General features: G+C 44.3%; 4 protein-coding genes across 9 annotated transcripts; 1 reads left to right on the top strand and 3 right to left on the bottom strand.

The window, feature by feature from the left end:
• Nucleotides 1–83220: 83220 nt before the first annotated feature.
• On the bottom strand, nucleotides 83221–86267 carry LOC129824429 (calcium/calmodulin-dependent protein kinase II inhibitor 2-like). Its single transcript, XM_055884080.1, has 2 exons — nucleotides 85653–86267; nucleotides 83221–85061 (listed from the first exon to the last, which is right to left on the bottom strand). The coding sequence occupies exons 1-2, from the start codon at nucleotides 85816–85818 to the stop codon at nucleotides 84991–84993; spliced, it is 237 nt and encodes a 78-aa protein (XP_055740055.1). The 5' UTR covers nucleotides 85819–86267; the 3' UTR covers nucleotides 83221–84990.
• A 1766-nt stretch (nucleotides 86268–88033) lies between these two features.
• LOC129824427 (mitochondrial ubiquitin ligase activator of nfkb 1-A-like) lies at nucleotides 88034–102853 on the bottom strand. Of its 5 annotated transcripts, XM_055884077.1 has the most exons (8): nucleotides 101315–101595; nucleotides 97827–97911; nucleotides 96801–97006; nucleotides 92943–93112; nucleotides 92540–92627; nucleotides 92252–92372; nucleotides 91443–91674; nucleotides 88034–91241 (listed from the first exon to the last, which is right to left on the bottom strand). In XM_055884077.1, the coding sequence occupies exons 4-8, from the start codon at nucleotides 93057–93059 to the stop codon at nucleotides 90726–90728; spliced, it is 1074 nt and encodes a 357-aa protein (XP_055740052.1). In that variant the 5' UTR covers nucleotides 93060–93112; nucleotides 96801–97006; nucleotides 97827–97911; nucleotides 101315–101595; the 3' UTR covers nucleotides 88034–90725. The 5 variants fall into 5 exon arrangements, with proteins under 5 accessions (XP_055740052.1, XP_055740050.1, XP_055740051.1 ...); XM_055884075.1 differs by lacking the exons at nucleotides 96801–97006; nucleotides 97827–97911 and adding an exon at nucleotides 93892–94004; XM_055884076.1 differs by lacking the exons at nucleotides 96801–97006; nucleotides 97827–97911; nucleotides 101315–101595 and adding an exon at nucleotides 102536–102853.
• On the top strand, nucleotides 101876–110601 carry alg3 (ALG3 alpha-1,3- mannosyltransferase). Of its 2 annotated transcripts, none has more exons than XM_055884072.1 (9): nucleotides 101876–102104; nucleotides 104492–104591; nucleotides 105216–105363; nucleotides 105543–105703; nucleotides 105933–106053; nucleotides 106229–106434; nucleotides 106636–106713; nucleotides 108582–108725; nucleotides 108959–110601. In XM_055884072.1, exons 1-9 carry the CDS (start codon nucleotides 101921–101923, stop codon nucleotides 109113–109115), a joined length of 1299 nt encoding a protein of 432 aa, XP_055740047.1. In that variant the 5' UTR covers nucleotides 101876–101920; the 3' UTR covers nucleotides 109116–110601. The 2 variants fall into 2 exon arrangements, with proteins under 2 accessions (XP_055740047.1, XP_055740048.1); XM_055884073.1 differs by lacking the exon at nucleotides 101876–102104 and adding an exon at nucleotides 104049–104221.
• vwa5b2 (von Willebrand factor A domain containing 5B2) lies at nucleotides 109683–143614 on the bottom strand. Its single transcript, XM_055884071.1, has 21 exons — nucleotides 143476–143614; nucleotides 129799–129942; nucleotides 129381–129596; nucleotides 126524–126749; nucleotides 126205–126362; nucleotides 125128–125259; nucleotides 124877–125001; nucleotides 124480–124656; nucleotides 122541–122651; nucleotides 121183–121385; nucleotides 120204–120318; nucleotides 119800–119985; nucleotides 119462–119678; nucleotides 118992–119308; nucleotides 118636–118873; nucleotides 116741–117076; nucleotides 115742–115879; nucleotides 115280–115408; nucleotides 114938–114988; nucleotides 114544–114779; nucleotides 109683–111874 (listed from the first exon to the last, which is right to left on the bottom strand). The coding sequence occupies exons 2-21, from the start codon at nucleotides 129935–129937 to the stop codon at nucleotides 111083–111085; spliced, it is 4242 nt and encodes a 1413-aa protein (XP_055740046.1). The 5' UTR covers nucleotides 129938–129942; nucleotides 143476–143614; the 3' UTR covers nucleotides 109683–111082.
• Nucleotides 143615–144179: the final 565 nt, after the last annotated feature.

Here is a 144179-nt window from a genome sequence, read left to right as displayed (position 1 = left end):
AAAGTAGATTGCCATAGCTAGCAAAATGACAGTACATTCACTACTGTCTTCTTGCTAAGCAACACCGGTGTAGATTAGGCTTTGTGTTTTAGGTTATTGTCCGGCAGAAAGGTGAATTCAACTCCCAGTGTCTGGTGGGAAGCCAACTGTAACACATTTTCCTCTTAGAATTTTGCCTGTGCTTAGTTCCATTCCGTATCTTTTTTATCCTGAAAATCTCCCAAGTTAACTATTATAAACATACCAATAACATGATTGAGTTATACTTAGTAATGTGTTATATTGGATTTGCCACAAACATAACACATTGTATTCAGTACAAAAACTTTGCCACATTTTTTGCAGTGTTACTTTAGTGCCTTGTTGCAAACAGGATACATGTTTTGGAATATTATAATTTTTTTCACTCTGCCAATTGGGTTAGTATTGTGAAGTACGTACAATGTTGTTAATCCATCCTCAGCTTTCTCATATCACAGCCATTAAACTCTGGAACTGTTTTAAAGTCACCATTGGCCTCAAGGTGAAATTCCTGAGCGGTTTCCTTCCTCTCCAGCAACTGATTTAGGAAGGACACCTGTATCTTTGTAGTGGCTGGGTCTATTAATACACCACCCAATGTGTACTTAATAACTTCACCATGCTCAAAGGAATATTCAATGTCTGCTTTTGTTTACCTATCTACCAATAGGGGCCCTTATTTGCGAGTCATTGGGAAAACCTCCTTGGTCTATGTGGTTGAATCTGTGTTTGAAATTCACTGCTCGACTGAGGGACCTTACAATTATCTGTACGTGTGGTGTAAAGAGATGAGGTAGTCATTCAGAAATCATGTTAAACACTATTATTGCACACAGAGTGAGTCCATACAACTTTTGTGACTTGTTAAAAACATTTTTATTTCTGAACTTATTTAGTCTTGCCATAACAAAGGAGTTGAGTACTTATTGAATCAAGACATTTCAGCTTTTAATTTTTTACTAATTTGTAAAAATTTCGTAAAACATTCCACTTTGACATTATGGGGTATTGTGTGTAGCGCAGTGAAAACAAATCAAAATGTTGTCATGGAAAAAGTAAAGGGGTGTGAATACTTCTGAAGGGGCACTGTACATGTACTGGAAACTTTTATTCCATAAAGTGAACCCAATTATAGTACATGGGACCCTCTAGTTCAGGGGTGTCCAACCTTGTTCCTGGAGAGCTACCTTTCTGTATGTTTTCGTTCCAACCCCAGTTGTAACTAACCTGGTTCAGCTGATCGACCAGCGTATTATTAGAATCAGGCGTGCTTGATAACGGTTGGAGTGAAAACCTACAGGATGGTAGCTCTCCAGGAACAGGGTTGGAGAGCCCTGCTCTAGTTCAACAAACCCTGTGCTCCCACCAACTGAGCCATTACACCTCAGTGGGGTCACTCCTCTTCAGTGAAGGACAGGGTAACTGCATCCCCATCCTCTAAGCAGAGCCAGATAAGCCCTTACAGTGTTTGATGAATGGCTCCCCCTAGCCAACCCGTTGGATAGCAATGAACGCCCTCCCTCGCCTCCTTAGATATAAACCCGCAGTGGGGGACATAATAAACACAATTAATTTGCTGTGTTCACGAGTGGCTGGGCCTCTCTGTAACCCCATACTGGATTAAAAGGGTTTGTGTTTTTTAAGAGAAACAAGAGAGAAATAAAAAGGGAAAGAGACCAGCTTTATTTTGTTGTTGAAAATATTTATTTAGGCTAGTTGAGAACAAGTTCTCATTTGCAACTGGCCAAGATAAAGCAAAGCAGTTCGACACATACAACAACACAGAGTTACACATGGAAAAAAGAAACATACAGACAATAATACAGTATAAAAATCTATATACGGCATGTGCAAATGAGGTAATATTAAAAAACATCTCATGGATTGGCGAGAACTGTGAGAGGACACACACAGACACACTTTAACACTTTATTTTGTTTTTGTTTTGTTTGTATTATTTTTTTGTTGTATTGTTTGTTTATCGTTGTATTTTACATTTGTGTGACTGTCCTTGTCTATCAGTGTATCAGTGTTTTGTTACTTGTCATGATTTGTGTTTCTTGCGGACCCCAGGAAGAGTAGCTGATGTTTCTGCAAAAGCTAATGGGGATCCTAAACAAAATATATATATATATATATATATATATATATATATATATAAAGGAGCCTTGACAGATAAAAGGGACTGCCTATGTTGCCTCAGCCTCAACCCAGCGACTCAGAGAGGGGATGAAAAGGTGGTCACATAGCGATGACTATAATCAGTTTAAAGTACAAGATTGTGTGACTTTCTTTCTTGAAGTTCATTATTTGTCAATTAAGACCTTGCTTATGTTCTCAGCGACCATGTCTTGAACTCAGTGGAAAAGTACCAAAGTACCAATTATCAGGAACTTGATTAGTCCAACCAGGTGTGTTCAGTCAGAGTTGGGCTGGAACAAAAGCCTGCACACCTGTATCTCTCCAGGACCAAAGTTGGTGATCACTCGCCTGTATATCTGGCTGTGGCACTTTCCTCTGCTTCTCATGGCCTTGTAAGAGCAGATCTAGGATCAGATTACCCTTCGCCAATCTTAACCATAACCATTGGAGGGGTTGAAATCATATCTAATCCTGTATCATTGGGTATCTGTGGCAGTGGAGTTTCCCTGTGGTGAGTGTGCCGGCGGTGGAACCACGGCTGGCTTCCCCGGTCACCATCCTTGTCCCACGGGAGACCCCTCGAGCTGGCAGACACACTGGCCCACGTTACCTCCCTCCCTTCCTCTATCCAGCTGCTGCCAAAATGTCTCCTCCTCTCCTCCACACGGGTGCCCTTGGAAGGGGAAGTGCTTCAGAATAGGAGGAGGCTCAATGTGCTATTGTGAAAAGCGACCTACTATAGTCCCATAGTTTTCCTTCATTTTAAATCAAATTCATGACATCTTTATTCATCCAGGTTAGTCTCATTAAGAATTTGTATTTGACCTTTATTTAACTAGGCAAGTCAGTTAAGAACAAATTCTTATTTACAAAGATGGCCTACCGGGGAACAGTGGGCTAACTGCCTTGCTTAGGGGCAGAATGACATATTTTTACCTTGTCAGCACAGGGATTTGATCCAGCAACCTTTCAGTTACTGGCGCAACACTCTAACTACGCCCAATAGCTGTAGTGCAGCAAGGTTGGAGTTTGAAGGGAAGTGATGAAACTTTACAATAGGATTTCACACATTACAATAGGTGGAATGTTACTTATAAAGTGCTACCCTAGTTCCCTAGTAGAAGCAAGTTAACCTGTTGGGGATGGGGGCGCTGTTTAGACTATTTATGCTAATGTGGCTAATTTTTTAAACGGCTTCCCACAAAATCCTTGATCGTACAATATGCATATTATTATTATTATTGGATAGAAAACAGTCTATAGTTTCTATAGGAGTTGAAATTTTGTCTCTAAGTGGAACAGAGCCCATTCTACAGCAATTTCCCTGACATGGAGTCAGATTTGAGAAACGTTGGCCACTTTTCTGAAGTCATTTAAACGGGCACTGTCGTTGCTATGACTATACGGACACTTCTTACGTCTTCCCCTGGATGCCTTTACGTGATGACGATTCCAACGGGCTCGATTGCTCGTTCACAGGCCCTACAAATGAAAAAAACCTTTAGCTAGCAAGTCTTTTCTTGCTGCGTAACGCGCGTGGAAGACACCGACCCTCTCCTGTTCCAAGCATTAGTTTAGCCTGTTATATTTCTCCGGTCATCTTTTCACTCGTTATAGGAGTTACAAACATCACAAAGTAGTTAATTTAAAGCGTTTTATAGCAATTTATATCCGTTTAGTGCGATTTTGTGACATTTATTTTTGCAACGATGTGAAAAGTTGGACACGCTTTTCAGTTCATCCCGAACGTAGTTGACATTTCCACATGGCAAGAGGACAGCTTTCCACCAAAAGACGATTTCTCCCAAGAAAGGATCCTTTGCCCAAGATACTGATGGAAGAACAGCTCAAGGTAGGACATTTTTATTATGATAAATCGTGTTTCTGTCGAAACATTTTAGTGGCTTAGGACGCCATGTTTTTTGACGTAGCTTCGCTTGGCGCAAACTGTATTGAAAAGTAAGGATAAATTAAAAAATGTAATAACGCAATTGTATTAAGAATTAAATTGTCTATCAATCCCTGTCCACCCTATATTTTTTAGTCACGTTTATGAGTATTTATGTATAAGAGTAGATCACTGTCTAAGTGGCGCAAGGACAAATTCTGACCAGCCGAGTTACATTTCACATTGTCTAACCATGATTTTGGTGGCTAAATATAAACATTTTCGATCAAACTGTATATGCATGTTGTAATGTGATGTTACAGGAGTGTCATCGGAAGAATTCTGAGAAGGTTAGTGAAAAAATTAATATCTTTTGGCGATGTTGACTTTTATCGCTCACTTTGGCTAGAATCAATGCTGGGCTGCTAATTGCTATGTGCTAAGCTAATATAACGATTTATTGTGTTTTCGCTGTAAGACACTTAGAAAATCTGAAATATTGTCTGTATTCACAGGATCTGTGTCTTTCGATTCGTGTATGCTGTGTATTTTTACGAAATGTTTGATGATTAGTAGTTAGGTAAACACGTTGCTCATTGTAATTATTCTAGTCCATTTGTGATGGTGGGTGCAATTGTAAACTATGCCATATACCTGAAATATGCACTTTTTTCTAACAAAACCTATCCCATACCATAAATATGTTATCAGACTGTCATCTAATGAGTTTTTTTGTTGGTTAGGGGCTATAAATATCTTAGTTTAGCCGAATTGGTGATGGCTACTGGTGTTGGTGGACAAATAAAAGATGGTGGAATATGCTAATGTGTTTTTAGGTAATAGATGTACATCTTTACATATTGTGTCTTCCCTGTAAAACATTTTAAAAATCGGAAATGTTGACTGGATTCATAAGATCTGTGTCTTTCATTAGCTGTATTGGACTTTAATGTGTGAAAGTTAAATATTTTAAAAAAATATTTTTTTTGAATTTCGCGGCACTGGTTTTTCAGTGGGGGGGGGGGGGGTGTGCCGCTAGCGCCACGCTGATCCTAGACAGGTTAATGTTTCCAACATTTTCGGACCACTAAACAACTGTTGATTTAGAACCACCGAGAGTTACTGCAAGTCACAAAGAAAACAGGAGCTGCCTCCACTATTCCATCACCATTTTAACGTCAACATTTTAACATCATCAACTCACCTCTGCTCAGTCTAATACAGTGACAACTAAAAGATACCAAAAACTATTTAGTCCAATCAACGTAAACTAAATATGATGTGACCGTCCATGGTTCTGATTTCTGTGGGTGTGTGCGTGCACGTTCGTGCAAGTAGAAAAAACATGTTGACTCACCCTACTTGTAGAGAAAAGCAAATGCCATCCTCCTCTCGTTCATGTTGACTAAACTGTCTATCACTCTGTCATACAGTACACACTTATATTTGTTGTTGTCCTAGGCTACCTGGATTGTCTGCTAAAATGCTTGACAGCTAGCCTAACTTCCATTCATGAGCAATGTTAGCTAGTTAACATTATCCTTCTACATCTAGCTATTGTACATATTGAACTTCCATCCTCTCAGGCCTGGGTGTCACGCCCTGACCATAGAGAGCCCTTGTTTCTCTATGGTGTAGTAGGTCAGGGTGTGACTAGGGGTTATTCCAGTTTATAATTTCTATGTTATGTTCTAGTTTATATTTTCTATGTTGGTGTTTTGTATGATTCCCAATTAGAGGCAGCTAGTAATCGTTGTCTCTAATTGGGGATCATATTTAAGTAGCTATTTTTCCCACCTGTGTTTGTGGGATATTGTTTTGTGTTTGTGCATGTGCACCACGTAGTCACGTTTAGTTGTTCGTTTATTGATATATTTTGTTTTGTTTAAGTTTCTCTTTGAATTAAATATGTGGAACTCAACAGCCGCTGCGCCTTGGGCCCGTTCTTACGACAGCTGTGACAAGGGGCACAACAATGTATTAAATGATGGTTGGATCAGAATTGCTTTTAAAATCATTGGCCAGTACGGCCAATGATTTTAAAACCACAAGTGCATATCCCTATCTCCATCAATGGCTAATTTAGGAAAGAGAATTTTAGCTAGCTAGTCACTGGAGGACAACAACACAACAAGATGCAACAATTCAAGTTGTTTCTGTCAATGAGTATGCTCTCAATGCGATTTGATAGGAGTTACGCCAAATCCAAACTGACTTCCCTTGACACTTTTTGGGGTGTGCCAAGACCATTCACTGTTGAGCTCACTCAGTTTAGCTCAACGCTGATTGGCTATTACTTTATAAATAAATATATATGTGTATATCTATATACAGTTGAAGTCGGAAGTTTACATACGCCTTAGCCAAATACATTTTAACTCATTTTGTCACAATTTCTGACATTTAATCCTCGTAAACATTGCCTGTCTTAGGTCAGTTAGGATCACCACTTTATTTTAAGAATGTGAAATGTCATAATAGTAGAGAGAATAACTTCTTATGGCTGCAGGGGGCGTTACTGAGTAGCCAGCTAAATCGTGCCCATTTCAAACGGCCTCGTACTCAATTCTTGCTCATACAATATGCATATTATTATTATTATTGGATAGAAAACACTCTCTAGTTTCTATAGCCGTTGGAATTTTGTCTCTGAGTGAAACAGAACTCCTTCTACAGCACTTTTCCTGACAGGGAGTCAGATTTCAGAATTCTTGGCCCCTGATCTGGGGTCAGTTTAAAAGTCCCTGTAAATGCTATGAGGATACAAACACTGCTTACGTCTTCCCCTGGATGTCAGTACGTGGTGACGCCTTGAATGGAGTCGATTGCGCAATCAGGGCCTGTATAAAACAGCACAAGGTGGAAGTAGCGTCCTTTTCCTGCTTCGCCTGACGCACGGTGGACATCGGACCTGCTCTCTTTCCAAGCTTTAGTTTAGCCAGTAATATTTCTCCGGTCATGTTTTTACTCGTTATAGGTGTTAAAAACATCATAAGGTAGTTAATTTAAACCGTTTTATAGCAATTTATATCCGTTTAGTGCGATTTTGAGGCATTTCTTTCTGAGACACTTTGAACCGCTGGGCACGTTTCCAGTTCATGCCGAACGTTAGTGGGCATTTCCACATGGCAAGAGGACAGCTTTCGACCAAAAGACGATTAGACCCAAGAAAGGATTCATTGCCCAAGATTCTGATGGAAGAACAGCTCATAGTAAGAACAATTTATTATGATAAATCATGTTTCTGTCGAAAAATGTTAAACGCTTATGCCGCCATTTTGTTTGGTATAGCTTCGCTTGGCGCAACCTGTATTGAAAAGTAAGGATAATTTAAAAAATGTAATTCAGCGATTGTATTAAGCATTAAATTGTCTATCAATCGCTGTCCACCCTGTATTTTTTAGTCAAGTTTATGAGTATTTATGTATAAGACTAGATCACTGTCTAATATGGCGCACGACATTTTCTGACCAGCTGGGCTACTTTTCTCATTGTCTAACCATGATTTTGGTGGCTAAATATGCACATTTTCGAACAAACTCTATATGTATGTTGTAATATGATGTTACAGGAGTGTCATCTGAAGAATTCTGAGAAGGTTAGTGAAAAAATTTATATATTTTGGCGATGATTACGTTATCGCTCTCTTTGGCTAGAATCAATGCTCTGGTAACGTTTGCACATGTGGTATGCTAATATAACGATTTATTGTGTTTTCGCTGTAAAACACTTAGAACATCTGAAATATTGTCTGAATTCACAAGATCTGTGTCTTTCCATTGCTGTGAGCTGTGTATTTTTAAGAAATGTTTTATGATTAGTAATTAGGTAATACACGTTGCTCTGTGTAGTAATTCTAGAGATTTGTGATGGTGGCTGCAATGGCAAACTATGATTTATACCTGAAATATGCACATTTTTCAACAACAAAAACTATGCTATACAATAAATATGTTATCAGACTGTCATCTGATGATGTTTTTTCTTGGTTAGTGGCTATCAATATCTTTATTTGGTCGAATTGGTGATAGCTACTGGTGTTGAGAAAAAATGGTGGACTAAGAAAAATGGTGTCTTTTGCTAATGTGGGTAGCTAATAGATTTACATATTTTGTCTTCCCTGTAAAACATTTTAAAAATCGGACATGTTGGCTTGATTCACAAGATGTGTACCTTTCATATGCTGTATTGGACTTGTTAATTTGAAAAAGTTAAATATTTAAAAAAAAATAGATTTTGAATTTCGCGCCCTGCACTTTGAGCTGGATGTTGTCATAAGTGTACCGACGTCGGGACAGCCTGCCTAAAAGGATAACTTATTTCAGCTTTTATTTCCTTCATCACATTCCCAGTGGGTCAGAAGTTTACATACACTAAATTAGTATTTGGTAGCATTACCTTTAAATTGTTTAACTTGGGTCAAATGTTTCAGGTAGCGTAGTGTAGTGTTAGCTAGCTACATAGTTGTCTTTGCTGTCTTTGTATCTAAGATAATTGTGTAGTTTAGAGTAATATCTAGCCAGTTATCGAGGTTACCTAGCCAGCTCCACTTTCAAACAAAGTCAGCTAGCCAGCTATTTTCGTCGTCCTAACGTTGTCAACACTGCTAGCTAGCCAGCTAGCCAACTTCTACCGAAACATTACAACGGAATGATTTGATTAGTGTAGTGTTAGCTAGCTACATAGTTGTCTTTGCTGTCTTTGTATCTAAGATAATTGTGTAGTTTAGAGTAATATCTAGCCAGTTATCGAGGTTACCTAGCCAGCTCCACTTTCAAACAAAGTCAGCTAGCCAGCTATTTTCGTCGTCCTAACGTTGTCAACACTGCTAGCTAGCCAGCTAGCCAACTTCTACCGAAACATTACAACGGAATGATTTGATTAGTGTAGTGTTAGCTAGCTACATAGTTGTCTTTGCTGTCTTTGTATCTAAGATAATTGTGTAGTTTAGAGTAATTATCTAGCCAGTCATCGAGGCTACCTAGCCAGCAACACTTTCAAACAAAGTCAACAACGCAGCCACTGCTAGCTAGCCTACTTCACCAGCCAGCAGTACTGTATCATTTTAATCATTTTAGTCAATAAGATTTTTGCAACGTAAGCTTAACGTTCTGAACGTTCGAGACGTGTAGTCCACTTGTCATTCCAATCTCCTTTGCATTAGCGTAGCCTCTTCTGTAGCCTGTCAACTATGTGTCTATCTATCCCTGTTCTCTCCTCTCTGCACAGACCATACAAACACTTCACACCGCGTGGTCGCTGCCACTCTAACCTGGTGGTCCCAGCGCGCACGACCCACGTGGAGTTCCAGGTCTCCGGCAGCCTCTGGAACTGCCGATCTGCGGCCAACAAGGCAGAGTTCATCCCAGCCTATGCTTCCCTCCAGTCCCTCGACTTCTTGGCACTGACGGAAACATGGATTACCACAGATAACACTGCTACTCCTACTGCTCTCTCCTCGTCTGCCCACGTGTTCTCGCACACCCCGAGAGCTTCTGGTCAGCGGGGTGGTGGCACTGGGATCCTCATCTCTCCCAAGTGGACATTCTCTCTTTCTCCCCTGACCCATCTGTCTATCGCCTCCTTTGAATTCCATGCTGTCACAGTTACCACCCCTTTCAAGCTTAACATCCTTATCATTTATCGCCCTCCAGGTTCCCTTGGAGAGTTCATCAATGAGCTTGACGCCTTGATAAGTTCCTTTCCTAAGGATGGCTCACCTCTCACAGTTCTGGGTGACTTTAACCTCCCCACGTCTACCTTTGACTCATTCCTCTCTGCCTCCTTCTTTCCACTCCTCTCCTCTTTTGACCTCACCCTCTCACCTTCCCCCCCCTACTCACAAGGCAGGCAATACGCTTGACCTCATCTTTACTAGATGCTGTTCTTCCACTAATCTCATTGCAACTCCCCTCCAAGTCTCCGACCACTACCTTGTATCCTTTTCCCTCTCGCTCTCATCCAAACCTTCGCTCTCTCTCCCCCGCTACTCTCTCCTCTTCCATCCTATCATCTCTTCCCTCTGCTCAAACCTTCTCCAACCTATCTCCTGATTCTGCCTCCTCAACCCTCCTCTCCTCCCTTTCTGCATCCTGTGACTCTCTATGTTCCCTATCCTCCAGGCCGGCTCGGTCCTCCCCTCCTGCTCCGTGGCTCGACGACTCATTGCGAGCTCACAGAACAGGGCTCCGGGCAGCCGAGCGGAAATGGAGGAGAACTCGCCTCCCTGCGGACCTGGCATCCTTTCACTCCCTCCTCTCTACATTTTCCTCTTCTGTCTCTGCTGCTAAAGCCACTTTCTACCACTCTAAATTGCAAGCATCTGCCTCTAACCCTAGGAAGCTCTTTGCCACCTTCTCCTCCCTCCTGAATCCTCCTCCCCCTCCCCCCCCCTCCCTCTCTGCGGATGACTTCGTCAACCATTTTGAAAAGAAGGTCGACGACATCCGATCCTCGTTTGCTAAGTCAAACGACACCGCTGGTTCTGCTCACACTGTCCTACCCTGTGCTTTGACCTCTTTCTCCCCTCTCTCTCCAGATGAAATCTCGCGTCTTGTGACGGCCGGCCGCCCAACAACCTGCCCGCTTGACCCTATTCCCTCCTCTCTTCTCCAGACCATTTCCGGAGACCTTCTCCCTTACCTCACCTCGCTCATCAACTCATCCTTGACCGCTGGCTACGTCCCTTCCGTCTTCAAGAGAGCGAGAGTTGCACCCCTTCTGAAAAAACCTACACTCGATCCCTCCGATGTCAACAACTACAGACCAGTATCCCTTCTTTCTTTTCTCTCCAAAACTCTTGAACGTGCCGTCCTTGGCCAGCTCTCCTGCTATCGCTCTCAGAATGACCTTCTTGATCCAAATCAGTCAGGTTTCAAGACTAGTCATTCAACTGAGACTGCTCTTCTCTGTGTCACGGAGGCGCTCCGCACTGCTAAAGCTAACTCTCTCTCCTCTGCTCTCATCCTTCTAGACCTATCGGCTGCCTTTGATACTGTGAACCATCAGATCCTCCTCTCCACCCTCTCCAAGTTGGGCATCTCCGGCGCGGCCCACGCTTGGATTGCATCCTACCTGACAGATCGATCCTACCAGGTGGCGTGGCGAGAATCTGTCTCCGCACCACGTGCTCTCACCACTGGTGTCCCCCAGGGCTCTGTTCTAGGCCCTCTCCTATTCTCGCTATACACCAAGTCACTTGGCTCTGTCATATCCTCACATGGTCTCTCCTATCATTGCTATGCAGACGACACACAATTAATCTTCTCCTTTCCCCCTTCTGATAACCAGGTGGCGAATCGCATCTCTGCATGTCTGGCAGACATATCAGTGTGGATGACGGATCACCACCTCAAGCTGAACCTCGGCAAGACGGAGCTGCTCTTCCTCCCGGGGAAGGACTGCCCGTTCCATGATCTCGCCATCACGGTTGACAACTCCATTGTGTCCTCCTCCCAGAGCGCTAAGAACCTTGGCGTGATCCTGGACAACACCCTGTCGTTCTCAACTAACATCAAGGCGGTGGCCCGTTCCTGTAGGTTCATGCTCTACAACATTCGCAGAGTACGACCCTGCCTCACACAGGAAGCGGCGCAGGTCCTAATCCAGGCACTTGTCATCTCCCGTCTGGATTACTGCAACTCGCTGTTGGCTGGGCTCCCTGCCTGTGCCATTAAACCCCTACAACTCATCCAGAACGCCGCAGCCCGTCTGGTGTTCAACCTTCCCAAGTTCTCTCACGTCACCCCGCTCCTCCGCTCTCTCCACTGGCTTCCAGTTGAAGCTCGCATCCGCTACAAGACCATGGTGCTTGCCTACGGAGCTGTGAGGGGAACGGCACCTCCGTACCTTCAGGCTCTGATCAGGCCCTACACCCAAACAAGGGCACTGCGTTCATCCACCTCTGGCCTGCTCGCCTCCCTACCACTGAGGAAGTACAGTTCCCGCTCAGCCCAGTCAAAACTGTTCGCCGCTCTGGCACCCCAATGGTGGAACAAACTCCCTCACGACGCCAGGTCAGCGGAGTCAATCACCACCTTCCGGAGACACCTGAAACCCCACCTCTTTAAGGAATACCAAGGATAGGATAAAGTAATCCTTCTAACCCCCCCCCCCCCCCCCCCTTAAAAGATTTACATGCACTATTGTAAAGTGGTTGTTCCACTGGATATCATAAGGTGAATGCACCAATTTGTAAGTCGCTCTGGATAAGAGCGTCTGCTAAATGACTTAAATGTAAATGTAAAGGTAGCCTTCCACAAGCTTCCCACAATAAGTTGGGTGAATTTTGGCCCATTCCTCCTGACAGAGCTTGTGTAACTAAGTCAGGTTTGTAGGCCTCCTTGCTCGCACACGCTTTTTCACTTCTACCCACATATTTTCTATAGGATTAAGGTCAGAGCTTTGTGATGGCCATTCCAATACCTTGACTTTGTTGTCCTTAAGCCATTTTGCCACAACTTTGGAAGCATGCTTGGGGTCATTGTCCATTTGGAAGACCCATTTGCGACCAAGCTTTAACTTCCTGACTCATGTCTTGAGATGTTTCTATGATATATCCACAAAAGGTTCCTCCCTAATGATGCCATCTATTTTGTGAAGTGCACCAGTCCCTCCTGCAGCAAAGCACCCCCAAAACATGATGCTGCCACCCCCATGCTTCACTGTTGGGATGGTGTTCTTCAGCTTGCAAGCATCCCCCTTTTTCCTCCAAACATAACGATGGTCATTATGGCCAAACAGACCAGAGGACATTTCTCCAAAAAAGTATGATCTTTGTCCTCATGTGCAGTTGCAAACCGTAGTCTGGCTTTTTTATGACAGTTTTGAAGCAGTGGCTTCTTCCTTGCTGAGCAGCCTTTCATATTATGTTGATATAGGACTCGTTTTACTGTGGATATAGATACTTTTGTACCTGTTTCCTCCAACATCTTCACAAGGTCCTTTGCTGTTGTTCTGGGATTGATTCGCACTTTTCACACCAAAGTACGTTCATCTCTAGGAAACAGAATGTGTTTCCTTCCTGCGGTATGACGGCTGCGTGGTCTCATGGTATTTATACTTGCGTACTATTGTTTGTACAGATGAACATGGTACCTTCAGGCGTTTGGAAATTGCTCCCAAGGATGAACTAGACTTGTGGAGGTCTACAATTTTTTTTTTCTGAGGTCTTGGCTGATTTCTTTTGATTTTCCTTTGATTTCAAGCAAAGAGGCACTGAGTTTGATGGTAGGCCTTGAAATACATCCACAGGTACACCTCCAATTGACTCAAATTATGTCAATTAGCCTATAGCTTCTAAAGCCATGGCATCATTTTCTGGAATTTTCCAAGCTGTTTAAAGGCAGAGTCAACTTAGTGTATCGAAACTTCTGACCCACTAGAATTGTGATACAGTGAATTATAAGTGGAATAATCTGTCTGTAAACAATTGTTAGAAACGTTACTTGTGTCATGCACACAGTAGATGTCCTAAACGACTTTCCAAAACTATAGTTTGTTAACAACTTCTTATGGCTGAGATCCCGGTAACGGGATCGATATGACAACAGCCAGTGAAAGTGCATGGTGCCAAATTCAAACAACAGAAATCTCATAATTAAAATTCCTCAAACATACATGTGTTTTATACCATTTTAAAGGTAATCTTGTTGTTAATCCCAACAGTGTCTGATTTCAAATAGGATTTTCAGGGAAAGCTCCACAAACGATTGTGTTAGGTCACCGCCAAATCACAGACAAACACAGTCATTTTTCCAGCCAAAGATAGGAGTCACAAAAAGCACAGAGATAAAATTAATTACTAACCTTTGATGATCGTCATCAGATGACACTCATAGAACTTCATGTTACACAATACATGTATGTTTTGTTTGATAAAGTTCATATTTATATAAAAAAATCTGAGTTTACATTGACGTGTTACGTTCACTAGTTCCAAAAACTGATGAAATGATGAAATACTGATGAAATACTCATCATAAATGTAGATGATAATACAAGTTACACACATGGAATTATAGATATACCTCTCCTTAATGCAACCGCTGTGTCAGATTTCAAAAAAACTTTACGGATAAAGCAAACCATGCAATAATCTGAGACGGCGCTCAGAACAATAGTCAAATTAGCCGCCATGTTGGAGTCAACAGAAACCAGAAATGACATGATAAATATTCCCTTACCTTTGATGATCTTCATCAGAATACACTCCCAGGAATCCCAGGTCCACAATAAATGCTTGATTTGTTCGATAATGTCCGTTATTTATGTCCAATTAGCTACTTTTGTTAGCGCGTTTGGTAAACAAATCAAAGTCACGGAGCGCTTTCCCTAAAAGCTGACGAAATGTCCAAAAGTTTAGTAACAGTCAATAGAAACATGTCAAACGATGTATTGAATCAATCTTTAGAATGTTTTTAACATAAATCTTGAATAACGTTCCAACCGGAGAATTACATTGACTTCAGATGAGCGATGGAACACAGCTCCCTCTCATGTGAACGCACATGGTCGAAGCATGGTGAGGTCATGGCAGACCTGACTAATTCCCCTCTCATTCGGCCCCCCTTCACAGTAGAGGCATCAGACAAAGTTCTACAGACTGTTGACATCTAGTGGAAGCCGTAGGGAGTGAAAACTCATTCATATCTCGCTGTGATTTCAATAGGATCTTGGTTGAAAATCGACCAGCCTCAGAATTTCCACTTCCTGTTTGGATTTTTTCTCAGGTTTTTGCCTGCCATATGAGTTCTGTTATACACAGACTTCATTCAAACAGTTTTAGAAACTTCAGAGTGTTTTCTATCCAATAATATATGCAAAATAAAATATTTAATAATAATATGCATATATTAGCAACTATGACTGAGGAGCAGGCCGTTTACGCTGGGCACCTCTGTGCACCTTTCATCCAAGCTACTCAATACTGCCCCTGCAGCCATAAGAAGTTTTAACAAGACATTTGTGAAGTGGTTGAAAAACAAGTTTTACTGACTCCAACCTACGTGTATGTAAACTTCCGACTTCAACTGTACATTAGAACACCTACTCATTCAAGGACACCTACTCATTAATTTTCTTTATTTGTACTATTTTCTACATTGTAGAATAATAGTGAAGACGTCAAAACTATGAAATAACAAATATGGAATCATGTAGTAAATGTGTTAAACCAATAAAAATATATTTTATATTAGAGATTCTTCAAATAGCCACCCTTTGCCTTGATGACAGCTTTGCACACTCTTGTCATTCTCTCAATGAGCTTCATCACCTGGAATGCATTTCAATTAACAGGTGTGAATTCTTAAAAGTTAATTTGCGGAATGTCTTTCCTTCTTATTGTGTTTGAGCCAATCAGTTGTGTTGTGACAAGATGGGGGGGGGGGGGGGGGTAGCCCGATTTGGTAAAAGACCAAGTCCATATTATGGCAAGAGCAGCTCAAATAAGCAAAGAGAAATGGCAGTCCATCGATACTTTAAGACATGAAGATCAGTCAATACAGAACATTTCAAGAACTTTGAAAGTTTCTTCAAGTGCAGTCGCAAAAACCATCAAGCGCTATGATGAAACTGGCTATCATGAGGACTGCCACAGGAATGGAAGACCCAGATTTACCTCTGCTGCAGAGAATAAGTTGATAAGAGTTACCAGCCTCAGAAATTGCAGCCCAAATAAATGCTTCACAGAGTTCAAGTAAGATACACATCTCAAAATCAACTGTTCAGAGGAGCCTGCGTGAATCAGGCCTTCGTGGTCGAATTGCTTCAAGGAAACCACTACTAAAGGACACCAATAGGAAGAAGAGACTTGCTTGGTCCAAGAAACACAAGCAGTGGACATTAGACCGGTGGAAATTTGTCCTTTGGTCTGGAGTCCAAATTGGAGATTTCTGGTTCCAAACGCGGTGTCTTTGTGAGATGATTAACGGATGATCTCTGCATGTGGTTCCGCCGTAAAGCATGGAGGAGGAGGTATTATGGTGTGGGGTTGCTTTGCTGGTGACACTGTCTGTGATTTATTTAGAATTCAAGGCACACTTACCCAGAATGGCTACCACAGCATTCTGCAGCGATACGCCAAACCATCTGGATTAGTGGGACTATAATTTGTTTTTCAACAGGACAATGACCCAACACACCTCCAGGCTGTGTAAGGGCTGTTTTACCAAGAAGAAGAGTGATGGAGTGCTGCATCAGATGACCTGGCCTCCACAATCCCCTGACCTCAACCAAATTGAGATGGTTTTGGGATGAGTCGAACCGCAGAGTGAAGGAAAAGCAGCCAACAGGTGCTCAACATATGTGGGAACTCCTTCAAGACTGTTGGAAAAGCATTCCAGGTAAAGCTGGTTTAGAGAATGCCAAGAGTGTGCCAAGCTGCCATCAAGTCAAAGGATGGCAATTTAAAGAATCTCAAATATAAAATATATTTTGATTTGTTTAACACGTTTTTGGTTATTACATGATTGCATATTTGTTATATCATAGTTTTGATGTCTTCACAATGTAGAAAATACTAAAAAAATGAAGAAAACCGTTTGAATGAGTAAATTAAGAAAATCATTTGAATGAGTAGGTGTTTTTAAACTTTGACCGGTGGTATAAATGGAGGCCAAATGCTCGCTGGCTTCTCTTTCATTCAATGTTACGGGCGGCAACAATGTCAGCCTCATGCGAATTGAAGGAAAATATGAAACACAAAGAGAGAAGCCGTGCCGCCCTTGGCATCCGTGAATACACGCCACTGAGCTAATGTCTAATTACAAAGCACTAGCTACTGTCATCCTGGTAAACTAGTCTTGCTAAATGGGCTAACTCGACATAATGGAGCAATTGCTAAGCTGTGGCTAATGCATCTCTATCCAGCACAGTGACTTAATTACTAATTATATGGAAGTTCTAGTGAGTGCTTGGTAAGTGTAAAAAAGTGTATTTTGTTCTTCAGGCTAGATACCGTAGAGGAAGAGAGGAAGGGATGGGGGGAAAGAGAGAGAGAGAGACTGCACTGCTATCAAGCATGTCAGTAGTATCAGAAGCAGCAGTCACATTTTGCTTGCAGAAGAGGTTGATAGGTTTCACAGTAAACGTGGAAAATGTTCTCATTATACTTCATAATAAGACAAGTTTTGTTCAAATGTCATTACATTGAGGATGTAGAACACACACACACACACACACACTCAGATGATGTTACTTCATGCAGGTCTGAAAGGCAGTATAGTAGTGTAAGAAGCCACACACACACACACGCACAACACACACACCTAGAGGTGCTAGTGTATGTGTGAGAGTTGGTGTGTGTTAGCGGGCGGGATTGGGTGTATATAGTGTGTGTAACTGCTACTTTCATTTTGAAAAGGAATTCAGTAATTAAAACAAACCTCTTCTCCCTGCCCCCTGCTGAGAGACAGCACCAAGAAAGAGGGAGTGAGAGTAAAGAGGGAGGGCGAGTTATTTTTTATCAAAAGGAAAGAAAGGCGTTTAAATTTAGCCGTGTGTGCCGGGTTGCCATGAGGGGAGAATGTGCTAGCTAATACCGGAGACGCTAACTGGTTCGACAGCGAGGGAGCGCACACGGAAACCGTAGCTTCCTCCCACAGCACATGCAGCCCGCTGTTGTGGCCTCGAGGCAGCAAGGTTTCCAAATGGACTTCACATAGAAATGAACACAGAGGATCGGCACGGCTTTTCATCCCTGACCCAAAAGCTTTTAACGTTTAATTTAAACCCACATAAACCTTAACCTGGTCTTTTGGTTTTTCAGGGGGAATTATTTACTGTAGCTATAACCCAGTGGGTCTTCTAACTCTCCATTTTGGGGCCACAGACTGGTTCCTTATGTCATCCCACGGTTATACACTTCCTAAAACAACTGTTAATCTCTATTCCACTGTACAGTAGGTGATGTATGGAGGGAATGTTGTCAGACAATGGCACCGATGCAACACCCAAGAGTGTGCAGAGCATAGGATGAATTATATCAACAACGGAAACTGCTGTGAGATCTGGTACAGAAATGCAATCTCATGTATTACTGAGTCAGATCCTTTTCATTATGATTACTCAAGTATTTCCCTCCGTTTCCTCTTTTCAACATTGCAGCGGTCAGCTAAGCGGATAAAATGACCATATCAACGGAGAGTGAACATTTCGGAACTTGCTGCGTGTTGTTTTTGTTTGGAGAGGTGTCGCATCGTGACCTAGATATGCTACTTTGGATGCTTCGAAACTTCCGTCGCCATGGTAACTCCCAATGTGAGAGCGACTGAGCGATACGATGTGCTGCGTGCTGAATGCTGGAGGTTGTCTGCTGAGCCATCTGAGGTATACAGACAAGCACAACGAGCTAACTAACACCCCTGCCACTTACTGCTGCCTGCCATAGAACACCCTATGTAAAAGACAGGTCATATGCTAGAAATGCACAGCCCACTCCTGTTAAATGCAGTGGCTTGGGGCTATCATGAGAGCGTGCACTTATCACGCAAATATCCGAAGTAAGCAAAGTGAAAAGCGACATTTTTGGGGGGATAATTGGAACTGGTGAACTGCACTGCAGTTTTGAAGAGGTTGCAGAAGTTCACTGTACACAGTAACATGATTCTATTCTAATTCTATACTGAGAGCACCTTCCTAATATTGAGTTGCACCCCCTTTCGCCCTCAGAACAGCCTCAATTCTTCGGGCATGTACTACAAGGTTTTGAAAGCTTTCCACAGGGATGTTGGCCCATGTTGACTCCAATGCTTCCCACAGTTGTGTCAAGTTGCCTGGATGTCCTTTAGGTGGTGGTGGACCATTCTTGATACACACCGGAAACTGTTGAGCGTGAAAAACCCAGCACCATTGCAGTTCTTGTCACACTCAAACCAGTGTGCCTGGCACCTACTACCAAACCCCGTTCAAAGGCACTTAAATATTTTGTCTTGCCTTTGAATGGCACACATACATAATCCATGTTTCCGTTGTCTCAAGACTTAAACATCCTTATTTAACCAGTCTCCTCCCCTTCATCTACACTGATTGAAGTGGATTTAATAGGTGTGACATCAATAAGGGATCATAGCGTTCACCTGGATTTGCCTGATCAGTCTATGTTATGCTAAGATGTTTTGTACACTCAGTCTATATATTGTATGTTTTTACTGCTTCTGCTGTAGCTAGCCTATCCCTTTCCTCTATCTGACCAAAGGGACAGATACACACATGTATAAACACTCACCCTATATCTTTGTCGAACGCATAATAATGTAGACCCACACCTGGTGCTTGGGAGGCACACATGGAAGAGAGGAGAGAGGAACCGTCTCGGTGATATATAATTCAGGTGTGAGGCTGGTGGCCAGAGAGAGGGATGAGTGGGGTATGTTGGTAGCCCCCCTCGAAACACACACACAAACACACACAGCCCTGGGCCCTTTATCTCTTTCTCACACTCCCTGTGAGATGGGCAGGGTGTACTGTGGCCAGGTTGAGGACTGGGGAATATAGGACAAGTAGTAACGGGTGGGCAAGGCTGCTAACAACTGCTGTAGGTGTTTCTGTACCGGCTTCCAAACAAGCCAATTAGACTGTATAGTAGGTGAGTTGTCACTCGATTATTGTTATGTTGTTATCAGCCAGCACACAAACTTTCAGGGGGCAGGTGCTCAAAATTAAAAACCGGGTCACCCCCTCTCCCCGCTTGAAAAAAAGTAAACTTTCATAATTCATATCTCAGAATTCATAACATACCAAATGCCTCTGTAGGGAAAATTGAGCGTAGGCCCGTTTATTTCTACAACAACACACTCACTCATCACAAATTGTAAGCAAGCTAGTTACAGTGCCTCCTAAAGACATGATTGACATTGGGAAAAGAGGGTGGGCTATCAGCTGATCAGTGATGCACACACTTACTCATTCAACGGTTTTTCTTTTCATGTTACAATTTTCTACATTGTAGAATAATAGTGAAGACATCAAAACTATGAAATAACACATAAGGAATCATGTAGCAACCAATTTTTTTTTTAACAAATCTAGATATATTTTCTTTTTGAGATTCTTCAAAGTAGCCAACCTTTGCCCTGATGACAGCTGTGCACACTTTAAGCATTCTCTCAACCAGCTTCATGAGGTAGTCGCCAGGAAATAATTTCAATTAACAGTTGTGTCTTGTTAAAATTTCAATTGTGAATTTATTTCCTTCTTAATGCTATTGAGCCAGTCAGTTGTGTTGTGACAAGGTAGGGGTGGTGTACAGAAAGATTGCCCTATTTGGTGAAAGACCAAGTCCATATTATTATATATGTCACGTTCTGACCATACTTCTTGTGTGTTTTACTTGTTTAAGTGTTGGTCAGGACGTGAGGTGGGTGGGCATTCTATGTTGTGTGTCTAGTTTGTCTGTTTCTATGTTTGGCCTAATATGGTTCCCAATCAGAGGCAGGTGTTTTGTGTTCTCTCTGTTTCGAATCATATTTTGGTGGCTTGTTTTGTGTTGGGGTTTGTGGGTGGTTGTTTCCTGTCTTTGTGTTTCTCTGCACCAGCTAGGACTGTATTGGTTTGCCACATTTGTTATTTTGTATTTGTTAAGTTTTCGCGTTTCTCGTCTATTAAAACATGTTGAACACGAGCTACGCTGCGTCTTGGTCCAATCCCTGCTACATCTCCTCTTCAGACGAAGAGGAGAAAGGCTGCCGTTACAGAACCACCCACCAAACTCGGACCAAGCAGCGTAGTAATGGGCAGCAGCGACAGCAGCAGCAGCGGCCCATTACACAGGACTCCTGGACATGGGAGGAAATTCTGAGCGGTAAAGGACCCTGGGCTAAGGTTGGAGAATATCGGCGCTCTCGTGATGAGTTGGAGGCAGCTAAAGCCGAGGAGCGGTGGTATGAGGAGGCAGCACTGAAGCGCGGTAGGAAGCCCGAGAAGAAACCCCAAAAGTTTATTGGGGGGGGGGGGGACTAAAGGGGAGTGTAGCTGGGTCTGGGAACCAGAGCCAGGAACCAGAGCCGGTGAGGGCGGTATTGGAGGTGAGCAAAGTAGAGACTGTGAAGGATCTAATGGGGAGATTGGAGGAGAGAGAAATGAGGGATTTGCTGGTTTGGTGCATGAGGCACAACATCCGCCCGACGGAGCGTGTCGGGGATTTGATGTCACCTGAGTCAGCTCTCCATACTCATCCTGAGGTGCGGGCTAGCCGTCTGGTGAAGACTGTGCCAGCCTCACGCACCAGGCATCCTGTGCGCCTCCCTAGCCCTGCACGTCCTGTGCCAGCTCAGCGCACCAGCTCTCCTGTGGCAGCCCCATGCACCAGCTCTCCGGTGCCGGCGCCTCACACCAGGCCTCCAGTTCCAGCACCCCGCACTCGCCTTGAGGTGCGTGTCCTCAGCCCAGTACCATCGGTACCAACACCACGCACCAGGCTTCCAGTGCGTCTCCAGAGCCCTATTCCTCCTCCACGCACTCGCCCTGTGGTGCGTGTCTCCAGCCCAGTACCACCAGTGTCTACACCACGCACCAGGCTTCCTGTGCGTCTCCAGAGCCCTATTCCTCCTCCACGCACTCGCCCTGTGGTGCGTGTCTCCAGCCCAGTACCACCAGTGCCTACACCACGCACCAGGCTTCCTGTGCGTCTCCAGAGCTCTGTTCCTCCTCCACGCACTCGCCCTGTGGTGCGTGTCTCCAGCCCGGTACCACCAGTTCCGGTACCACGCACCAGGCCTATAGTGCGCCTTGAGAGTCCAGTGTGCCCTGCTCCTGCTCCCCACACTCGCCTAGTGATGCGTGTCTCCAGTCCGGTACCACCAGTTCCGGCACCACGCACCAGGCCTACTATGCGCCTCAGCAGGTCAGAGTCGGCCGTCTGCCCAGCACCACCTGCACTGCCCGTCTGCCCAGCGTCGTCTGAGCTGCCTGCCTGCCCAGTGCCGTCTGAGCTGCCTGTCTGCCTTCGTCTTCAAACGAAGAGGAGGAAGGCTGCCGTTACAATATATATATATTTTTGGACACACCTACTCATTCAAGGGTATATCACCACCAAAAGGTGCACTTTGGAGACTGGAAGGGTAAAGGGCCATGTGCTCTGCACAGGTAGATGCCTATCTGTGCACGGGCCTGCACACACTCCCCATCTCTCTCCACAGTGCAGATTGTGGCTTAGCATTTGCGCACTGGGCGCTTGAAGGCCCGAATGGGGGGAAAGAGGGAGAGAAGGAAAGAGGGATGACACAGGGATAGTGGAATGAAGGAAAAACAAAGCAGGCTGTTACCCGTGTCCCTGGAGGGAAGAGTGGATCTGCATCTCTCTCTCTCACTGCAACGTTTACACATTTTCTACCTTCCACATGTCTCGTTGCAGGCTATGGGTGAGGTGAAACGGAAAAGATGCAGTTGATTTAAAATTACAATTTGGAGCGAGGGGGTCTGCGGAGATAGAGGGAGCGGGAGCGTTTCGAAAGCGGCCTCCCGAGTGGCGCAGCGGTCTGTGGTACTGCATTGCAGTGTTGTGGTTTGATCCCAGGCTGTGTCATTACCGGCTGTGACCGGGAGTCCCATAGGGCAGCGCACAATTGGCCCAGCGTCGTCTGGGTTAGGTTGAGGGTTTGGCCGGGGGGGATTTACCTGGCTCATTGCGCTTTATTGACTCCTTGTGGCGGGCCAGGCACTTGCAGGCTAACCTCGGTTGTCAGTTGAACGCTGTTTCCTCTGACACATTGGTGCAGCTGGCTTCCGGGTTAAGCGAGTGGGTGTTAAGAAGCGTAGTTTTCCGGGTTATGATTCAGAGGATGCATGACTCCACCTTCACCTGTCGGAAGTTGCAGTGATCATGAAATTGAGAAGAAAAAGGGGGCAAAAATTACAACAAAAAGAAAAGAAAAAGGAGAGAAGATATGATCCAAATAACAACATCCTTCTCCTATTACTCTATGTGTGTGTGTGTGTGTGTGTGTGTGTGTGTGTGTGTGTGTGTGTGTGTGTGTGTGTGTGTGTGTGTGTGTGTGTGTGTGTGTGTGTGTGTGTGTGTGTGTGTGTGTGTGTATGCATGATCGTATACAGTGCATTCGGAAAGTATTCAGACCCCTTCCCTTTTTCCACATGTTATGTTACAGCCATATTCTAAAATTGATAAGTTTCCCTCATCAATCTACACACAATATCCCGTAATGATGAAGCAAAAACTGTTTTTTAGAAATGTTTGCAAACATATATTTTTTAAATACAGAAATAAGTTATTTACATAAGTATTCAGACCCTTTGCTATGAGAATCGAAATTGAGCTCAGGTGCATCCTGTTTCCATTGATCATGCTTGAGATGTTTCTACAACTTGATTGGAGTCCACCTGTGGTCATTTCAATTGATTGGACATGATTTGGAAAGGCACACACTTGTGTTTATAAGGTCCCACAGTTGACAGTGCATGTCAGAGCAAAAACCAAGCCATGAGATCGAAGGAATTGACCGTAGAGCTCCGAGACAGGATTGTGTCGAGGCACAGATCTGGGGAAGGGTACCAAAGAATATCTGCAGCATTGAAGGTCCCCAAAAACACAGTGGCCTCCATCATTCTTAAGTGGAAGAAGTTTGGAACCACCAAGACTCTTCCTAGAGATGGCAGCCTGGCCAAATTGAGTAATCGGGGGAGGAAGGTCAGGGAGGTGACCAAGAACCCGATGGTCACTTTGACAGAGCTCTAGAGTTCTTCTGTGGATATGGGAGAAACTTACAGAAGGACAACCATCTCTGCAGCACTCCACCAATCAGTCCTTTATGGTAGAGTGGCCAGACAGAAGCCACTCCTCAATAAAAGGCAAATTACAGTTGGCTTGGAGTTTGCCAAAGGCACCTAAAGGACTCAAGATTATCTGGTCTGATGAAACCAAGATTGAACTCTTTGGCCTGAATGCCAAGCATCACATCTGGAAGAAACCTGGCATCACCTGGCATCATCCCTACAGTGAAGCATGGTGGTGGCAGCATCATACTGTGGGGATGTTTTTCAGTGGCAGGGACTGGGAGACTAGTCAGGATCGAGGGAAAGATGAACAGGGAAAAGTGCAGAGGGATCCTTGATGAAAACCTACAACAGAGCGCTCAGGACCTCAGACTGGGGTGAAGGTTCACCTTCCAACAGGGCAATGACCCTAAGCACACAGCCAAGACAACGCAGGAGTGGCTTCGGGACAAGTCTCTGAATGTGGCCCAGCCAGTGGCCCAGCCAGAACCCGGACTTGAACCCGATCTAGCATCTCTGGAGAGACCTGAAAATAGCTGTGCAGCGATGCTCCCCATCCAACTTGACAGAGCTTGAGAGGATCTGCAGAGAAGAATGGGAGAAACTCCCCAAATGCCGTTGTTCCAAGCTTGTACCGTCATACCCAAGAAGACCCGAGGCTGTAATTGTTGCCAAAGTTGATTCAACAAAGTACTGACTAAAGGGTCTGAAAACGTACGTAAATTTGATATTTACGGTTTCTATTTTTAATACATTTGTGGAATATTTGTTAAACCTGTTTTCGCTTTGTCTTTATGGGGTATTGTGTGTAGATTGTTTAGGGATAAAAGCAATTTAATACATTTTAATATATGGCTGCAACGCAACGAAATGTGTAAAAAGTCATCGGGTCTGAATATTTTCCGAATGCACTGTATGTATGTATTGTATGTGTGCGTGTGTACATTCACCTGGGTGGGTGTGTGTACGTGCATGTGTGCTTCTGTGCATGTTTACATCTGTGTGTTGTGTGTGCGTGTCTGTGTGTAAGCCGGCCCCCTGAAGCAGACCGTGAGCTGTGGTCCGTCCAAGCCTGTTGTCCAGAGATAGCGCTGGGTTGTTTTGTTGCTACCCACCAATCAGCCCCGCGCTCACACCGAGGGGAGGGAGAGACCTGGCACAGCCTCCCGCCTACATGTACACACACACACTCTCTGTTAGATGCACACACACACACTCCTCCATCTTCTGCTCACTAAATCCTTTCCCACACACTACAGCTCCTCCATTAGTTTAGAACAGATTACACATGGATTTTAGGGTTAATCTCAATACGGTGGTAGAAAGTGGCTCCCTCTCCTTTTCTCCTTCATCTGATCTCAGCCGAAGGAAAGATGGAAGAATTTCCAACATATTGGTTTACCTGTCCTGAATGATCAATGTGTCAAAGGTGATTCTACCATGTAGTTGAATATTTATCTAATCAAGATTTTTGTTAAAAAAATTGGAGTGTACTTCTAGTTCGACTCATCCACCGCTTCCGAGTATACTACTCGCTAATGTTCAGTCTCTGGACAATAAAGTAGACGACCCCAGAGCTCTCTTTCTCTCTCTATCGACCTAGGTTGCCTCGACCTAGGTTCGGCAAAACTAAACATGGCGGTGTTCGCCTTAGCAATCTCACTGGGATAAAGACCTCCTCCATTCCTGCCATTATTGAAAGAGATCGTGATACCTCACATCTCAAAATAGGCCTACTTAATGTTAGATCCCTCACTTCAAAAACAGTTATAGTCAATGAACTAATCACTGATCATAATCTTGATGTGATTGGCCTGACTGAAACATGGGTTAAGTCTGATGAATTTACTGTGTTAAATGAGGCCTCGCCTCCTGGTTACACTAGTGACCATATCCCCCGTGCATCCCGCAAAGGCGGAGGTGTTGTTAACATTTACGATAGCAAATTTCAAATAACAAAAAAAAAATAAGACGTTTTTGTCTTTTGAGCTTCTAAATCTATGCAGCCTACTCAATCACTTTTCATAGCTACTGTTTACAGGCCTCCTGGGCCATACACAGTGTTCCTTACTGAGTTCCCTGAATTCCTATCGGACCTTGTAGTCATAGCAGATAATTCTAATTTTTGGTGATTTTAATGTTCACATGGAAAAGTCCCCAGACCCACTCCAAAGGGCTTTCGGAGCCATCATCGACTCAGTGGGTTTTGTCCAACATGTCTCTGGACCTACTCACTGCCACAGTCATACTCTGGACCTAGTTTTGTCCCATGGAATAAATGTTGTAGATCTTAATGTTTTTCCTCATAATCCTGGACTATCGGACCACCATTTTATTACGTTTGCAATCGCAACAAATAATCTGCTCAAACCCCAACCAAGGAGCATCAAAAGTCGTGCTATAAATTCTCAGACAACACAAAGATTCCTTAATGCCCTTCAAGACTCCTTCTGCCTACCCAAGGACGTCAGAGGACAAAAATCAGTTAACCACCTAACTGAGGAACTCAATTTAACCTTGCGCAATACCCTAGATGCAGTTGCACCCATAAAAACTAAAAACATTTCTCTTAAGAAACTAGCTCCATGGTATACAGAAAATACCCGAGCTCTGAAGCAAGCTTCCAGAAAATTGGAACGGAAATGGCGCCACACCAAACTGGAAGTCTTCCGACTAGCTTGGAAAGACAGTACCGTGCAGTATCGAAGAGCACTCACACTGCTGCTCGATCATCATATTTTTCCAACTTAATTGAGGAAAATAAGAACAATCCTACATTTCTTTTTGATACTGTCGCAAAGCTAACTAAAAAGCAGCATTTCCAGGTGAGGATGGCTTTTACTTCAGCAGTAATAAATTCATGAACCTCTTTGAGGAAAAGATCATGATCATTAGAAAGCAAATTACGGACTTTAAATCTGCGTATTCCACCAAAGCTCAGCTGTCCTGAGTCTGCACAACTCAGCCAGGACCTAGGATCAAGAGAGACACTTAAGTGTTTTAGTACATTTACATTACATTTAAGTCATTTAGCAGACGCTCTTATCCAGAGCGACTTACAAATTGGTGCATTCACCTTATGACATCCAGTGGAACAGCCACTTTACAATAGTGCATCTAAATCTTTTAAGGGGGGGGGGGGGGTCAGAAGGATTGCTTTATCCTATCCTAGGTATTCCTTGAAGAGGTGGGATTTCAGGTGTCTCCGGAAGGTGGTGATTGACTCCGCTGTCCTGGCGTCGTGAGGGAGTTTGTTCCACCATTGGGGTGCCAGAGCAGCGAACAGTTTTGACTGGGCTGAGCGGGAACTGTACTTCCTCAGTGGTAGGGAGGCGAGCAGGCCGATGAACGCAGTGCCCTTGTTTGGGTGTAGGGCCTGATCAGAGCCTGAAGGTACTGAGGTGCCATTCTCCTCACAGAGGAGGAGCGGGGTGACGTGAGAGAACTTGGGAAGGTTGAACACCAGACGGGCTGCGGCGTTCTGGATGAGTTGTAGGGGTTTAATGGCACAGGCAGGGAGCCCAGCCAACAGCGAGTTGCAGTAATCCAGACGGGAGATGACAAGTGCCTGGATTGGGACCTGCGCCGCTTCCTGTGTGAGGCAGGGTCGTACTCTGCGGATGTTGTAGAACATGAACCTACAGGAACGGGCCACCGCCTTGATGTTAGTTGAGAACGACAGGGTGTTGTCCAGGATCACGCCAAGGTTCTTAGCGCTCTGGGAGGAGGACACAATGGAGTTGTCAACCGTGATGGCGAGATCATGGAACGGGCAGTCCTTCCCCGGGAGGAAGAGCAGCTCCGTCTTGCCGAGGTTCAGCTTGAGGTGGTGATCCGTCATCCACACTGATATGTCTGCCAGACATGCAGAGATGCGATTCGCCACCTGGTCATCAGAAGGGGGAAAGGAGAAGATTAATTGTGTGTCGTCTGCATAGCAATGATAGGAGAGACCATGTGAGGTTATGACAGAGCCAAGTGGCTTGGTGTATAGCGAGAATAGGAGAGGGCCTAGAACAGAGCCCTGGGGGACACCAGTGGTGAGAGCGCGTGGTGAGGAGACAGATTCTCGCCACGCCACCTGGTAGGAGCGACCTGTCAGGTAGGACGCAATCCAAGCGTGGGCCGCGCCGGAGATGCCCAACTCGGAGAGGGTGGAGAGGAGGATCTGATGGTTCACAGTATCGAAGGCAGCCGATAGGTCTAGAAGGATGAGAGCAGAGGAGAGAGAGTTAGCTTTAGCAGTGCGGAGCGCCTCCGTGATACAGAGAAGAGCAGTCTCAGTTGAGTGACTAGTCTTGAAACCTGGCTGATTTGGATCAAGAAGGTCATTATGAGAGAGATAGCAGGAGAGCTGGCCAAGGACGGCACGTTCAAGAGTTTTGGAGAGAAAAGAAAGAAGGGATACTGGTCTGTAGTTGTTGACATCGGAGGGATCGAGTGTAGGTTTTTTCAGAAGGGGTGCAACTCTCGCTCTTTTGAAGACGGAAGGGACGTAGCCAGCGGTCAAGGATGAGTTGATGAGCGAGGTGAGGTAAGGGAGAAGGTCTCCGGAAATGGTCTGGAGAAGAGAGGAGGGGATAGGGTCAAGCGGGCAGGTTGTTGGGCGGCCGGCCGTCACAAGACGCGAGATTTCATCTGGAGAGAGAGGGGAGAAAGAGGTCAGAGCACAGGGTAGGGCAGTGTGAGCAGAACCAGCGGTGTCGTTTGACTTAGCAAACGAGGATCGGATGTCGTCGACCTTCTTTTCGAAATGGTTGACGAAGTCGTCTGCAGAGAGGGAGGAGGGGGGGGGGAGGAGGATTCAGGAGGGAGGAGAAGGTGGCAAGAGCTTCCTAGGGTTGGAGGCAGATGCTTGCAATTTAGAGTGGTAGAAAGTGGCTTTAGCAGCAGAGACAGAAGAGGAAAATGTAGAGAGGAGGGAGTGAAAGGATGCCAGGTCCGCAGGGAGGCGAGTTTTCCCTCATATCCGCTCGGCTGCCCGGAGCCCTGTTCTGTGAGCTCGCAATGAGTCGTCGAGCCACGGAGCGGGAGGGGAGGACCGAGCCGGCCTGGAGGATAGGGGACATAGAGAGTCAAAGGATGCAGAAAGGGAGGAGAGGAGGGTTGAGGAGGCAGAATCAGGAGATAGGTTGGAGAAGGTTTGAGCAGAGGGAAGAGATGATAGGATGGAAGAGGAGAGAGTAGCGGGGGAGAGAGAGCGAAGGTTGGGACGGCGCGATACCATCCGAGTAGGGGCAGTGTGGGAAGTGTTGGATGAGAGCGAGAGGGAAAAGGATACAAGGTAGTGGTCGGAGACTTGGAGGGGAGTTGCAATGAGGTTAGTGGAAGAACAGCATCTGGTAAAGATGAGGTCAAGCGTATTGCCTGCCTTGTGAGTAGGGGGGGGAAGGTGAGAGGTGAGGTCAAAAGAGGAGAGGAGTGGAAAAAAGGAGGCAGAGAGGAATGAGTCAAAGGTAGACGTGGGGAGGTTAAAGTCACCCAGAACTGTGAGAGGTGAGCCGTCCTCAGGAAAGGAGCTTATCAAGGCATCAAGCTCATTGATGAACTCTCCGAGGGAACCTGGAGGGCGATAAATGATAAGGATGTTAAGCTTGAAAGGGCTGGTAACTGTGACAGCATGGAATTCAAAGGAGGCGATAGACAGATGGGTAAGGGGAGAAAGAGAGAATGACCACTTGGGAGAGATGAGGATCCCGGTGCCACCACCCCGCTGACCAGAAGCTCTCGGGGTGTGCGAGAACACATGGGCAGACGAAGAGAGAGCAGTAGGAGTAGCAGTGTTATCTGTGGTGAGCCATGTTTCCGTCAGTGCCAAGAAGTCGAGGGACTGGAGGGAAGCATAGGCTGAGATGAGCTCTGCCTTGTTGGCCGCAGATCGGCAGTTCCAGAGGCTACCGGAGACCTGGAACTCCACGTGGGTCGTGCGGGCTGGGACCACCAGGTTAGGGTGGCCGCGGCCACGCGGTGTGAAGCGTTTGTATGGTCTGTGCAGAGAGGAGAGAACAGGGATAGACAGACACATAGTTGACAGGCTACAGAAGAGGCTACGCTAATGCAAAGGAGATTAGAATGACAAGTGGACTACACGTCTCGAATGTTCAGAAAGTTAAGCTTACGTTGCAAAAAAAAATAAAAAATCTTATTGACTAAAATGATATAGTTCTGCTGGCTGGTGAAGTAGGCTGGCTAGCAGTGGCTGCGTTGTTGAAAGTGTAGCTGGCTAGGTAACCTCGACAATTTCTCTAAATTTCTCTAAACTACACAATTATCTTGGATACAAGGACAGCAAAGACAACTATGTAGCTAGCTAACACTAGGCTAATCAAGTCGTTCCGTTGTAATGTAAGTTTCTACAGTGCTGCTATTCGGTAGAAGTTGGCTAGCTAGCAGTGTTAGCTAGCAGTGTTGGCTAGGTAGGAGAACGGCAGCGCGGCGGACGAAAATAGCTGGCTAGTTAACCGATAATTACTCAAAACTACACAATTATCTTAGATACAAAGATAGCAAAGACAACTATGTAGCTAGCTAACACTACACTAATCAAGTCGTTCCGTTGTAATGTAATCGTTTCTACAGTGCTGCTATTCGGTGGCTAGCTGGCTAGCTAGCAAGGGTTGACTACGTTACGCTACGTTAGGACGAAAATAGCTGGCTAGCGAACCTCAATAACTACACAATTATCTTTGATACAAAGACGGCTATGTAGCTAGCTAAGTAGCTAGCTAAGATCAAACAAATCAAAGATAGCAAAGACAACTGTGTAGCTAGCTAACACTACACTAATCAAGTCGTTCCGTTGTAATGCAATCGTTTCTACAGTGCTGCTATTCGGTGGCTAGCTGGCTAGCTAGCAGTGTTGACTACGTTACGTTACGTTAGGACGAAAATAGCTGGCTAGCGAACCTCAATAACTACACAATTATGTTTGATACAAAGACGGCTATGTAGCTAGCTAAGATCAAACAAATCAAACCGTTGTACTGTAATGAAAATGAAAATGAAAATGAAATGGTAATACTACCTGTGGAGCGAAGCGGAATGCGACTACTCCCTCCAACTCCCTCCCTCCAACCCAGTACTATATCTCTTGACACAATGATGAAAATAATCATGGCCTCTAAATCTTCAAGCTGGATACTGGACCCTATTCCAACTAAACTACTGAAAGAGCTGCTTCCTGTGCTTGGCCTTCCTATGTTGAACATAATAAACGGCTCTCTATCCACCGGATGTGTACCAAACTCACTAAAAGTGGCAGTAATAAAGCCTCTCTTGAAAAAGCCAAACCTTGACCCAGAAAATATAAAAAAAACTATCAGCCTATATCGAATCTTCCATTCCTCTCAATTTTTTTTGAAAAAGCTGTTGCGCAGCAACTCACTGCCTTCCTGAAGACAAACAATGTATACGAAATGCTTCAGTCTGGTTTTAGACCCCATCATAGCACTGAGACTTCACTTGTGAAGGTGGTAAATGACCTTTTAATGGCGTCAGACCGAGGCTCTGCATCTGTCCTCGTGCTACTAGACCTTAGTGCTGCCTTTGATACCATCGATCACCACATTCTTTTGGAGAGATTTTAAACCCAAATTGGTCTACACGGACAAGTTCTGGCCTGGTTTAGATCTTACCTGTTGGAAAGATATCAGTTTGTCTTTGTGAATGGTTTGTCCTCTGACAAATTAACTGTACATTTCGGTTGTTCCTCAAGGTTCCGTTTTAGGGCCACTATTTTCACTGTATATTTTACCTCTTGGGGATGTCATTCGAAAACATAATGTTAACTTTCACTGCTATGCGGATGACACACAGCTATACATTTCAATGAAACAATGTGAAGCCCCAAAATTGCCCTCGCTAGAAGCCTGTGTTTCAGACATAAGGAAGTGGATGGCTGAAAACGTTCTACTTTTAAACCCGGACAAAACAGGGATGCTTGTTCTAGGTCCCAAGAAACAAAGAGATCTTCTGTTGAATCTGACAATTAATCTTGATGGTTGTAAAGTCGTCTCAAATAAAACTGTGAAGGACCTCGGCGTTACTCTGGACCCTGATCTCTCTTTTGACGAACATATCAAGACTGTTTCAAGGACAGCTTTTTTCAATCTACATAACATTGCAAAAATCAGACATTTTCTGTCCAAAAATGATGCAGGAAAATTAATCCATGCTTTTGTTACTTTTAGGTTAGACTACTGCAATGCTCTACTTTCCGGCTACCCGGATAAAGCACTAAATAAACTTCAGTTAGTGCTAAATACAGCTGCTAGAATCCTGACTAGAACCAAAAAATGCATCATATTACACCAGTGCTAGCCTCCCTACACTGGCTTCCTGTTAAGGCAAGGGCTGATTTCAAAGTTTTACTGTTCACCTACAAAGCGTTACATGGGCTTGCTCCTACCTATCTTTCCGAGTTGGTCCTGCCGTACATACCTACACGTACGCTACGGTCACAAGACGCAGGCCTCCTAATTGTCCCTAGAATTTCTAAGCAAACAGCTGGAGGCAGGGCTTTCTCCTATAGATCTCAATTTTTATGGAACGGTCTGCCTACCCATTTGAGAGACATAGACCCGTTCTCAACCTTTAAGTCTTTACTGAAGACTTCTCTTCAGTAGGTCATATGATTGAGTGTAGTCTGGCCCAGGAGTGTGAAGGTGAATGAAAAGGCACTGGAGCAATGAACCGCCCTTGCTGTCTCTGCCTGGCCGGTTCCCCTCTCTCCACTGGGATTCTCTGCCTCTAACCCTATTACAGGGGCTGACGTGATCTTCCTGTCTGGGTTGACGTCCCCCCTTGGGTTGTACCGTGGCGGAGATCTTTGTGGGCTATACTCGGCCTTGTCTCAGGATGTTAAGTTTGTGTTTGGAGCTTTCCCTCTAGTGGGGTGGGGGTTGTGCTTTGGCAAAGTGAGTGGGGTTATATCCTTCCTGTTTGGCCCTGTCCGGGGGTATCATCGGATGGGGCCACAGTGTCTCCTGACCCCTCCTGTCTCAGCCTCCAGTATTTATGCTGCAGTAGTTTATGTGTCGGGGGGATAGGGTCAGTTTGTTATATCTGGAGTACTTCTCCTGTCTTATCCGGTGTCCTGTGTGAATTTAAGGATGCTCTCTCTAATTCTCTCCTTCTCTCTTTCTTTCTCTCTCTCGGAGGACCTGAGCCCTAGGACCATGCGTCAGGACTACCTGGCATGATGACTCCTTGCTGTCCCCAGTCCACCTGGCCTTGCTGCTGCTCCAATTTCAACTGTTCTGCCTGCGGCTAGGGAACCCTGACCTGTTCACCGGACCTGCTACCTGTCCCAGACCTGCTGTTTTCAACTCTCTAGATACTTCAGGAGCGGTAGAGATACTCTTAATGATCGGCTATGAAAAGCCAACTGACATTTACTCCTGAAGTGCTGACTTGCTGCACTCTCGGTAACTACTGTGATTATTATTATTATTTGACCATGCTGGTCATTTATGAACATTTGAACATCTTGTCCATGTTCTGTTATAATCTCCACCCGGCACAGCCAGAAGAGGACTGGCCACCCCTCATGGTTCCTCTCTAGGTTTCTTCCTAGGTTTTGGCCTTTCTAGGGAGTTTTTCCTAGCCACCGTACTTCTACACCTGCATTGCTTGCTGTTTGGGGTTTTAGGCTGGATTTCTGTATAGCACTTTGAGATATCAGCTGAGATATCAGCTGATGTACGAAGGGCTATATAAATAAATTTGATTTCTATCTCTAGAGAGAGAGAGCGAGAGAGAGAGATCCACATCCACTCTTCCCTCCAGAGAGACATCAGGGACTGTAACATACTCTGTTTCACGGAATCATGGCTCTCTCCAGATATACTGTCAACGTCCATGCAGTCAGCTGTGTTCTCAGTACATAGTTCAGATAGGAATAAAGAACTCTACTGGAAGAAAAAAAGGCGGTAGTGTATGTTTCATGATTAACTAGTCATGGTGTGATTATGGTAACGACCAGAAACTGAAGTCCTTTTGTTCACCAGACCTAGAATATCTCACAATCAAATGCCGACCGTATTACCTCCCAAGAGAATTCTCTTCAGTTATAGTGTAAGCCGTCTATATTGCCACTCAAGCCGATATTACGACGGCCGTCAAGGAACTACACTGGAATTTGTGCAAACTGGAAACCACATATCCTGAGGCTGCATTTATTATAGCTGGGGATTTGAACAAAGCAAATTTGAGGAAAACGCTACCAAAGTTCTATCAACACATTGCCCATAGTACTCGCGCTGCAAAAACTCTCAACCATTGTTACTCCCTGTTCCGGAGCGGATATAGGGGGTGTGTTTCGACTTAGCATAAATGTCTCCAGATTAAACTGCCTAGTACTCAATTCTTGTTCGTACAATATGCATATTATTATTATTATTGTATAGAAAACACTTTCTAGTTTCTATAGCCGTTGGAATTATGTCTCTGAGTGAAACAGAACTCCTTCTACAGCACTTTTCATGACAGGGAGTGAGAGTTCAGAAATCTTGGCCCCTGTTCCCAGGTCAGTTGTAATGTCCCTGTAAATGCTATGGGGAAACAAACACTGCCTACGTCTTCCTCTAGATGTCAGTAAGTGGTGACGCTTTGTATAAAAGACCAATGACCGGAAGTAGCTTTCTTTTCGTCTCTGCTCCTGACGCACGATGGACGTCGGACTTGCCTCCTTCCAAGCTGTTGTTTAGCCAGTAATATTTCTCCGGTCATGTTTTTACTCGTTACAGGTGTTAAAAACATCATAAGGTAGTTAATTTAAACCGTTTTATAGCAATTTATGTCCGTTTAGGGCGATTTTATGGCGTTTCTGTGTGACGCACCTCGCGGAGCTGGGCACTTTGAGTGCATGGTGAACGTTAGTGGCCATTTCGACGGGACAAGAGGACATCTTTCGACCAAAAGACGATTAGACCGGAGAAAGGATTCATTGTCCAAGATTCTGATGGCAGTTCAGCTAATAGTAAGAACTATTTATGATGATAAATCGTGTTTCTGTCGAAAAATGTTAAACGCTTATGCCGCCATTTTCTTTGGGGTAGCTTCGCTTTGGCGCAACCTGTATTGAAAAGTAAGGATAATTTAAAAAATGTAATTCAGCGATTGCATTAAGAACTAAATTGTCTATCAATCGCTGTCCACCCTGTATTTTTTAGTCAAGTTTATGAGTATTTATGTATTAGACTAGATCACTGTCCAATATGGCGCCCAACATTTTCTGACCAGCTTGGCTACTTTTCTCATTGTATAACCACGATTTTGGTGGCTAAATATCCACATTTTCGAACAAACTCTATATGTATGTTGTAATATGATGTTACAGGAGTGTCATCTGAAGAATTCTGAGAAGGTTAGTGAAAAAATTAATACATTTTGGTGGTGATAATGCTATCGCTCTTTTTGCCGTGAATCAATGCTGGGGTAATGTTTGCACATGTGCTATGCTAATATAACGATTTATTGTGTTTTCGCTGTAAGACACTTAGAAAGTCTGAAATATTGTCTGGATTCACAGGATCTGTGTCTTTCAATTAGTGTACGCTGTGTATTTTTAAGAAATGTTTTATGATTAGTAATTAGGTAATACACGTTGCTCTCTGTATTTATTCTAGTCGAGTTGTGATGGTGGGTGCAATTGTAAACTATGATTTATACCTGAAATATGCACATTTTTCTAACAAAACCTATCCTATACAATAAATATGTTATCAGACTGTCATCTGATGAGGTTTTTTCTTGGTTAGTGGCTATCAATATCTTTATTTGGCCGAATTGGTGATAGCTACTGATGCAGTAAGAAAATGGTGGAGTAAGAAAATTGTTGTCTTTTGCTAACGTGGTTAGCTAATAGATTTACATATTGTGTCTTCCCTGTAAAACATTTTACAAATCAGAGATGATGGCTTGAATCACAAGATCTGTATCTTTCATTTGGTGTCTTGGACTTGTGATTTCATGAACATTTTATTTTATGATATCCCTGTAACTTTAGGCTAGGCTATGCTAGTCAGCTTTTGTGTTGGGGGGGATCCCGGATCCGGGTTAGGGAGGCGTTAGAGGTTAATAATGTCTACATACTGCTTTACTTATTTCTTATGTATATACTGTATTCTATTCTAATGTATTTTAGTCAATGCCACTCCTACATTGCTCATCCTAATATTTACATTTTTCTTAATTCCATTTTTTTACTTTTAGATTTGTGTCCATTGTTGTGAATTTTTAGATACTAATTCACTGTTGGGGCTAGGAACACAAGTATTTTGCTATAACATCTGCTAAGTATGTGTATGTATCAGGACTCAGGATAAGACCCAGATGCAGACAGTTCAAATCACAGATGTTTATTTACAAAAACAGGGGGCAGGCAAACGACAGGTCAAGGGCAGGCAGAGGTCAGTAATCCAGGGCAGTGTCAGTGAGGTACAGAACGGCAGGCAGGCTCAGTGTCAGAGCAGGCAGAGGTCAGTAATCCAGGGCAGTGTCAGTGAGGTACAGAACGGCAGGCAGGCTCAGTGTCAGGGCAGGCAGAGGTCAGTAATCCAGGGCAGTGTCAGTGAGGTACAGAACGGCAGGCAGGCTCAGTGTCAGGGCAGGCAGAGGTCAGTAATCCAGGGCAGTGTCAGTGAGGTACAGAACGGCAGGCAGGCTCAGTGTCAGGGCAGGCAGAGGTCAGTAATCCAGGGCAGTGTCAGTGAGGTACAGAACGGCAGGCAGGCTCAGTGTCAGGGCAGGCAGAGGTCAGTAATCCAGGGCAGTGTCCGTGAGGTACAGAACGGCAGGCAGGCTCAGTGTCAGGGCAGGCAGAGGTCAGTAATCCAGGGCAGTGTCAGTGAGGTACAGAACGGCAGGCAGGCTCAGTGTCAGGGCAGGCAGAGGTCAGTAATCCAGGGCAGTGTCAGTGAGGTAAAGAACGGCAGGCAGGCTCAGTGTCAGGGCAGGCAGAATGGTCATAACAAAACAAAAAAACTAGAGCACAGGAAACACAGGAGCACGATGGTAGGACTTGATGAGACAAGACGAACTGGCAACAGACAAACAGACAACGCAGGTATAAATACACAGCCTCACTAATGTATATATTTAGTGCCTACAAAGTATTCATACCCCTCAATTTATTCCACATTTTGTTGTGTCACAGCCTGAATTAATGGATACAGAAATGTATAATCTCACCCATTTCTGTACAGCACTTTGCGATATCAGTTGATGTAAGGGCTATAAATACATTTGATTTGATTTGATCTGCACACAATACCCCATAATGAGAAAGTAAAAACATGTACAAAATACACTTTGCAAATTTTATTTGAATGAAATACAGAAATCTTATTTAAATAAGTATTCACACCCCTGAGTCAATACATGTTAGAATTCACTTTGGCAGAGATTACAGCTGTGAGTCCTTCTGGGTAAGTCTCTAAGAGCTTTGCACACCTGGATTGTACAATATTTGCATATTATTCTGTCTTTTAAGGTCTTTGTTGATCAGAAACATTCAGTGTTGTCTTGGTAAGTAGCTCCAGTGTATATTTGGCCTTATGTTTTAGGTTATTGTCCTGCTGAATGGTGAATTTGTTGGAAAGCAGATTGAACCAGGTTTCCTCTAGGATTTTCCTGTGCTTAGCTCCATTCCGTTTATTTTTATCCTAAAAACTTTGTAGTTGTGTTGTGTCGGATTTGTCCCGAACAAAACGCTTTGTATTCAGGACATAAAGATTTACTTTAACGCCTTAGTGCAAACAGGATACATGTTTTTATATGTTTATTCTGTACAAGCTTCCTCCTTTTAATGTATGTTGTATTTTGGAGTCACTACAATGTTGTTGATACATCCTCAGGTTTATTCTATCACAGCCATTGAACTATGTAACTATTTTAAAGTCACCATTGGCCTCATGGTGAAATCCTTCAGCGGTTTCCTTTCTCTCCGGCAACTGGGTTAGTACAGATTTCTGTGTCTTTGTAGTGACTGGGTGTATTGATACACCATCCAAAGTGTAATTAATAATAATGTGTAATTAATAACTAATGTCCCCCATCTACTAATAGGTGCCCTTTGTGAGGCATTGGAAAACCCCCCTAGCCTTCGTGGTTGAATCTCTGTTTGACATTCACTGCTCGGCTGAGGGACCTTCCAGATAATTGTATGTGTGGGGTACAGAGAGGAGAGAGTCAAAAAAATCATGTTAAACACTATTATTGCACACAGAGTGAGTCCATGAACTGTAACTCATGTTGTGACTTTTTTTAATCTTTGGCTTTTTAGGCTTGCCATAACAAAGGGGTGGAATACCTAGTGACTGAAGACATTTCAGATTTTTTTATTTGTAAGCATTTCTAAAAACATAATTTTATTTTGACATTATAGGGTATTGTCTGTAGGCCGGTGACACAAAATCAAAATATAATCCATTTTAAATTCAGGCTATAACATAGCAAAATGTGACTACTTTCTGAAGGCACGGATTATATTTACATTCCGGACTATGACATTGCTCATTCTGATATTTTTTTGGACACTTTTTGAACATGTGCTTACTGTTTTGTATTGCTTTCTAGGTATTATTGCTTTACTGTTGGATCTAGAAAGAAAATATTTTTATGCGATTGGTTTTGAAGGAGCCTGACTTCGGCTACTATATCCAACCCAGCTCCGATATCACAGAGGGAGAGGGAGAGAAAAACAGTCACCATACAGTCATGGAAGCCAACAGTAAATACACGGTTGAACGTCACAGCTGCACTCTGGATGTGGGTTGAGGCCAATCCAACACCGCTCTCACCTTGTCAGTGTCCATCTGAACATTTCAATATTTTGCAACCTGATTCAAGTGTCCTCCATTACTCTGAAGCAGGACTGGTGTCTGGCCACTTCCTTAGCCTTCTATAACAGCTGCTCAATAACAAATCTACCAGGTTTTGTTTGTAGCATGTGAATGAAATAAAATATATTGCCAAAAATAACTCTAGCTATATATCTATATATGTATATGCTAATAGAGGGACTGTAACTACAGAAGAGATTCAGGCTGTTTCCGCTGACGCCGTTAGTATGCAACCAGCCTTTTCCGATTTGCTGCCAGAGCCATACCTATTTGTAATAGACAAGTCATTCATCTATTTTTGCCCTAAAAAATACACTATAAACTTTTATGAGAACAGGCATGTTGTTTTGGGTTAGCAGACGAAGCCCCCAAATGCTAGCTACCTAACTTGAAAATCCTAGTTAGTTATCATATCTTTGTCCGAGTTGACATGAGTTGTCTAGGTAGCTAAAGTTAGCTAGCCTGTTCAGTTGAAACATTATTGAAAGCAAGCTGGCTACATCCTATGAATAGCTAGCAAGTGCCTGCCCTGTATTGACCCTTAATGACTATGGGCTACAGTTAGCTGTTATTAGCAAGGTAACTAACTAATGTGAGCTATGCACATCTTCCTCTGACATGCAACATCACACGTTAGCTTGATGTATTTAGCTAACTAAAGTATCATTCCCATTTCATCGGTGATATCATAGCTAGCCTGGCTTGCTAGCATTATCAAATCATGTTGTATAACTAAAAGGAGCTACTAGCTAGCTAGTAAATCAAAATGTGTTTGTCACATGCGCCAAATACAACAGGTGTAGAGAGTATCAGCAGCGTAGAAGGGGGGGGCAATGCAAATAGTCTGGGTAGCCATTTGATTAGATGTTCAGGAGTCTTATGGCTTGGGGGTAAAATACACTGCTCAAAAAAATAAAGGGAACACTTAAACAACACAATGTAACTCCAAGTCAATCACACTTCTGTGAAATCAAACTGTCCACTTAGGAAGCAACACTGATTGACAATACATTTCACATGCTGTTGTGCAAATGGAATAGACAAAAGGTGGAAATTATAGGCAATTAGCAAGACACCCCCAATAAAGGAGTGATTCTGCAGGTGGTGACCACAGACCACTTCTCAGTTCCTATGCTTCCTGGCTGATGTTTTGGTCACTTTTGAATGCTGGCGGTGCTTTCACTCTAGTGGTAGCATGAGACTGAGTCTACAACCCACAAAAGTGGCTCAGGTAGTGCAGCTCATCCAGGATGGCACATCAATGCGAGCTGTGGCAAGAAGGTTTGCTGTGTCTGTCAGCGTAGTGTCCAGAGCATGGAGGCGCTACCAGGAGACAGGCCAGTACATCAGGAGACGTGGAGGAGGCCGTAGGAGGGCAACAACCCAGCAGCAGGACCGCTACCTCCGCCTTTGTGCAATGAGGAGCACTGCCAGAGCCCTGTAAAATGACCTCCAGCAGGCCACAAGTGTGCATGTGTCAGCATATGGTCTCACAAGGGCTCTGAGGATCTCATCTCGGTATCTAATGGCAGTCAGGCTACCTCTGGCGAACACATGGAGGGCTGTGCGGCAAACTTAATGATGGTGTTGGAGTTGTGCCTGGCCGTGTAGTCATGAGTGAACAGGGAGTACAGGAGGGGACTGAACACGCACCCCTGAGGTGCCCTCGTGTTGAGGATCAGCGTGGCAGATGTGTTGTTAGCTTAGTGATGAGCTTTGAGGGCACTATGGCGTTGAACGCTGAGCTGTAGTCAATGACTAGCATTCTCACATAGGTGTTCCTTTTGTCCAGGTGTGAAAGGGCAGTGTGGAATTCAATAGAGATTGCATCATCTGTGGATCTGTTGGTGCCGTATGCAAATTGGAGTGGGTCTAGGGTGTCTGGGATAATGGTGTTGAGGTGAGCCATGACCAGCCTTTCAAAGCACTTCATGGCTACACACGAGTGCTACGGGTTGGTAGTCATTTAGGAAGGTTACCTTAGTGTTCTTGGGCACAGGGACTATGGTGGTCTGCCTGAAACATGTTGGTATTACAGACTCAGACAGGGAGAGGTTGAAAATGTCAGTTAGTACCAGCTATCCACCTAGCAAAAGTGACCGTGTTGGATGTAATGCATTCCTGGCCATCTAGCAATATTGTTGAAACGCATTGGAAGTTTGCACCAAATTTATGGACGCCCATTTTCACTCCTATTATCCGAGCTCAATGTGCATGCGTTGCACCCATATGGAGAGCTGACATGTCCACATGGCAGCGGACCAAAAGTGTTTTCTCTGGGCAATTGGTCATCATTGGCATGTACAGTTGAAGTCGGAAGTTTACATACACCTTAGCCAAATACATTTAAACTCAGTTTTTTTGATATTTAACCCAAGTAACAATTCCCTGTCTCAGGACAGTTAGAATTACCACTTTATTTTAAGAATGTGAAATGTCAGAATAATAGTAGAGAGAATTATTTCTTTCAGATTTGATTTCTTTCATCACATTCCCAGTGGGTCAGAAGTTTACATACACTCAATTAGTATTTGGTAGCATTACCTATAAATTGTTTAACTTGGGTCAAACATTTCGGGTAGCCTTCCACAACCTTCCCACAATAAGTTGGGTGAATTTTGGCTCATTCCTCCTGACAGAGCTGGTATAACTGAATCATGTTTGTAGGCCTCCTCACTCACGCACACACTTTTTCAGTTCTGCCCACAAATGTTCAATAGGATTGAGGTCAGAGTTTTGTGATGGCCACTCCAACACCTTGACTTTGTTGTCCTTAAGCCATTTTGCCAAACTTTGGAAGTATGCTTGGGGTCATTGTCCATTTGGAAGACCCATTTGCGACCAAGCTTTAACTTCCTGACTGATGTCTTGAGATGTTGCTTCAATATATCCACAAAATGTTCCTACCTCATGATGCCATCTATTTTGTGAAGTGCACCAGTCCCTCCTGCAGAAAAGCACCCCCACAACATGATGCTGCCACCCCCGTGCTTCACGGTTGGGATGGTGTTCTTCGGCTTGCAAGCGTCCCCCTTTTTTCTCCAGACATAACAATGGTCATTATGGCCAAACAGTTCTATTTTTGTTTCATCAGAACAGAAGACATTTCTTCAAAAAGTACAAGCTTTGTCCCCATGTGTAGTTGCAAACCATAGTCTTGCTTTTTTATGCCGGTTTTGGAGCAGTGGCTTCTTCCTTGCTGAGCGGCATTTCAGGTTATGTCGATATTGGACTCGTTTTACTGTGGATATAGATAATTGTGTACTTGTTTCTTCCTGCATCTTCACAAGGTCCTTTGCTGTTGTTCTGGGATCGATTTGCACTTTTCGCACCAAAGTACGTTCATCTCTAGGAAACAGAACGCGTCTCCTTCCTGAGCGGTATGACGGCTGCGTGGTCCCATGGTGTTTCTACTTGCGTACTATTGTTTGTACAGATGAATGTGGTACCTTCAGGCGTTTGGAAATTACTCCCAAGGATGAACCAGGCTTGCGGAGGTCTACAATTTTCTTCTGAGGTCTTGGCTGATTACTTTTGATTTTCCCATGATGTCAAGCAAAGAGGCACTGAGTTTCAAGGTAGGCCTTGAATACATCCACAGGTACACCTCCAATTGACTCAAATTATGTTAATTAGCCTATCAGAAGCTTCTAAAGCCATCACATAGTTTTCTGGAATTTTCCAAGCTGTTTAAAGCCACAGTCAACTTAGTGTATGTACACTTCTGACCCACTGGAGTTGTAATACAGTGAGTTATAAGTGAAATAATTTGTCTGTAAACAATTGTTGGAAAAATTACTTGTGTCATGCGCAAAGTAGATGTCCTAAGCTACTTGCCAAAACTATAGTTTGTTAACAAGAAATTTGTGGAGTGTTTGAAAAACGAGTTTTAATGACTCCAACCTACGTGTATGTAAACTACTGACTTCAACTGTAATTATAATTTTTTTGTACCTTTATCTAACAGTTAAGAACAAATTTTCATTTACAATGATGGCCTACCCTGGCCAACCCTCCCCTAACCCGGACGACGCTGGGCCAATTGTGCGCCGCCCTATGGGACTCCCCATCACAGACGGTTGTGATACAGCCCGGGATCAAACCAGGGTCTGTAGTGACTCCTCTAGCACTGCGATGCAGTGTATATTTTACAGCTGCGCCACTCGGGAGACCGTAAGTAATCCATACCCAACCCTCCAGTAAGTAGTAACGAACTAACTTACAAAACTCAGTTTAGGACAGTTTAGAATTGTCCTATTTACACTTTGTAGCCAATTTTGATAATAAAATGACTGTTTTTGACTCAAATCTATTCCACATAGAATGTTTAAAGCCAGAGAAAGGGGCAGTTGACCTTTAATATATTTCCTGCAAAGTAGAGAGGAAATGGGCAGGTTATGTGCAGGTAATGGGGAGACTGAATTTAAACTGTACCATTATGGTGTGACAGCTGGAGTAACTAAAACCACTGAATTATTAAGAGGTAGAAAAGCCATGACATCACCTGAACCCGGGGGTGGGGGGATGACGACATTGCCTGAGCCAGGGGGGGAATCAAAGAAACAAGGGAGGTAGGAAGAAGGAGAGATGTGGTGTAACAGGGGGGGATCAAATGAGTTGGTTTCCTAGTTAACACTTTGCTCCAGCTAGTTGCCCTTAGATACCTTATCTAGGATCTGGTTACTATCCTCAAATCCTAACCTTTTACTGGGGAAGTAATATTGATCTTGAATCAGTTTATAAGGGCAACTTCATCCTCTACTGACTAGAACCGTTTGAGTGTGGAGGGCTGATTCCCAGGGCCTAATGAGTCTAAACCAGAAGCAGTCGTTTAACTGTGTCCCAAATGGCACACTATTCCCTATAGTGCATTACTTTTGACCAAAGCCCTATGTTCCCTGGTCAAAAATAGTGCCGTTTGGGATGGATGCTTAGATAATGTTTCACATGTATATTCTGTGAAGGGGGTTACCCCTGTCGGTCTGTGATATAACCTCTGTGTGTGCTAAGTACGTAGTCCCGGTTATTTTACCCAGATTGAGAGGAAAATGCTCTGGCAAGCTTGTTTCATTGTTCATTTGCTTCTACACCTGCATTCTAGCTGTTTGGGGTTTTAGGCTGGGTTTCTGTACAGCACTTCGAGATATTATCTGATGTACGAAGGGCTATATAAAATAAAATTGATTGATTGATTGATTGATTTGAAATGAGTAACTATTCCTTGTGTTTCAAAGCAACAAGTGGGTGAAACCAGCTGGCACAGTTACTCTTTGTTACTCTACTCCAGGACCAGGTTTTCACTATATCACAACAGTTTTGTTCCTGTCTATGATCTCAGCTTTGCGTGGGGGCGGCGGCGGCAAGTAGCATAGCAGGTAGAGCGTTGGGCAAGTAACCGAAAGGTCTCAGGGGAGTTGGGATATGCAACAACAACAAAAAAAATGAGGCCGTATTCTCTCGTTCACAGCCATTTTCAACTGTCGGTATCTATGCATGGAATTATGTTTGATCCGTTTTGTTTTTAGACCACCATGATAAAACATTGAAAGAATGTTTGAAGGAAACCTTGGAGTGCATTTTTACAAATGGCTAGAGGAAGACAAACACCTGTCTTCCTTCTCCCCTCTCTCTCTCTTGCAGTGCATGCTGGGAGTTTTTGGAGTTTGAGTTTGGTGTGGAGGGCTCTGACCTACCTTATTTTCTTGATTATCTCCTTGGTCTTTTCTATCAGTTTTTCTTTTCTATGGTGGAGGGTTAATGCACTGTTTGTTTTAGCAGTACCCACTGCTTTTTTTTCAAAGTTAGGGTGGAAGAAGGTGGAAGAAGGTGCAGTAGGTTCTGCTCGCGGTCAGTGAACAGGTAGGAGCTAAATTTATACATTCCGCTTCCAGAATGAACAAAGCTTTGGTTGTGTTCATGAAAAGAGCAAATTTGGTGGGTAGGTTCATTGCTATATGAATATTTGTAAGGGGTATGTTGGTGCCAATTTCTCCTCTTCCTACATCTTCAACCAGGTTTGCCTCCATTTATTACGGATTATCAAAATCAGGAAAGATCTGAGTCGTTTTGGTAAGTTTGCTAGAGGTTTTCGTGTACACTTAGCAGGATTTCAGGCAGATGTCGTTGAGCATGTTTCGTTCTGGAGGCAATGAGACACAGGCAGCAGAGGCTGGGCCTAGTCATGCCAGGGATGGTGGTGTAGATGAGGCTGGGCCTAGTCATGCTACGGAGGGTGGTGTAGATGAGGCTGGGCCTAGTCATGCTACGGAGGGTGGTGTAGATGAGGCTGGGCCTAGTCATGCTACGGAGGGTGGTGTAGATGAGGCTGGGCCTAGTCAGGCTACGGAGGGTGGTGTAGATGAGGCTGGGCCTAGTCAGGTTATGTCAGTGGATGAGGAGACTAGGGGTGAGGAGGACGGTGTCAAGCAGAAGAGGAAAAAGGGGAGAAGAAAGGAGGTGGGAGGGGAGAGGCTGGGGTGGCCAAAGGCACCAAGGAACCTTTCCCTGGTGTTGGGGTGAGAGGCCCTGACCAGAGAGGAAGGGCAGGTGGTCAGGATGGGAGATGGAGATGAGGAGAAGGAAGGTGAGTCTGAGGAAGAGGATGTATAGGCCTTTTTTTCTGACTCCTCCTCAATGGGTCCGGAGCTGACAACCAGTCAAGCAGAAGGGTCAAAGTACACGGTGAGGGAACTGATAAGGTTCCTGAATGGGACCAACAGGAAAAAAGTGAATCTTGAGGCTATTTTTCTGATCCGAGAAAGTTTGTAAGATCAGTACAACATGCTATGAAAAATGAGGGGCATGGTGTCCTCTCACCCAGGAAATGGTTTAGGTTGAGGAAGTGGGTCACAACTGTGCGTAAGGGTCTACCTTCAGACGCTGTTTAGATTAGTAGTTTTTTTCTGGCACTGGGGCTTTTCGAGCTTTGTTACTGGTCTCTTTGTTGGCTTTTCTCCCACTTCCTTTGGAGACTCTTCGGGTAGGCTCACTAATATAAATGACATGAGAGTTGCGGGAAAGAGGAGTGTGTTGGGTGAATGTGTAAAACAAAAAAAGTACAGGTGTTGTTTCTGCAGGAGACGCATAGTGATGTGGTGAATGAAGTCGATTGGGGGCTCTGGTGGAAAGGGGCAAGTGTGTTGAGCCATGGGACAAATGTTAGTGCAAGGGTGGCAGTCCTTTTTGTACCGGGTCTGTCTGTAAAAATGTTCTCAAATGAGGTGTGTAGGGGTAGGCTGCTTGTAGTTAAAAACAGAAATTAACAACATGGGTTTTGTCTTTATAAATGGGTATGCGCCTAACACAGGGAGAGAGGGGGGTTCTTTTTGGGTGTCTAAGACAGGAACTCTCACAGGTAGCACCTGAGGAGATGCTGGTGGTCAGCGGGGACTGGAACTGTACAATAGATTTTACGAAAGACAAATGAGGAAGAGCCTCATGCAGGGTCAGTGGGAGTGTTTATTCTTTTTATTCACCTTTTATTTTACCAGGTAGGCCAGTTGAGAACAAGTGGGAGTGTTAAGGGACATCTTTAATCAGTTTGACCTAGTGGATGTTGGGAGAATTAGACATCCTGACACAAGACAGTGTACATGGGTGAAGGTCTTTGGGGTTAGGGTGAGTGCAGCCCGACTTGATCGTTTTTACATGTCCAGGAATCAGAACAATAGGCTGTTGGGCGCTACCATTCTCCCGGTGGATTTTCGGCTCACCACTTAACCATGGCTCGGCTGTCTACTTCACCAGGGCTTTGGCATGCATCCTATGGGAAGTTTAATGTAACGCTCTTACAAGATGCCATTTTTTGCTCAGGTTTCCAGATTTTGGGGGGAAAGGTAGGAGCAGCAAAGTGAGGAGTATGAGTCTCTGAGTCAATAGTGGGATGTGGGAAAGTCCAAATGCAGCTTTTCTGTCTACAGTACACAGTTCTCTCATCCTCAGAGGCTAGGAGGGTATTGGGGGGAACTCGAGCGTAGTATTAGTGAGATGGAGGTAGAGATGGTGGGGCAAAGGGGCAGTTTTTTCCAGGTTAAAGCAAAGGGAGCATTGTAAGAGCTAGGTTCTCCATGCTCAAGGAGATGGACGCTCCCAGCTCCTCCTCCTATGGTTTGGAAAGACAGCGATGAAGCCAAGGGTGTGCATTGTCTACGGCTTTCTGATGGGAGGGTGATCTCTGTGGTGGGGGACATGCAGGAGCAGACTGTGGAGTTTTATACTGAGTTGTATAGGGCATGTGTGATCCTATGCGTGCTCAGGTCTTGTTTGCAGAACTCCCTCAGCTCTCTTTGGCACAGAGGGATGAATTGGACATTCCTGTTGTCCCATGAACTGGAAAAGGCCATAACCCAGATGTCCCCCGACCATGCACCCGGGGTCGATGTAAAATTCTGGGGAATAATTAGACTGTACTTCTTTTGCGTGTTGCGTGAATGCGTCGGGATAGGAGAGTTTGTGATGAGCTGCCATCGGGCGGTTCTGACTCCCCTGCCCAAAAAAGGGGACTTGTGTGAACTTAACTTCTCTATGGTATGTGGGACGGTAGCGTCAACAGCCAGTGAAATTGCAGGGCGCCAAATTCTAAACAACAGAAATCCCATAATTTAAATTCCTCAAACATACAAGTATTTTACACCATTTTAAAGCTACACTTGTTGTAAATACAGCCAAAGTGTCCGATTTTCAAAAAGGTTATACGACGAAAGCACACCAAACGATTATGTTAGGTATGAGCCAAGTCACAGAAAAAGACAGCCATTTTTCCAGCTAAAGAGACCAGTAACAAAAAGCAGAAATTGAGAGAAAATGAATCACTAACCTTTGATGATCTTCATCAGATGACACTCATAGGACTTCATGTTACACAATACATATATTTTTTGTTCGGTAAAGTTCATATTTATATCCAAAAATCTGAGTTTAGGCAAGACGCTACGTCTCACTTGGCAAAAAGCCTGAGAAATTTCAGAGTGCCATATTCAAATTAATTACTATGAAAATTACTGTAAAATCAAACTTTCATTAAATCACACATGAAAGATTGTCACGTAGAGTAGGCCAGAAGGCTAAACTGGAAAACCTACTCTATCAAAATAAAAAGATGGCGGAGCCGCAAAGGTGTTTATTTACAAAGTGATTCCGGAACAAAAACAACAGTACTGCCATCAAACGTCTACCTTATGGGACAGCTAAAAAAAACAATGCTACCCCATCCACAGCTCGATCCAAAATGCCCCCCTCATGTACTGAAAGAGAGGCTCCTTTTGTAGGGCTAGCCCCTCCCCTCAGAACAATTACTACCCTAATTAATTAAGCAATTACCTAGTCAAATCTACATTTTCCATTAACTAAACATACTAAAGGATATACATTGCAACACGTTTTTAAACAATATCACAACATAACATTTACAACATTACATCACTACTGACAGTATCTTTCAATATGTCCATTTACATTAATGAGCCATTTGGGACAGGCACTATAAAGTCAGCCCAATTCCCTTAGCTCGGGTCCTTAACCCGGAAGCTACCAAGATGGAGAGAGAGAGGAACAGAACAAACAAACAAAGCGCTCATCCACAACATTGATAAGTATAATAAATATTGCATATCTTAAATATGAACACTGACAAGTGTGAAATGTATGTACTAAGACAGACTTCTTATGGCTGCAGGGGGCGTATTGAGTAGCCAGATTATATGTGCCCATTTCAAACGGCCTCGTACTCAATTCTTGCTCGTACAATATGCATATTATTATTACAATTGGATAGAAAACACTCTCTAGTTTCTAAAAACGTTTGAATTATTTCTCTGAGTGAAACAGAAATCCTTCTGCAGCACTTTTCCTGACCAGGAAGTGAAATGTCAGAAATCTATGCTCTGTTCAACCTCATGCCTATACATGGGCGTGTTACGTAGGAGTCTACAAACACTTTCTACGCCTTCCCCTGGTTGTCAAGATGCGGTGAGAGAAGAAATTTCGTGTCTATCTTGGTCAGAGGTGGAATAAAAGGTCTTTGTTTGACGTGCCCGTCCATTTCCTGTTTCTGGAGCGCGCGAAAGAGGACATGGATATGCCTTCTGTTTTGCTCCCGTTATGGACGACTAACATCTCCGTCTTAGATTTTATTTGATACATGTGACCATATCATCGTAACGTATGTTTTTTCAATATAGTTTAATCAGATTATTGAAACTTTTTCGGGAGTTTTGACGTGTTCCGTTTTCTAACTTTGTTGACGTTGGAGTAATCCGTGCCACTTGGCAAGTGGCCATGCTAAATGAAGAGGGATATTTGCCGTTCCAGATCAAAACAACGACTATTCTGGACAAAGGACACCTTATCCAACATTCTGACCGAAGATCACCAAAAGTAAGAAACATTTTATGATGCTATTTCTAATATCTGTCGTGCATGTTGACTGGTCGTGGGCGCCCAAGTTTTTCTGGCTATTGTGGCTATGCTAATATCACGCTACATTTTGTTTGCGCTGTAAAACATTTAATAAATCGGAAATATTGTCTAGAATCACAAGATGCCTGTCTTTCAGTTGCTGTACACTATGTATTTTTCAGAAATGTTTTATGATGAGTAATTAGGTATTTGACGTTGGTGTCTGTAAATATTATGGCTGCTTTCGGTGCAATTTCTGATTGTAGCTGAAATGTAAACTATGAATTATACCTGAAATATGCAAATGTTTCGAAAAAAAACATATGCTATACAATAAATATGTTATCAGACTGTCATCTGATGAGGTTGTTTCTTGGTTAGTGGCTATTTTTATCTTTATTTGGCCGAATTTGTGATAGCTACTGATGGAGTCATAAACTGATGGAGTAAGAATATTGGTGTCTTTTGCTAACGTGATTAGCTAATAGATTTACATATTGTGTCTTCCCTGTAAAACATTTTAAAAATCTGACATGTTGGCTTGATTCACAAGATGTGCACCTTTCATCTGGTGTCTTGGACTTGTTAATGTGTGAAAGTTAAATATTAAAAAAAAATATCTTTTGAATTTCGCGCCCTGCACTTGAGCTGGATGTTGTCATAAGTGTACCGGTGTCGGGCTGCAGCCATAACAGGTTAACTTCTTATGGCTGCAAGGGGCAGTATTGAGTAGCCAGTTAAATCGTGCCCATTTCAAACGGCCTCGTACTCAATTCTTGCTCGTACAATATGCATATTATTATTACTATTGGATAGAAAACACTCTCTAGTTTCTAAAACCGTTTGAATTATTTCTCTGAGTGAAACAGAACTCATTCTGCAGCACATTTCCTGACCCGGAAGTGGAATGTCAGAAATCGATGCTCTGTTCAACTTCCTGCCTATACATGGGCATGATACGTAAGAGTCTACGTACACTTCATACACCTTCCCCTGGTTGTCAAGAGGCGGTGAGAGAAGAAATTTTGTGTTTATCTTGGTCTGAGGTGGAATTTAAGCTCTTTGTATGACGTGACCATCCATTTCCTGTTTCTGGAGCGCGCGAAAGGGGACATGGATTTGCCTTCTGTTTAGCTGTCGTTATGGACGACTAACATCTCCGGTTTAGATTTTATTTGATACATGTGACCATATCATCGTAAAGTATGTTTTTTCAATATAGTTTAATCAGATTATTGAAATTTTTTCGGGAGTTTTGCCGTGTTCCGTTCTCTGACTTTGTTGACGTTGGAGAGATCCGTGCCACTTGGCAAGTGCCCATGCTAAATCAAGAGGGAAATTTGCCGTTCCAGATCCAAACAACGACTGTTCTGGACAAAGGACACCTTGTCCAACATTCTGACGGAAGATCACCAAAAGTAAGAAACATTTTATGATGCTATTTCTAATATCTGTCGTGCATGTGAACTGGTCGTCGGCGCCCAAGTGTTTCTGGCTATTGTGGCTATGCTAATATAACGCTATATTGTGTTTTCGCTGTAAAACACTTAGAAAATCTGAAATATTGTCTGGAATCACAAGATGCCTGTCTTTCAATTGCTGTACACTATGTATTTTTCAGAAATGTTTTATGATGAGTATTTAGTTATTTGGCGTTGGTGTCTGTCATTTTTCTGTCTGCTTTCGGTGCAATTTCTGACTGTAGCTGCAATGTAAACTATGAATTATACCTGAAATATGCACATTTTTCAACAAAACATATGCTATACAATAAATATGTTATCAGACTGTCATCTGATGAAGTTGTTTCTTGGTTAGTGGCTATTTATATCTTTATTTGGTTGAATGTGTGATAGCTACTGATGGAGTAAAAAACTGATGGAGTAAGAAAAGTGGTGTCTTTTGCTAACGTGGTTAGCTAATAGATTTACATATTGTGTCTTCCTTGTAAAACATTTTAAAAATCGGACATGTTGGCTTGATTCACAAGATGTGTACCTTTCATATGCTGTATTGGACTTGTTAATGTGTGAAAGTTAAATATTTAAAAAAAATATATTTTGAATTTCGCGCCCTGCACTTTGAGCTGGCTGTTGTCATAAGTGTACCGACGTCGGGCTTGCACGCCAAACAGGTTAATGAAACATTCTCATTTCATTAAAACCTCACCACCTCACCCCTTAAAACAAAACACCAAATAATCTACCCCACGGCAGTACTGCATGCATGTGCCATACTCGCCTTGCTCTCTACACCACGATACAAAAACAATCCATCTTCCCCAGCTGTACAGACAGCCCGCCCAACACTCCATATTTCCTAAAACATCGCCACACTTTTTATAATTTTATAGAACTCAAATTCCACCGCTAAGGTGAGCAGAGACCATCCCATTAAATACTAGTAAAGGGTCTGTTATCCCTCCACCTTTGACCCTGTTCCTCCTTGTCAGCCAACTTTGCCTGAGCAAACAGAAAATTCAACACACATTTGGCCTTCTTCTTTGAATACCTGTACCCCATTAAAAACATCCCTACAGTAAACTCCACCCCAAACTCTCACACAGATGTTCTAACAGAGACATTAATGGCATTAACCTGGCGCACACAGAGTCACAGTTTTACTCATAACACAGAAAGGACACCCCTGTCCGACTCCCGGTTCAACCCATGCCAACCAGCTGTTAGTGGCCAGGGCTCCATGTAGAACCCTCCACTGGAGGTCCTCTGACCTCTTTGGTACTGGGGGTTTGTAGATTCCCCTCCATACCCCCTGCCACTGATGTGCCTTCACTCCTGTTAGGCTCCTAATGTTCCTCACCTTAAGCCCTTCACAACCCCACTGGAAGCAGAGGGGCCCTATCCCCCCATGCCCCACATAACAGAGCTTTGCTCTTGCCCTAGTTTACCTTCGCTGACGAAACTCCCTCGTACACCTTCAGACTAGTCTCTAGTGCCTGCATATCCTGACCATCCCAGAAACGTAATCTGCGTACGCTGACACTGCTATGCCTGTCCAGCACACTCTCTGCAGTCTCCTGCATAGCAAACCCAAAAAAGTCTCAATGACTAATGTATACAACTGCCCCGATAGAGGGCATCCTTGTCTAATGCCCCATCTCACCCAGACTGGCCTATTGAGCCCCACTCCCGTGACCATACATGACACCCCAGTATACAACATCTTCACCCAAGTCAAAAACCTTTTCCCAAACATCACATTAAACAGATACTGGTCCACTCTATCAAAAGCCTTCTCTTGATCTAAAGAGACCAGTCCAAAGTTCACATTAGAACCTCTCAACAAGTCCAACATGTCCCTGATTAAGAACAAGTTGTCCATGATTGAGCATCCCGGTATGTCTGGTACTTGTGTACTATAGAGTCCAAATGAGACTTCAGTCTGTTAGAGGATCTTGGCAAATATCTTGTAGTCTGCACAAAGCAATGTCACAGGCCTCCAGTTCTTAACTTCTCTAGGGTAGGGGGCAGCATTTTCACATTTGGATGAAAAGCATACCCAAATTCAACTGCCAGCTACTCATCCCCAGGAGATAAGATATGCATGTTATTAGTAGATTTGGATAGAAAACACTCTGAAGTTTCTACCGGAGATTCATTCCACAGTTTCGACCATCGCAGTCCCTCTGACCAACCTCACTTCAAAGGTGGCCAGCAACCCTGTGAAGTGGACTAAGGAGTGTGAGGAAGCCTTCCTCATACTGAAAAACCGACTGTGCTCATTCCCTGTTCTCCAGACCCCTGATTTTCAGAAGAGATTTCTCGTGCAGGTGGACGCTTCGGCTGTGGGAATTGGAGCTGGAGGGCCAGGAGAAGAGCTTCCTGTGCTGTACCTGAGTCGGAAGCTGTTGCCCAGGGAAACAAGGTATTCTACAATCGAGAAGGAGTGCCTGGCTATAAAGTGGGCCCTAGATATCCTCCGTTACTACCTTCTTGGGAGGGAATTTGACGTACACACGGACCACAGAGCACTGACCTGGATCCAGACCATGAAGGACCGGAATTCTCGTGTGACCAGGTGGTATCTGGAGCTCCAGCCCTTCAGGTTCTGTGTCCGTCATAAGGCAGGAAAAGAAAACGTCACGGCAGACTACCTATCAAGGCTCCCGAACCTGGTCGCTTCAGGAGAGGAAGGTAATGTGACGTAGAAGTCCGTCACTGGCCGCGGGCAGCATTTGGTTCTTTAACGCACGCACACATTCATCAGTCCTCCCTGCTCCGTTATAAGATAAGTTAACAATGTGGGTTGACACAAATTAAAGAAAGTCAAAGTCGCTCTCGATAGATAGATAAATACACACACACAGTAGAGTGTTAATAATTCATGTGTATCCTGCCCGCTGGTGGAAATGGATCATGTGAGAAGAGCTGGGGCCACCAAGAGCCTCTTCTCTCCTCTTTTTTTCTCTTCTCCCTTTTTCTCATCTCTGCTATGCTCTCCTCTTCTTTTCTCATCTCTTATCATTTCCTCTTTTCTTCTCTCCTCTCATCGTCTTTTCTCACCTCTACTGTTCTCTTCACTTCTTCTCCTCTTCTTTCCCAGTGCCCCGCTCTCTGCACAGATGTGCCTATTGTTAAGTTCATGTTTTAAGTAGCCCTATACTTCTGTATTTACAGTGCCCTCTGGTATAGGTGCGCATGAGCAGAAGTTACTGTCGGACTGGGCCTGAGTGTGATGACCGCAATGTACTCTGCTAATACTGTAAGGTAAACGTTGTTAAACTGGAACCTAGTCATTGTTCCACTTGCCAGAAATGAGTTAACATTAGTAGCAGAGGATGCAATGTCCCGCCTCGCTTCAACGAGAAGGACAAGACAAAGCAAGCACTTCTGGTGGCATTATCGCTCGGAGAGCGAAAGCTACAGCACTGGAAATATCCATGGAGGATTTGAACAAGGATGACGGTATGGGAACTTTGGATTAAGTGTTTCTAAAAGAAGAGAAATGCCATGCCTACAAGCCATATTCGAACTTTGACAGTATTACGAGAAACATTTTGGAGTGGCAATGGCGGACTACATTATTGATTTCGAACAGAGGTACAATCGGATGCAGGGCTAGCTTTCAAGACGCTAGATACTGTCTGTCTGGATGGAAGGGACAAAACAGTTGGCTTTGACTGCTTGTACTGGGCTGACTTTTGTGTCGATGAAGAAGGCACTACAAAAGACAGCTGTCACGCTAATAACAGGTATACTATTGTACATCCCAATAACAGACATACCAGACATACCAATTGCATACTACACTTTGCAAAGAAGAGGCAGCAACAAGTCACGTTTTCAAGACAACCAAACGAGGGGGCCCGGCACAAATCCACTGGACCTGTATGGAAGGAGATCAAAATATGCTATATGTCAAAGCACTTACCATTGGGCTAAAGATGAAGCAGATGCTAATCTACAGGACTGTTTTGCTAGCACAGACTGGAATATGTTCCGGAAAACTTCCGATGGCATTGAGGAGTACATCACATCAGTCACTAGTTTCATCAATAAGTGCATCGATGAGGTTGTCCCCACAGTGACTGTACGTACATACCCCAACCGAAGCCATGGATTACAGGCAACATCCACACTAAGCTAAAGGCTAAGTTAAGCTGCCACTTTCAAGGAGCGGGACTCTAACCCGGAAGCTTATAAGAAATACTGCTATGCCCTCTGACAAACCATCAAACAGGCATCAATAAAGAACTATCAAACAGGCATCAATAAAGAACTATCAAACAGGCATCAATAAAGAACTAAGTTTGAATCATACTACACTGGCTCTAACACTCGTCAGATGTGACAGGACTTTTTATTATTATATATATTTTTTTAATTATTCCCAATTTCGTGGTATCCAAATGGTAGTAGTTACAGTCTTGTCTCATCGCTGCAATACCCCTGCGGACTCAGAGGTGAAGGTCAAGAGCCATGCGTCCTCCGGAACACAACCCAACCTAGCCGCACTGCTTCTTGACACAACTACCATCCAACCCGGAAGCCAGCCGCAACAATGTGTCAGAGGAAACATTGTACACCTGGCGACCTGGTCAACATGCACTGCAGCCGGCCCGCCTCAGGAGTCGCTAGTGCGCGATGAGACAAGGATATATCTTCCGGACGACGCTGGGCCAATTGTGCGTCGCCCCTTGGATCTCCCAGTCACGGTCGGCTGCGACAGAGCCTGGGCTCGAACCCAGAATCTATGGTGGCACTGCGACGCAGTGCCTTAGACCACTGCACCACCCGGGAGGCCCTAGGCCTTGCAAACTATTAGACTACAAAGGGAAGCATAGCCGAGAGCTGCCCAGTGACACGAGCCAACCAGAAGAGCTAAATAACTTCTATGCTCGCTTCGAGGCAAGTAATACTGAAACATGCATGAGAGGATCAGCTCTTCCGGACAACTGTATGATTACGCTCTCTGCAGCCGATGTGAGTAAGACATTTTAAACAGGTCAACATTCACAAGGCCGCAGGGCCAGACGGATTACCAAGACGTGTACTCAAAGCATGCGCTGACCAACTGGCAAGTGTCTTCACTGACATTTTCAACCTGTCCCTGTCTGAGTCTGTAATACCAACATGTTTCAAGCAGACCACCATAGTCCCTGTGCCCAAGAACACTAAGGTAACCTGCCTAAATGACTACCGACCCATAGCACTCACGTCTGAGCCATGAAGTGATTTGAAAGGCTGGTCATGGCTCACATCAACACCAATATCCCAGAAACCCTAGACCCACTCCAATTTGCATACCACCCAAACGGATCCACAGATGATGCAATCTCTATTGCACTCTACACTGCCCTTTCACACCTGGACAAAAGGAACATCTATGTGAGAATGCTATTCACTGACTACAGCTCAGTGTTCAACACCATTGTGCCCTCAAAGCTCATCTCTAAGCTAAGGACCCTGGGACTAAACACCTCCCTCTGCAACTGGATCCTGGACTTCCTGATGGGCCACCCCCAGGTGGTAAGGGTAGGGAACTTCACTCGACTCTATGTAAACTGGAAACTATATACCCCGAGGCTGCATTTATCGGAGCTGAGGATTTTAACAAAGCAAATTTGAGATCAATGCTACCTAAATTTTATCAGCATATTGATTGCACAACACGTAGGCCTAATACTTTCGGCCACTGCTACTCTAACTTCCGCGATGCACACAAAGCCCTCCCCCGCCCTCCCTTTGGCAAATGTGACCACGACGTCATCTTGCTCGTGCCGGCTTATAGGCAGAAACTCAAATAGGATGTACCAGTGATGAGAACCATTCATTGCTGGACTCACCTATCAGAAGCCATGCTGCAAGGTTGTTTTCATCACGGGGACTGTAATATGTTCCAGTCAGCCTCAGAGAACGACGTTGATCTATACGCTGACTCGGTGAGTGCATTTATAAATAAGTGCATTGGAGATGTCGTAACCACTGTGACTATTAAAACCTACCCTACCCAGAAACCGTGGATGGATGGCGGCATTCGCGAAAAACTGAAAGCGCAATCCACCGCATTTAACCATGGGAAGAGGTCTGGCGAAATGCCTGAATAATAACAGTGTAGTTATTCCCTCCGCAAGGCAGTCAAACAAGCAAAATGCCGGTACAGGGACAAGGTGGAGTTGCTATTCAATGGCTCAGACACAAGACGTATGTGGCAGGGTCTACAGGAAATCATGGACTGCAAAAACAAAAACAGCCACGTCACAGATACCGACTTCACGCTTCCAGACAAACTCAACACCTTCTTTTCCCGCTTTGAGGATAATACAGTGCCACCATCGCGGCTCACAAACAAAGTCTGCAGCCCCCCCCCCCCTCTACTTCTCAGTGGCTGACGTGAGTATAACACTTAAACATGTTAACCCTCTCAAGGCTGCTGGCCCAGACGGCATCCCTAACCGCGTCCTCAGAGCATGCGCAGACCAGCTGGCTGGTGTGTTTACGGACATATTTAATCACTCCCTATCCCAGTCTATTGTCCCCAGATGCTTCAAGATGGCTACCATTGTACCTGTACCCAAGAAGGAAAAGATAACTGAACTAAATGACTACCGCCCCGTAGCACTCACTTCTGTCATCATGAAGTGCTTTGAGAGGCTAGTCAAGGATCATATCACCGCCACCTTACCGGCCACCCTAGACCCACTTCAATTTGCATACAGCCCTAACAGGTCCACAGATGATTCAATCGCCATCGCACTGCACACTGCCCTATCCCATCTGGACAAAAAGAATACCTATGTAAGAATGCTGTTCATTGACTACAGCTCAGCATTCAACACCATAGTACCCTTCAAGCTCATCATCAAGCTGGAGGCCTTGGGTCTCAACCCCTCCCTGTGCAACTGGGTCCTGGACTTTCTGACGGGCCGCCCCCAGGTGGTGAGGGTAGGTAACATCTCCACTTCGCTGACCCTCAACACTGGGGCCCCACAAGGGTGTGTGCTCAGCCCTCTCCTGTACTCCCTGTTTACCCACGACTGCGTGGCCATGCACGCCTCCAACTCAATCATCAAGTGTGCAGACGACACCACAGTAGTGGGCTTGATTACCAACAACAATGAGACAGCCTACAGAGAGGAGGTGAGGGCACTCGGAGCATGGTGTCAGGAAAACAACCTCTCACTCAAGGTCAACAAAACAAAGGAGATGATCGTGGACTTCAGGAAAAGGCAGAGGGAGCACCCTCCCCCCTATCCACATCGAAGGGACAGCATTAGAGAAGGTGGAACATTTTAAGTTCATGGGCGTACCCATCACAGACAAACTGAAATGGTCCACCCACACAGACAGTGTGGTGAAGAAGGCGCAACAGCGCCCAAAACCCTGACCAACTTTTACAGATATAAATAATCGAGAGCATCCTGTCGGGCAGCATCACAGCCTGGTATAGCAACTGCACTGCCCTCAAACGCAAGGCTCTCCAGAGGGTAGTGCGTTCTGCACAACACATAACCGGGAGCAAACGACCTGCCCTCCATGACACCTACAGCACCCGATGTCACAGGAAGGCCAAAAAGATCGTCAAGGACAACAACCACCCGAGCCACTGCCTGTTCACACCACTATGATCCAGAAGGCGAGGTCAGTACAGGTGCATCAAAGCTGGGACAGAGAGATTGATTTTGTGTTAAACGCTCAACAACAAAGCTTGCTGAGTGGCCAAAAGCTTTCTCTGCCCTTAACCTTGCTCTGACACCTCATAAACAAAGGTAATGTGGTTTGATAAGAAGAATGCCCCTCTCCCCACAGGTTGATTACTACCACTGAGGGTTTAGAGCTTGAGGTAGTCACCTCATACAAGTACTTGGGAGTATTGATAAACAGTACATTGTCCTTTTCTCAGCACATATCAAAGCTACAGGCTAAGGTTAAATCTAAACTTGGTTTCCTCTATCGTAATCGCTCCTCTTTCACCCCAGCTGCCAAACTAACCCTGATTCAGATGACCATCCTACACATGCTAGATTACGGAGACGTAATTTATAGATCGGCAGGTAAGGGTGCTCTCAAGCAGCTAGATGTTCTTTACCATTCGGCCATAAGATTTGCCACCAATGCTCCATATAGGACACATCTCTGCACTCTATACTCCTCTGTAAACTGGTCATCTCTGTATACCCGTCGCAAGACCCACTGGTTGATGCTTATTTTAAAACCCTCTTAGGCCTCACTGCACCCTAATGCACCCTATCTGAGATATCACCTGCAGCCCTCATCCTCCACATACAACACCCGTTCTGCCAGTCACATTCTGTTAAAGGTCACCAAAGCACACACATCCCTGGCACACACATCCCGCTCGTCTTTTCAGTTCGCTGCAAATGGAACGAGTTGCAACAAACACTCAAAATGGACAGTTTAATCTCAATCTCTTCATTCAAAGACTCAAACATGGGTACTCTTACTGACAGTTGTGGCTGCTTTGCGTGATGTATTGTTGTCTCTACCTTCTTGCCCTTTGTGCTGTTGTCTGTGCCCAATAATGTTTGTACCATGTTTTGTGCTGCTGCCATGTTGTGTTCCTACCATGTTGTTGCTACCATGCTGTGTTGTCGTCTTAGGTCTCTCTTTATGTAGTGTTATGTTGTCTCTTGTCGTGATATGTGTTATGTCCTATATTTTTATTTAATTTGTCATACAAAGGAACAGTTGGTTGACTATCTGACTAAAAAGGAACATCCTCTGTTGCACTCCTAAAGGCACTCCGTAATGAAAAGTGGCAGCTTGAGTAAAACTTTGTCACGTGACATTGCCGTATGGGGCGGCAGGTAGCCTAGTGGTTAGAGCGTTGGGCCAGTAACCGAAAGGTTGCTGGATTGAATCCCCGAGCTGACAAGGTAAAAATCTGCAGTTCTGCCCCTGAACAAGGCAGTTAACCCACTGTTCCCCGGTAGGTCGTCATTGTAAATAAGAATGTGTTAACTGACTTGCCTAGTTAAATAAAAGTTACATTAAAAAAAAAAAAAAAAATGGTGGACTTAAATAATTCTTCGACATTTTATTTAATTCTGCGTTGATGTTTCATTGGATATTTCATTCTGTTTTATTTTCTGTGGGATATCATTAAGTTCATGTGTTATGTAGTCCTATACTTTTACTCCCTCTGGTATTAGTGCACCTGCTCAGAAGTTACTGTCACTGTTGGACCAGGCCTGAGTGTGATGGATGCTATGTACCGGGCTGATACTGCAAAGTATATTTTGTTAAACTGAAACTTTAGTCATTGTGTCATTTTGGAGTTAACCCTATCAATTACTTTCTTGCAGGTGAGCTCTGTGGAGGCTCCTCTGATCTTCAAGCCCTGCCATCCCATAACCTACACTACACCGCGTTGCATTGTCATGTATTATCGTCGGACATGAGCAAAGTTGGAGTTTGTGTGGTCCCTAGAGCCCTGTCACTGAACTGCTTTGCCATCGCATACGGGACATGACACTAAAATGTATTTATTTATACTGTACGTTTCATCCACACACAAGAGCACAGTGTAGGGTCATGAATAGGGCAAAACAGAATCTGTTAGGACTGTACATCACCCATTCTGCAAAATCAATTCAATTCTCTACTGACGATTGGATAACCTTCTCTCCCTCTTGTTCCCTATTGTCCCACTGTATACTGTGTAAACTGAACTTCACACAAACACTTCAATGTGTTTGTGCACATGCACACTTGTCACGCCCTGACCTTAGAGATCCTTTTTATGTCTCTATTTTGGTTTGGTCAGGGTGTGATTTGGGGTGGGTATTCTATGTTATTTCATTCTATTTATATTTCTATGTTTTGGCCGGGTAGGGTTCTCAATCAGGGACAGCTGTCTATTGTTGTCTCTGATTGAGAACCATACTTAGGTAGCCCTTTTTCCCACCTGTCTTTTATAGCCTTTAGCTTCACATTTTTTGGGGGGATTGTTTATTGTTTTTGTCGGCGTCATTTAAATAAAGTAATATGTACGCTCACCACGCTGCACCTTGGTCCTCTTCATTCAACGGCCGTGACAGCACTTGTTTGTGCGTTTGCTTGCATTTTTGCGTTGGTGTTTAATGCGTGTGCGTTTGTGTCATCCGTGCACGCGTATGCATTTCTGTTTGTGTGTATGTGTCGTGGTGCTAAAGGCTACATGTTCCACAACAGACCACATGTGACTTAACTCTCACTTTCTTACATTATGTCTTCAAAGACTGTTTTTATCCACAGTGGCTTTGAACCAGTCGTTATATTGGGATTCATTTTGTATGATTCCCTAATTTATTGTATTTTTTTTAGGTGAAAAAATCTTTGATTAAAATGACTTAAAGGCTAGTCATTTTGGTATCATTGGTGTTCCATCAAGTCGTCTTTGTATTGTTTACCTAATCATCCACCATTGGAATATTTGCAAGACCACACACTACAAGCTTCTCTGGGCAGTCTGTACATAACTCCATTAATGCGACACCCAGTTTCCAGCACCCCTCCCTGTGGTACAGTTTTCATGTCTCATGTCTCCTTTTGGCTGGAGACAAAAATTAGACCCACTTTTAAGACAAGCAAGATATGCACATACACTATACTGTATATCAAAAAAAGTTTGTGGACACCCCTTCAAATGAGTGGATTTGGCTATTTCAGCCACAACTGTTGCTGACACGTGTATAGAATTGAGCACACAGCCATGCAATCTCCATAGACAAACATTGGCAGTAGAATGGCCTCACTGAAGAACTTTCAACGTGGCATTGACATAGGATGCCACCTTTCCAACAAGTCAGTTTGTGACATTATTACCCTGCTAGAGCTGCCCCGGTCAACTGTAAAAGCTGTTATTGTGAAGTGGACACGATTAGGAGCAACAACGGTTCAGCCGTGAAGTGTTAGGCCACACAAACTCACAGAAGGGGGCAGCTGAGTGCTGAAGCGTGTAGCACGTAAAAAGAGTCTGTACTCAGTTGCAACACTCACTACCGATTTCCAAATTGCCTCTGGAAGCAACGTCAGCTCAAGATCTGTTCGTCGGGAGCTTCATGAAATGGGTTTCCATGGCCGAGCAGCCGCACACAAGCCTAAGAGCACCATGCGCAATACCAAGCGATGGATGTAGTGGTGTAAAGCTCGCCACCATTGGACTCTGGAGCAGTGGAATTGCGTTCTCTGGAGTGATGAATCACGCTTCACCATCTGGCAGTCTGACGGACGAATCTGGGTGTGACGGATGCCAGGAGAACGCCACCTGCCCGAATGCATAGTGTCAACTGTAAAGTTTGGTGGAGGAGGACTAATGGTCTGGGTCTGTTTTTCATGGTTCAGGCTCCTTAGTTCCAGTGAAGGGAAATCTTAACGCTTAGCGTACAATGACATTCTAGACGATTCTGTGCTTCCAACTCTGTGGCAATAGTCTGGGAAAGGCCCTTTCCTGTTTCAGCCCCCGTGCACAAAGCGAGTTCCCTACAGAAATGGTTTGTTAAGATCAGTGTGGAAGAAGTTGACTGGCCTGCACAGAGCCCTGATCTAAACCTCATCGAACACCTTTAGAATGAATTTTAACGCCGCCTGCGTGCTACATGCGCTACACATCACTATTTCTCTTGTAGCTGAATGGAAGCAAGTCCCCGCAGCAATGTTCCAGCAGCGTGTGGAAAGCCTTCCCAGAAGAGTGGAGGCTGTTATAGCAGCAAAGGGGGGGACCAACTCCATATTGATGCCCATGATTTTGGAATGAGATGTTCGACGAGTAGGTGTCCACGTACTTTGTCATGTACTGCACTTTTACTCTCTCTCTCTGACACAGACACGGATTCAAACACACACACACACACAGCCAACTCTATCTGTCAGCTAGTGTCCCAGCCTTCAAACCTGATATTTGTATAAGAAACATCATATCTGATGAAGCTATGGGTTTCTGCTGCAGCTTAAATATGGAACACAGAACCATGCAGGGATATAGGGAGCGACGGCTGACTGGGGGCCCCATTAATAAAGTAGAAATCATTTATTTTTAATTCTCTGCTGAAATGTAATTACCGTCTATTTTTAATACCTGAAAAAAGGTTAATGATTTCTCAGCAGACAGGCTCCTGTGTGTGCTGCTGAATTGTAACGATTTGGTAAAAACAAAAAATTATGGAAGTGTTAGAATGCAATGTAAAAAATATTTAAAAAAGACAAACTGCAATTTGCTGTAGTGTGGAAGTTTTGATAATTGGATGAAGTAATGTCACAGATGGTTAGGCAAGCATATAATGTTGATGGCAGATACAGTACCTATTGGGTGTAACGCTACTATCTTTGTGCAGCTAGGATCTACCTGAATGCATTAGCAGGATTTTATGCCTCAACACTCAGTACTGCTCAATAGTGTGACTGTTCAAAACACTCAGTAGACCTCATTGTGAAAGAAACAATGGAAACGTCTGGAGTCTAAGCCTTGGGGGGGGGGGGTTCTACTAGGGTGGTCATACCAAAGATCATTTAGCCATTTGATTTTAGGATCCCTTTAGGTATAACAAAAAAATATATATATTTGAAGAAACATTTGGCCTTACTGCTATTAGCCAATTGAAATGCATTAAATAACAGATTCATACATACAGTAGTCAAAACACAAATAAAAAGGAAGTTGGTTTCTGTCCAATATCTGAGAGATACAAGAAAGATCAGGATTTATTTATTTGTTTTTACCCATATTTAACACCTTTTTTGGCACTTAAATACTTCCATATACAGTGTCTTTGAAAAGTATTGAAATAATGTTTTTATTCATCAATCTACTCACAATATTGCATAATGACAAAGAAAAAACAGTAATCACATTTACATAAGAATTCAGACCCTTTACTCAGTACTTTCTTGAAGCACCTTTGGCAGCAATTACTGCTTCGAGTCTTCTTGCGTATGACACTACAAGCTTGGTACACCTGTATTTGGGGAATTTCTCCCATTCTTCCCTGCAGATCCTCTCAAGCTCTGTCAGGTTGGATGGGGAGCATTGCTGTACAGCTATTTTCAGGTCTCTCCAGAGATGTTAGATCAGGTTCAAGTCCGGGCTCTGGCTGGGCCCCTCAAGGACATTCAGAGACTTGTTCTGAAGCCACTCCTGCATTGTCTTGGCTGTGTGCTTAGGGTCGTTGTCCTGTTGGAAGGCGAACCTTCACCCCAGTCTGAGGTCCTGAGCGCTTTTGGAGCAGGTTTTCATCAAGGATCTACCAAGGATCTGTTCATCTTTGTCTCGATCCTGACTAGTCTCCCAGTCCCTGCCACTGAAAAACATCCCCAGAGCATGATGCTGCCACCACCATGCTTCACCGTAGGGATGGTGCCAGGTTTCCTCCAGACAGGACGCTTGGCATTCAGGCCAAAGAGTTCAATCTTGGTTTCATCAGACCAGAGAATCTTGTTTCTCATGGTCTGAGAGTCTTTAGGTGCCTTTTGGCAAAAACAAAGCGGGCTGTCATGTGCCATTTACTGAGGAGTGGCTTCCATCTGGTCACTCTACCATAAAAGCCTGATTAGTGGAGTGCTGCAGAAATGATTGTCCTTTTGGAAGGTTCTCCCATCTCCACAGAGGAATTCTAGAGCTCTGTCAGAGTGACCAAGGTCCTTGTACAGCTCTAGGAAGAGTCTTGGTGGTTCCAAACATCTTTCATTTAAGCATGATGGAGGCCACTGTGTTCTAGGGGACCTTCAATGCTGCAGACATTTCTTTGGTAAACTTACCCAGATTTGTGCCTCAACACAATCCTGTCTCGGAGCTCTATGGACAATTCCTTCGACTTCATGGCTTGGTTTTTGCTCTGACATGCACTGTCAACTGTGGGACCTTTTATATAGACAGGTGTGTGCCTTTCCAAAACATGTCCAATCAGTTGAATTTACCACAGGTGGACTCCAATCAAGTTGTAGAAACATCTCAAGGACGATCAATGGAAACAGGATGCACCTGAGCACAATTTTGAGTCTGGTAGCAAAGGGTTTGAATACTTATGTAAATAAGGGATTTCTGTTTTTATGTTTAATACATTGGCAAAAAAAAATATATTTTTTTCGCTTTGTCATTATGGGGTATTGTGTGTAGATTGCTGAGCATTTTAATTTATTTAATCAATTTTAGACTAAGGCTGTAAAATAACAAAATGTGGAAAAAGTCAAGGTCTGGATACTTTCCGAATGCACTGTACACGTGTCACGGCCGTCGAAAGAACTGGACCAAAGCGCAGCGTGGTGAGCGTACATTTTCCTTTAATTATGATGACGCAATCAAAACAATAAACAATACAAAAACAACCATGAAGCTTAAGGCTATGTGCCACAAACAAAGTTAACTTCCCACACTGAAAGGAGGGAAAAGGGAAACCTAAGTATGGCTCCCAATCAGAGACAACGATAGACAGCTGCCTCTGATTGGGAACCATACCCGGCCAAAACAGAAATACAAAATCATAGAAAACAAAAACATAGACTGCCCACCCCAACTCACGCCCTGGACAAACTAAAATAGAGACATAAAAAATGAACTAAGGTCAGGACGTGACAGTATGCTTTCAAGTTACAGTATTTCCTTGAACATTTTTAATACGTCACAAAATAACACTCAAAATGACATTAGTGTTCTTTTAGGTCGCATCTGACCATTCCCCATGTTCTATGTTAGAAATATTTTTCCAGTAGTTGCTTTTGAAAGTGTTAGTTTCGACAGGAAAGTATTTTTAAAACAAAGCACAACCCGTGTGTGAATTTGGAGAGGGATGTCTGAATGTTCTGTCCTTGATTTACAACAGGGCGGTGAGAGGGGGTCTGGTTGAAGTGATTTATTGAAAAGCTGATCTGACCTATTTGGATCCTCACTGTATGCATGCCTGCCCGTGCATGGGTGCGTGTGTATATGTGCCAGCTTGTGTGCCATATGCATGTGTATGTGCAAAGTGACAGACCATTTGAGTAGCACCAGTGTTTTTGCTGAGTGCTGACCCTAGCCTGCTCTGCTGTCCAATCCCATCTGTGGTCCTGATTGGCTCAGCTGGTAGAGCATTGTGCCAGGATTGTGGCTTCAATTCCCAGGGCCACCTATACGTAAAAATGTATCCACACGTGACTGTAGGTTGCTTTGGATAAAAACGTCTTCTAAATAGCTATTATTATTATTATATTATTTGTTGATGCTGAGTCTGTAGAAACCGTAGGTGGCATCAGTGGGGTGAGAGGGATTATAGTTTTAGGCTAATTACCTCTGGACCTTTGTTTTGTCAAGGCCGTAGGAGGACATCATATGGGGGCAGGATAATCGTTCACATGTAAACAGACACGCACATGTATGTACAAAGAGCAACAAGTCGATTGTCATGCATGCTTATCCGACTTTGTACTGAACGTCAATGGTGATAATCTAACGGCCTCAAAAACATACACACACACACTTCCATTGACACACACAAACACACTTTCTCTCTTACAGAGACACATGCACGCATATACAATGGTTGATGGTAATGTGTTCTGATAACCTTTCAGTCAGTACTCTCGGTACAACACAACTATGGGGAGTCGCACTCTCGCAACTTCGACTGAAGAACTAAAATCCTGCCTGACAAGGCCAATGAAATCTGCACCTTGCTGGAAGCTTCGTCTTCCACAGGTGATAAGCCTAAGGCTCGGATTCATTCCTTCAATTCAGTACCTCTACTAAAAACTGGAACAAGAGTCTTACAAGCATTGGAAACAACATTGGGTGTGGATACGGTGGGAGCATGTGAGTCTAAGCAAGTGTGATGGGACTTTTTCCACATTTTGTTGTTACCACCTGGAATTAAAATGGATTAAATTGAGAATTGTTTTCATTGGCCTACACGACACCCCATACTGTCAAAGTGGAATTATGTTTTTTAGAAATGTTTTCAAATTAAAAGCTGAAATGTCTTGAGTCAATAAGTGTTCAACCCCTTTGTTACGGCAAGCTTAAATAAGTTCAAGAATGAAAATGTGCTTAACAAGTTACATAATACGTTGCGTGGATTCACTTTGTGTGCAATAATAGTGTTTAACATGATTTTTGAATGACAACTTCATCTCTGTACCCCACACATACAATTATCTGTAAGGTCCTTTTGTCAAGCAGTGAATTTCAAAGACAGATTCAACCACAAAGACCAGGAAGGTTTTTCAATGCCTTTGGAAGATGGGTAAAAATTTAAAAGCCGACATTGAATATCCCTTTGAGCATGGTGAAGTTACTAATTACACTTTGGATGGTGTATCAAAACACCCAGTCACTACAAAGATACAGGAGTCCTTCCTAACTCAGTTACCGGACAGGAAGGAAACCGCTTAGGGATTTCACAATGGTGACTTTAAAGCAGTTAGAGTTTGATAGCTGTGACAGGAGAAAACTGAGGATGGATCAACAACATTGTAGTTACTCTACAATACTAACCTAAATGACAGAGTGGAAAGAAGGAAGCCTGTACAGAATAAAACATATTCCAAAACATGCATCCTGTTTGCAACAAGGCACTAAAGCAATAATGCAAAAAATGTGGCAAAGCAATTCACTTTTTGTTTTGAATACAAAGTGTTATGTTTGGGGCAAATCCAACACAACACATTACTGAGTATCACTCTCCATATTTTCAAGCATAGTGTCACACCCTGATCTGTTTCACCTGTCTTTGTGCTTGTCTCCACCCCCTCTCCAGGTGTAGCCCATCTTCCCCATTATCCCCAGTGTATTTACACCCGTGTTCTCGATTTCTGTTGCCAGTTAATTTTGTTTCATCAAGCCTACCAGCGTTTTTCCTGTGCTCATGTCAATCTCTTGTTCCTGTTTCTAGTTTTCCCGGTTTTGACCATTCTGCCTGCACTGACTCTGAGCCTGCCTGTCGATCTGTACCTTGTCACATCACCCTGGATTACTGACCTCTGCCTGCCCTGACCCTGGGCCTGCCTGCCGTTCTGTATATTTCGGACTCTGTTCTGGATTTCTGAACTGCCTGCCCTTGACTTGTCATTTGCCTGCCCCCTGTTTTTGTAATAAACTTTTGCTACTTCGAAACTATCTGCATCTGGGTCTTCTCCTGAGACTTGATAGTATGAACTGGCAATGACGGACCCAGCAGACTCGGACCAGCTCCGAAAAGCCGTCTCCTCCCAAGGCGCCATGAGGAGTTGCTTCGTGGTCTTATGGAAGGGTTCCAGACCTTGGCCGAACGCCATGACCGCGCGTTGAACACATTGCTGGAGCATTTCCCTGGGTTGTCTGTCAGGCAGTCTACCACAACAGTAACCTCCCAGCAACCCGGCTGTTAGCAGTGTGGCCTCCCCGGTTTCCTGAGAAACCCACTTACCTCCACCAGAACGCTTCGCTGGAGAGTCGGGCACCTGTCGGGCGTTTCTCATGCAGTATTCTCTCGTCAACGAGCTGCAGCCCTCCTCCTTCGGACCGCTTGAAGATAGCGTACCTCATCACGCTGATGTCCGGGGGGGCTCTCGCCTTGGCTAAGGCCATGTGGAAACAACAGTCAGCTGTATAATTCAGTCTGGAGGAGTTTGTGGCGGAGGTGAAGAAGGTTGTTGAGTCTCTATTGTCCGGGAGAGAGGCTGCCTGGAAGTTACTCCAGCTTCGGCAAGACTCCTGCAGTGTGGTAGACTATGTGTTGGATTTCTGCACGTTGGCAGATGAGAGTGCCTGGAACCCGGAATCGCTGTTCGACATATACCTGCATGTATTATCGAAGAAAGTTAACTTCTCTGCGCTACGGATCCCTTTAGCGGGATCATTTTCCTAAACAACCGCTGAATTACAGGGCGCAAAATATTACTAACAATATTTATAATCATGCAATCACAAGTGAAATATACCAAAACACAGCTTAGCTTGTTGTTAATCCACCTATCGTGTCAGATTTTGAAAATATGCTTTGCAGCGAAAGCAATCCAAGCTTTTGTGAGTGTATCAATCAATGCTACAACAGCTAGGCCCAAATTAGCATGGTCACGAATGTCAGAAAAGCAATAAAATTAATCGCTTACCTTTGATAATCTTCGGATGTTTGCACTCACGAGACTCCCAGTTACACAAAGTTATTTTTGTTCGATAAATATTACTTTTATAACTAAAAACGCCATTTGGGTTGCGTATTATGTTCAGAAAACCAAAACCTCGTTCCGTTCGAAGAAAATTCCAAAAAGTATCCGTAATGTTCGTAGAAACATGTCAAATGTTTTTTATAATCAATCCTCAGGTTGTTTTTAACAAACATAATCGATAATATTTCAACCTCTTCAGACCGTAACCTATTCAATAAAAGAGAGAAAGAAAATGGAGAGCTACCCCTCTCGGAACTAATCAGAGGACACCTGACTAGTTTTGAAAAATCTCGCTCATTTTTCAAAATAAAAGCCTGAAACTACGTCTAAAGCCTGGTCACAGCCTGAGGAAGCCATTGGAAAAGGAATCTGGTTGATACCCCTTTAAATGGAAGAAAGACGGGCCAGGAAACACAGATAAAAGAATAAAAATAAAAAATCACTTCCGGGTTACATTTCCTCAGGTTTTCTATATACTCACAGACAATATTTTAACAGTTTTGGAAACTTTGGCGTGTTTTCTATCATAATCTGTAAATTATATGCATATTCGACGATCTGGACCTGAGAAATAGTCTGTTTACCTTGGGAACGTTATTTTAAAAGTAAAAAAAATCTGACCCCTAGCGTCAAGAGGGTAATTAATGACGAGCTAGCAGCCCGGGAACTACCGTCGGATCTCGACTCGCTCGTTGCCTTGACAATCCGGACCGACGGGCGGCTACGGGAATGTAGGAAGGAGAGGAGGTCCGATTCCACTCGCCCGCAAAAGGATTCCACCTCGCCTCCGAGGCATCCCGGAAGTCCCGGACGTCTCCGTAGCCGAGAGGACCAAAGACTACCGGAGTTCCCCCGAGAGTCTCCGAAGTCTGCAGATTCACCACTTCCCGAGCCAATGCAACTAGGCAGAGCTAGGCTGTCCCCATCTGAACGTCTACGCCTGCTTCACACGGAGAGTTGCATGTGTTGCGGGTCTACTAGTCATTTCATGTCCTCCTGTCTACTAAAAGACAAGTTTCACCGGTAGGGGCGAGTACTCTTTTGGGCCATACGGAGAACTTTTCCTCTCCCCTTACTCGCACCCCTTTCCATGCCATCCTGCTGTGGGGGAACCAGTTGCAATCTCTCCGGGTACTTATTGAATCTGCGGCCGATTTAGAGTTTTATGGACACTACCCTGGCATCGCCACTCAGCCCCTTTCCATTTCCATGGATGTTAGAGTGCTGGACGTGCGCTCTATAGGCCAGGTCAACCACAATACCACTCCCATCAACCTATGAGTGTCAGGGAACCACAGCGAAGCCATCAATGCTAATTAAGTCTCCTCAGGTTATGTGGTATTGGGATTCTCTTGGCCCGTTCTGCCACACCCATTACCTCAGCGCAGCCTGCCCAGGGATGTCATCCTGTGGGCTCGGATGTTGCCCCGGACCTCTCAGCCATTCCTGCGGAGTACCAGGACCTTCGGGAGGTTTTTAATAAGGCCCGGGCCACTTCACTTCCTCTGCACCGACCCAATGACTGCGGGATCGACATTCCCCCAGGCACTACATTGCCCCGGGGACGACTGTACTCTCTGTCGGGAGACCAAGGCTATGGAGAACTACCTACATCGAGGACTCCTTAGCTGCAGGGCGTATCCGTCCTTCTGCCTCCCACACCGGTGCAGGGTTCTTCTTTGTGGAGAAGGACAAAACCATGCACCTGTGCATCAACTACTGGGGCCTCAATGACATCATGGTGAAGAACCGCTACCTGCTACCACTCATCACCTCGGCATGCGAGCCGCTCCAGGGGGTCACTGTTTTCTCCAAATTGGACCTGCGGAAGGACTACCACTTGGTGCGGATACGAGAAGGGGACGTTTGGAAGACGGTCACAACAAATATCTGGTTATGCCATTTGGCCTTACCAACACCCCAGCTGGGTTCCAGGCCCTGGTTAATGACGTTCTCCGCGACATGTTGAACTGGTTCATCTTCGTATACCTCAACGACATCCTCGTTTTCTCCCACTCAGACCAAGAACACGTTTTCCATGTCCAACAGGTCCTCCAGCGCCTCCTGGAGAACCAGCTTTTTGTGAAAGCGGAGAAATGCAAATCCCGGGAAGGTGAGAGCGGTGGTGAACTGATCCCAGCCTATGTCCAGAGTGCGTGGGCAATGTTTCCTGGGATTTGCCAACTTTTATCTGGGGTAACAGCACCATGGCGTCCCCCCTATCTGCACTCACCTCTCCCAAGGTTCCGTTCAAGTGGTCCCCAACTGCTGACCGGGCATCCCAGGAACTCAAGCATCACTTCACCACAACTCCCATATTGGTTCATCCTGACCCGTCCTGTCAGTTCGTGGTGGAGGCCTATGCTTCGGATGTCGGAGTGGGGGCTGTCCTGTCCCAGCTTTCTGCCCTGGACCTCAAGTTACATTCCTGTGTTGCCTTCTCCGATCGCCTTAATGCCACAGAGAGGAACTACGATGTGGGGAATCGTGAGCTTCTCACGGTGAAGATGGCGTTGGAGGAGTGGAGGCACTGGCTGGAGGGGGCAGAACATCTGTTCAATGTGTGGATTCCAGGCAATTTAGGTTGGACCTGCTTTTCACCCGGTTCAACTTTTCCCTCTCATACCTACCGGGATCCAAGAATGTCAAGTCTGATGCGCTGTCATGCCGCTATAGCCCCACGGCTACAACCCGGAACCCGAGAGCATCCTTCCCACCTCATGCCTGGCGACGGCACTCAGCTGGGGAATAGGGAAGAATGTTTGTGAGGCGCAGCATTCCCAGCCGAACCCCGGGCACAGATTACCGGATGTTTGTTTCTGATGCGGTCCGCTCATCGGTCCTGGAGTGGGCCCACTCCTCCAGGCTTGCCTGCCACCGGGGCTCCCGTCGGACCCACGCCTTTGTGCGACAACGTTTTTGGTGGCCTACCATGGTTCCTAACGTCTCCACGTTCGTCGCCACATAAACGAACTGTGCGCAGAACAAGACTTCTCGGCAAGCTCCAGCTGATCTTCTTCAACCTCTTACTGTCCCTCACCGTCCCTGGTCTCACATATCCCTGGACTTTGTCACGGGTCTCCCCCCGTCTGACCGGTTTTCCAAACCCACCCACTTCATTCCTCTTCCCAAGCTACCCTCCGCCAAAGAGACGGCCCAGCTCATGATGCAGCAGGTCTTCCGGATCCATGGATTCCCAGTGGACATGGTCTCTGACCGGGTCCTCAGTTCTCTTCCCAGTTCAGTCGGAGCGAGCCAGCCAAGACCTGGAGACGACTCTTCGCTGACTGGTCTCCGCCAACCCCACCATCTTGAGCCAGCAACTAGTGTGGGTCGAATACGCCCGCAACACCCTTCCTTGCTCTGCCACGCATCTCTCAGCCCCCGCTCTTCCCTGAACAAGAGGAAGTGGTCGGCATACCTTCGGCCAAGATGTTTGTCCGCTGCTGTCGTCGTACCTGGAAGAAAGCCCGGTCCGCCCTTCTCAAGACCACCTTGAGGTATCGACAACAAACGGACCGCCACCGGACCCTGGCTCCCTGGTATCGTCTCGGGCAGAAGGTATGGCTGTCCACTTGGGATCTACCCCTCCAGGTGGAGTCCCGCAAACTTTCCCCCCGGTTTATCAGCCCTTTCCCCATCTCCAAGGTCATTAGCCCCTGTGCTGTCCGTCTGCTGTTGCCCCGTACCCTCCGTATACATCCCACTTTTCACTTTTCTAGAATCAAACCCATGTCTCACAGCCCTTTAGTCAACAGGAAACAGGAGACAATCTGCCTGCTCTGATCCTGAGCCTGCCTGCCGTTCTGTACCTTTTGGATTCTGATGTGGATTACCGACCTCTGCCTGCCCTTGACCTGTCGTTTTGCCTGCCCAGTTCTAGTAATAAACTTTTGTTACTTCGACACTGTATGCTTCTGGGTCTTGCCTAAAACGTGACAATAACAATGGGCTTGAACGCTTATTGACTTTTATTCATTTGTAAATATTTTTAAAAACATTATTCCACTGACATTATAAGGTATTGTGTGTAGGCCAGTGACACAAGATCTCTATTTAATCCATTTTAAATTCAGGCTGTAACAAAATGTGGGAAAAGTCATCAGGTGTGAGTAGGCACTGTATGTACAGTACATATAACTAGGAATAAAGAGACAGATTTGTATTTGTTTTTCCTGGAGTCCAGCAAAATTAAGGCAGATTTTTTTATACAATTTTTAAAAAATTACAATACATTCACAGATTTCACAACACACTATGTGACCTCAGGGCCCTACTCCACCACTACCACATATCTACAGTACAAAATCCATGTGTACGAGTATCGTGCGTATGTTATCATGTGTGTGTGTATGCATGTGTCTGTGCCTATGTTTGTGTTGCTTTACAGTCCCCGCTGTTCAATAAGGTATATTTTTATCTGTTTCTTAAACCTAATTTTACTGCTTGCATCAGTTACTTGATGTGGAATAGAGTTCCATGTAGTCATGGCTCTATGTAGTACTGTGCACCTCCCATAGTCTGTTCTGGACTTCAGGGACTGTGAAGAGACCTCGTGGCATGTCTTGTGGGGCTTGCATGGGTGTCCGAGCTGTGAGCCAATAGTTCGAACAGACAGCTCGGTGGATTCAACGTGTCAATACCTCGCACAAATACAAGTAGTGATGATGTAAATCTCTCCTCCACTTTGAGCCAGGAGATATTGACATTAATATTATGAATGTTAGCTCTCTCTGTGTACATCCAAGGGCCAGCCGTGCTGCGCTTTTCAAAGCCAATTGCAATTTCCCTTTTTGTGGAACCTGACCACATTACTGAACATGTGTCCAGGTATAACAAAACTAGGGCCTGTAGGACCTGCCTTGCGCTGTTAAGAAGGTAGAGCAATGCTTTATTATGGACAGACTTCTCCCCATCTTAGCTACTGTTGTATCAATATGTTTTGACCATGACAGTTTACAATCCAGGGTTACTCCAAGCAGTTTAGTCACCTCAACTTGCTCAATTTCCACATTATTTATTACAAGATTTAGTTGAGGTTTAGGTTTAAGTGAATGATTTGTCCCAAATACAATGCTTGAAATATTTAGGACTAACTTATTCCTTGCCACCCACTCTAAAACTAACTGCAGCTCTTTGTTAAGTGTTGCAGTCATTTCAGTCGCTGTAGTAGCTGACGTGTATAGTGTTGAGTCATCCGCATAAATACTTTACTCAAAGCCAGTGTCATGACGTTAGTAAAGATTGAAAAAAGTAAGGGGCCTGGACAGCTGCCCAGGGGAATTCCTGATTTCTACCTGGATTATGTTGGAGAGGCTTCCATTAACTTCTTATGGCTGCAATCCCGTTAACGGGATGATATGACAACAGCAAGTGAAAATGCTGGGAGCCAAATTCAAAAAATAGAAAATCTCATAATTAAAATTCCTTAGACATACTTGTGTCTTATACCATTTTAAAGGTAATCTTGTTGTTAATCCCACCAAAGTGTCCGATTTCAAATATGCTTTTCAGCGAAAGCACTACAAATGATTATGTTAGGTCACACCAAACCACAAATAGAGATAAAATGAATCACTAACCTTTGATGATCTTCATCAGATGACACTCATAGGACTTCGTGTTACACAATACATGTATGTTTTGTTTGATAAAGTTCATATTTATATAAAAAAAATCTGAGTTTACATTGGCGCGTTACATTCACTAGTTCCATAAACATCCAGTGATTTTGCATAGCCACATCGTTTCAACAGAAATACTCATCATAAATGTAGATGATAATACAAGTTATACACATGGAATTATGGATATACCTCTCCTTAACTTCTCTAGGGTATGTGGGACGGTAGCGTCCACCTCGTCAACAGCCAGTGAAACTGCAGGGCGCCAAATTCAAACCAACAGAAATCCCATAATTTTAATTCCTCAAACATACAAGTATTTTACACCATTTTAAAGCTACACTTGTTGTAAATCCAGCCAAAGTGTCCGATTTCAAAAGGTTTTACGACAAAAGAACCCGCCATGTTGGAGTCAACAGAAACCAGAAATTACATGATAAATGTTTCCTTACCTTTGATGATCTTCATCAGAATGCACTCCCAGGAATCCCAGGTCCACAATAAATGCTTGATTTGTTCGATAACAACAATAATTGTTTCACCTCTTACACTGTTACTTTACGGAATTCAAAATTACAATGCTTGTCTTTCATAATTTGTGACCCGTTTCAGGAAACTAGGTGTATGTTGCAGGTCACTACTTCACAGGAGAACTGTTTGAACGTTAACTTTTCTTTTTAATCAAAATGCGTTTTTGGGCAGAAATGTCTTCGAACATATGAACTTTCATGTGCCTTAATAACAAATGTGTATGCCATCTGTAAATATGAATAAAAAATGTAAATTACCAGCCTAGTTGGTTAAGCCAAAGAAAAAGTTAGCAACCTTCCCGCTATCCATGATTGGCTTAGATAATGAGTGGGCTGGCCATGCCAAGAGATGAGTTTGGATTGGTCTGTCATATAACACGCTTCTGTCTATTTGAGCTGGTCAGTATGTGAAGGTAATCCTGTCGTACATTACTTTTTTGTTGTTGTATGTATCGCATAGTAAAACTTAGCCAAAGACTCCCCTATGCAAGTATCAATTTCAATAGAATGTCACTGAAACAATTGTTTTAGAACACTCTTGTCTGTGTGTCAGAGCGCAGAATAACTGATGAATTTACAAACGTTAAACACCGGTTGAATATGGCCCGGTGTCAGTAAACGTTGGCAAAAAAGCATAATTAAATTGTTGCCAGGAGGACAGTTACAGTCACCAACGCTCTGGATAACATGAAAACAGACTAACCAGCTCTGTTAGGGTGAGTAAAATGGTCAGAGTTTGGGTGGGGGCTAAAGCTTAAGATGATTCTTATGACATTGCACATCGTCAGTGTGACCCAGAGTGACTTGACACAACGGGCCAAGCAATCTGTACAAATTAAACGGGAACGACACAGGACTCCTTATTTAATGAAATGGGTTGCCGTCTGCCGTGAAGCATTCATCTATGTATACGGGTAAGAGTCCAGCTACAGTTTCAGATATTATATGTTTTTAATTTTGTCAAAGTTCTTTTCATTACAAGTTAAAGCTTACTGTTATCTAACGTTAGCTAGCTGATGTTAGATGGCTGGCTCACTAGCTAACATTACGTTTATGATCTGTGTGTAGTAATGCTATCTCAGAATGCCCTTTCGCATTGCTTATTATAGCCTAATGTTAGCTAGCTAACTAGCTAACATTGAACCTGTTTGGTTAACTCTAGCTAGCTATGATAAACGGTTTGTATTGCTAGTACTCTATGGATTGAGATTATGGTGCATTGTTTAGCTAGCGAGCTAGCTACATGTCTAAACAAAAGACCCCAAGTTAAATATTACTGTTAGCTAGCTAGCTGACGTTAGATGGCTGGCTCGCTAGGTAACATTACGTTTATGATCTGTGTGTAGTAATGTTATCTCAGAATGCCATTTCGCATTGCTAGTTATAGCCTAATGTAACCTATTTGGTTACCTTTAGCCATGACAATATGATGAATGAGCCATAATTCAATGAATGATGCAGGAGAGTTTGCTACTTTTACAAAAATGTCATTTAAGGTGCTCCAATGATTTTTTCTATCATTGTTTATTATTTATCTTTGTTTCATAGTGTAGTTTCTTCTTCATTTTATTCATTTTAGTCACATGATTTCTCAATTTGCAAAACGTTTGCCAATCGGTTGTGCAGCCAAACTTTTTTGCCATTCCTTTTCCCTCATCCCTCTCCACCATACCATTTTTCAATTCCTCATCAATCCACAGGGAAATATATACCCAGAAAATATACCTCTCTGTTGATACAACATACATTATCAAGCACTTCACATATGTTATCCAGATACTGACTGTTAGCACTTGGTGGAGTATTGCAGCTACCCACCAGAATGGGCTTTAGGTGAGGCAGATGAACCTGTAGCCATATTACTTCAACAGTATTTAACATGAGATCATCTCTACTCTTTACAGGAATGTGGTTCGACATACATATAAACAGCAACACCTCCACCATTGGCATTTCTATATTTTCTGTAAATGTTATAACCTTGTATTGCTACCACCGTATGATGAAAGGTATTATCCAAGTGAGTTTCAGAGATTGTCAAAATATGATTTGCATCTGTTACTAGCAAATTATTGATTTCATGAACCTTGTTTCTTCAGCTACATATCTTTAACGTGGGCTATTTTGAGCACTTTTCCTCTGGGATGCTTACTTGTTTTCGCTGCTTTACTGGGAAGCATAGCAGAAGTAGACATGCTCATGTTATTTATGTTAGTGCAGGGTGAGCTGCACACAGTAGACTTCCTACTAGGGCACACCGCCTCAGTGCTAACAGTATAAATCTAGTACATAGGCACATGATTACTGCATGCGATAGCTGTAGGATCAGCAGAGGCATTCAGGGCAGTTAGAGAGACATACTTTTGGTTACTTGCATTGTGTCTACCAATGCCCCTGGTGTAATGTACATTTGCTGAAGCATTATGACAACTCTGCGTTACAATGGTAGGGATTAACTGAGCTGGGCTTGAGTCATTGATAAGTCATTGTTTCAACACAGCCTTATAATGCGATGAAAGGATCCAGGAACCCAAATTATGTGGGAGGATCCCGTCCTTATAAAATGTGTTTTGTTTCCAAAAGGTATCAAAATTGTCAACAAAAGTTATACCCATTGAGCTGAAATAATCACGAGCCAGTTGTGAAGAGAGGGAATCCTGCTCAAGCGTTCAATGCCACGATTCAGAGAGAGCACAGGGCCAGATATGATGGGTCTTTTGTTAGTGTCTAGCAGAGAGTCAATCAGCTCTTTAAAATCCAGTTTCAACTGTTCAGAGCTGCCCTTCGTAATGTAGTACATTTGGGAGCAGCTTTGTAATGTAATTTACTCAAGCTGAAGGGATAGGACATTGTTTTTGCACCAGAAACGGTCACATTTCTTACCATGGAGCTGCCCAAAATCACAGCTGGTGAGGACGAGGAAATCCGCCCACTCCCACGCTTCACAGGATTCTGAGAACCCTTTATCTCAAGGTTCAGGAGAAGAGCCAGAAGCAGACAGTTTCGAAGTAACAAAAGTTTATTACAAAAACAGGGGGGCAGGCAAACGACAGGTCAAGGGCAGGCAGAGGTCAGTAGTCCAGAGCGGAGTCCGAAGGGTACAGAACGGCAGGCAGGCTCAGAGTCAGGGCAGGCAGAATGGTCAAAAAACAGGAAAACTAGGAACAGGTACTAGAGACAGAAAGGAGCACAAGAATAAACGCTGGTAGGCTCAATGAAACAAAACGAAGTGGCAACAGAAATAGAGAACACAGGTATAAATACACTAGGGATAATGAGGAAGAAGGGTGACACCGGGAGGGGGGTGGAGACAAGCACAAAGACAGGTGAAACAGATCATGGTGTGACACTTTATGGACGGGCGAGGGGCAGAATAACTAGAGCCGTTGCTCCCGGTGCCTGGTGCAGGCTTCCGACAGATGGAGAAGCCCCACTCGATCCAGAGCAGTGATGGGAGGTTGTCAATGTCGACTTCGAAATCGTAGTAGTAGGCACTGCGGCCGCAGGCACAGGCAACTCCAACAACAAAGGTGCAGGAAGATCAGGCTCCAGGATGGCAAAACTATTCGTTGTTTGTATCCTCTACAGTCCTCTCGTTGGGAGTGTAGACTGCTACACTCCGCTATCAGATGAGGGGAGCTCCGGGCAACACCGACCAGTCAGATAACGACAAACGACAAGGCAGTGATGCATCCAACAAGCGCGAATGTCGTCAAGCCACCAGCGTAGAAAATGTAAAAAATTCCACTTTTGCGTAAAAAAATGAATGTACCCCTTTTTCATGGTATCCAATTGGTAATTACAGTCTTGTCCCATTGCTGCAACTCCCGTATGGACTCGGGAGAGGCGAAGGTCGAGAGCCGTGCCACCTCCGAAACAGAACCCAGCCAACCTCACTGCTGCTTGACACAATGCCCGCTTAACCCGGAAGCCAGCCGCACCAAGGTGTTGGAGGAAACTGTACACCTGGCGGCGGTGTCAGCATGCACTGTGCCCGACCGGCCACAGGATTCGCTAGTGCACGATGGGACAAGAACATCCCTGTCGGCCAAGCCCTCCCCTAACCCGGACCAATTGTGCGCCGCTCCAAGGGTCTCCCAGTCGCGGCCGGCTGCAACATAGCCTGGACTCTAGTGGCACAGCTAGCACTGCGATGCAGTGCCTTAGACCACTGCGCCGCTCGGGAGGCCACTCTGAATTTTACCCAGTTTCTTATGTAGACAGGCGACTTGCGTGATCAAGGAAGTCACCTTAAGCCTCTAATCCTTGGCAAGCCAACAAGTGCCGCATTAGAACTCTGAGTGATCCACTTTGTCCTGAATTAAGGTGTAGTAGATACAGCTCTTACAGCTGGAACCGTTCACTTATCTCGGCTAGAGGTTTACCTCTGAACTATTCGTCCGTAACGGTGACCTCCACGGGAGGTCTGCATGTGTATAAGTGGCAGGCGTCAGAGCTTTGGTGCCAAAATAAAGGAATTGTCCCCCAGAGCACTCTGAAAATGAATATTTTAGTGTCCCTACAGTAGCTTTTCGACCAGGTTCGTTCATTCTCCACTTTGAGAACAACTAGTGCCCTGGCGGTACAGTTACTAAAATGTGTGTGCCGTCTCAGACCGGTTTCTAAACCTATTGCGCCCACTTCGGATTTAGCTTTGGTTTTGGATGCTCTGAGTGAGGCTCTCTTTAGAACCACTGAAGTCTGTGGATCTGAAGATCATTCCGCCACTGGTGACTCTGTGACTTTGTTCCCTAATGGTCAGGAAGGTGACCATTACCACAAAGGTCATGACTATGCCCTACAGGTCTCTAGCTTTTAGCTACTTCCCTTTTTGCCTCCTCCATTTGCTTCTGAGAAGCAACGATGGTTACATGCCCTATGTCCAGTACAAGCTTTACGAGTGTATCTTGAGTGAACCCGGGATATCCGGTTATGTGATCAGCTTTTTGTCTGTTTTGCTATTCCAGCTCGTGGCAGGGCGCTCTCTAAGCATCATCTCTCCCACTGGATTTGTGGAGGTTACAGCCTTATTTTAAAATTGATGAGGACAAACATTCATTTAATCAATCTACACACAATACCCAATTATGACAAAGCAAAAACAGGTTTTTAGAAATGTTTGCAAAAAAAAAAGTATTCAGACCCTTTGCTGTGAGACTCGAAACTGTGCTCAGGTGCATCCTGTTTCCATTGATCATCCTTGAGATGTTTCTACAACTTGATTGGAGTCCACCTGTGGAAAATTCAATTGATTGGACATGATTTGGAAAGGCACACACCTGTTTATATAAGGTCCCACAGTTGACAGTGCATGTCAGAGCAAAAACCAAGCCAAAAGGTCGAAGAAATTGTTCGTAGAGCTCTGAGACAGGATTGTGTAAAATAATAGATCTGGGGAAGGGTGCCAAAACATTTCTGCAGCATTGAAGGACTCCAAGAAAACAGTGGCCTCCATCATTCTTAAATGGAAGAAGTATGGAACCACAAAGACTCTTCCTAGAGCTGGCCGCCCGGCCAAATTGAGCAATAAGAGAAGGGCCTTGGTCAGGAAGGTGACCAAGATTCCGATGGTCACTTTGACAGAGCTCCAGAGTTCCTCTTTGGAGATGGTCGTCCTTCTGGAAGGTTCTCCCATCTCTGCAGCACTCCACCAATCAGGTCTTTATGGTAGAATGAACAGACGGAAGCCATTCCTCAGTTAAAGGCACATGACAGCTCACTTGGAGTTTGCCAAAAGGCACCTAATGGACTCTCAGACCATTGAGAAACAAGATTATCTGGCCTGATGAAACCAACATTGAACTCTTTGGCCTGAATGCCAAGCGTCACGTCTGGAGGAAACCTGGCACCATCCCTACGGTGAAGCATGGTGGTGGCAGCATCATGTGGTGGGGATGTTTTTCAGTGACAGGGACTGGGAGACTAGTCATGATTAAGGGAAAGAGGAACGGCGCAAAGTACACAGAGATTCTTGATGAAAGGACCTCAGACTGGTGGCGAAGGTTCGCCTTCCAACAGGACAACGACCCTAAGCACACAGCCAATGCAATGCAGTAGTGGCTTCGGGACAAGTCTCTGAATGTCCTTGAATGGCCGAGCCAGAGCCCAGACTTGAACCCGATCTAACATCTCTGGAGAGACCTGAAAATAACTGTGCAGCGACGCTCCCCATCCAACCTGACAGAGCTTGTGAGGATCTGCAGAGAAGAATGGGAGAAACTCCCCAACTACATGTGTGCCAACTTGTAGCGTCATACCCAAGAAGACTCAAGGCTGTAACCACTGCCAAAGTACTGAGCAAAGGGTGTGAATATTTACGTAAATGCGATATTCCAGTTTTTTATTTTAATACATTTGAAAACATTTCCAAAAACCTGTTTTTGCTTTGTCATTATTGGGTATTGTGTGTAGATTGATGAGGATTTTTTGTTGTTGATCAATTTTAGACTAAGGCTGTAACATAACAAAATGTGTAAAAAGTCAAGGGGTCTGAATACTTTCCCAATGCTCTGTAGCAGAAAGTGGCAAGGGTTACCAAGGGGTGTATGCTCCCACTCCAGCGTTTTGGCCGTTATATAAAAGGGGTTGACTGTAGGGGATATTTGTGCTGTGGCAAGTTGGGCATCACCACACACTTTTGTGAGGTTTTATTGCTTGGTTGTCACTGCTCCCAATGTAGTCCACAGTGTGATTACAGCTGGTACAGGAGAAGGTTCTTAAGCAGCGTGCAGTGTACCCAATAACCAGACTACCGCATCTTGTGAGGTGGAGTACTGTGTGGTCTACCATGGGCCGTTTCATTTGATATCCATTGAGGTCGACTTGGGGCGTGATTTCCCCATAGTTGTGTCATACCGAGAGTACTGACTGAAAGGGAACGTAACGTTACGACTATAACTACTGTTCCTTGAAGGAGGGAAAAAGGTTCTTTGGCCCCACGCCGATCGGTTCTGGGCACGGTGAAGAGGGGTACTGGGTTGAAGGAATGAATCCGAGCCTGAGGCTTATCAGGTGTGTAAGGCGTGGCTTCCAGCGAGGCGTGGATTTCATTGGCTCTTGTCAGGTGTGATTTTAGTTCTTCAGTCAAAGTCGTGTGAGTGTGATTCTCCATAGTTGTGTTGTACCTTGTTTCACATCCTTCAGAGAACAGTAGTTATAGTCATATAACGTTTTCCCATGCATGCCAATAGTTTGTGGTAAAAAAAATCAATAGAAACAATGTGACAGAAGTTCAAACACACACACACACACACTCACACACACAAAGTGCAACAAAGTGGTCATGCCCATCCAACTTAGTACTGAACATCAAAGTTGAAAATGTGTCATGCTATGAACACACACACATGTGTGTCCATTCAGTCCAGTGGAGACTGCAACAGAAAAGTCAATAACCAGTAGTGTGTGAGCTCTGGGAGTGGAGAGGCTTGTTTTGTTATTGTCTGCAGCATTACAGAGTGATACTACTCTGGGGCATACCACAAGCCGATTCAAATTCAAACACGTATCAAAGTTTAGCTTTCTTAATGAACCAGAAAATACATAGTTATTTGTGTTCTTTTATCAAAGTTAGCTGACTAACTAAATGCACCTGGGGTGTATACTACATAGCAGGATCAATGAGTTAGCCAGCTAACTTTGATAAACAACCAGAAACAACTACTGATGTTCTGCTTAATTAAGAAACCTAAACTTAGATATATGGTTTTGGTTGTTGAGTCAATTAGACCATGCCCATTTCAAGCCTATGTTTCTAAAAAGTGAAAAGATATCTTAGAATATTTGGTCAAGTTAGCTGGATAACTCGTTGATCCTGCTTTGTAGTATTAGTAGTACTATGGTAAACAACAATTTGGGATTACACCTTACTTGGCCCCTCCATTAGGATACTGTTAGGCAGATCTGATATGACTGGCTAGGTGTCAGCTATGTTGTGGAATCCGTGCTATTATCTGTCCGACAGTGTTAGACGATGTTAGACTTCAAGGAAGGATTATTCAAGTATTCCCTCTTGGGCCACTGTGTGTGGGGCACCATGTTAGTATGAATGGCCTGGGGCCTAGAACCATGTTTACATTCATGCACCTTGTATCTCAGGTTATGATAGGGACTTTGATAGCTGATAGATTGGTGTTATATTCCAGAGGGCCCTTGTTCTAATAGAATCCCCAGCGTACTATTGTAGGAAAATCTCAACTTGTACTGTGTTGCCCACCATGTTGCGGTGCACTACATTTGACCAGAACCATATGGTGATCAGGTCTACAGTAGCCTATAGTTGTATCATCAAAGACTATGAGCTATAGCTTGGAGATCTACTGTAATCCATTGACCGTTCATCCACTTTATGTCCAACAATGTGGTTGTAATCCATAGCCAAACCAGCCGTCATTGCGTATTAACTGCCATGTGTTAATGTTTGTACTCTGTGACGATGGAGAGCTCTTGGGAAATGAATACCACAGGACCACATTTGACATGTTCTTTCACCATTTATTTGTTCACCAAATACAGTGAAAATGGCATCGTAATATTCAACGACTCGTTCTTAGAATGTCATGACACTGTTTCCCTTTTTTTGCTTCGTAAAACAATGTTTCGCTAATGGAAATATCAAGGTTTCATGCACAACAAACCATATTGAGTTTCCTTAGAAGAATGGTACAAGATAAACGAAATAAAAAAAACAACTTTAATGTCCAAAATCTGTCAAAATTCAACGTGTTATTTGAGGATCCTCGTAAACAGTGCAATATACAAAAACAAATGGCTATTTTTTAACAAATTTGTCGACGAAGCTCAAGTCACAGGATACAATTTCTCAGTAATAGTTTAACATTGATGTGTGCAAAACCCCAAACACATTCAGTTAGTCTTTAAAAAATGATATTGAATGAGAAAAGTCAAAACCCAAATCTCTTAGATTCTCCGTCAGGCCTATATGGTCGCAATCTGCATATCCTCTCTGTAGTACACACATTTGTGTTGATGAATTGTAAGATGGTAGACTAGCACATCATTTCTCAATAACAATTGTTTAGATATAAAAATACAAATATGAATTTTGTTAAAAAGAAGCGTGCCAGGGTAAGAGTGGTGGCACCTGTGTTGGCACCAGAGCGAAAGTTCATGCAAATAGATGGAGAAAATAGTATGACTTTTTAATTATAGAAGACAAAAAAACACGAATAATTGCAAAATCTAAATAAATAAATAAATAAATAAAAATCCCCATAAATTTCATGACTATTTTTCCAAACAAAATGTGCCGATCTCGCCTCCTTCGATATTTTGAGTGTGTAAAAAGTGAAACGGCTATGTATTGGTGTCGGTAGGCTTCACGAAGGCGCCGACCTGCATCGTTAACCGTGGGGGGTAATCTAACACCATGTATCATTTTAATTCAATTGAACCTGGGGACTATGCATTACTAGCTTATTCTTTATAGATGGAGCCAAAATGAATATAGAATATTAACATTGCACCATCCTTGGTGTGTGTGTGTGTGTGGTGTGTGTGGTGTGTGTGGTGTGTGTGTGTGTGTGTGTGTGTGTGTGTGTGTGTGTGTGTGTGTGTGTGTGTGTGTGTGTGTGTGTGTGTGTGTGTGTGTGTGTGTATATAATTATATATATATATATTTTTTTTTTTACATACAATGGGTCTCTACTAGTTACTGGACAGTGTTTGTTTGGTCAGTATTAAAAAGCTTTATCAGCAATCGGAATGCATTCTCTACGTTCGACCAGTGCTGAAAAGGACAGCTCCCTTGAATGCGATGTCGCCGATTGTTATCAACAATGCAAAGCGTGTAAGGGGAATATGGTCTTCGAGCTTAGGAAGGCTATTGTATACAACTATAGAAATAGAGCTTGAAATGAGATTCAGCCACCACTTGTAGTTTTGTGTTTGCTTACGGCGCTTTTGGAAGATGGTTGTGAAGTAATGGCAAGTTCATCCATCAGAGCCAGGGTCCGCCATCTCAACATCACGCTGCGCAGCACAAGTTAAAATGGGTTTTCGTTTGGAAAATTGCCAGCAACCCCATGATAAATCTCCGTCTTTTCTGGAATCTTGCTCTTCCTCTGCTTTCTCGTCCAATCTTCACATATTTCTTTCCATTCCTTTCCTTCCCCTTGTCTTCGCTTCGTGCCATCGTTTCTCCTACAATCCTCGGACATGCACAACCGACAAGTGCTTTAAATCGTTGATCAAAATAAAAAGTCTGCAAGGCGTCGTTCATCTTTAAACACCAGGTGACGACTTGTCTGCCATCCCCTTTAGGACATCGTCTATTCGGTCATCTTCGATAACCACTGCGGAGGGAAAAATGAATGATTTTGTTTATTACTGACATATCATATAACTGCTTCATAAAAATGTTTTACAGACAACAAATCAAGTAATTGCAAAGGCTTTGGGTGAATAGGATGGGGACTGGTGCAACACAAAGGAATACAGCATGTTGTTGTGTCAAACCCCTGACCTTGGTCCTGAAATACTGCAAACAATGCCTTGTCCATTATGGCACATAGCCACGCATGCAATGAGGACAACTTTGTTATTTAAAAAAGACAGAGCATATCTAATGAATAAATATAGTAGCCTTTAGCTACTGAAATACATTTTGATAGCACATCAGTAGTCTATTATTCTCATGCATCACTTTCAACTGGGCTCATTGTGGTCAGCTGCTGACCTTTGTTATATCAACAAATGTTTGCCTCGTCATTTAGAGGTCAGATGCATATCTGTGTTTTATCTTTTTGTTTTATAACAAGTAGGCTAGGTAACTGTAGCCTAGGTTAGAGTTAAAGTTCACACAAGCATGGCCAAACCAAGCCTTTGTTTTTGATGACCAAAACAAAACCTCTATTCAACAATCCATTCCAATAACCAGCTCTTACCTCTCTTGGCTCTGCCGATCTGTCCCAGCTTTGGGGGTCTTTTCGCTTGCGACGCCCCGAAGAACGAATTGGTGTCCTGTAGCCCGCAGCTAAAGGATATCTGACTGGCCTCGGTGTCCCCATAGCCGCTCATTTTCCCCTCGCTATAAGGCAGTACCTCGGACATTATGGCACGGCTGAGACGGACGGATCAGCAGCGGTGATAAAAATGTTTTGAAGTCGGCGGCTTTAGTCGATATAGCCCAGAAATCCTTGTCTTGGTAATTGCACTTGTCGAGCTTTCCGGTGGAAATCCGTTTGGAAAATCACTCGATGACTTCGTCGTGCGTAGCCAGTCTGCGAAGGATGAAGGTGAAGAGTCCTGGTTGGGGTGTCGTGGTGCGCGGTGGAGAGCAGAGGAGCGGTCTGTTCGCGTGTGTTGCTAGATGAAGTCTGATGAGGAAAGTGGGAGATCCCGGGATCATAAAGGAAACCCAGGAGGAACGGAGAAGTTATCCATCTGCGTGTGTGTGTGTGCTGGGGGACTCCGAATGCTGGAGGAGTAGGCTAAGGGTGACATCAACAGGCGAAATATATAATATGTACTGTGGGGGTAACAGAAATGTAAGCTATCAATTCATGACCACAGAGCTAGAGCTACTGGAGCAACGGTGAGGTAAACATTTTATTTGGGGAGTAATCTTTTCTATGCTGAACAAATTTCTAGCCTAAATAAGTTATTACAATGTGATGATATTTACGCATAGGCTATGCCGAAGTAGGCTAATTATATTTGATCTGAGAATTATGAATATAACCTACTCGCGCATTTGCGCGTATTGCTAGTTACTGGGAAAGTCTCCTTTTTTTTGTTTACCTATTACGTTTGACATTGTAATGTGTTTCTCTCCTCGTATGCAGTATATTTCCTTCCTGTAAACCAGCCTCCTTGGTGGCTCTTGCTTGACGTTGGCTCTGGTGACACGAGGTTCTCACAGGAAATCATTACCTGCTCCTTTGAGTCTGTATGCGCACAGAAGTCGGAAGTGCCTTACGCACGTCTTTCCCGTAGCTACAAAGCAAAATCACACAGCAGCAGCGGGTGAACGAGGTTCACAAATGCCACGTTTAAGCAAATTCTCCGTTGATGTGATAGTTACGCTGTAGGCTTCATGGATCATTTACAAATTCATCGCTGACATGTTATTTTAGAATGCAGGGAGTAGGCCTACCTATTTTCCAGAGGTTAAAAGCAGTTTACACACACTATTATACAATTTTATGCCCTTTAACAAAGCCTATTTCTATACAGTAATGAAGTATCCACTAATAATATTATAGCCTAGTTATTTCATAGAGGGGTGTTTGAAAACATGCAGTTCAATATCGATGTAGGGATATGGTTTTTGCAGGATGCTCTCTTGTTAGGCAAGGGAGGGCGATCTCTAAACGCACAAGATAAATCAACTTCAGCACGCTGGACAGTACCCGCGCACATTTGAGTCTTTCGCGATTTCTGCTCTGTTTTGTTTTGAACATAGAAATATAACCGAGGTAAAGTTGGTTTTATATTCAACATTCAACAGACATTCGCCAAATAATATAAAATGCATTTAATTCCCTTATCCACAATAAGTTATTCCTGGATAGTCTTAGGAACATTAAATAAAATGCAAAATATTCTAAAAAGGCCTTCTCTTACAACCTTTTGAATTGCATAACAGCTATAATTGCATCAAATCATGAACATTATATTTAATAAAGGCCCGTAGTCTGTTTTTCCGCGCAATTGCAGAGCCTATAGAAATGTTGTGCAACATGAGCTCGTGGGTTCTCATGAAGTGTTTGATCAGATTTTCAAATACGTTTGCATTTGCAGCTGTAGAACTTTTTGAGGATCTGTGGACCCATGCTAAATATTTTTACATCTTGGGCACTGTTCAAAAGCATCTTTCTCTTTACAAGATCTTTGCGATGCGTCATGTTGGGCTACTTCTCATTGCGTTTTACTGACTGGATATCACTGCACCTTCGTTGACGCATACTGTCCTCAGTGTTGGAGCCTCTGAGGGATGATACTGTTGGGACTGCCCTGGCTTCGGAGAGCAGGTCTGCGTTATGGGAGTTGGCCACATCCCATTGTGAGACATCGAAACGAATATTTGAAAAAAAAACTCAAGTTTATTTTCATAATCACAGTTCTATGATACTATTGAGATGTCTCACCACATTTCCCGGCTTGCAGAGTACAAGGAAGAGAGACATGCTTTGGATTGACCAGAGGCCAGGACAGACGCTGTGCAATTGGTCCTTCCTCTAGTGATCTGCCTTCCAGCAAATCCCATTGTGAGAAATGTCACTCATATTATCAGAGCTTAGTGTTGATAGTGTACATACGTCGATTTGTTTCAATTATATATTTTGTTTATTGTGGAAGCACAATTTCACAGTCAAATTCCTGTACTTGCAAATATATTTGGCAAATAAAGGTGATTAGTTCTCCAAGTGTCCCATAACTCATATCAGGAGCTCTGACCTGATGTTTCCTGCAAGTTAAACTTGTCATAGTTCAATAATTGTCATAATTCAGGGGAAAATGTAATTATTATTATTGTATTATATGAACAGCAATACAAATAATGAACAGCAATATCATAAACTCACAGCGGTTAACTTGTCATTGTTAGTATAATGAAACAGATGCAAGTAGGCCCCCTGGTGGCCACTTTACTAATCACATTATTTATCATGGTAGAATGTGCATTGGTTTGAAACTGGTTTGGTGAGGGATCACTCTTGTAAGTTCAGCGTGTACTGCAAACCTGAAGAAATTCCTGTCTTTAGCGTCATGACATGTTGAGGTTTAAGTTACCCCCAAGAGCCACAGCTGTTGCTCTGCCAGGGGAGCTCATGAAGGATTCTCTCAGACTGCCCCCCTCCCCCCCAGGAAGATATACGACACCTAATCCTCCACCTGCTCCTCACTCACTCCCCCCTCACCCAACCCACACATGCCAGTAGGTTCTCAACTTTTCCATTTCCTTAGTGCCCCAAAACTCTGTAGGTGGCTATCTACTCCTCCCCTCTGCTTGTTAGAGATGACAGAAATAGCAGGATAGGTGACTCACGACAGCAAACTTTTCAGAGTACATTGGTGTTCCTGGAAAAAGAGCAGTGTTTCACTGGGGGGGGGGGGGGGGGGGGGGGGGTTACTGACAGTTTAAACAGGTTAAACCTTTGTTTTATGCAATCTATACTTTTTTTTTTTTTTTACAATATTCAACATTGGGTTATCACAAATTCAATGTGATCAGATGATTTACACAGTCAATGAGAAATGAGTACCTTTTGCATCCCTTTGATATTTTAAAGTACAAATATAGAACTTTTAAAGCCTGTTATGACAAATGAATTGCCCTTTAATATAGACCACAAGGAGAATTCAATACATCTTTCAATATGGAACATTTAGTAGTAATTTCATAGTGTAAAAACCAGGTGAGCTGGTACTACTCTTGTTTTTTTAACCTTTTCTGGTGTTTTGTGTTGGAAAACGGAGCGGGTCGACCATAAAACATCAACCCGGTTACCCATAGATAGGCTACAAATGTTACCAATTTCAGAAATGTTCAAGTTCCATTCAATTGCCCCCCTCCCTGTTGGAAACAACAAGCTTCCATTCCCTGTCAAAGCGTTTTGACCGGAGTCTTTACTTTTACAACAAAAATAAAACTGGTGGAACTACCCCCCCTCCTTACACCAGGAGTGAAAATAAGGCACAAAGCAAGTGATAGTACTACAAAAGTAAACACCTCTACATCCATATGCACACTTGTATTTATGAGAGAACTCCATTCCCAGTATCTATACTGAACAAAAATATAAACTTAACATGTTAAGTGTTGCTCCCATGTTTCATGAGCTAAAATAAAAGATCAGAGAAATGTTCCACATGCACAAAAAGCTTATTTCTCTCTAAAAATGCACAAATTTGCTTTGCATCCCTGTTAGAGAGAATTAGTCCTTTGCCAAGATAATCCATTACCTGACAGGTGTGGCATATCAAGAAGCTAATTAAGCAGCATGATGATTACACAGTTGCACCTTGTGCCAGGAACAATAAAGGCCACTAAAATGTGCAGTTATCACACAACAGATGTTTCAAGTTGAGGTAGGGCATGCAATTGGCATTTTGACTTCAGGAATGCCCACCAGAGCTGTTGCCCGAGAATTGAATTAATTTTTCTACCAAAAGCCGCCTCCAACGTAATTTAAGAGAATTTGACAGTATTTCCAACCGGACTCAACTATTCTTCAACTGCGGGATCGTCTGGGGGTGTGCAGAGGAATATGTCTGTAATAAAGCCATTTGTGTGTGTGTGTTGGGGGGGGTAATTCTGATGGGCTGGCTCCCAAGTGAGTATGTACAGGCCCACCCATGGCTGCGAGCCATGTGAAATCCATAGATTAGGGCCTAATGAATTGATTTACATATGAACTGTAACTCAGTAAAAATCTGTATATTTATATTTTTGTTCAGTATATAAACAAGTATTTACTATTCAAAACCAAAATCAACAGCTGTTAAATGCATATGTATTATGAAGCTAAGTGCTTCAAAATGTTCACAAACCTCAGATTCACATTTTGTTAATACAGTAGCGGCACCTAGCCTATTTGTGTTGAGAATGCCAAGAACTACAGGTAATTATTACAGTTTAATAAGTACAGCGATGGTTTGCCTGGTCTATCAAGAGTTGGTCTCTCTCTCTGACATTGTGAAGGGTTTAAGGACTGGTGTGTGCACGTCCTGCTCTGTCTTGCTAGCTTAGGCCTCTCCTCGGCTCTCCAAAGCTGTATTTTCAGGGTGACTGTTGTTCTCATCACAGTGGAGTTCGGTCCTTCTGGTGCTCTTTCCTCCTGCCTCTACGTGGAGACGTATCTTCAAGGTTTTACAGCCAGCCAAAATGTCAATTATAAAATGTCTCCATTCTATCACCTTGACCGTGTCTTTCTAGGAGTACAGGTAACAACACCCCAGAAGATACATAGACCAACCATGAACACATATCTGTTCTTCTCCTAGGCTGGGCATCAGGCCTGGTAGAGGGGCACCACCCTCTTGATGGCCTGCCGGCATATGGGGCAGGTGGGCTTGGGCAAAGCCTGGTAGCAGCTGTAGCAGCAGCACACGTGCCCACACTCCAGCAGCACACAGCTACGCGGCTGGGTCAGGCAGATCACACAGGCGTTTCCCAAGGGTGTCTCCTGCTCCCCAGACCCCTCTTGTGTATCCCCAGCCGTAGACCCTTCCCCCGTCCCACCAGCAGCCAACCTCTCAAACTCCCTTCTCAGCCGTTCCTGGTCCCAGCGGACCCTCAGGCTGCGGTAGTAGCGGTGGCCCAACCAGAAGAGGATGGCGGACCCGGCCAGGGCGAACACAGAGGCCAGGACCTGCCAGACCACCGCTTGGCCCTCCTGCTCCAGCCGCAGGGTCTCAAAGTCTGAGGTGGTGAGGAAGTACTCTGAGCCGTCGGTGGGCGGGCGGAGCTTCAGCACCCGGTCCGTGTCCAGGATGAGCTCGCCCACACCCGTCAGAGTAGCGCCAACCTAGAAACACAGAAAGACAAACTGGTCAGGATTATGGAGCAACACACTCTCACTATTTGGGGCAATAGTAACCTCCCTCACCCTGAACACAATATAACATTTTTGTATCTTATTGTGGAACTTGGGGAATGAAAATACTGTTTTTATCGTAAGTAATCTATCAGTGATATTGCTACATAAAAAAATGTACTCAAACCTCACCTTGAGCATCTCCTCAGTCTCCAGTTGGCCTTTGGGCTTCTCTCCACTGAGGTACTGCCCGATGATGTCGGTGAAACCATAGGTGGCCTGGTGGAACTTCTCATGGATGATTTCCATCTCCAGCCCCGAAGCCTCCAGGGGACACAGCACCCTCACGTTGGCCTGGTCCGACCCGACCAGGCTGAAGGGCACCGCGTTCACCCTCTGGTGCAGCACACGCTCACTGTCCGTCCTACACGGGGGGGGGGGGGGGGGGGGAGTTAGAGGAACAAAGATTATTCACAATTCATTCATGATTATCCATAATCATGGTAGCATCCACATTAAATGTAAAAGACTTCAGAAACTCCAAAATACATTATTCACCATTTAGTTCTTATTGGGCAAAAAAATCTTTAACACAATCAAAACAAACTGCAAATGCATCCAACAAGGTTGTAGTCATTGCGTGCTAGGAATATGGGACCAATTACTAACCTTTGACTACTTTAATACACTATAAGCGAATTTGTCCAAATACTTATGGAACAAAAACGTATTCAAATGGGGGGGGGACTATATACATCAAGTGGTTTCATTTCTAAATGGTAAAACGGATATGTATGAAAATACCTTCAAATACCGTTGCATCACATGAAACATTTAAACTCAAATCCAAAATACTGGAGTACAGAGCCAAACTTACAAATGTTAGCTTCACAGAGGAGTGTATATTTCATATCAGATGGTCCTAGTCATATTAAAGTGGTAATACAGATGATACTAGTCTTTCACATTACATTTAGAGCGTCAATCAGGAGTGTTTCTACCAGGTGCGAGACAGGCTATTCCACACCAGCTTGTGTTCCCTCAGCATGAGTTTCTGCACCACCCCCACACTGCGTTCCTGGAACTGACTCCTCAAAGGCTCCCCCAGAGGCTGCACTGCCCCTACACACACACACACACGCACCATGGATAGAGACATTAATTATACTAAGAACTGCCACATCACACCAATAGGTGAGAGAACAGGGTCTAGTCAACATCATAATAAAATGATCATAGTGACACACTCAGAAATGTTTCCCCATTGACACAGATAACCATATGCCTACCTTCAATGACAACATACTGCAGACACTTTCCCGGTGTCGCGTTCAAAAGGCCTGCCAGTTTCCCATCCAAAGTCAACTGCGGAGCATCCTGAAACAAGCAAATAGAAATGTCAGTAATTTCTATGGAAAAAAATCCCCATGTCTCAAAATTAGTTTAGTACTTTATTTACAGCGTGTAAAGACTACGGCCTAGATTCAATTCGTGTAGCGGGGGAAAAAACGCCTCACAGCGCAATTTAAAAGGTCATTTCCATTTGAGACGACATATGGAGCATGCAGTCACTGAATGTGGGAACATTGCCTTACATTTCAAATCGCGCTATAACGCGGATCTTCAGCCATACGGATTGAATCTAAGGCCGTAGTCTGAAGGAATAGACACAGGGCAGGGCAGACTACTAACATTGAGCTTGTCCACTGTTTTCCTCTTTTTCCTGTAGATGTAGTAGAAGAAGCCAGATATAGCCAAGCTGGTGCCGAGACACAGCCCTTCCACCGTCCTCACTGGAAACTCCTCCATCACTCCCCAACACACACTCCGCACTGTCTCTTCTCACCCCCCTGGTAACAGGCCTACAGTACAGAAACAGACATACAGCCAAACATGGTATATGAAGGATGCTCTTCAGCATGATAGCAAGGGGGCCATGCGTCACTCAGACAAGCTGCAATTAAATCTGCAGCTGCACGATTCTCTTTGAAATGTCAGTGAAATGCTTGAAAATGTCTATCATTATATTTTGACAGCACAGTGTCAGAGAACGCTGGTTGCTATTTATTTTCAGCACTTTGACAGTGAACTGGATTAGGCTACTCAGAATGCAAAGATGCACAAAAATATGTTGGCTATTCACATTTGATTGGTTTAGGCTATATTACGTTATAATCTAAGGAAACACATTTCAAATAATTCATAATCCTATAGTATTACAGATAATTATGACTATTTACATATTCAGTGCCTTCACTCACAAGCACAGCAAAGTTGGAAATGTGTTTCATTGCATTGATGACTTAGGTGGCATTATGGCGGCATTATAGCTACCTTTTTGAATGGGGGAACCCACATCAGTCTTTCTAGGTGTCATATGATGACGGCGCTTGGTTTCAAATACCGTTGATTGACTTTCAGGTGATTGACACGGTCTTTACATTCCTTGGCTAAATAGAACCGGTTTAGCTAGATAATACCAAATGAACGCCTATTGATCAAGGTGTTTTCTTCCCATGGGACTTTCGCAAAGAACACCGACGCTCGGTCTGAATGTGAACACGGATCCCTTGCGGTACGGTTTTTCATATCAGCGAGAAATACTTTTCTTATAAACAAAAAGGTTAAAATGACTACACACCTTTTATAGGGTTAGTGTTCCCATACGGCCATAGCTCTATGTTAATGCGGAAGACAGATGGAAAACAGTGGCAACCACCTCCGCTGATGAGCCATCTAGCACGCTCCAAACACCTGTGTGTAACAGAAGGCGGCCACCAGAAATGTGTTGTAACTAGGGTTGCACATTTTGGGGAATATTCAGAGGTGGAAACTTTCTGTGGGGATTAACGGGAATATATGCAAATTCATATTAATACCATTTAAAATGTAGATGTTTTTTGCATTGGATATATTTACCATATCATATGGAGACAGAAACATACTCCTTTTACCTTATCATAGACATACTGTATTTGCAAATGATTAAATGCTTCCAATAGAAATAAAAACTATTTGTTACAAACTGAAACTTTAATTAAATGAGTTGACTCTTCACATGGGATGATTTCACTGAACAACAAAAGACAGGGAATATTGAATGATCCATCGCATATCCCAAAAACATTTTCAACATACATCTGTAAAATGATAACCAAAGCTTTAGTTTAGACTTTCTTCCACTCAGGCTTCCACATCTTCTCCCTGGACCTGCTCTAAGTCCACCTCTTGAACATCAGACTCTGAGGCCTCATCTTCACTGTCACTTTGCAACCTTGTTGAGGATGGCTCGTTGTCAGGCTAAAAAAGCCTCAAATTTGCCCGGATGGCCACCAATTTTTCAACCCTTGTATTGGTCAGCCTGTTGCGTGCTTTGGTGTGTGTGTTCCCAAACAAGGACCAGTTGCACTGAGGCAGCTGATATTGGTGGGATTTGGAGGAGGATGGAGGCAACAGGGGAAAGAGCCTCAGATCCACTAAGTCCCATCCACCAGGCTGATGAGATATGTTGGCACGACTTCCAAATTGCATCTCCATCCCAAAGCCCTTGCTTGGAAGTGTACTTCGCCAGACTGCCAAGAACCTTGCCCTCATCCAGGCCAAGGTGGTGAGACACGGTAGTGATGACACCATAGGCCTGGTTGATCTCTGCACCAGATAGGATGCGCTTGCCAGCATACTTGGGGTCCAACATTTACGCTGCACGTGTATGGAATTCAGGCAGAAGTCTTCACGCTTTTGATGCATTTCAGAACTGCAATTTCCTCTGCTTGGAGCAACAGTGAAGTGGGAAGGGCAGTACGGATTTCTTCTCTTATATCTGCAAGCAGAGTCTGAGAGGATGGCATTGTCTCCCTCAATCTGTGCAATGGCTACCACTCTCTCCCAAAATACATCATCCAGGAGGATCCTCTTGATGGGGCTGTCCATATCGGCAGACCGTGATATGGCCATTTCTTGGAAACACTCCTTCCCCTCCAGGAGACTGTCAAACATGATGACAACACCACCCCAACGGGTGTTGCTGGGCAGCTTCAATGTGGTGCTCTTATTCTTCTCACTTTGCTTGGTGAGGTAGATTGCTGCTATAACTTGATGACCCTTCCATTGCCTAACCATTTCCTTGGCTCTCTTGTAGAGTATCCATTGTTTTCAGTGCCATGATGTCCTTGAGGAGCAGATTCAATGCATGAGCAGCACAGCCAATGGGTGTGATGTGAGGGTAGGACTCCTCCACTTTAGACCAAGCAGGCTTCATGTTCGCAGCATTGTCTGTCACCAGTGCAAATACCTTCTGTGGTCTAAGATCATTGATGACTTCCTTCAGCTCATCGGCAATGTAGAGACCGGTGTGTCTGTTGTCCCTTGTGTCTGTGCTCTTGTAGAATACTGGCTGAGGTGTGGAGATGTAGTTAATTATTCCTTGCGCACAAACATTTGACCACCCATCAGAGATGATTGCAATAAGGTCTGCTTTCTCTATGATTTGCTTCCTTCACTTAAACTTATTGAACTCTGCATCCAGCAAATGAGTAGATAAAGCATGTCTGGTTGGAGGGGTGTATGCTGGGCGAAATCTCTTCCAATAAATCAAATGTTATGTCAAATGCGCCGAATACAAGAGGTGCAGACCTTACAGTGAAATGCGTACTTACAAGCCCTTAACCAAGAATGCAGTTAAGAAAATACCAACAACAAAAAAATTATATGCGATAAGAAAAACAAATAATTAAAGAGCAGCAGTAAATAACAATAGCGGGGCTATATACAGGGGGTACCGGTACAGATTCAATGTGTCAATGTGCGGGGGCACCGGTTTCGAGGTAAATTAGATAATTATGTACATGTAGGTAGGGTTGTTAAAGTGGCAATGCAAAGATAATAACAGAGAGTAGTAGAAGCGTGGGGGGGTGCAAATAGTCTGGGTAGCCATTTGATTAGCTGTTCAGGAGTCTTATGGCTTGGGGGGGTAGAAGCTGTTTAGAAGCCTCTTGGACCTAGACTTGGCACTCAGGTACCGCTTGCTGTGCGGTAGCAGAGAGAACAATCTATGACTAGGGTGACTGGAGTTTGACAATTTTTCGGCCCTTCCTCTGACACCGCCTGGTATAGAGGTCCTGGATTGCAGGAAGTTTGGCCCCGGTGATGTACTGGGCCGTATGCACTACCCTATGTAGTGCCTTGCGGTTGGAGGCCGAGCAGTTGCCATACCAAGCAGTGATGCAACCTGTCAGGATGCTCTTGATGGTGCAGCTGTAAAATCTTTTGAGGATCTGAGGACCCATGCCAAATCTTTTCAGTCTCCTGAAGGGGAATAGGTTTTGTCGTGCCCTCTTCACGACTGTCTTGGTGTGCTTGGACCATGTTAGTTTATTATTGATGTACACATTGCCTGTGAGCATCAGAGGTGAACCAGATGAATACACAGCTTGAGCAAGACATTCATCAGCATTTCTCTGAATACATTCCTCCATTGAGTCAAAAAACTTCTGATTCCAGGAGGACCATGAGCTGTTGCTATCGATAAGGTGTCTGATTCATCATTTTCACCTTGAATAGAAGTAGAGGGACTTTTGTCAGAGGTTGCTTGTTGTGAGCGCTGAGGGAACTTTATGCACTTGGCCAGATGATTCTGCTTTTTTGTTGCATTCTTCACATATGACTTGGCACTGTATTTGCAAATGTACACAGGTTTTCCTTCTACATTAGCTGCAGCGAAATGTCTCCACACATCAGACAGTGCATGCGGCATTTTTCTGTAAAGATTAGAAAAAATATAATAAAAAAAAAACATAATACGGGCCTCCCGGGTGGGGCAGTGGTCTAGAGCACTGCATCGCAGTGCTAACTGCGCCACCAGAGTCTCTGGGTTCGCCCCCAGGCTCTGTCGCAGCCGGCCGCGACCGGGAGGTCCGTGGGGCGACGCACAATTGGGCTAGCGTCGTCCGGGTTAGGGAGGGTTTGGCCGGTAGGGAATTCCTTGTCTCATCGCGCTCCAGCGACTCCTGTGGCGGGCTGGGCGCAGTGCGCGCTAACCAAGGAGGCCAGGTGCACGGTGTTTCCTTCGACACATTGGTGCGGCTGGCTTCCGGGTTGGAGGCGCGCTGTGTTAAAGAAGCAGTGCGGCTTGGTTGGGTTGTGCCTCGGAGGACGCATGGCTTTCGACCTTCGTCTCTCCCGAGCCCGTACGGGAGTTGTAGCGATGAGACAAGATAGTAATTACTAGCGATTGGATACCACGAAAATTGGGGAGAAAAGGGGATAAAAAAAAATAAAAAAAACATAATACAATTCCATGTACAGATAAATAGTTAAAGCAGTTAGATTAAACAACTCCTTTTTAAGATAAATGTTTTAAAGTGAAACATGTATGGAAACAGGTGAATTAACACTCAGTTAGCAGGCTCAAGCAAGCTAGAACCCACATGGTAGCAAAAATGAACTAGTAGAAATTGTTAACAAGTTAGAAATTATTTAAAACACACTTTGCTGTAGGCTACTATTTACTAGTTAACCAAAAAATGATGTATGTCATAAAATATATTCACCCCACCCAGTATTGTAATCAAAACTTACCAGAAAGCATGTAGTCCTTGGCTCAAACAGTGTAGTAGTGTGGGCTCAAAAGCATCTCATTAGTGTGCAAGATCTTGAGAATCAGCTTTACATGTGATGGAAGAGTACACTGCACATGTGATGGAAGAATGCACTGTGCATGCAGAGGGTTGCAATTCCATTGAATTGAGGATAGTTTAAACAAAATATGTGGCAACACCTAGAATTGCCTTGTGTATGCCACAAAAAAGGTTCACTGTTCTAATGTAACTTTTTTGATGAATTTAAACAAAATTCCCCAAATTCCAGGGCTTAACTTCCCATGGAAAATGTCTGGAAATGTCCAGACGCTTTGCAACGCAAGGTGTAACTAAAAAATCCTGTCGGCTGCAACTGTGATAACGCCAGTTAAAACAGTGTAGTGTGTATATTTTGCATTTGCGAAATTAATTTTGATGTGATATGAAAGTAAAGGGCTTTATGTTTCTAGAAACGTTATGCAATAGAGAACCGATTCACATTTAGAAATGGAGTATTTGGCTGTCACAGCCAGCCTCTCTCTGAAAATAACATAAGGTCCTTGGACGGTAGGCTATTTTAGAGTACATTCCTTGGCTAGCTTGATCAAATCAAACGTTATTTGTCACATATTTCATTAACAACAGGTGTAGATTAACAGTGAAATGCTTGCTTATGGGCCCTTCCCAACAACGCAGAGAAAAGAGAGAAATAGATAAATAATAACACAAGGAATAAATAGACAATGGGTAACAATAACGTTGCTATATACACTGGGTAGCAGTACCAAGTCAATGTGCAGGGGTCATAGGTAATTGAGGTAGATATATGTACATATGTAGGAATAAAGGAACTAGGCAATAAACAGTAGCAGCTGCGTATGTGATGAATCAAAAGAGTTCAAAGCAGATCAATATTGTGGGTAGCTATTCAGTTAACAGTCTTATGGTTTGGGGGTAAAAGCTGTTCAGGGTCCTGTTGGTTCCAGACTTGGTGCATCAGTACAGCTTGCCGTGAGGTAGCAGAGAGAACAGTCTATGACTTGGTGGCTGGAGTCTGAGAATTTCTAGGGCCTTACTTTGACACTGCCTGGTATAGAGGCCCTGTGGACGGCAGGGAGCTCAGCCCCAGTGATGTACCAGGCCTACGCACTACCCTCTGTAGTGCCCTGAGGTCAGATGCCAAGCAGCTACCACACAGCCAGTCAAGATGCTCTCAATGGTGCAGCTGTAGAACTGAGGATGTGAGGGCCCATCCCAGATGCACTATGGTATATTGAAAACTGAGCTATAGTCAATTAACAGCATTCTCACGTAGGTGTTCCTCTTGTCCAGGTGGAGGGCAGTGTGGAGCGCAATAGAGATTGCATCATCTGTGGATCTGTTGGGGCGGCTGCGAATTAGAGTGGTTCCAGGGTGTCTGGGATGATGGTGTTGATGTGAGCCATGACCAGCCTTTCAAAGCATTTCATGGCAATAGTCATAGACAGGTTACCTTAGTGTTCTTGGGCACAGGAACTATGGTGGTCTGCTTGAAACATGTAGGTATTACAGACTGGGTCAGGGAGAGGTTGAAAATGTCAGTGAAGACACTTGCCAGCTGGTCAGCGCATGCTCTGAGTACGCGTCATGGTAATCCATCTGGCCCCGCGGCCTTGTGAATGTTCACCTGTTTAAAAAGGTCTTACATCGGCTACGGAGAGCGATATTACACAGTTGTCAGGAACAGCTAGTGCTCTCATGCATGGTTCAGTGTTGTCTATCTCGAAAGCAGCATAGAAGGAATTTGGCTCGTCTGGTAGGCTTGCCAGCTGGTCCTGGTCCTGGGCAGCTCCCGGCTGGGTTTCCCCTTTATAATCCGTGATAGTTTGCAAGCCTTGCCACGAGCATCAGAGCCGACCTAGTAGGATTCGATCTTAGTCCTGTATTGACATTTTCACTATTTGATGGGTCGTCGGAGGTCATAGCTGGATTTCTTATAAGCGCCTGAATTAGTGTCCCGCTCCTTGAAAGCGGCAGCTCTTGCCTTAAACTCAGTGTGGATGTTGCCTGTAATCCATGGCTTCTGGTTGGAATATGTACCCATGGTCACTGTGAGGACGACGTTGTCGTCAATGCACTTATTAATGAAGCCGGTTACTGATGTGGTAATTTTCTCAATGTTAAATCGGATGAATCCCAGAACATATTCCAGTCTGTGCTAGCGAAACAGTCCTGTAGCTTAGCATCCGCTTCATGGGACCACTTCCGTATTGAGCACGTCACTGGTACTTCCTGTTTGAGCTTTTGCTTGTAAGCAGGAATCAGAAGGATAGAGTTATGGTCACATTTGCCAAATGGAGGGCAAGGGAGAGCTTTGTATGCGTCTCTGTGTGTGGAGTAAAGGTGATATCGCGTTTTTTCACATCTAGTTGCACATGTGACATGCTGGTAAAAATTACCAGACGGATTTCAGTTTCCCTGCATTAAAATCACTGGCCACTAGGAGCCTCTGGAGGTGCAATTTCTTGTTTGCTTATGGCCCTATAGTTTGTTGACTGCAGTTTTAGTGCCAGCATCGGTTTGTGGTGGTAAATAGACAACTACGAAAAGTATAGATTAAAACTCTCGTTGTAAATAGTATGGTATACTAACTCAGGCGAGCAAAACCTTGAGACTTCCTTAACATTCGAGATCAGGCACCACCAGTTGTTAACAAAGAGAGACACACACCTCCCCTTTAACTTTACCCAAAGCTGCCGTTCGGTCTTGACGATGCATAGAAAAACCAGCTATATGTAGGTGTGTCCAAACTTTTGACTGGTACTGTAGATTATCCAATTCTTCCAGTTGACAGGATAGACTACAATGGAGCTCGTCTAGTTTGTTCTCTAGTGATTGTAAGCTTGTTTGCCTCTCTTGCGCCGTTCCTTCCTTTTCGAGTCCGGGTGATTCGAGCCTGGTCCAGACTCTTTGATGAATAAATATTCATCTAAATCGAGGTTAGTGATTGCTGTTCCCGATGTCCAGAAGCGGTTGCAGTCATTGGTAACGATGGCGGAAATATTATGTACAAAAAAAGTAGCATAATCGGTCAGGAGCCCGTAAAATGGCAGCTAGCCACTGCAGCGCCATCTCCCCCCATTGCACAACCAGTTCTAAGATGTAGCCGGCCCAGAACTACATTTAACAAAATATCACGTTCAACATTGACATTATGCTATCTCAGATACCTACTTCGATAAACATTGAAGTTGCTGGCCCACAGAGTGGATATAAACAATAACTACAGTTGGTTAGCTAGCAAGCAAATGTTTTGTTAGCTAGCTAATTGAAATATTTTGCTAACTGGAAGACCTGCCATTGACCTCTAAAATATCGTCTTTGTTTAGTCTTAAATGTGGCCTGTGTCCGCAAATGTTAGACCATAACATGACAACAGTATTTGTGCACTCTTTTGCAACGGCCAAAGGGTCAAAACGGACTTAATCAATCAGTATTGTACATTTTTACCTTTCAAAAACACTCCAGTTGTCTTCGCCGGAAGAATGTGCTTTTTGTTTTGATCACATGACATGTTCTTCTTCCTGGAAACTACGCATCTTCGGGTGAAGCAAATGGCCCGGTTCCCTGGGTATTTTGAGAATTTCACTTAAAGTTGCACTATAAAGAAATTGCTCCGCCTTCCTGGACACAAACATTCGAATCGTTTGTCTAATTTCAGTTTGTGACCAAACAAGCAAGTATTGTACCATTTAAACCGCTGTGAAGTATGTTTTCCATAACAAAATATTGTATTTTCAGCTGTTTGAAGCTGGTGTACAAAACCAAAAGTAAAATACGCAAAAACGAAATTTAAGGGAAGTTTAGAAATAGCGCACAGAGAACACATCTGCCGCGTCTTAGGCTTGCTTTCAGTGAGAATGAAAGATAAATAACAAACATTTTTGTCGGTGGCATCTTTAATTACCAATGTAATGGTGTAAAATGTACAAACGCTTCCTCACCCGGGGCACCGGGTCATGCAAAACGAACTCCCCAACGACGCTATACTGAATCACGTGACGGGGTACTAATCTGTACTGTTGCCGCCGCGCCACGTAGCTAGCGTAAGCCGAAATGGCAGGAGGTGTGAAGAAAAAGTCATCACCTGGTCCACTGTCTCGAGTGTGGGCGACACTTCGAAAACTATGGCAGGAGAAACATTTGATATTATTCAAGGCGGAGTACACAATACTGGTCGCCTCTGTTCTGTGGTTCCTGGAGATCGGAATAAACATATGGGTCATACAAAAAGTAGCATGTAAGTAGCTAGCGGTTTAGCTTGAGCATGCGGCTAGCCTTAAAAGGGTACTTCGGGATTTCGGCAAGGAGGTACTTAATATTGAGGCCCTTTATCTACTTCCCCAGAGTCAGATGAACTCATGGATACCATTTGTATGTCTAAGTATGAAGGAAGGTAGTGGTAGTTTCGCGAGCCAATTTTAACTGACGTTAGCACAACGACTGCAAGTCTATGGTATCTACTAGCATGCCTAATATTAAACTTAAACCCTTATTATTCGTATGGTTTTCAGTAGTTAGCTTCGCCCACGTTTGGCTGCACTTGAACTACAATTCCGAAGCTGTGTTTTAACGTTTAGAAACGTCAACAATCACTTGCGAACCCGTTTTTTAAATATATGCCCCTTATCTTTCGTATCGGCAATAAACTCTTCAAAAATATACACTTACTGCAGCAGTTCTGCGCTGATCCATAAGCTGTGTGTGCCTCCAGTTGACGAACTACAGGACACTTTCTCCCTTCCCAGTTACGGTTACACTGGTGTTCAGAGCATGCTAATGTAACCGATGTGAAAGGGCTAGCTAGTTAGCGGTGGTACGCGCTAATAGCGTTTCAATCGGTGACGTCACTCGCTCTGAGACGTGGAGTAGTTGATCCCCTTGCTCTGCAAGGGCTGCGGCTTTTGTGGCGCGATGGGTAACGATGCTTCGAGGGTGGCTGGTTCGAGCCCAGGTAGGGGCGAGAAGAGGGAAGGACGCTATACTGTTACAATAATTAGGACAGGTGGATTTCCATCTGTCTTGCGTAAACGAGCGATGTGAGAACACTAACCCAAACTCTGTCGTGTAATAATTTAACCATTTGTGGGGGTTTTTAAAAGTATATTTGTCGCTGATATGAAGATAGCAACGTTCCTTGTTTCCAAAACCGTACCGCAAGTGATGCGTGTTAACCTTCAGACGGGCCATTAATGCTCCCCCGACCAGATGTATATACATGCTTCTCCTGTCAACAACACTTAAACTTGCCACAACTATTGAGAGCTACATATTTCGTCCATACTAGGCAACATCACAAGGGACCGTGACCACGTCTGTAAATTCACTTTGACAGTTGGCACTATAGAGGCTAACCCATTCATAGACACGCCTATGTGCTTTGGCCCCTATTGACTGTAGTATCTTCTGCTGGGGGGACTTTTGTTAAGATCCCAGACGCTCGTTCCTGACGTTGAAAATACATTGCTTGCGGTATGGTTTTGGGAACATATCTGTTCAATTACTGCACACCTTTGCTTTATAGAGTTATGGTTTGTTTTCCCACATGGACATATCTCCATGTTACAGTGCTTATTACAGACGACACCAGTGCTATCTAGCGTGCTCAACACCTATGTAAGTGTAACTGTGGAGGAAGTGTAGTTCGTTGGCTCGGTAAACAACGGTATGGAACTTTGCAAACCAGCTACAGTAAAGTGAATCTCTTTTTATTCCAAATATTATTTATTGCTGAAATTAAAGATAAGTTCCATATGTTTGGAAAACCATATCACAAGCAATTATTTATTATTTAGGTTTCTAAATGTTTGAACAGAGTGTCGGGATTGTAGTTCACGTGGTCCCACTGGTGCTTATAGCGGAGAACCCTTGGTATAAAGTAGAATCCCTTGGGTTCTTGAGAGCAAGTAGGAAGGGTCAGAAGTCATTTAAGTAACTTGTTCTTGCAGATGCTTCGTTCTCTCGATTCGGAAGAAAGGTCTATCTGTGTTCAGCTGCAGGTGGTTCTCCAAAAAAGAGAGTAGTCATTAAGATAGTAAAATCCACGTTTTTCACAGTGAGGCGTTCCATCGCCATTTTAGCTGCCAGGCATCTTGCATTTCCCAACATCTTTGCAGGAACTAGTCATTTCTATGCGCCATCGCCACTTGTGGAAGCAGATGATAGTGTATCACACAGTGCGACCAAAACAAAGATCTACACCAAGTCGAGGCATTTCTCACTCGATCCAAAATGTTGATTTTTACTACCTTTCAAAATATTCTCTGGTTTTTGGAGAACCACATGTTAACTCAACATAGACATTTATAAGATATTTTTCTTCCGATTTGAGAACGAAGCAAGTATCATCAAGAACAGGTAAGTTGAAAAATTGCTTCCAACCCTTTCTACTAGCCAAGGTATAACCACATATGGGAAAATTCACACATCGCCGTTTTTAATGTATAGCTACAGTTTCCCTTTCTTGTTAGATTTTCTTTTTCTTTGGTAGTTGCCGTTGACCTGTTCTTACTGTCACCTGATTCTTTAGGTACCTTCGTCCACATCTTTGACCCCATTTGTTGAATGTATATGACAAGTTATTGCCAATGCAACCGGTCATTCATTGGTGAATGTCTTCTCCTGCAGACACAGAGATCGACTGGAAGGCGTATATGGATGAGGTAGAGGGAGTCATCAACGGCACCTACGACTACACCCAGCTCAAAGGAGACACAGGCCCTCTGGTGTAAGTTCCACCACCCTATACGTGGCACTCTCCAAGTTAAGGAACCAGGTTCCAATACCAGTATTGGCAACCCCGGGGATGTATTCATTAGTTGGATTCCATTGCAAAACGTGTCTGTTGCAAAACTTTTTGCAACGGAAATGGTTTCCCGTTTTCTCTAGGAAGCAAACGAAACGGAGGGACCTACCTGAATTTGTTCAATAGAAATGCTTGTTTTCGTTGTAAAACTTTTCCCTTTTTGAGTAAACGGTTTCTGTTGCAAAACATTTTGCCACAGACCAAACATTTTGCAACGGAATCCGACTAATGAATACACCCTGGTTCCTCTCTAGGTTTCTTCCTAGGGTCCTGCCTTTCTAGGGAGTTTTTCCTAGTCATCGTGCTTCTACACCTGCATTGCTTGCTGTTTGCGGTTGTAGGCTGGGTGTCAGTATAACACTTTGTGACATCGGCTGATGTAAGAAGGGCTTTATAAATACATTTGAATCTTCACCAGACCCATGACAAAGCATTGCACTTTTCCCTGTGTGTGTGTGTGTGTCTGTGTGTGTGCCTGCAGTCTGACATCTCTTGACGTGAACAAGATCACAGTCTTGAAACTGATTTCTGAACCTACCTTTCCAGATACCCAGCGGGGTTTGTGTACATCTTCACAGCGTTGTATTACGTTACCAACCATGGGGTGAATATCCGCCTGGCCCAGTACCTGTTCGCTGTCTTCTACCTGCTCACTCTGCTACTCGTCTTCAGGATATACCACCGCACCAAGAAGGTGAGATGCAACACTTATTCCTTTGTAGGCTGTTTTCCAAGGTGACGTTATCTTTTTTTGGTACTTAGCTAGTTGTCATTCCCCCCCCCAAAATATGATTTAGTTTTTATTGCAACTTGGAATTCATCACTTTATAATACTGTAATCTATTCCATGATTTTGACTCTCCCCTTCTCCAGGTTCCTCCCTACGTATTCTTCTTTGTGTGCTGTGCCTCCTACCGGATCCACTCCATCTTCGTCCTGCGTCTTTTCAACGACCCCGTGGCCATGATGATGCTGTTTGGAGCCGTCAATCTTTTCCTGGACGGCCGCTGGACTTTGGGCTGCGTGCTCTACAGGCAAGTGTAAACCCTGGTTCTGCACAGTTGGAGCCTAGCTCAGTTAAACTGAAATGATCATAGCGAAGTTGAACTTGGTTCAGTGTGCGGGCCAATATGGGACACCTTTCATGATAATAACGCTCTAATTTAGATGGGCAGAACTGAGTTGCTGAACCCAACATCTGACTGTGGTAGCCCCCTGTCACATGGTCTGAATGACAACTTCCTCTACCTCTGCTGTGGACAGTTTAGCAGTGTCTGTGAAGATGAACGTGCTCCTGTTCGCCCCGGGCCTTCTCTTCCTCCTGCTGTCTGAGTTTGGCCTGATGAGGACCATACCCAAGCTCTCTCTCTGTGCTGCCATCCAGGTTTGGACCTCCTTCATCTGCTTTAACTGTTACGTTTAGATTTTACTCACAGATGCTTCTTGTCCCCGGCGTTCCATCCAATTTCCACACTGTGTGGACAATTAGGATTTGCCTACTCTATTTCCATTCTGTTGATTGTCCATCTCTACTCCACCTCACCTCTCTCTCATCACAGTTGTTGCTGGGCCTACCCTTCCTGATGGAGAATCCAATTGGTTATATGACCCGGTCCTTTGACCTGGGTCGTCAGTTCCTGTTCACATGGACAGTGAACTGGCGCTTCCTGCCGGAGTGGCTGTTCCTGAGTCGCTACTTCCACCTGGTGCTCCTGGCCACCCACCTGCTAGCCCTGCTGCTATTTGCCCTGCGCCGCTGGAAGAGGTGAGAGAGGTGCTACTGGAGTTATCTCTAGGACCAGAGTTTTTCATGGTCAGGCCAAAACTCTTGGCCCTAGTGAAGCCTAAAATGAGATGCAGCCTAAATTATATTTGTACACCAATGCTTGGTTCTGGCCATCTCTGCTTTTTGTTGTTAACCAGGTGTGCTCTCTGTTGAATTAAACCAACACCTGTTTCTCCTCAGGCCTGAAGAGAGCATCATGGAACTGCTGAAGGAGCCAGGCAAGAGAGTCCTCCTTGCACAGAAAATCACCTCGGATCATATCCTTTCCTCAGTCTGTCTCTGGAGCCATGACTAGAAAGAGTACTGGTGTGTTCTGTATCTCTTAACACACACTGTTACCTTGTTCTTTTTTATTTATTTAACCTTTATTTAATTAGGTCTGTCTCTATGGCCATGAAGTACCCGTGTTTAGTGTATATCTTAACTAAAGAGTGCTATTAGTGGATATGGGTTAGAAAACCCAATTACTTTGTGTTTATATTTTTTCCATGTTGTTTTTTTTTTACACCAAATACGAACATACAAACAACTGTGCCTGTTATATAGTTATTAGAACGTTTTCACACCCCTTGACTTTTTCAAGATTTTGTTGTTCCAAAGTGGGATTAAAATGTATTTAATTGTATTCTTTTTTTGTCAATGATCTATACGCAGTACTCTAATGTCAAAGTGGAAGAAAAAGGTATTATGGAAAATAAGACATGAATATATCTTCATTAGATAAGTATTCAACCCCCTGAGTCAATACGTTAGAATAACCTTTGGCAGTGATTACAGCTGTGTGTCTTTCTGGGTAAGTCTTTTTATGCGTTTTGCACACCTGGATTGTACAATATTTGCAATTTTTAAAAATTATTATTCAAGCTCTGTCAAGTTGGTTGTTGCTAGACAGCAATTTTGAAGTCTTGCATTAGATTTTCAAGACGATTTTTAAATCGAGTGGCGCAGTGGTCTAGGCTGTTTCACAGCTGGCCGTGACCGGGAGACCCATGAAGCGGCGCACAATTGGCCCAGCGTCGTCCGGGGTAAGGAAAGCTTTGACTGGCCCGGGATTTCCTTGTCCCATCGTGCTCGAGAGACTCATTGTGGCGGGCCGGGCGCCTGTAAGCTGACTTCAGTTGAGCAGTGTTTCCTCTGACACATTGGTGCGGCTGGCTTCCAGGTTAAGCGGGCAGTGTATCAAGAAGCAGTGCGGCTTGGCAGGGTCGCGTTTCAGAGGACGCATGGCTCTCGACCTTCGCCTCTCCCGAGTCCATAGGGGAGTTGCAGAGATGGGACAAGACTGTAATTAGATATCACGAAATTGGGGAGAAAAGGGGGTAGACGGTCGAGAGCCATGCGTCCTCTGAAACACGACCCTGCTTAATAAAAAAAAAAAAAAAAAAGTTAATTCCGTTGCCACATTTTTTGCAGTATTACTTTCGTGCCTTATTGCAAACAGGATGCATATTTTGGAATGTTCTGTACAGGCTTCATTTTCACAGTATTGTGGAGAAACTACAATGTTGTTGATTCATCCTCAATTGTCTCCAGAGCCATTAAAGTCTAACTGTTTTAAAATTGCCATTGGCCTCATGGGGATATCCCTGAGCGGTTTCCTTCCCCTCCGGCAACTGAATTAGGAAGAACGTGTGTGTTTTTTTATTTTTACCCATCTACCAATAGGTGCCCTTCCTTGCGAGTCATTGGAAAACCTCCCTGGTCTTTGTGGTTGAATCTGTGCTTGAAATTCACTGCTCGACCTCAGAGATAATTGTATGTGTGGTGTACCGAGATGAGGTAGTCATTCAAAAATCATGTTAAACACTTAGTGCACGCAGAGTGAGTCCATGCAACTTAATATGTGACTTGTTAAGGACATTTTTACTCCTGAACTTATTACAGCTTGACATAACCAAGGGTTGAATACTTACTGACTCAAGACATTTCTGCTTTTCATTTTTTATTAATTTGCCAAAAAATGTAATAATAATCCACTTTTGACATTATGGGGTAGATCAGTGACCCAAAATCTCAACTTAATCCATTTTAAATTCAGGCTGTAACACAACAGAATGTGGGAAAAAGTCAAAGGGTGTGAATACTTTCTGAAGGCACTGTATATTGGACCTTAACAGCCGATCACAGATGGTGCTGATCCTTTTCACGTCTAACTTCATCGGCATGTGCTTCAGCCGCTCGCTGCACTACCAGTTTTATGTCTGGTACTTCCACACCCTACCCTTCCTGCTCTGGAGTGGAGGGGTCAAGAAGCTGGCTCACCTACTCCGGTAAGGGGTGGGGGCTTTTGGCGCGATGTGTAGAAATGGAAAGGGTCCTAACTTCCAACGTACATTTTCATAAATCTTAATTGACATCCATGTAGATTTCATGCATATGCAGAATTGGGAACATTTGCTAATTTTAGTCTACTATAAATTCTGAGCCTAGATGGGTCAAAAGGCCTGTTATTGTCACTCGTTGTGCTCTCACGTTATGTCTTATCTGGTCTTTCTGTGGACAGGGTTTTGATCCTAGGTCTGGTGGAGCTGTCGTGGAACACCTACCCGTCTACCATATACAGCTCGGCAGCCCTCCACCTGTGTCACCTCATCATGCTGCTCTCCTTGTGGTTCGCCCAGCCCCCAGCCCGCCAGGGAGAGAAGGCCAAGAGCCAGTAAGCTTAGCCCCTAGAGGACCCTCCCGTCCTTGGGGTCTGGTTGACCATCTCCATCCTGCTCTCACCCTAGGCTGGTTCTCCCCCCTCGCCTCACCGTGTCTTGCCTATTTCCTCATGACGCACAGGGAGTTATTGAGGTGGGGTCTGTCTTAAACGCATCGGTTTGTTGCTACCCACCTCGCTGTAGCTCTGCTAACGTACAGGTGAGAGAAGGGACTGAGTGAGACTGCACGTGTGGGGGTGTATTACGATTTGGCAGTCGTGCAGGTGTGTGGCGTGGGAGGAAGCTGAAAACAATTATGATTCTCAGGTTAAAGAATGAAATAATATAAATCTAAGAGTGGGAGGCTGGTGGTGTGGAGAAACGCTGAATGTTTTGCTGCGGCGTCTAGAACATCTTAAGGAAGGATCGCTTGCGTACAGTATGTGTTTTATGTCAACTACCTTTTAGCCCATGATTGTTCTTGTCGAGTATTGTCTGGTCTTGGCGATAATCGGGAAAAGTGAGAAACTCTTAGGTCCCCATGCTGGCGATCAGCTGTTCTGAACTTCTGATACTGGACCATTGTGTTGTGAAGATGGTTTCTATGTGTGTTTTGTCTTAACTCCGTATCAGGGAATTTTTACTTTGCTACTACTTATTTGACGAAGCTTTGAATTGAACTGTCCTCTGCGATAGATTCTCGTCCTCTAACTCAGTTGGTAGAGCATGGCGGCTGCAACGGCAGGATAGTGAATTTGATTCCAGGGACCACCCTTATGTAAAATAAATTCTGCACGCTTGACTGTAAGTTGTTTTGGTTAAAGGCTTCCAGTAAATGGCATATATTAAAGATCTCTGTTTGTCCTTAACTCCATACCTGGGCATTTTTACTTTGCTACTTATTAATGAAAGCTTTCAATTGAACCGTTCTCTGCGATACGCTTTCGGTGCCGCCCATTGGGCACAATAAGAATGGCGTTGCCTAGCTAGCACAAGGCTTATCATAGGCAAATGCGTACGTAATATACGTCATTTCATGTAATAATATGACCATGCAGAACTAAGCTGTTGACTATCATGATTATCTGTCTATTGTTTTTTTAATTTTCTAATAGTTTCTTCCAGAGAATGTGGATCAGTGTGTGCACTAGACAAAATCGATGAGGCCCATTTCCCGCACCCAGATGAAGCCTACCCCTGGACGAAACACTCACTAAAGTTATTTTAGTCCAAGAATAGGCTTAAACGGATAGTCCCGCGCGATAACGTATTCACGTAATTCTGCAGAACTTTCCTTTTAATCTGAGTAGGGAACTGTCCCTTTAAGTGTTTATTTTCTTTAATGAGCTGCCATAGGTGATTATTTAGTGCTCATATTTGTTTGCTGATGTTGGTGTGTTTGATTTGCATGAGTGTTTGTGTTACAGAGACCCTAGACAGAGATTGATTCCAAAGGTGTGTTTTTATTCTGTTGATAAAGATGAAAATAAAAGGCGTAAAGAAATTTGATTTAAATGTCATTCATTCACAAACATACATTTGAGTCATTTAATTCCACACTAATGCAAGTTAGACATACTACCCAGTTAATAGGCCATTCAGCTAAGAAAGAAATATACTAAATCAAAGTAATGCAAGCTTTACATGATCAAGTCATTATTGTAGTTTCATACGGTGTACTTAAAGGCCACTTGGGTTAGTCAAGTCTCAATTTACCTAAGTCAATGACTTTTAAATGATCTTTGCACTGGGGAAAATGTAATCTGTTTCTTATGTAGACGGGGCACAGAAGCATTCGTATTAGCAACCAGAGGTGCAAATAACATTTTTCAACTGATCCTGATATTAAAAACAAATGATTTAAGGTAAGAGGCAACTGCACCAAAGTTCTAGTAGGAGAAAACACTGGTAACTATCACATGTTGTCATGGACGGTAATAAGTCATTTCACATATTGTGGTGGTTTTAACATGGTGGCTATGTGGTCACATGTTGTTGGGATTGTAGCAGAGCATGTTGAGCTGGATGTTCTCATCCCAGTGGCGGAGCAGCAGAAACAGTTGCCTGGCAGCCCCCTTCAGCCCGGCCAGGTCCACCCCCTCCGGCAGCTCCTGGCCCCGCAGCCAGAAATCCGCCTTGGCTGCCACCAACTCCCACTCCATGAAAAACCCTGCACAGCGGTGCTCCAGCCAGGCCAGAGCCACAGCCGTGGCCCAGCTCGAGCCCTCCAGGTCCCCCAGAGCTAGCTGATCGCTCCCCTGGGGGTCTGGAGCTGCTGGATCCAACAGGGAACCCTCACAGACGTCAGTCTCTGAGCCGCGCCCGCTGTCTGCCTGGGTCAGGGGGATAGGGCCACCTGTCATGTCAGGGGAGCCTTCCTCGGAGCAAGGGTGGTCGGGGAGGGTCGTCAGGGGCTCTTGGCACCGGTCGGAGAAGCGTCTCCTGCGGAGTTGGGGGTCCAGGATTAGGGGATGGTCATCTGGGGTGTGGGGGCCACCCAAGGGCTTGGTACCAGTAGAGGTGTGGTGTTGGGGGAGACTAGGAGGCTTGGTAGAGGTGGTGGTGTGGTGGAGGGGGGTACCAGTTGGGAGCTTGGTGGTAGTGGTGGAGGAGGGGATTGTTGGGGCGTTGGGGGAGGTGCAGCGGAAGGGGGGGCTGAGGCTGCTGCGGTGGAGGCTGTAGGGGGATGCCCTCTTCAGACGGTCCAGGGGGATCTGGATGCAGTCAGTGTAGACCTCTGTCAGGAGGAAGGCCCCAGAGGCCAACTGGAGACGCACCTGTGAAGGAGATACCAGGTACTAACTCTTAAATCAGGTATCCACCTCTAAATACTTATTGTAGTACTTGAAGGGCATTTCCACCACTTTTCAACCTCATTCATTATATCCAGCACCATACCAGTGTCTACATATGTAAAATTGACACACTTATGTTTTGTAGTACAAATATCAAATTAGAAAGTGTAATTTTGTTGTCATCAAAAGTAAAACCATTAAACGGTGATTTTGAAACACAGATCGAGGAGAGCAGGAAATTGCTCTCCCCCTGGCTAGAAACTCGTTGCAGGTTTTGAATTTATTTTTTTTATCCTTCAAGGATGTCACAGAGTAGGACTTTTTAGGAACTTCTCTTTTTAATCACAGAACACGACTTTTTCCACTTTGTTACGATACAGTCTTATAAAATTGATTAATTCGTTTCCCCCCTCATCTTTTCCCCCATTACAACGCAAAACCAGTTTTTTTTTTTTTTTTTATGCAAATTTATTACAAATAAAAAAACTTTGCACATTTACATAAGTATTCAGACTCTTTACTCAGTACTTTGTGGAAGCACCTTTGGCAGGGATTACAGTCTCGAGTTTTCTTGGGTATGATGCTACAAGCTTGGCACACCTGTATTTGGGGAGTTTCTCCCATTCTTCTCTGCAGATCCTCTCAAGTTCTGTCAGGTTGGAAGAGGAGTGTTGCTGCACAGCTATTTTCAGGTCTCTCCAGAGATGTTCGATCAGGTTGAAGTCCGGGCTCTTGCTGGGCCACTCAAGGAGATTCAGAGACTTATCCCGAACCCACTCCTGCGTTGTCTTGGCTGTGTGCTAAGAGTTGTTGTCCTATTGGAAGGTGAACCTTCGCCCCAGTCTGGGGCAGGTTTTCATCAAGGATCTCCATGCACTCCTCCAACTCAATCATCAAGTTTGCAGATGATACAACAGTAGTGGGCTTGATTACCAACAACGACGAGACGGCCTACAGGGAGGAGGTGAGGGCACTCGGAGCGTGGTGTCAGGAAAACAACCTCTCACTCAACAAAACAAAGGAGATGATCGTGGACTTCAGGAAACAGCAGTGGGAGCACCCCCCTATCCACATCGAATGGACAGCAGTGGAGGTGGAAAGTTTTAAGTTCCTCGGCTTACACATCACAGACAAACTGAAATGGTCCACCCACACAGACGGTGTGGTGAAGAAGGCGCAACAGCGCCTCTTCAACCTCAAGAGGCTGAAGAAATGTGGCTTGTCACCCATAACCCTGACCAACTTTTACAGATTCACAAACTTCTACAGATGCACAATCGAGAGCATCTTGTCGGGCTGTATCACAGCCTGGTACAGCAACTGCACCGCCCTCAACCGCAAGGCTCTCCAGAGGGTGGTGCGGTCTACACAACGCATCACCGGGGGCAAACTACCTGCCCTCCATGACACCTACAGCACCCGATGTCACAGGAAGGCCAAAAAGATCATCAAGGACAACAACCACCCGAGCCACTGCCTGTTCACACCACTACCATCCAGAAGGCGAGATTTGATGCACCTGTACACTGAGAGATTGAAAAACAGCTTCTATCTCAAGGCCATCTGACTGCTAAACAGCAATCACTAACTCAGAGAGGCTACAGCCTACATTGAGACCCAATCACTGGCCACTTTAACAAATGGATCACTAGTCAGTTTAATAGTGCCACTCTAAAAATGTTTACATATCTTACATTTCTCATCCCATATGTACGTATATTCTGTATTTGACACCATCTATTGCACCTTGCCTTTGCTGCTCGGCCATCGCTCATCCATATATTTATGTACATATTCTCATTCACCCTTTTAGATTTTTGTGTATTAGGTAGTTTTCGTGGAATTGTTAGATTACTTGTTAGATGTTACTGCACTGTCGGAACTAGAAGCACAAGCATTTCCCTACACTCGCATTAACATCTGCTAATCATGTGTATGTGACCAATAAAATTTGATTTGATTTATACTGATATTTCGCTTGTTTGACTGTCTTGCGGAGGGAATAATTACACTGTTTATACTGGTATGTGCCTACATGTAGATACTGGTATGACGCTGGAGATAATGAATATTAGGTTGAAAGGGGTGGAATTGCCCTTTAATACAATTGCACAAAGGGCTTGATTAAGTCAGATCCACTTTAGCCAACATCGACATAGCGGTTGTTTTGACAGTGTCGGAAGTGGAACTGCGTTAGAGCTGTCAAATCCACAAGTGGCTCCTGGCATTACACCTAAAGTGGACATTGCCATTAGCTGCACGGAGTCAATCCCATGTAAACTTGTTTACAAATTCAAAAACTGCAATGTGAGATGTAATCTACACCTCAAATAGAATGATAGAAATCCTCATTACTTAGTTTAACTATTTTTCCATTTCAGTGTAATTATTTCTATATAGCCAATACTTTCTCGTTCTGAACTTCTAACACAAGTGGGACAGGTGTGGCTTTGTGAAAATGACCGCAAGAGCAGCTGCTCACCGATCTGACGGCTCCAATGCAGTTCCGACACCACCAACAAAATCCGCTATGCGGGTGTCTGCTATTGTCGGTTAACGCTTGATCTGATTGGCCTAAGACCTTTTAGGCACAGCCTGGATCTATTGTAATGACCGTATGATCAAATGTAGTGAGAGGACAGTAGTCTCACCAGAGGTAGGTAGTCTGGGGTCTTAGTGTCTGTGTGTTTCTCTGCCTCAGCAGACAGACAGTGGCCCTTCAGAGGGGCCTGCTTCCCAGAGGAGTTAGATGACCTTAGTCTGCCCAGAGGGAATCTGGAGCCAAAGAAGCTCTCCGCAGACTTGCTCTCCACTGAGCGTTGGGAGCGGGTGGAGGAGGTGCCGGACACGGCTGAGGGACTGGCAGGGTAGGGATTTCCCCCTGCACCTGAGAGAGAGGCACACCGGTTTGATCATCAATATTGAAGGGCTTTATTACAACAGGTTGTGGAGAGGTTATAGTGCAACAAATCGTGAACTCGGATATTGAGTAATTGAATGGTTGAAGTGTTCGGTTTGAGATTCAGCCAATGTAATAGCACTTACTGCTGTCCCAAGACTTCAGGCTGCATGGGGAGGCAGGAGTATCATCCCTGTCTGGGAAACAACCAAACAAAAAGTCTACTACTAGACCTGGAGTTCATTATTGTATGTAAATGTGTTACCTGTCAGGTATTTAAATGTCTGTAATGTCTACTTATGTCTATTTAAAAAATATATATATAATGTCTTTCATGTAAATATTAATTGTTTGTAATGTCTTTTTAGTTCTCTATCGGAACCCAGGTAGACTAGCTGACATCATGGCATTGGCTAATGGGGATCCTAATTCAAATGTAAATATACACACCATTTGACCTCTGTAGGTTTATTGTATTGTAGGTTTACCTGTGGAGTTGCAGGTGTCCTCAAATTCCTCACTGTCTCTGCTGGAGGGGCGACGGCCCAGTCCCACAGAGTAGGCCTTCTGTCTACGACTGCCTGACTGGGAGCTCCGCCTGTTCCCCAAACGCAACCCTACAACATGACAGGACAACAGTCACCACACACCACCGCTATCCAAACCATACTCCTCTGAGCCTGGTTCCTGTCTCTCTTCATAGGTTCCTGCCTTGTAGAGAGTTTTTCCTAGCCACTGTGCTTCTACATCTGCATTGCTTGCTGTTTGGGGTTTTAGGCTGGGTTTCTGTAAAACACTTTGTGACAACTGCTGATGTAAAAAGGGCTTTATAAAAAAACATTTAGTTGTTTGAAATTTGATTGATACAGACATCAGTTACCGTGCATATTATAAAATTAGGCCATGTGTTTTCAGGTTTGCTGTGACTGTGGAACTGTCTGAAGTGTTACCGGTGTTTCTCACTTCCACAGTGTCTGATGGACCCTTGCTGGTGTTGGCGTCAGTGGCAGTAAAGGCTGTGTACGTACAGATGATGTTACAGCTCTTACTGGTCTGGATGGCTTTCATACGGTACCGCTTAGCAGGCCCTGCAAAACAAGTATACAGCATACAATCAGTCATACACATAGAGACAGGTATACTACAAAGCAGGACCAATTAGTTAGCCATCTAACTTTGATAAGCAACAAGAAATAACTATAGATTTTCTTGTACATTAAAAAAAAGCTAAACTTAGATACAGTCAGGTCTAAAGATGAGCAAAAAGACTACAAAATAAATAATAAAAATACTGAGCTATATTGGCTGTGTTTACACATGCAGCCCAATTCTGATATTTTCCCCAATTATTGTGGAAAGAGCTGATTTTTATTCTTATTTTACTTAACTAGGCAAGTCACTTAAGAACAAATTCTTATTTTCAATGACGGCCTAGGAACAGTGGGTTAACTGCCTTGTTCAGGGGCAGAACGACAGATTTTTACCTCGTCTGCTCTGGGATTCGATCTTGCAACCGTTCAGTTACTAGTCCAACGCTCTAACCACTAGGCATCCGATAGAGTTCCAAACACCCCAGTTGCATTGAAGCTGTTCTGGCTCGTTGCGGCCCAATTCCCTATTAAGACACTTCGTGTTGGTGTTTCCTTTATTTTGGCAGTTACCTGTAGCTTACTATTTGTATTATTTTATTTATAGTCTTTTTTGCTCATCTTTATCAAGTGTGCCAATCATTTCGGACCTGACTGTATGCGTTTTCGTTTGTTGAATCAATTACACCATATCCATTTCAAGCTTATCTTTCAAAGACATTAAGTTACATCAGAATATTTAGGCAAGTTAGCTGGCTAACTCTTTGATCCTGCTTTGTAGTATACCCCTCAGTGCTCAACTAATCAAGGCTGAAGCAAAACCCAATCCCAAAGTTGAGGAACACTGGTGGAAACCCTCACCGTGCTCGATGTCACTCTCCTTCTCCGCCATCTTCTCAAAGTCCCTGATTGCAGAGCGAGCGGTCAGCTGGTGGATAATTTCCTCCCAGAGGTCTCCCCTTCCTCCCCCTTCTCCCCCGGATGTCCCTCCTGTCCCCTGGTCCTCAGAGGCCCAGAGTTGTGTTAGGTCCACGGTGACCTCCCAGGAAACAGGCCTGCTTCCTAGGAGGCCGTGGATAAGGGAGCGGCACTGGGCAGGGGGCGTGGGGGGGTCGTCCAGGGGGGCGGCGGTAAACAGGTACTCCGGGTCGGTGAAGCTGTCCCAGTCCAGAGGAGAGACAGGGAACAGCAGGCCGTCTAGCGGGAGAGAAAGATGGGTAGAAGGAGAGGGTTAGTGGATGGATGGAAAAGAGAAAGAGAGTTTGAGGGAGTTTAGTTATAGACATCAGTCTAGGAGGTGAAGAACTTCTTATGGCTGCGGGATTGATATGACAACAGCCAGTGAAAGTGCAGGGCGCCAAATTCAAACAACAGAAATCTCATAATTAAAATTCCTCAAACATACAAGTATTTTATACCATTTTAAAGGTAATCTTGTTGTTAATCCCACCAAAGTGTCCGATTGCAAATAGGCTTTACAGCGAAAGCCCCACAAACCATTAATTTTAGGTCACCGCCAAGTCACAAAAAAATTCAGCCATTTTTCGAGCCAAAGAGAGGAGTCACAAAAAGCACAAATAGAGATAAAATTAATCACTAACCTTTGATGATCTTCATCAGATGACACTCATAGGACTTCATGTTACACAATACATATATGTTTTGTTCGATAAAGTGCATATTTATATAAAAAAATCTCAGTATACAGTGGCGCGTTACGTTCACTAGTTCCAAAAACATCCGGTGATATTGCAGAGAGCCACATCATTTTACAGAAATACTCATTATAAATGTCGATGAAAATACAATTGTTAGACATGGAAATATAGATACACTTCTCCTTAATGCAACCGCTGTGTCCGATTTTTTTTTAACTTTACGGAAAAAGCAAACCATACAATAATCTGAGTACAGCTTTCAGACAACAAAGCAGCCAAAAAGATATCCGCCATATTGGGTAGTTAACAGAAGTCAGAAATAGCATTATAAATATTCTCTTATCTTTGATGATCTTCATCAGAATGCACTCCCAGGAATCCCAGTTCCACATTAAATGTTTGATTTAGTTCGATAATGTCCATCATTTATGTCCAAAGAGCTACTTTTGTTAGCACGTTTGGTAAACAAATCTAAAGTCACGGAGCGCGTTCCCTAGTTGCAGACAAAATGTCAAAAAGTTCCGTTACTGTCCGTAGAAACATGTCAAACGATGTATGGAATCAATCTTTAGGATGTTTTTAACATAAAACGTCAATAATGTTCCAACCGGAGAATTCCTATGTCTGTAGAAAAGCAATGGAACCAGAGCTAACTCTCGTGACCTCGCCTCAGAGCCTGTGGCAATCTGCCAAACACCTGGCGCATTCCTCTCTCATTCGCCCCCACTTCACAGTAGAATCCTCAAACAAGTTTCTAAAGACGGTTGACATCTAGTGGAAGCCTTAGGAAGTGCAGCATAACCCATATCCCACGGTGTATTCAATAGGGGCTGGGTTGAAAATCGACCAACCTCAGATTTCCCACTTCTTGTTTGGATTTCTTCTCAGATTTTTGCCTGCCATATGAGTTCTGTTATACTCACAGACATCATTCAAACAGTTTTAGAAACTTCAGAGTGTTTTCTATCCAATACTAATAATAATATGCATATATTAGCGTCTGGGACTGAGGAGCAGGCCGTTTACTCTGGGCGCATCTGGGCACCTTTCATCGAAGCTACTCAATACTGCCCCTGCAGCCATAAGAAGTTAACCTACTGGAGTCAGTGAGGCTCCTGCGGGACAGCCCTCCTCTGGGTGTAGGCTGGTTCTCCCCATCGCTCTCCTCCAGCTTCCCCCCCACCGCCTGATCAAAGGAGACTCTCTCTAGTGCCCTCCGCAGGCGGTGCATGTCCAGCTCACCCTGGGGGGAGGAGAAACTCCTTGCGGACAAGGCTGAGCGAGCCAATGCCCTCTGTCTCCTTCGAGATTCCTCCCCTCCACACAGACGCCCTGCCTGGATTGTGACAAGGGAAAACGAGTACACTGGGTTCATAAATATTTACAGCAGTGTAGTCTAATGACTAAAGTATTGAGGTGGTTCAAACTGCAGTTGTAAACTAAGCCAGTCCTACCTTTTTTGACACGGAATCCATATTCTCGGAGGAGGCGGGCTGTTGCCATGGCGACTCGCCCCAGCGGGACAGGGTGCTTCTCTGTTCGGGTGGAGCCATCTTCTCGAGGCCCTGCGGCAGGGAGCCCGTGTCCAGGCACGGGATGGGGAGCAGATCATGGGGGTAAGGGCCTCCCATAGAGTCGGAGATGGAGGGCGTGTGAGTGTAGGGCAGCCCCCTCTCACTGCTCAGGGAGCAGCGGGTCAGAACATACTGCTCCTGGATGTAAGAACTCTCCTGGATCCTACGACGAACATCACTGGACCATTCCACCTCTCCTGTGGATGAGATATCAGAGGAGAGCTTGGAACACAGTTATAATCATTGTGCTTCAGGTGTAATATGCACAAAGCCAACGGAACTTTACAGGTATTGGATTGAGGAAACTGTTTTTTGAGTGACCATGTCTTTTTTGAGTGTCAGTATTTCACCTGTACTAGTCCCAGTGTCGGTGTCTTTGGCACAGGAGAACTCTGAGGAGATTTCCCGGGAGATTTCCCTCAGTGCCTCCTCTAGGTCTGCGCCTTCTGATGATGTAACCAGAGGGAGGAGCTCAGACACGGAGGGAGGGGACAGTTCGTCGTTGGATAGGCCGAACACAGAGCCCACCGAGCCCCGAGACAAGCCTTTATAGCCCCGACCACGCCCCTACAGAACACACAAGGCGAGAGAAGGGACTGAGTTTACTTTTCTATGCTGCACAGTTTACATGCTGTCCACAAGACAGGACACTTGAAAGCCTTTCCAGAGTGGATAGTTGGACACTCACCTCAGTCTTCTTGCCTCTGAAGCTAGACACATCGTACAGGGTACAGTAGCCAATCAGGCGATTCCCCGGGTAAAGTGGAGGGATCTCATTGGGTGACAGGAGCGCCTCCATGTTATCAGGCAGGTACCAGTCTATACGTACATCTGTGAGGACTGGCTCAAAGGCCTTCTTCAGGGACTTTATCAGCTGTGGGGTCAGTGATTAGGTCAACATTAGGGGTTAAAGGTTGATTCAAATGTGTTTTTATTTTTAGGTTGAGGAGGGAAGCAATAATCTTTGAATGTTAGAGTAGAGTGTGTGCCCCCAGTAGCCTACTACAGTATTTCCCCAAAGTGAAATTATTTAAATGATTTACTTTCCCCACTAGGGGTCAGTGATGTGACTACAGTGATGTCGCTTCTCACCTTGGGCTGCAGCCTCTCCTCATCACCCAAGAACTCTGTGGTTCCACCTGTCACCTTGGCAACGCCCTGTAGGAGCCTCCTGCAGGCTCTGGGGCCCAGGCCAAGACCAAAGCACCTTGGATAATAATAAAATAGCCTCTTATTCAGTTGAGAGAGAGAGATAATCTATCTACTGTCGCAATTTAGACAGATTTATTAGTTAGGGACTTTAAAACCAGGTGATCTATGATGGACTTACTGTGTCCTTCGTATCTAAACCTGAATTATTAGCTACACACAGCAGTGTTGAACACAACACTGAGAGCAATCAAATGGCATTTCACTAATTGAATGGCTGAAAGGGCCAGACTAATTGAAAAAGCCAAGTGACGGACAGCGTGTTGCTCTGCTCTGAATTCAGCTTCGTCTGTCTGGCAAGGTAGACTCATTGTCCCACATGAATATCAATACACACACACACACACACACACACACACACACACACACACACACACACACACACACACACACACACACACACGCTAGGGTTAGAGGTTGGAATCACATTTGTAATATGACTGCTCACTACGTACCTCCATCTTCTCTAACATAGCCAGTGTGCTGTCTGGAATAGCTGGGCTACCAGTAGAATACTAATGAAGGATAAATGGAGTTATTGTTGCACAATGCCCAGGGAGCTGGGGAGGGGGGGGGGGGGCAGACCAGACCAGAGTGGCGTGGTAGTAACTGCAGAGGGAAGCAATTAGTGGGATTAATGGGTGTGGCTTATATCTGATACTACATATTGCATCAGCCACTCTCTTTCTAACTCTCTTTTTCTTGCTCTCTCTCCTTCCAAACACACGGACTTACACAGACACACTTTATTACCGCAATGTTCCGGGTTGAACCTACAGTGTCACGTTTGATCAATACAGTAGGTTTTAAATGCTAAATGATCCCATTTCTACTCAGTCTACCAGCTGCCAACAGACAATACCTGGCAGCACAAGTGTTCCTGCGGACCAGCTCCAGCACCTTGCCCACACTGCTGACGCTGCCGTCTGTGATGATGAACACCTGGCGGGGGCAGGAGCGCTGCACAGGCTGCTGATACACCCAGGACAGCGCCCCCAGCAGGTTGGTTTCCCGCATATCAGCCCTCATCTTCTGGATGTACTCACAGGACTGTGCCAAGGTCACCTGGGGAGAGAGGGGAGTGGAGCGGAGCGTAAGGGATAGGGGAGGGGAGGGACAGATATGATTACAGCCTATTGGTTCATATTGATGGACACGTTAGATAAGCAGTGTATGATCACCAAACTATTCTTCTAATGAATTTAATCAACGAGGGGGCATAAAAACGTAAGGGTAGCATACATCTACTGTACACTAAAGAATTGACAGAGGGATAGTATGATATATATCAGATTGGGCGAGGAGAAATGAGGGGCACTTACGAGTTTCAATAAATCTCTTGTTATCTGTCTGGTAGAACGGGGTAAATACCTTCCTATTGTTTGATATGTAAACATTGGAATGGTACAATTGATTGGAATTGGAATAAATCAAACAGACATAATCCTATATTACTATTGACGTTAGAATGTAATCAAGCCTTGTCCAACCTGTAAGGCAATACAAACGTAACAAAGCCCATAGTAGACCATCACTGAACAACATAAACAGTGTAGGTCACCCAACGTCAGCACCTGCCTAAACCCAGATCACAAACACCCATGACAATCTGTGATTAATTAAACCAGACAGAGGGAGAGAGAACAGGTTAGGTGGCTATTGCTCATGCTCGTTTTTCTCATTGTAATATGCATGAAAGGTCACCATATGTTGTTTAACTGCTGTTTGTCCTTGCACAGCCCTGCTGGCTAAAACCTGATACTCAGCTGCTAGGGCAACCCTGGTGTGCGCTGACCTGGACTCTGAATGAGGTGGAACAGAGAGGGGGACAGGACAGAAGGTCCACAAGTGATTTTTTTTTTTTTTAAGTTCATCAAGGTCCTGCTGAGAACACCTTGTCTGACTGAGCATGTTAAGCTCTTCACTTAACGTGGTTTGTAGATCTTCATACATGTAAGGTTGCATGGAAGCTCATGGTTGCTCGGCGAATGGAGACCTATTGTCAAGGTTACACAGTATATTTCACATTCATTTGGCGATTGAGCCCTGCAGATTTCTCTTAATGCATATATATGGATCTACATAATGGATCTGCATAACAGATGGTGGGGGATATCAGTGCAAGTCAATAATGGATTACTTCTTTGAGGTGTGAAAGCATCTGACAAACTTTGACTTTATAGGGTGAACTATTCCTTTGAGCTCTGATGTAGTACTTACATCTGTGCAGAGCTTGCTGGTGGTGAACAGGGCTTTGATGGTGGTGCCGAAGCCTATGATGTTGAGCATAGTGCCTGGAGGAAGACTCTTCAGAGCTACCACCATTGGTTCCTTGGGACAGGAAGTAGACATGGGTTTAGTATACCATCTATTGCACCGTGCCCATGTCGCTCGGCCATCGCTCATCCATATTTATATGCACATATTCTCATTCACCCCTTTTAGATTTGTGTGTATTAGGTACTTGTTGGGGAATTGTTAGATTACTTGTTAGATATTACTTCACTGTCGTAACAAGAAGCACAGCTTGGCACAGCTTGGAAAATTCCAGAAAATTATGTCATGGCTTTAGATGCTTCTAATAGGCTAATTGACATCCTTTGAGTCAATTGGAGGTGTACCTGTGGATGTATTTCAAGGCCTACCTTCAAACTCAGTGCCTCTTTGCTTGACATCATGGGAAAATCTAAAGAAATCAGCCAAGACTGTCACACCCTGGCCTCTGTTATATTGATTTTCTTTATTAGTTTAGTTAGGTCAGGGTGTGACATGGGATGTTTGTGTGTTTTGTCTATGTTCTATGTTGCTTGTGTGCACTTAGTTCGTTTTAGCTTCACGATCGTTTGTTTTTTTGTTCGTTTAGGAAGTGTTTGTTTTTCTTCATTAAAAGAAGATGGCTTTCTTTCACGCTGCGCCTTGGTCCACTCTTCTGCCTCATTACGACGATCATGACAAAGACCTCATAAAAAAATGTGTAGACCTCCACAAATCTGGTTCATCCATTTCCAAACGCCTGAAGGTACCACGTTCATCTGTACAAACAATAGTACGCAAGTATAAACACCATGGGACCACGCAGCCGTCATACCGCTCAGGAAGGAGACGCGTCTCCTAGAGATGAACGTACTTTGGTAAGAAAAGTGCAAATCAATCCCAGAACAACAGCAAAGGACCTTGTGAAGATGCTGGAGGAAACAGGTACAAAGTATCTATACCACAGTAAAACGAGTCCTATATCGACATAACCTGAAAGGCCGGTCAGCAAGGAAGAAGCCACTGCTCCAAAACCGCCATAAAAAAGACAGACTACGGTTTGCAACTGCACATGGGGACAAAGATCGTAGGCTTGCAAGGGGGAGGCTTGCAAGCCGAAGAACACCATCCCAACAGTGAAGCACGGGGGTGGCAGCATCATGTTGTGGGGTTGCTTTGCTGCAGGAGGGACTGGTGCACTTCACAAAATAGATGGCATCGTGAGGGAGGAGAATTATGTTATATATTGATACAACATCTCAAGACATCAGTCAGGAAGTTAAAAGAAAGTCAGGAAGTTAAAGCTTGGTCACAAATGGGTCTTCCAAATGGACAATGACCCCAAGCATACTTCAAAGTGGTGGAAAAATGGCTTAAGGACAACAAAGGCAAGGTATTGGAGTGGCCATCACAAAGCCCTGACCTCAATCCTATAGAAAATTTGTGGGCAGAACTGAAAAAGCGTGTGCGAACAAGGAGGCCTACAAACCTGACTCAGTTACACCAGGTCTGTCAGGAGGAATGGGCCAAAATTTACCCAACTTATTGCGGGAAGCTTGTGGAAGGCTAGCCGAATCGTTTGACCCAAGTTAAACAATTTAAAGGCAATACTACCAAATACTAATTGAGTGTATGTAAACTTCTGACCCACTGGGAATGTGATGAAATAAATAAAAGCTGAAATAAGTCATTTTCTCTACTGTTATTCTCACATTTCACATTCTTAAAATAAAGTGGTGATCCTAACTGACCTGAGACAGGGCATTTTTACTCGGATTAAATGTCAGGAATTGTGAAAACGGAGATTAAATGTATTTGGCTGAGGTGTATGTTAACTTCCGACTTCACCTGTAGGTGTATTTTTATCCCTTCCCCTTCACTATGTCTGTGTTTTCTCCATCCTCACCTTGATGCGGTGGATGTTGCTGCCGCTCATGCTGCCGCTGCGGTCTATGAGGAAGAGCAGTTCCCTGGTGGCACGGTGCAGCTCTGGAGGCTCAGACAGCAGGTCCGGACAGAAGTTGAGCATCAGGACCGGGCTGCTCAGGATGTCCTTGTGGTACCGCTTTCTCACAAACTCCAACTGTACAGGAGGATTGATTGATAGAATTTATTAGACAATTAAAAAAACATATACAGGCAGAATATACTGTGTGTTTCTCCAAATAATGTATAGATGTATTATAAGGACGTGAAAGACTATTTGCTGGGTACTGGGCTGGGTAAATAGTTTCAAGGAAATATAGTGAAGCCACACACTGTTGTTTGCGCCCACTGATTGTTTCGCTTTCAGTCCAGCTCACCTTCTTCTCTGGTTCCAGCTCTTTGCGAGCACAGCGAATGAAGTCGCGGCGGGAACAGATCTGCTGCTCGTATTGGCTGAAGGTGAGCCGACCCCTCTCCAGGATGACCAATGGGCTGTGAGGCTCTGGAGTAGAGAGTTGGGGGACAGAACTCATGATCAGCGAGATAAGGAAGGAGGCCATCAGAGACTATTGTGACACACGCACACACACACACACACACACACACACACACAGACACTCTCTCTCACCGCTGAGGTGCAGTATGATCTCTATGTGTCTGTCATAGGGGTGTTCCTGTGCCAGGGTGATGTAGGTGGAGGAAGCACTCTGGGCGCTTGGGTCTGCATCTGCCCTGAGTGCATGGGTAGGGCTTTCCAGACCTGGGCAGGAGAAAGGGACAAGAGAAGCCCAGTTCAACAACAACACTTAGGTGAAGGGGACAGGGGTAGGGGCCAGCTAGAGGAAGAGGTTAAGGGAAGGGGCTAGGGAAAGGGTACACTCCCTCTCAGACAGGCCGGAGTGATTCCACTCCCATACAGGCCCTCCTAGTGCCCAATCTGATTGAGTAGCCTAATTTCCCCAACCTAATATCTTGACTGCTGCAGCCTGGCCCTGTTCCAAACACACCCACTACCTCCTTCATTTCTCAGCTCCCTTACTCTGTCCCTGTCCCTGGGCTGCCTCACTCTGAGCTCCTTGTCCCGCCTCCCCAGACACATTTCATATATCACTGTGGGAGTGCCAGGGCCAATTGTATCTGTCACTATATCATTACAGGAGACAGGCTAAAGATAGAAAGTTGTTTCTCCCACCCACTCAAGTGTTTGCTGTACTCAAAGAACTCTGCGTCACCAAACCAGGAGGAGACAGGGATGATATTGTAGTGATCCTCGCTATGTGAGCCAAGTGGCACGATGCATAGGGTGTTTGCCTTTCACACCAGTGACCCGGGTTTGCTTCCCTGCCCTTTCATTTGCTACATTGGTGTCAAAAGTGGGACGGCGGCTGTAAGGCCATCGGAATTGCACGGCCCAGATGTGTGAGGGGGCTGAGTAGCTGAAGCACGGGGATGTGCTTTCCTGTTCTGAGGGGGCAGTGTATCAAGCCTATATGAACCAAGTTACAATTACCACCAAGTGGGTTAGCCCTATTTGCGTGATGCGTAGGGTGTTTGCCTTTCATGCCAGTGAACCTGGTTCACTTCCCTACCCTGCTGTTCGCTACAAGAGCAAAGCTACTTTGTGGGAAAGAGGTATTTTGACATCAATGGGACTTCCTGGGTAAATAAATGTGGGCCGATAGATGGGTACATAATATGGGTATACCAGCCAGCAGGCATGCCCCTCGGACCAGCAGTTGGAAGTTGAGCTCATAGGGTGCCAGGTTGGTGGCAGGGCTGGTGAAGATGGCATGGGCACACTGTTGCTCCGAACCCAAAACCCTCTCCTGTTTCCCTGAGGTGGCTCCAAAACAACTGGTGGGTCTGGGAGGGAAATATTAAGCACCAGAGTTAGAATTACACATGACCTTTTGGTCGTTCCAATAATATGGGATGATGTTCTTTTTTTCAACACTTGTGGGAATGAATATAATTGACATCAAACTCCCAAACATTTAGATAATTTTGAAGGGGGAGGGAAATACCCTGTTTCGTCGGATTTCGCCCCATTTTCGCTTTTGCTTGCAGTCACCCGTCCTGTGGCGATGGGAGTGAGTACTGTTGGGAAGACCAGGCGGATCGCGCCACTCTTCAAGGTGGGGAGTTCCACGGTCGTACTTATGACGACAGATACGATGTCCATCGAGCCAATGACCCCTGTGCCTACGATGAAGGTGGTTCGCTCCAAGTCTTCGTCTAGGATGAGATGGCCTAAAAGACAGAGATCCAGGTAAAAATGGTCAGTGCATGGTCCCATGGATTGAATAGAATCCTGACATTCACTTCAAGTCGATACATTTTTTACACTGCGTGAAAGCCATTTCACGAAGAGGCAAGACGCCAAATCCTTTGAGCTTCAGTCCTCTGCCCCCATCCTACAAGATTATACCATTATGTTAAATGAATCAAGTGAATGAGGTAAAGGGTATTTCTATTCTGGTAGAGATTCTTTACTCATCTAAAGTTCTATGCATCTGAATGTATAGCCTACAAAGTTATTTATAAAGAGAGTTCCAAGATTCATAATACGATTACGTGCCTCTGTGTTGTGATGTGTTCAGAGATAGGTAGGAGGTCTCTCTGAATGAGAGGAAGACCAATGCCATGTCTCCGGGTGGGCGGTCTCACTAAATGGATTAGCTTGAGACTCTTCAATAAAAGCCTACCTGATTTTTTTTTAGCGGCTGGTTTGGATGAACAGGGTATTAGGTACAATTTTACATTTCAGTCGTTTAGCAGACACTCTTATCCAGAGGCGCATTCATCTTCAGATACAGTAGCTAGGCGAGACAACCACATGTCACAGTCTTAGTGTCACGTTCCTGACCTTATTTTCCTTTGTTTAGCTTTGTTTAGTTGGTCAGGACGTGAGCTGGGTGGGCAGTCTATGTTATTTGTTTCTTGTTTAGGTTCATTGTTAATTAGCCTTATATGGTTCTCAATCAGGGGCAGGTGTTTGACGTTTCCTCTGATTGAGAACCATATGAAGGTAGGCTGTTCACACCGTTTGTTGGTGGGTGATTGTCTTCCGTGTCAGTGTATGTACCACACGGGACTGTTTCGTTTGTTTAGTCTGTTCCTGTTCGTGCGTTCTTCGTGTTCTGTAAATTCTCATGTTCAGGTCGGTCTACGTCGTTTATTGTTTTGTAATTTTTCAAGTGTGCTTCGTGTTCGTCTTGTTTAAATAAATTCATCATGTATTCCACACAAGCTGCGTTTTGGTCCGATCCATGCTCCTCCTCAGACGAGGAGGAGAACAATCGTTACACTTAGTTAATACATTTTCCCTCCGTAAAGAAGCTATCAGCAAAGTTAGTGCTAGTGGGAAAGACAAGTGCAAGGTCTTTTAGGGGGACGGGGGGGATAAGAGAGCTTTATTATTTAAGATGCTGAAGAGTTAGAGTTTCAGACACTTTCAGAAGATTGGCAGGAACTCTGCTGTCATAACAGGGACTCTGCTGTCCTAGCATCAAAAATGTTTACTGTCACACACCAGATAGGTGCAGTGAAATGTGTTGTTTTACAGGGTCAGCCATAGTAGTACGGCGCCCCTGAAGCAAATTCGGGTTAAGTGCATTGCTTAAGGTCAAATCTACAGATGTTTCACCTTGTCGGCTCGGGTATTCAAACCAGCGACCTTTCGATTATTATCCCAACAACCAAGCGCTACCTGACGCCCAATAAAACCGTCAATAAAACGATCACATAGAATGGCGGCTGAGAGAGAGTTGGGAGGCAGAGGGGAAGCAGAGGGGTGGGGAACAGGAATGATGACTGATGTGGTATTTGAAAACTCCCAATCAGGTCAGACACAGAGAGGAGACCTGGTGTGCCTTAGTCCCTGTGTTGTTTCTCTACTGATTAAAGATTACTTCGTGAAAGTTAGAGAAAGGAAAACATGAAATAGGACCAAACAGAATCTGTGGGCAGTGGTGAAAAGTACTTAAGTAAAAATACTTTAAAGTACTACTTAAGTACTTTTATGGGGTAGCTGTACTTTACTTTTTATATTTTTGACAACTTTGACTTTTACTCACTACATTGCTAAAGAAAATAATGTACTTTTTACTCCTTACATTTCCCTGATACCCAAAAAAAGGAAAATGGTCTAATTCACTCACTTATCAAGAGAACATCCCCAGTCATCCATACTGCCTCTGATCTGGCAGATTCACTAAACACAAATGCTTTGTTTGTAAATGATGTGTTGTAGTGTGCCCCTGGCTATCCATAAATTTAAAAAATCAAGAAAATCTTTCCGTCTGGTTTGCCTAATATGAGGAATTTGAAACGATTTATACTTTTACTTTGATACTTAAGTATATTTTAGCGGTTACATTTCCTTAAAGTACATTTAAAACCAAATACTTTTAAACTTTTGCTCAAGTAGTATTTTATTGGGTGATTTTCACTTTCACTTGAGTCATTATCTTTTATGGTATCTTTACTTTTACTCAAGTATGACAAATAGGTACTTTTTCCACCACTGTCTGTGTGTTATGCCCTAAGCTTTTAGAATGAAAAAACCTTCTGATACACTCCTTCCCTCCTTCTATCCATCCAGCCCTATCTCTAACCTCCCTCCTTCCTTCCATCCCACCTTCCTTCCTCCTTCCCTCCCTCTCTCCATCCTTTCACTCTTTCCTCCCTCCATCCTTTCCCTCCTTCCTCCCTCCCTCCCTCCTTCCCTCCCTATTGCCATCCTTTCACTCCTTCCTTCCTTCCTCCATCCTTTCCCTCCTCCCTCCCTCCCTCCCTCCCTCCCTCCCTCCCTCCCTCCCTCCCTCCCTCCCTCTATCCCTTCCCTTCTGCCGTACATCTCTCCTTCCCCCCTTTGTTCACCGTTAGTGCACTGCATGTCCAGGCTGGATCCACCGCAGCAGCCCCACTCCCGTCCGTTGCCACATTGGCCGTCGAGCCCCGATCCTGGGCAGCAGTCCAGACAGCAATCCTCCAGCTTCCCCCGACTCTGGATCTGAACTCCCACCATGCGGCCGGCGATGACCGCCTCAAAGCCCACCACCACCTCCTTCTCCCCCAGCGGGTACACAAACACACCTTGGGGGAGAGGGGCGGGGGGAAGGTGCAAGGGGCATTGAATAAAGGACAACAGACAACAGTTGAAGAACTACATTACAGAAAGACAATTACAGAAGAACAAGACCAAGACTAGATCTGGCTATAGATGTTATGGCTTGATATGTGACTAACCGATTGCTAAGGCCCAAAATCCCCCCATGACATCAGTGTGTGACCTCACCCTCCACAGGTTCGGTGTCTGTGTTGGCGTAGGTGAGATGTGCGGTGATGCCCAGGGAGCAGCCGTTGGCACAGGACTTGATGCAGGAGGCCTTGAGGAGCAGCGGGGCCCACGTGGACCGGTTTCTCAGGCCAACCATTGTCTCTGGATGTGAGGAAGAGAGAAAATCCTTGAGTTCAATGTGTGTGTGTCAGATAGTGTGTGCGTGTGTGCGTGTGTGTGTGTGTGTGTGTGTGTGTGTGTGTGTGTGTGTGTGTGTGTGTGTGTGTGTGTGTGTGTGTGTGTGTGTGTGTGTGTGTGTGTGTGTGTGTGTGTGTGTGTGTGTGTGTGTGCACGCGCGCATTCAAATGGCCTCAGTTTCTAGCCTTATCAAGGGGAAGGATCAGAAGCACAGTATGGAAAGTTCTTCGACCAATTATGTGCTTCTAAATGAGTCTTTCTCTCAATTGATGGAAAGAACATTGGCCTCGAATCAGCTCTGATAATTATTTCAGAATGTCAGCTAAAGGTCCCCACATTTAATGAACCTTGCTGCAGGGCAATTGTGCCAGGCTGGTATAATAAAGAAAAGGTAAACATGTACTGTTTTCACATGAATTACCTGTGTAGCTGTGAGATATATTTATTTACAGCAGCCCCATCTTGCCTTGGGCTTCTACTCTGGTAACCGAGCTATCCCCTCTCTCCACCTGCATAGCAACTGGTTGCAGCAGTGTTGAAGGCCAACTCAATCATTAACAGATTGGTCAACACTCCATGGGCTCCAGGGCAGCATCTTCTCAACGGCAACCTGATGCAAATCCATACTATACAGCTTCACAAGTCTTCCCTGACCACAGAGGAGATAAGAGTGGGTTGTATGATGATAAGATCAGATAAGCTTGTTGGGTTACTGGAACCTCTTAGAAAACCTACGAAACAGGTGCTCCTCGAGAGAATGTTAGTGTGAATAAGAGATCTATTAACAAATAGAAACTATTCTCATCTTGAAAAGACTTACATCTTGTTGTTTGGGACTTTAAACTCACAGGGACGTCCTTCCAGTTTAAACATCACCTTGTTGCTTGCATCAGCACCAAACACAACACAACATGAAATAGGTGAATCAATCTAGGCAGCCATGTTCTTTACGAAAGAAACACAGATGCTGCAAATAAGCCCAGCAGGTCAAAGAAGAACCTAAAACCACACTTCTTAGTGATTGACCTTTTTACCGCTCCTTGAATAAAACAATGTTCTGAGAATCTGGGCTATAACGTGCAGGTGTAATGGTTTCGAATGGTTTAGTGTAAGCGGACTCACAGCTCAGTGAGCAGTAAATTGCGGAGTGCAGACTGTGACTGTTTGCTTTGGTCTGGGTAATGGTCTCTACATCCACCTCTGACTAAGTAGATCAACAGCTTCCATCTGGCTACTGTGCTCTGGAGGGATGGAGGGGGAGCAGCAAATTACATGTCTGTTTGGGAGAAGGGGAGGGCAGAAATATGCCAAACCAGCATTCAACCGCAAACACTCGATAAGAGTAAAACACACAGCAGAAAAGGTTACTTGTTAAATGTAAATGTCTAGATCTTACAATTAAAAGGTCTCGTCATCTTCCATAAAGGACGACTGAATAAATCTGTTTAATATATGTTTTGGCTGAAATGAAAGGGCACCGGTATGTAGATGGCAAACCCATACGGTGCCTTACCTATTTTCTCTCATTAAAAAATGAGAGATCTGATACAACAGGCTGCTTCTCCTGCTGTTTGGGTTCAGGGTTGTTCTATATGAATTAAATCACTTCTGACTTTCACCCCTTCTGATTTAAACAAACATTCCAAACATTTTCACATTTTCGCATATGTTGTAGCTCAGACCCTTTTTGACATCATATGAGGTATTTATGTTGTGCCCGTCATCGGTTGAGACACAGCATACTCTTGAATACAGGGTGGGTGTCATTTCAATCATAGAAGTAGAATTCATAGAATGGACATTTCCATTCAGACCACTACAATTTAGCTGGTACACTATGACATTTAAATTGAGTAGAAACTTGAACTTCCATTTACCAGAAAGATGGCCGCCAGTCCACCCACCATCGAATGTCATCTTGAATGGAAATGTATGTTCTATTATCTATATTTCAGTAAAGGTAATGGGGGATACCTAGTCAGTTGTACAACTGAATGCGTACAACTGAAATGTGTCTTCTGCATTTAACCCAACCCTTATGAATCAGAGGTGCCCGGGGGGCTGCCTTAATCGACATCCAAGTAATCGGTGCCCGGGGGGCAGAGGTTGTTAACTGCCCGGCTCAAGTACAAACCGGCAGGTTTTTTTCCACCTTGCCATCTCAGGGATACGAACCAGTAAACTTTTGATTACTGCCCAACACTCTACAAGGTAGCCAAATAGTCTTCCATAGGAAACGTAAAAGTTTAATTTAAATCAATGAACATTCCCACAACTCATTCTCTGACATTCTCCAACCATAATAATTTTTTTGTGGGGGGGGGGGGGTAGAGCAGCTTTAATATTGCTGCTGGATTGTGGCTTCCATCAATGTAATTGTCTGCATCACTTCCAATCCCCCATATATTAAAAAATATTTATTTACATATGCATACAGTGTATTCGGAAAGTATTCAGACCCCTTCACTTTTCCCACATTTTTTTTACGTTACAACCTTATTCGAAAATTGATTAAATCGTTTTTTCCCCTTATCAATCTACACACAATACCCCATAATGACAAAGCAAAAACAGATTTTTAGAAATGTTTGCAAATGTTTACAAATTTACATATGTAACAGCTGTTGTCGGGAGAAGGAGAAGACCAAGGTGCAGCGTGGTAAGTATTCATAATACTTTTAATAAATACGAATACTTGAAAAAAAAAAAAAAAAAAGACAAACGAACAGTTCTGCAAGGTGCAATACACAAAACAGAAAACAACTACCCACAAACACAGGTGGGAACAGGCTACCTAAGTATGGTTCTCAATCAGAGACAACGATTGACAACTGCCTCTGATTGGGAACCATACCAGGCCAAACACATAGAAAAGGACAACATAGAACAAAACATAGAATGCCCACCCCAACTCAAAATAGAGACATAAAAAGGATCTCTAAGGTCAGGGCGTGACAAAATAAGTATTCAGATCCCATACTCAGTCCTTTGTTGAAGCACCTTTGGCAGCGATTACAGTCGACTCTTCTTGGGTATGACGCTACAAGATTGGCATACCTACATTAGGGTAGTTTCTTCCATTTTTCTCTGCAGATCCTCTCAAGCTCTGTCAGGTTGGATGGGGAGTGTTACTGCACAGCTATTTTCAGGTCTCTCCAGAGATGTTCGATCGGTTTCAAGTCCGGGCTGTGGCTGGGCCACTCAAGGACATTCAAAGACAACTTGCGTTGTCTTGGCTGTGTGTTTAGGGTCGTTGTCCTATTGGAAGGTGAACCTTTGTGCCAGACTGAGGTCCTGAGCACTCTGGAGCAGGTTTTCATCAAGGACCTCTCTTTACTTTGCTCAGTTCATCTTTCCCTCTATTCTGACTAGTCTCCCAGTCCCTGCCGCTGAAAAACATCCCCACAGCGTGATGCTGCCACCACCATGCTTCTCCGCAGGGATGGTGCCAGGTTTCCTCCAGACGTGACACTTGGCATTCAGGACAAAGAGATCTTGGTTTCATCAGACCAGAGAATCTTGTTTCTCGTGATCTGAGAGTCTTAAGGTGCCTTTTGATAAACTCCAAGCGGGCTGTCATGTGCCTTTTAGTGAGGAGTGGCTTCCGTCTGGCCACTCTACCATAAAGGCTTGATTGGTGGAGTGATGAAGAGATGGTTGTCCTTCTGGAAGGTTCTACCATCTCCACAGATTGCTCAATTTGGCCAGGAGGCCAGCTCTAGGATGAGCATTGGTGGTTCCAAACTTCGTTCAATTAAGAATGATGGAGGCCACTGTGTTCTTGGGGACATTCAATGCTGCAGAAATGTTTTGGTACCCTTCCCCAGATCTGTGCCACGACACAATCCTGTTTCGGAGCTCTACGGACAATTCCTTTGACCTCATGGCTTGGTTTTTGCTCTGAAATGGACTGTCAACTGTGGGACCTTATATAGCCAGCTGTGTGTCTTTCTAAATCATGCCCAATCAATTGAATTTACCACAGGTAGACTCCAATCAAGTTGTAGAATCATGTCAAGGATGATCAATGGAAACAGGATGCACCTAAGCTCAATTTTGAGTTTCATAACAAAGGGTCTGAATACTTATTTACATAAGGTATTTTTTTATTTTATTCTAAAAACCTGTTTTCGCTTTGTCAGTATGGGTTATTGTGGGTAGATTGATGAGGGGGGGGGGAATTATTTACTTAATTTTACAAAAAGGCTGTAACGTAACAAAATGTGGAAAAAGTGAATGGGGTCTGAATACTTTCCGAATGCACTGTACATACATATATATACACACATATATATTCCAGTGGGTCAGTAGTTTACATACACTAAGTTGACTGTGCCTTTAAACAGTTTGGAAAATGCCAGAAAATGATGTCATGGCTTTAGAAGCTTCTGATAGGCTAATTGACATCCTTTGAGTCAATTGGAGGTGTATCTGTGGATGTATTTCAAGGCCTACCTTCAAGCTCAGGCCTCTTTGCTTGACATCATGGGAAAATCATAAGAAATCAGCCAAGACCTCAGAAAAAAATTGTAGACCTCCACAAGTCTGGTTCATCCTTGGGAGCAATTTCCAAATGCCTGAAAGCACCACGTTCATCTGTACAAACAATAGTGCGCAAGTATAAACACCATGGGACCACGCAGCCGTCATAACGCTCAGGAAGGAGACGCATTCTGTCTCCTAGAGATGAACGTACTTTGGTGCGAAAAGTGCAAATAAATCCCAGAACAACAGCAAAGGACCTTGTGAAGATGTTGGAGGCAACAGGTACAAAGGTATCAATATCCACAGTAAAACAAGTCCTATATCTACATAACCTGCTCCAAAACCACCATAAAAAAGCCAGACTACGGTTTGCAACTGCACATGGGGACAAAGATCATACTTTTTGGAGAAATGTCCTCTGGTTTGCTGAATCAAAAATAGAACTGTTTGGCCATATATTGAAGCAACATATCAAGACATCAGCCAGGAAGTTAAAGCTTGGTTGCAAATGGGTCTTCCAAATGGACAATGACCCCAAGCATACTTTCAAAGTTGTGGAAAAATGGCTTAAGGACTACAAAGTCAAGGTATTGGAGTGGCCATCACAAAGCCTTGACCTCAATCCTATAGAAAATGTGTGGGCAGAACTGAAAAAGACTGTGCGAGCAAGGAGGCCTACAAACCTGACTTGGTTACACCAGCTCTGTCAGGAGGAATGGGCCAGAATTCACCCAACTTATTGCGGGAAGCTTGTGGAAGGCTACCCGAATCGTTTGACCCAAGTTAAACAATTTAAAGGCAATGCTACCAAATAATAATTGAGTGTATGTAAACTTCTGACCCACTGGGAATGTGATGAAAGAAATAAAAGCTGAAATTAATCATTCTCTCTACTATTATTCTGGCATTTCACATACTTAAAATAAAGTGGTGATCCTAATTGACCTAAGACAGGGACTTTTTACTCGGATTAAATGTCAGGAATTGTGAGAGTTTAAATGTATTTGGCTAAGGTGTATGTAAACTTCTGACTTCAACTGTACGTATATATACAGTAGCAGTCAAAAGTTTGGACACACCTACTCATTCAAGGGTTTTTATTTATTTTTACTATTTTCTACATTGTATAATAACAGTGAATACATCAAAACTATGAAATAACACATTTGGAATCATGTAGTAACAAATAGATCTTATATTTGAGATTCTTCAAAGTAGCCACCCTTGATGACAGCTTTGCACACGCGTGGCATTCTCTCAACCAGCTTCACCTGAAATGCTTTTCCAACAGTCTTGAAGAAGTTCCCACATATGCTGAGCACTTGTTGGCAGAATTTCCTTCACTCTGCGGTCCGAACCACATGTGGAGATCATCTGTTTACCTACTCTGCGTCTCACAAAGACACAGCAGTTGGAACCAAAAATCTCAAATTTGGACTCATCAGACCAAAGGACAGATTTCCACCAGTCTAATGTCCATTGCTCGTGTTTCTTGGCCCAAGCAAGTCTCTTCTTCTAATTGGTGTCCTTTTAGTAGTGGTTTCTTTGCAGAAATTCGAGCATAAAAGCCTAATGCACGTAGTCTCCTCTGAACAGTTGATGTTGTGATGTGTCTCTTACTTGAACTCTGTGAAGCATTTATTTGGACTGAAATTTCTGAGGCTGGTAACTCTAATGAACTTATCCTCTGCAGCAGAGGTAACTCTGGGTATTCATTTCCTGTGGCGGTCCTCATGAGAGCCAGTTTCATCATAGCGCTTGATGGTTTGTGCGATTGCACTTGAAGAAACGTTCAAAGTTCTTGAAATGTTCCGCATTGACTGACCTTCATGTCTTAATGTCACGTTCCTGACCTGTTTTCTGTTGTTTTGTATGTGTTTAGTTGGTCAGGGCGTGAGTTGGGGTGGGCATTCTATGTGTTGTGTTTATATGTTGGGTTTAATGTGTTGCCTGATATGGTTCTTAATTAAAGGCAGGTGTTTGACGTTTCCTCTGATTGAGAACCATATTAAGGTAGGCTGGTTTCACTGTTTGTTTGTGGGTGATTGTCTTCCGTGTCTGTATGTATGTTCGCACCACACGGGACTGTAGCGTTTGTTTGTAGTCTGTACCTGTTCGTGCGTTCTTCGTGTATTTGTAAGTTCTCATGTTTTAGGTCAGTGTACGTCGTTTATTTGTTTTGTAGTTTGTTAAAGAGTTTTCGTGTTTCGTCGTTCTGTTAATAAATATTCATTATGTATTCATCACCCGCTGCGCCTTGGTCCGCTCATTCACCACAAGAAAACCGTTACACTTAAAGTAATGATGGACTGTCGTTTCTCTTTGCTTATTTGAGCTGTTCTTGCCATAATATGGACTTGGTCTTTTACCAAATAGGGCTATCTTCTGTAAACCACCCCTACCTTGTCACAACACAACTGATTGGCTCAAACCCATTAAGAAGGAAAGAAATTAGGCCTCCCGGGTGGCGCAGTGGTCTAGGGCACTGCATCGCAGTGCTAACTGCGCCACCAGAGTCTCTGGGTTCGCCCCCAGGCTCTGTCGCAGCCGGCCGCGACCGGGAGGTCCGTGGGGCAACGCACAATTGGGCTAGCGTCGTCCGGGTTAGGGAGGGTTTGGCCGGTAGGGATTTCCTTGTCTCATCGCGCTCCAGCGACTCCTGTGGCGGGCTGGGCGCAGTGCGTGCTAACCAAGGGGGCCAGGTGCACGGTGTTTCCTCCGACACATTGGTGCGGCTGGCTTCCGGGTTGGAGGCGCGCTGTGTTAAAGAAGCAGTGCGGCTTGGTTGGGTTGTGCCTCGGAGGACGCATGGCTTTCGACCTTCGTCTCTCCCGAGCCCGTACGGGAGTTGTAGCGATGAGACAAGATAGTAATTACTAGCGATTGGATACCACGAAAATTGGGGAGAAAAGGGGAGATTTTTTTTTTTTTTTAAATATAAAAAAAAAAGAAGGAAAGAAATTCCATAAATTAACTTTTACCAAGGCATGAGGTAGTCGCCTTGAAATGCATTCAAGGCGACTACCTCATGAAGCTGGTTGAGAGAATGCCAAGAGTGTGCATCTTTTTAAGATATATTTTACCACCCCTCCCCTAATTGGAGTAAACTAATGAACATCGACACTTCGGCTTCTACTTTCAGCTTATACTTACTATATACATTTTACGGACGCAATGTCTTTTACAATAGTTATCTTTTGTTTGTTTTTTCTCCTGTCCTTCCTCTACCCTCTAACCCTCCAATCTATTTCTGATGACCATCCAGTTTAATTTCTATTTGCCATATATTTTTAACTGTGCTGTTTCACAATAGTTCTGAACCTATATACATTTTTACATACACAGTATATTTGACATGAGTTATCTTGTTGTTATTTGTACCACCCTTCAGCTCCACTCAACTCCTCTTAACACCATCCATATTGGATTTCTATTTGCCATATCTTTTTAATCTGTGCTGTGATGTTTTACAACAGTTCTGAACCTTTCTATTCTCATAGTCTCTACAGATTGTAAATTAAAGATAACATTTTTTTCTAAAAGTATTATTATATTATTGATCGATTGACTATGACTTTTCAAATCACCCAGTAGTGCTATCTGCAGAGTTAGCTTCAGGTAAATGTTGCAATTCTTCAGCCATTCCTGGACCTACAACCAAAAACAAGCTACTGTACATATCTAATGATTCTGCCTCTGCAGCAAAATCTGCAGAGCTGGGATGAATGTATCCCCCATATATATAACATTCAATTAGTAACAATAATTTTGTATAATAATTTAAATAGTTTTGAATCCGGCATTGTTTTGCATGTGTGTTCTACAATCATCTTTGTGTTACCAAATGAAAGTTAAAATGTCCATTATATTCACATTTTAGTACATCAGTGGTGTAAAGTACTTAAGTAAAAATAACTACTTCAGTTGTTTTTTGGGGGGGGGGGTATCTGTTCTTTATTTTACTATTTACGTTTCACCCAACTTTTACTTTAACTTCACTACATTCCTAAAGAAAAGAATGTACTTTTTACTTGATACCTTTTCCCTGATCCCCAAGAGTACTTGTTGCATTTTGACAGGAAAATTTTCCAATTCACGCATTTATCAAGAGAACATGCCTGGTCGTTCCTACGGCCTCTGATCTGGCAGATTCACTATACACAAATGCTTATTTGTAAATTATGTCAGAGTGTTGGAGTGGCCCCTTGCTATCCGTCAATTTAAAATTAAAATTAAAAATTGTGCCGTCTGGTTTGCTTAATATAAGGAATTTGAAATTATTTATACTTTTTTTTTTTTTTAGGGGTGGATCAGCTTAGTATTGCGGAAAGAATGAAAATTTATACTTTTATACTTATTTATACTTTTAATACTTCAGTATATTTTAGCATTTCCATACACTTTTGATACTTAAGTATATTTAAAACCAAATACTTTTAGACTTTTACTCAAGTAGAATTTTACTGGGTGACTTTCACTTTTACTTGAGTCGTTTTCTATTAAGGTATCTTTACTTTTACTCAAGTATGACAATTGAGTACCGTTTCCACCACTGACATTTATCAGCCTATACATGACACCCACCTGTATTCTAAAGTATGCTGTGTCTGAAGACAGGCACAACACAAACACCTCAGATGATGTCTGTCACGTTCCTGACCTGTTTTCCTTTGTTTTGTATTCATTTTAGTTGGTCAGGGCGTGAGTTGGGTGGGTTTGTCTATGTTTGTATTTCTATGTGGGGTTTTTGTGTTCGGCCTGGTATGATTCTCAATTAGAGACAGGTGTGTATTGTTTGTCTCTAATTGAGAGTCATACAAAGGCAGCCAGGGTTTCACTGGTGTTTTGTGGGTGTTTGTTCCTGTGTCCTCACAGGACAGTTGAAGGTTAGTCACGTTTGTTGTTTTGTAGTTTGTAGTGTCTTGTTTGCTGTTTGTTCATTAAAAGATGGCTTATTTCCCTCAATCCGCATCTTGGTCCTATCCATGCTCCTCCTCGTTAAAGGGGGAGAACAACATTGACTGCCTTTACAGAAACACCCACCACAACAGGACCAAGCGGATTGAGGAGAGAGAACAAGAACTAAAGCAATGGAGAGAAGAGGAATGGAGTTGGGAGCAAATTTTCAATGGAGAAGGACCCTGGGCTAAGGTGGGAGAGAATCGCCGCTCTCGGGAGGAGAAGAAGGCAGCCACAGCCCAGGAGCGCAGGTATGAGGGTACGCGGCTAGCACGGAAGCCCGAGAGGCTCACCCAAAAATTTCTTGGGGGGGGGCTAAAGGGGAGTGTGGCGAAGCCGGGTTGGATACCTGAGCCAACTCCCCGGGCTTGCCGTGGAGTAAGAGGGCGTCGTACTGGTCAGACACCGTGTTATGCGGTGAAGCGCACGGTGTCCCCAGTACGCGTGCTTAGCCCAGTGCGGGCTATTCCACCTTGCCGCACTGGGAGGGCTAGGTTGGGCATCGAGCCGGATGCCATGAAGCCGGCCCAACGTATCTGGCCTCCAGTACGTCTCCTCGGGCCGGCGTACATGGCACCAGCCTTACAGGTGGTGTCCCCGGTTCGCCTGCATAGCCCAGTGCGGGCTATTCCACCTCGCCGCACTGGCAGGGCTACGGGGTCCATTCAACCTGGTAAGGTTGGGGAGGCTCGGTGCTCAAGAGCACGTGTCCTCCTTCACGGTCCGGTATATCCGGCGCCACCTTCCCACCCCAGCTCAGTACCACCAGTGCCTACACCACGCACCAGGCTTCCAGTGCATCTCCAGAGCCCTGTTCCTCTTCCACGTACTCTCCCTATGGTGCGTGTCTCCAGCCCGGTGCCTCCAGTTCCGGCACCACGCACCAAGCCTCCTGTGCGTCTCCAGAGCCCTGGACGCACTGTTCCTTCTCCCCGCACTCGCCCTGAGGTGCGTGCCCTCAGCCCGGTACCTCCAGTTCCGGTACCACGCACCAGGCCTAGAGTGCGTCTCAGCCGGCCAGAGTCTGCCGTCTGCCCAGCGGTGCCTGAACGGCCCGTCTGCCCAGCTCCGTCTGAGCCATCTGTCTGCCCAGCGCCGTCTGAGCCATCTGTCTGCCCAGCGCCGTCTGAGCCATCTGTCTGCCCAGCGCCGTCTGAGCCATCTGTTTGCCCAGCGCCGTCTGAGCCATCTGTCTGCCCAGCGCCGTCTGAGCCATCTGTCTGCCCAGCGCCGTCTGAGCCATCTGTCTGCCCAGCGCCGTCTGAGCCATCTGTCTGCCCAGCGCCATCTGAGTCATCCGTCTGCCACGAGCCATTAGAGCCGCCCGTCTGTCCCGAGCCAGTAGAGCCGTCCGTCAGTCAGGAGCCGCTAGAGCCGTCCGCCAGTCAGGATCTGCCAGAGACGCCCGCCAGTCAGGATCTGCCAGAGACGCCCGCCAGTCAGGATCTGCCAGAGACGCCCGCCAGTCAGGATCTGCCAGAGACGCCCGCCAGTCAGGAGCTGCCAGAGACGCCCGCCAGTCAGGAGCTGCCAGAGACGCCCGCCAGTCAGGAGCTGCCAGAGACGCCCGCCAGTCAGGAGCTGCCAGAGACGTCCGACAGTCCGGAGCTGCCGTACAGTCCGGAGCTGCCGTACAGTCCGGAGCTGCCGTACAGTCCGGAGCTGCCCTACAGTCCGGAGCTGCCACTCAGCCCGGACCTGCCGGAGTCCCTCAGCCAGGACCTGCTGGAGTCCCTCAGCCAGGACCTGCTGGAGTCCCTCAGCCAGGACCTGCTGCCCCTTATCCCGGTGTTGCCCCTTGTCCCGGTGCTGCCCCTTGTCCCGGTGCTGCCCCTTGTCCCGGTGCTGCCCCTTGTCCCGGTGCTGCCCCTTGTCCCGGTGCTGCTCCTTGTCCCGGTGCTGCCCCTTGTCCCGGTGCTGCCCCTTGTCCCGGTGCTGCCCCTTGTCCCGGTGCTGCCCCTTGTCCCGGTGCTGCCCCTTATCCCGGTGCTGCCCCTTGTCCCGGTGCTGCCCCTTGTCCCGGTGCTGCCCCTTATCCCGGTGCTGCCCCTTATCCCGGTGCTGCCCCTTCATTTAGGTGGGGTTAGTGGGAGGGTGGTCATTGGGAGGGGGATAAAGAAGCGGGGATTGATTATGGTGGGGTGGGGACCTCGTCCACCGCCAGAGCCGCCACCGTGGACAGACGCCCACCCAGACCCTCCCCTAGACTTTGTGCTGGTGCGCCCGGAGTTCGCACCTTAAGGGGGGGGTTCTGTCACGTTCCTGACCTGTTTTCCTTTGTTTTGTATTCATTTTAGTTGGTCAGGGCGTGAGTTGGGTGGGTTTGTCTATGTTTGTATTTCTATGTGGGGTTTTTGTGTTCGGCCTGGTATGATTCTCAATTAGAGACAGGTGTGTATTGTTTGTCTCTAATTGAGAGTCATACAAAGGCAGCCAGGGTTTCACTGGTGTTTTGTGGGTGTTTGTTCCTGTGTCCTCACAGGACAGTTGAAGGTTAGTCACGTTTGTTGTTTTGTAGTTTGTAGTGTCTTGTTTGCTGTTTGTTCATTAAAAGATGGCTTATTTCCCTCAATCCGCATCTTGGTCCTATCCATGCTCCTCCTCGTTAAAGGGGGAGAACAACATTGACTGCCTTTACAATGTCAAATAGGGTCTGAACTACAACATATATGAACACCATTTTTTTGGTTGGATTTATGCGTTTTTTATATTGACTGAAAGGTTAAAAAAAATAACGCAATTTTTATTTAAAAAACATTTTTCAATAAATGTTTTAATAGTTTGACAATCCGGTTTGCAAGCTTTCAAATGATGTCAAACGCAATTATTTACATGTTTAATTATAAAGACATTGATTTATTTTATTTAACTAGGCAAGTCAGTTAAGAACAAATTCTTATTTACAATGACAGCCTACCCTAACCCGGACGACGCTGAGCCAATTGTGCACCGCCCTGTGAGACTCCCAATCACAGCCGGTTGTGATACAGCCTGGAATCAAACCAGGGTCTGTAGTGATGCCTCTAGAACTGAGATGCAGTGCCTTAGACCGCTGCGCCACTCAGGAGGATGGGGTATGCAAAAACTTTGAGCACCTCTATCTCCTCAGTGGTGTAAAGCACTTAAGTAGTACTTAAAAGTATTTTTACTTGAGTAGTTGTTTGGGGTATCTGTACTTTACTTTACTATTTATATTTTTTGACAACTTTTACTTTTACTCCACTACATTTCGAAAGAAAATAATGTACTTTTTACTCCAGACATTTTTCCTGACACCCCAAAGTACTTGTTACATTCCGAATGCTTAGCAGGACAGGAAAATCGTCCAAATCACACACTTATCAGGATAACATCCCTGGTCCTCCCTACTGCCTTTGATCTGAAGGACTCACTAAACACAAATGCTGCATTTGTAAATTATTGTCTAAGTGTTGGAGTGTGCCTCTGGCTATCCATGAATAAATAAAAATCAAGAAAATCAATTACATTTACTTTTGATACTTAAGTGTACTTAAAAACAAATACTTTTAGACTTTTACTCAAGTAGTATTTTTAATGTACATTTTATTCAAGTATGACAATTGGATACTGTTTAACACCACTGTATCACCTGAATGTTTTGGCATTTAGGTTAAAAAAGAATTACTTTCTGACCACTTCTACAATGGGCAAACGTGTATGGAAGGTTTCTTTCAATTCAAAAGGGGTGCAGTCAGAAAGTGGTTGAAATCATATGGAATGACAGGAGTGTGTGAGTGTGTGTGGGGGGGGGGGGTTGCTGTATCATCATCAAATTATTTTTGCAAATGCAAATACCTTAAACTGAAGATCATTGTAAGCCTACATAAGAATACATAAGTGCATAAGCCCCAAACAAAACTCAGTGCAGACAGGCTAAACATGACACAGCATTGAGCTGCCCATTCTTTTTTTACTGTTGAAAGTGGCTGCAAGAGATATACACAGTGAGTGTAGCCCTACTGCAGGCTATTTGCGTTAATAAAACCCATTTGATAAAATGCTAAATCAATAGATTTCCATGCATTTACTTACCGGTCTTTCTGCTTCTCTGTGGTCACCGCGGTCCCGTTGTTTCTCTCCGGTACCTCTTGCTGGTCAGCATCACTCCATCCCACTTCTGTCTCCTTCTTCCGTTGTTAACCCCGCTCGGGTTTTTACCGTTAAAGGACGGACCCTGTTCTCCTCAGTGCCTATTTACCCACGCGCGCACGCGCAATACGGACGGTGCAGAGCGTGCGCGTGCGTCGACACACACACACACACACACACACACACACACACACTGTTGCTCATCTCTGAGTGAGTCGCTCCCTTTTACTGTAAGGAGAACTATAATGATTGACGAGGATTCATTGACAGGGAAGACATTGTTATAACAATAAATAACACTATTCTTATTCATTCAGAATAATGCTTATTCATTCAGTATTAGTGTATTATATGGATTACATTGTGGCTTTGAAGTTATACAGGTATAGTCCTCAGTAAATTATGCAAAGATTAACATACTGTATGTGTCTGCTATTGATTTAGAATCAATCCTACATATCCATCCCTACATGTCACCATTGTAAACCATACTGCCCCTGGACCAGTTGCTTTGGTGGACATAATTCGCTGTCTGTTCCGTGTCCAGGCAATTGGCTCTGACCATAGCCCATAACTCAAGATAATGGCTGATTGAGCCAGGAGAGAGCAGATCATCTGAGTCGGTCTGCCTTGCCTCTCCTCAACAG

Source organism: Salvelinus fontinalis, chromosome 26, assembly GCF_029448725.1.
Source record: "Salvelinus fontinalis isolate EN_2023a chromosome 26, ASM2944872v1, whole genome shotgun sequence".
In the NCBI taxonomy this organism is placed as follows: Eukaryota; Metazoa; Chordata; class Actinopteri; order Salmoniformes; family Salmonidae; genus Salvelinus; species Salvelinus fontinalis.
The sequence above is the reverse complement of the archived record's forward strand: the minus strand, read 5'-3'. Positions and strand labels throughout refer to the sequence as shown.

Excerpts from the sequence above, each read along its gene's own strand:
- LOC129824429 (XM_055884080.1), bottom strand. The coding sequence starts at position 85,818 with ATGTCCGAGGTACTGCCTTATAGCGAGGGGAAAATGAGCGGCTATGGG. Across the intron at positions 85,062-85,652 it reads GATCGGCAGAGCCAAGAGAG|TGGTTATCGAAGATGACCGA; the intron begins GTAAGAGCTGGT and ends TTCCCTCCGCAG.
- LOC129824427 (XM_055884076.1), bottom strand. The coding sequence starts at position 93,059 with ATGGAGGAGTTTCCAGTGAGGACGGTGGAAGGGCTGTGTCTCGGCACC. Across the intron at positions 92,373-92,539 it reads GCAGTATGTTGTCATTGAAG|GGGCAGTGCAGCCTCTGGGG; the intron begins GTAGGCATATGG and ends GTGTGTGTGTAG. Across the intron at positions 91,675-92,251 it reads AATAGCCTGTCTCGCACCTG|GACGGACAGTGAGCGTGTGC; the intron begins GTAGAAACACTC and ends CCCCCCGTGTAG.
- alg3 (XM_055884072.1), top strand. The coding sequence starts at position 101,921 with ATGGCAGGAGGTGTGAAGAAAAAGTCATCACCTGGTCCACTGTCTCGA. Across the intron at positions 104,592-105,215 it reads GGAGACACAGGCCCTCTGGT|ATACCCAGCGGGGTTTGTGT; the intron begins GTAAGTTCCACC and ends CTACCTTTCCAG. Across the intron at positions 106,435-106,635 it reads GCCCTGCGCCGCTGGAAGAG|GCCTGAAGAGAGCATCATGG; the intron begins GTGAGAGAGGTG and ends GTTTCTCCTCAG.
- vwa5b2 (XM_055884071.1), bottom strand. The coding sequence starts at position 129,937 with ATGGTTGGCCTGAGAAACCGGTCCACGTGGGCCCCGCTGCTCCTCAAG. Across the intron at positions 124,657-124,876 it reads AGCTGGAACCAGAGAAGAAG|TTGGAGTTTGTGAGAAAGCG; the intron begins GTGAGCTGGACT and ends CCTCCTGTACAG. Across the intron at positions 118,874-118,991 it reads TGGATTCCGTGTCAAAAAAG|GCAGGGCGTCTGTGTGGAGG; the intron begins GTAGGACTGGCT and ends GTCACAATCCAG.